At 41.2% G+C, this 144,179-nt stretch overlaps 3 protein-coding genes across 3 annotated transcripts; 2 read left to right on the top strand and 1 right to left on the bottom strand.

Annotated features, from left to right (window-relative positions):
* The first annotated feature begins 73,655 nt into the window (after nt 1–73,655).
* THAP1 (THAP domain containing 1) lies at nt 73,656–79,816 on the top strand. Its single transcript, XM_075264031.1, has 3 exons — nt 73,656–73,925; nt 77,539–77,734; nt 78,979–79,816. The coding sequence occupies exons 1-3, from the start codon at nt 73,855–73,857 to the stop codon at nt 79,357–79,359; spliced, it is 648 nt and encodes a 215-aa protein (XP_075120132.1). The 5' UTR covers nt 73,656–73,854; the 3' UTR covers nt 79,360–79,816.
* Nucleotides 79,817–89,180: 9,364 nt separating this feature from the next.
* On the top strand, nt 89,181–114,567 carry LOC142212216 (coiled-coil domain-containing protein 17-like). Its single transcript, XM_075280440.1, has 13 exons — nt 89,181–89,315; nt 91,418–91,537; nt 92,818–92,950; nt 96,443–96,596; nt 97,639–97,758; nt 100,116–100,255; nt 101,273–101,413; nt 107,564–107,739; nt 107,835–107,920; nt 109,251–109,460; nt 111,360–111,582; nt 111,806–111,916; nt 114,427–114,567. Exons 1-13 carry the CDS (start codon nt 89,181–89,183, stop codon nt 114,565–114,567), a joined length of 1,890 nt encoding a protein of 629 aa, XP_075136541.1.
* Nucleotides 114,568–116,528: 1,961 nt separating this feature from the next.
* LOC142194708 (ciliary microtubule inner protein 2B-like) lies at nt 116,529–138,474 on the bottom strand. Its single transcript, XM_075264019.1, has 5 exons — nt 138,407–138,474; nt 125,465–125,658; nt 122,130–122,347; nt 119,360–119,549; nt 116,529–116,626 (listed from the first exon to the last, which is right to left on the bottom strand). Exons 1-5 carry the CDS (start codon nt 138,472–138,474, stop codon nt 116,529–116,531), a joined length of 768 nt encoding a protein of 255 aa, XP_075120120.1.
* Nucleotides 138,475–144,179: the final 5,705 nt, after the last annotated feature.

Below are 144,179 nucleotides of genomic sequence, written 5' to 3'. Positions count from 1 at the left end.
TGCTCATTCTGACGCGTAAACACATGTCAGAGTGAGCGCTTCAAAACAGAATCCCATTGACTTGACTTCAATGAGTTCTGTCTTACGCACGCTACACATTGAAATCAATGGGAGGCTTTTTAACCCATTGATTTCAATGTCTTACGCGCGTTAAACGGAGCCCATTGAAGTCAATGGGACTCTGTTTTGAAGCGCTCACTCTGACACGTGTTTACGTGTCAGAATGAGCGCAGCGTTACTTAGTGGGAACGGGCCCTAATATAGTATTAGTCTGGAATGTATAGAGCCACCAAAATACCTCACCATTATCTAATTTAGACTAAGGCCCCACGTTGTGGAAATGCAGCTTTTTTTTGTTGCAGATTTTGTTGCGTTTTTTTTTACCCAAAGCCAAGAATGGCTACAAATGGAATTGGAATCTAGTGAATCCCATGCCCATTTTGCAGTAAAAATTGCGATGTGAACACGCCGTGATTTCCAAAACTGACACGGTTTTTTAAATCGTAGCATGTCAATTATATCTACAGAAACACTGGCTATTTCCCTATAGATATAATTGTAACAGAAAGTCCACGGAGGAAAACTCCACAAACTTTCTGTTTAAAGTGCTACGGGAAGAACTGCAGTGCTTTGCTGTCGCGGTTTTTCACGCAGTGCTTCATTGCTGGGGGTGGTCCCGTGGGGCCTTAGCCTTAAATTGATTTTTCAAACAATAGAGGTAAAGCACAGTGGTCTTATCACTGGATACCTGGTTCCCATTCCCAATAATAATATTGAGCACATTCAGTGATAGACATACGAATAAGCAAGTGAGATGTTTGTCATGAGTTCATAGTTAGAAAACTCATTTAGGCCGGGACCCCATGCAGTATAAATGCTGCGATTTGACTGCGGCATTTTACAGTACCTGCATAGTGGGTAGGTTTCTGGCTAATCCAATCCACACATTGCAGAAGAAAATCCACAGTGGAAATGCTGTAATTTTACAAACTATCTAGTTTTTTGTAAATCGCAGCATGTCATTTATACCTACGAAAACTGGCATTTTCCGTATAGGTGTAATGGAAGCAAAAAGCCCCCAGAGGAAAACTCTGCAGACTTTCTGTGAAAAGCGCTATGGGAAAAATTTAATAAGTTTCCGTTGCGGCTTTCCCCACATTGCTTTCTGGCTGTGGCTTGCTAGGTGGTTCTTTAGCCTCGGGCTGAGGCCCCTTGTTAGGGAAACGCAGTTTTTTTTTTGTTGCAGAATTGTTGTGGTTTTTTGAGCCAAAGCCAGGAATGGATGGAGCAGAAGTGAGAAGTAAAGGCTGCTCAGGAAATTGACTCAAATTCCTCTGCAGCAAAAAAAAAAAGTTTCCACAACATGGGGCCTAAGACTTAATCTGTGACCAGCAATTGGCGTTAGCCACAAAGATGTCCTCACTAGAGATGAGCGAACATGCTCGATCGAATACCTCGGCCGCATTGCTCCCGGCGTCAGGGAAACTTCCGGGGTATTGAATTTTTTTTTTGCCGCTGGGAGCAATGCGGCCGAGATATTCGATCGAGCATATTCGCTCATCTCTACTCCTCATCCATTATAGTTGCTACTGTTTTTTTTGTACATGACTATAGATCATATTGAAGAATCTGTATATTATAAATTTCCCAAGGCCTCCCTCTACCAGTAGATGATCAATAAATAATTTCCTTTAGGTATTTACTAAATCGAGACTCTTTATAAAAAAAACGTTTAGCTATTGATAGCTTAGCTAGAGTCTCTTTTATTTTATGACTTTTCTTGCACTTATTTATCTCATTCTTCAAAACGACGAAGATGAATGATGAAAACGTATTCTCTATTTATATGTCATTATCAAATATTTATAAGTAATACATTTTTTAAATAATTTGAAAAATTTGATTTGTTGACTGCCTAAACATTTTAAAAGTTTTTTCACTTCCAGATTTTTATTGTACCTTGGGGAACCATCATAAAAGCACACATATAAATTTATTATAGAAGTGGGATACCAAACAATACTTCAGAGAGCATGTAAGGGTTTTGAATGCGGACTAAAGCAAAAATGCACTGGCTTTCATGCAAAATATTCAGTACTGGTTGTGGCTCAGAAAGGGACATAAGTAACAGCACCAAACCTGCTCAGGGACGGCTTCCCAGTGGTCAGTTTAAAAACCCATGGATTTTTAAAGCAAATCGCCGGTGTCTGTATGCAGCCTCTCCGTGGGAAACCGTTTTTTTTTGCATGGACACAAAGTCCTGCATGTCCAACTTTGTGTCTGTTTCCAGGCGGAGAGGCTGCATACGGACGCCGACAGTTTGCTTTAAGGCCGTCCCCAAGCAGAAAAAAGGGGTTCTATAAGTACATGATTGGACAAATACCAGAAACTAATGTAGAAGGTGTTAGGGTAAGTTCACACAGAGTTTTTTTGTCAGGATGTTGAAGCCAAATTCGCCTCAAAATCCTGACCAAAAAGATGGCTCACATTGATTTCAATGGGTGCCGGTCGTTTCTTTTTTCCGGGAGCGGTCTGTTCTAGCTCCCGAAAAAAGAATGGACATGCTTATTCTTCAGGCGGATTGCGCCTCGTGAATCCACTCTCAACTAGTCCCATTCATTTGTGCTTAATGCGGATCGCAGTGCTGTGACTGGATGCCGGTCCACTGCATCGGCATCCAGTTGCGGTTACCCCATATTTTGGACCGGAACCTGAGGCGGCCTCCGTCAATACTCCATCTGAACTTAGCCTTAGTAAATTGCCTACACCCTTTTCTGATTTAAAAAGTCAAATTTTTGCTCAAGCATGTGTGTGGTGAAAAAGTTTTTTATGGCTTCATCCTCAACCCTCACTGCTTTTCTAAAACATATGTGAATTTAGCAGGAGGAGGTGTGTCAAATTCACCATAACCCAAGCCAGAAAGTGACGTAACTGTAGCTCAGATTTATGTCCCTACCCTGGGCCAGAGGTATGTCTAATTTATGAGGAGATTAAGACTGGCACATAGAAATACCAATCTTGATAAATCTCATCCACTTTGCCTAGAAGTTTGTTTTTGGGGTTGCTTTTTCACAGATGTCTATGGAAGTTCCCAGATTGGCTCTCAAAGACTTTTGAAGTCAAATCATAATTCTAGTAACTATAAAGGTTGAGATAAAAAAAAAAAATAATAATCTGTACCATGTATTTCCGTAGTTGTACAGTACATGTGCAGTAACTCCTAGATGTCCTATAGAACAGGGAGATGGCATGACAAATGTAGACAAATGATAGACAATGTTCTAACTGAGAATCTATTATTTTGTCATTTGACACTTGCAACATGCACTAGGTATACGTTTTTTCCCATTATTTTCAATGAACAGGAAATGACAAAATTGCACATAAAATCCACCAACAAATGAGGGAAAATCTGTGGTTTTCAGAAGGAAACAGATACAGAAATGAATAATAGAGTCGAATTTAATAAAACTGTAGTACAAATGGGTGTCAAACTTTTATTTTTTACTGCTGCAGTCCTGATTTGTTCCCACCCTGTATGAACTAAGCCTTGCATTGCAATGTTAAAATTTTATGTCACAAAGTTTTTATAATATCCCCATTGAAGTCACATTTTCAATTCTCAACTTCTATCATTCACATTTTCCACCTGGGCACTAAAGGAAAAACTTTTTAAGCTGAACTGGGTGGGGATACAGTGCCTGGAGATTTCTCTGTACAACACTGTAAAATTGTTTGCACTCTATTTGAAAGTCCCATTTGCTATTTTGATTAACAGTTTAGTTTTTGTCTTCAGGCTGTGAGATATGTATTTATTGCTGTTTGTGCTAAAGGAGAAAGACACACAGTACCACTTGTTTCCATGGTAAATTAAACATTTCCTTTTGACTTTTGCATATATGAATGTGTCACTTTTTTATTTTAATGTCTTTTCAGACTTCAGTATTCGATAAACACATTCTAAACCCTTGATGGTGTATACATTAAAATGTTGTAAAGCTGTAAATGCATTTGTGCTGTGTTTTGTTTTTTTTTTTTGTTTTTTTTGAGAACTACACTTAAAATGATGTTCAATATGATGTGAAGCTAAATATTTTAATTATCAGTTTAAGGCAATGGACACACTGCAGAATTTATGTAAGTTGCTGCAAAATCAGCAGCTTGATCTCTGGTAAATCACAGCGGTACAAGTCATACAAGATCAGATGGTTATATATGCAATTTTCCATCAGGTTTTCTTGCTAGACCCTTTCACCCCTTAGGCTCAGTTCACATGGGTTACTTTAGTCAGGATTTTGAAGCCATATCCACCGTATCCATTCCCAACTGGGCCCATTCATTTTGGCCTTATCTGGAGCGGACTACGTGACTGGATGCCGATTCACTGCACCAGCATCCAGTCCCGGCTACCCATATTTTGGACCAGAACCTGAGGCGGCCTCTGCCTCAGGTTCAAAATACCCTGTGTGAACCCAGCCTTAAGCTGAAGACCCACATTGTAAAACACAACGTTTTACAGTACCTGAAAACTGGATGGATCCTGGCTAATCTCATCCACACATTGCGCAAAAAAAGTGTACAATGGAAATGCAGGCGGTTTCCATATAGGTATAATAAGGATAGAAGGTCCACAGAGGAAAACTGCAAAATCACAATGAAAAGCACTGTGGGAAAAAAACAGGAATTCATTTGTTTGCTGTACTTTGCTATGTGGGGCCTTAGCCTTACATTGGAAAGGATTAAGGTGTGGGAGAAAGCCATAGCAAGACTAAACATGCTACGCAGGTTACTTTGTGCTACACATTTTAGTTACAAGTGGTGAGATTTGTTTATAGAGGAACTAGCTTTCATCATCACCAACAGCTCCAGTTATTTACATCCTTTAAAAGCTGCTGCTCCATCCATTCCGACAGAGTTGGTACTTTTTCTCTAGTCCCCTCCGTTCCGAAGCAATCAATGCTGTTCATTTCAGAACCTGGTATGTTAATTACTCTCTTTACTGACAGGTAGATGACCATGGGGAGGAGCAGAAAATGGACACTGATTAGTACAGAGTGCACTGTTCTCCTAATTCCATCCAGGAGAATAGATTTGCATATTTTTTACCCATAATCCCTAGCGGAGCAGGAATGACTTGTAAGTCTCCGTACTGCCTATGTAGGCACACACTCTCCCTGGTGTGGACGAGTGTCCCCAAACCCTGGTCTATAGTCTCTCACTCTGCCAATCAGTATCCCTACGCTATGCTGAGGATGGCCCAATAGGCCGAAACAGCGCTGTCCATAGCTGGCAATCTGTTCCTTTTGGGACAGAAATACTGATTTGGCAATTAAATCCACATCATGATTAAAAGACTTTATAACTGAGTCGTTCATGATGTTAAGGATGCTGCCCTCTATAGGGTGGTGTACAGAGTGCACTCTGTTCTCCTAATTCCATCCAGGAGAATAGATTTGCATATTTTTTACCCATAATCCGTAGCGGAGCAGGAATGACTTGTAAGTCTCTGTACTGCCTATGTAGGCACACACTCTCCCTGATGTGGACGAGTGTCCCCTGACCCTAGAAAGTGCTCAGGAACTGTGAATCACATCTCCTTTCCTGATCCTGCCTGAGACAGCAAAACTACCTGTACGGATTGCTTTGGTATGGTGTGTGGGGGAGGGGTGGAGAGGTTCTAGGAGAAAAACTCCCTACTGACTCGTAGAAGAGAACTGGAGTTGGAGGTGGTGAAAGGTCATCTTTAAGGGTCTATTCACACGGAGTAAAGTGGTGCTGATTCTGCCATGATAACTCGCGGCAGAATCTGCGCTGATAAAAAGATTCCTATTGAGTTCAATGGATTCTGTCTTCCACACGGAACCCATTGAACTAAATGGGAGTCTTTTTATTAGCGCTGATTCTGACGCGAGTTATTGTGCCAGAATCAGCGCCACTTTACTCCATGTGAATGGACCCTAATGCTTTCCAACAAGCATTGTAATATTATGGTGTGCATCTGGTTTTCAAATATGGCACTCACTCAAGAACAGAGAAGGTGCTACAGCTACCAGGTCTCTATTGTTTTACACAATGGAAACCCAGTGACAATACCTTTGGTTAGAGATCTCTCGGATTGTGGGCATTTAACCCTTCAGATGATGTGGTCAGATACAGTCCTATGAAAAAGTTTGGGCACCCCTATTAATCTTAATCATTTTTAGTTCTAAATATTTTGGTATTTGCAACAGCCATTTCAGTTTGATATATCTAATAACTGATGGACACAGTAATATTTCAGGATTGAAATGAGGTTTATTGTACTAACAGAAAATGTGCAATATGCATTAAACCAAAATTTGACCAGTGCAAAAGTATGGGCACCTCAACAGAAAAGTGACATTAATATTTAGTAGATCCTCCTTTTGCAAAGATAACAGCCTCTAGTCGCTTCCTGTAGCTTTTAATCAGTTCCTGGATCCTGGATAAAGGTATTTTGGACAAACAATTCAAGTTCAGTTAAGTTAGATGGTCGCCGAGCATGGACAGCCCGCTTCAAATCATCCCACAGATGTTCAATGATATTCAGGTCTGGGGACTGGGATGGCCATTCCAGAACATTGTAATTGTTCCTCTGCATGAATGCCTGAGGATTTGGAGCGGTGTTTTGGATCATTGTCTTGCTGAAATATCCATCCCCGGCGTAACTTCAACTTCGTCACTGATTCTTGAACATTATTCTCAAGAATCTGCTGATACTGAGTGGAATCCATGCGACCCTCAACTTTAACAAGATTCCCGATGCCGGCATTGGCCACACAGCCCCAAAGCATGATGGAACCTCCACCAAATTTTACAGTGGGTAGCATGTGTTTTTCTTGGAATGCTGTTTCTTTTTGGACGCCATGCATAACGCCTTTTTTTTATAACCAAACAACTCAATTTTTGTTTCCAAAATGAAGCTGCCTTGTCCAAATGTGCTTTTTCATACCTCAGGCAACTCTATTTGTGGCATACGTGCAGAAACGGCTTCTTTCTCATCACTCTCCCATACAGCTTCTATTTGTGCAAAGTGCGCTGTATAGTTGACCGATGCACAGTGACACCATCTGCAGCAAGATGATGCTGCAGCTCTTTGGAGGTGGTCTGTGGATTGTCCTTGACTGTTCTCACCATTCTTCTTCTCTGCCTTTCTGATATTTTTCTTGGCCTGCCACTTCTGGGCTTAACAAGAACTGTCCCTGTGGTCTTCCATCTCCTTACTATGTTCCTCACAGTGGAAACTGACAGCTTAAATCTCTGAGACAACGTTTTGTATCCTTCTCCTGAACAACTATGTTGAACAATCTTTGTTTTCAGATCATTTGAGAGCGGGCTGTCCATGTTCGGCGACCATCAAACTTAACTGAACTTGAATTGTTTTGTAGAAAGAAATGGTCCAAAATACCTTCATCCAGGATCCAGGAACTGATTAAAAGCTACAGGAAGCGACTAGAGGCTGTTATCTTTGCAAAAGGAGGATGTACTAAATATTAATGTCACTTTTCTGTTGAGGTGCCCATATTTTTGCACCGGTCAAATTTTGGTTTAATGCATATTGCGCATTTTCTGTTAGTACAATAAACCTCATTTCAATCCTGAAATATTACTGTGTCCATCAGTTATTAGATATATCAAACTGAAATGGCTGTTGCAAACACCAAAATATTTAGAACTAAAAATGATTAAGATTAATAGGGGTGCCCAAACTTTTTCATAGGACTGTACATGTGGTACCTGGAAGCTTAATTTCACATTTCTTCTACTGTCACTGCCGTGACATGATGCTAATGCACTGCATCGGCGGTCCATTGCAGCATTCCGCTCCTGATTAGGCCTGAATGAATGGGAGGAGGAGGAGGAGGGAGTCTCGAGCAGTGGACACGTCGGCTGACTGAGCTGTGGAATCCGCGTGAAGATAGGGCATGTCGCTTTTTTTTCTGGTAGCTGAAAAAAATCGCTAGCGAAAAAACTGAGTGACTCCCATTGAAATTAATGGGAGGCATTTTTTCAGGTGGATTCCACGTCAGCCTCTTTACTACAACTGGGATCCACCATCAGGGTCCCAGTCTCAACTGTGGTTTTTACCACATGCCATATCACTGGTATTGCAATAGGCTAGATGGCAGGCTATAGTTATTAGGGCAGCCTGCAAAAAATTTTAATCGTCTCCTGATGAGCTTGATGAAACGCGTAGAGACGCTATAATATAAGAGACGAACATATCTGATGTCCTATCAATCTGTTCTCACAGATACAGGCATAATAACTAGCAGGGTCCAGAGCTGCAGGTTCTCAGAAGTGTCCAGGCTCAGGCAGAGACTCCCAGCACAGTCAATTTGAAATCCAATTGTTTGAGGAGGGGAGAGGGAGCAGTCAGAACGAGCACCTGTCAGCTTAGGTGAGCTATAGAGAGTGGTGTGAACAAGTACCTAGATTCAGGGTGAACACGTGACATACGGATTAGGTATCACAGAACACACGCCTGCATAAAAAGATTTGCCACTCAGTGAGGAATAGTGATTTTATTGCACTAGGTGGTAGAAGGAGGTACACATGAACTTTATAGACTTATTATAAATTACTTTAATAAAAGTTAGGTTTTAATCTTGATTTTTGTTGCTGTGGGGATACCCCTTTCTGGTCTTGTATTAATCACTGGTAATCCCAGATCCTTGCATAGAAATGGATTCCACGTCAAAACCTGCCTGCAAAAAACTTTGTGTGAACTGACCCAAAAAGGAACACCTGCCCTTTCGGGAGACTTCTGGATGGTTCAAGGTATTAAACGTGTTCTTCAAGTATTCAGGTTAGGAAAGGTCATCAGTATCAGTATGACTACTGTTAGGGCCCCTTCACACGGCGTAAGCGCGCCACTAATTTAGACCCGTACACGCGAGTGCTTCGAAAACACATTCCATTCACTTCAATGGGAGCGCGCGTGAAGCCAGCAGCGGCAGGAGCGATGCTGATATTCCCGGCGGGGGGACGGAGGAGCGGAATAGCAGCATCGCTCCTCCCGCTGCTGGCTTCATGCAGGGCAGGGCAGCGATGTCTCAGGCCCCGGCACCTGTGCCGGCATCTATTCCTCGCCGGCATCCGCCTCTCTAGTACAGCGGATGCCGGGCGGCCACATTCGGACTATAAGACGCACCCTTCTTTTCCCCCAAAATTTTTGGGGAAAAAAGTGCGTCTTATAGTCCGAAAAATATGGTAAGTTTTGACAGCAAGCACCTGAATTTCCACAACCCTATTAAAATGAATGGGAAAGTTGCAGAAATTTCTACAACATATCTGCAGTGTCTATATAGAAGGGACGATTAGTGACATTGTGAACATACCTTTCTTGTGCAAGTTCAAGTACAGGTTTACTGTTAAAAAAAATCAACATGTAAATTCACATGCAAATGAGCTGATTGAATCATCCACGGCTTGACCGTATCTGCAAGAACACTGATTTTGCACTGAAAAATCAAGGTCCTTAACTCATAGCAGCTGGTGAGATACGGTAACAGCATTGCACTGTACTAGCTGTTCACAGAAGGTTATCAGCTATAAAATATTTGGGTAAGTACAGTATTTATTGCCTAACAGAATGACTTGCAGAAACATGAGGAGTCTCATCTATTGGATAACAAAGCACTATATAAAATTGTTACACTTCTAGACAATTATTTTATCATAGACACAGTTACAGTTGCATTCAGTGGTGTAACTAGGAATGGCGGGGCCCCGTGGCGAACTTTTGACATGGGGCTCCCCCTCGACCGACACCGAAGACCTCGACCGACCCCCTCCTACGCATTTCTGCGCGTTCTATTATGCCCCATAGTGGCCCCTTAACACAGTATTATCCCCATAGTGGCCCCTGCACACAGTATTATGTCCCTTAGTGGCCCCTGCACACAATATTATGCCCCATAGTGGCCCCTGCACACAGTATTATGTCCCTTAGTGGCCCCTGCACACAATATTATGCCCCATAGTGGCCCCTGCACACAGTATTATCCCGCATAGTGGCCCCTGCACACACTATTATGCCCCATAGTGGCCCCTATGCACAGTATTATGCCCCATAGTGGCCCCTTAACACAGTATTATCCCCCATAGTGGCCCCTGCACACAGTATTATGTCCCTTAGTGGCCCCTGCACACAATATTATGCCCCATAGTGGCCCCTGCACACAGTATTATCCTCCATAGTTGCCCCTGCACACAGTATTATGTCCCACTGTGGACACCCATAAACAATTATTATACTCTGGGGTCTTTTCAGACCCCGGAGTATAATAATCAGAGACCCAGGGGAATAAAAACATAAAAAACTACTGTTACTTACCTGTCCCCCGGCTCCTACGGGGTCTTCTCCGCTGCTGTCCATGTTCAATGATGTCGGACGTCACATGACCCAGGCCACAGGCCGGGTTCATGTGACGTCAGACGTCAGGAAGGAGGCCTGGCAGGATCGTGGAGAGGTAACATATTTTTTATGTTTCTTACCTCTCCCGGTCCGCCAATCATTATACTCAGGGGTCCGAAAAGACCCCCTGTGGTCTGGGAGGCTGTGGTGGCTGCTGCACGCAACGGAAACAGATCAAGCAACTGACAGAATCTATGGATGGAAGGCTTTTGAGTGTCATCGTAAAGAAAGGTGGCTATACTGGTCACTGATTTTTTTGTTTGTTTGTTTTTGAATGTCAGAAATGTTTATTTCTAAATTGTGTGTTATATTGGTTTACCTGGTGAAAATACTTGTTCTTTTGCAAACAAAAAGGCAAGACTACCACAATGAATATTAAAAATTAGAGATGAGCGAACAGTGTTCTATCGAACACATGTTCGATCGGATATCAGGCTGTTCGATGTGTTCGATTCGAATCGAACATCACGTGGCAAACTCCAAAAAAATTTGATTCCCCTCCCACCTTCCCTGGCGCTTTTTTTGCACCAATAACAGCGCAGGGGAGGTGGGACAGGAACTACGACACCGGAGGCATCGAAAAAAATCGGAAAAAGTCATTGGCTGCCGAAATCAGGTGACCTCCATTTTAGACGAATAGTGGATTTCAAATCCGGGTCATATGAGAATGTGCACACTCGGCTCTGCTATATCAGATGGGCTGACCGGCACACGGTGTAGTTGAGCAGAACTGGCTCAGCACTGCTAAGTCTCTGCATTCCCATAGGAATGCATTGGCCAGCCTTCGGCCAATCAGCGCTGGCTCTGACGGAGGAGGCGGAGTCTAAGGTCGGACCTGAATGGAGACTGGTGTGGAGCGATCTTAGACTCCGCCTCCTCCAGCAGAGCCAGCGCTGATTGGTCGAATTCCGTACTCTGGCCAATCAACGCTGGCCAATGCATTCCTATGGGGAAAAGTTAGCTTGCGAAAATCGCAAGCTGACAGGGATTTCCATGAAATAAAGTGACTTTTATGCCCCCAGACATGCTTCCCCTGCTGTCCCAGTGTCATTCCAGGGTGTTGGTATAATTTCCTGGGGTGTCATAGTGGACTTGGTGACCCTCCAGACACGGATTTGGGTTTCCCCCTTAACGAGTTTATGTTCCCCATAGACTATAATGGAGTTCGAAACCCGTTCGAACACTCGAACAGTGAGCGGCTGTTCGAATCGAATTTCGAACCTCGAACATTTTAGTGTTCGCTCATCTCTATTAAAAATCTGTCCAAACTTTATTAATAAAAATGTTAAAACACAAATATCCAATAGAAAAAAGAAAAGAAGGAAAAAAAACACATACAAATGGATCAGCATTCAGGTAAGTATGGTATACAGTATAATGACACAATTCACAGCAACATGGGGCAATATAAATGCAATGACTGGTATTTTAAATGTGGAAAGCCACTACCATAATGTTGCCATGAACATGGCTAAACCATAGTAATCTTGCAAGATAATGAAGATGCAAATTGACACCCTATAATGACACAATAACAAGAATTTGAAATGCTATAACTTTACCATGTAATGCATGGGAAGAGCCCCAACATAACCTAACCTAAACTGGCTTCTTCAGGGGTGGTGTGACTCAAAGTATACTGGTGGGTAGAGATGAGCGTTCCATCGAATTGATATTCGATCGAATATCAGGCTGCTCGAGATATTCGATTCCACGCGGCAAACGCACTAAAAATTCGTATCCCCTCCCACCTTCCCAGGCGTTTATTTTGCACCAATAACTGTGCAAGGGAGGTGGGACTGGAACTACGACAACGTAGGCATCGAAAAAAAAATCGGAAAAAGTAATTGGCTGGCTAAATCAGGTGACCTTCACTTTATACAAATAGTGGATTTCAGATTTGGTTCATATGAGACTGTGAACTATGTGACTGTGAGACAGGGATAGATGCACTGGGGTTAGCTAGGAATTAGCTTTATTTAGGTAGGAATTTTACTTAAACAGATCTTTGGGGCTCTATCTCGTGGCAGCCCATTATATGCTAGTTGGGATCCCTGTCAGCTTGTGTTATGCGGAAGCTGACTTTTTCTTATAGGAATGCACTGACCAGCGTTGATTGGCCGATCAGCCAATCAACGCTGGTTCTGCTGGAGAAAGCAGAGTCTAAGATCGGTCCACAGCAGTCTCCATGGTGGTCCGATCTCAGATGTAGCAGAGTTGACACAGCGCTGATACATCTCAGATGTAGCAGTGTTGAGCGAACAGCACTTCTACATCTCAGGTGTAGCAGAGTTCGGCGCACAGCCAGCTCTGCTGCATCTCAGGTGTAGCAGAGCTCAGCACATGGCCAGCAAGCAAGCTTGCGCCGAAACGTACGTCGGGTCTGTGGTCCTACTTACTGCCTCACCACCAGCTCTTAGCCACCTCCACACTATGGGTAAGGTTATTTATGTAACATTACTGGTTGGATATATGGACTAGCTAGGTCCTACACATGTATCTATTATCCCCATGCCATCTACAATGCTATACATAGACATATAGAGAGTCGCCTCTCCCTTGTTTGGTAGCCTCACCATAGTGTAGGCTTGCAATCTCATACTGCTATTTTTACTCTTCTGTTTTTGGATGTTATACTGCTACTGTTGGTTGCATGTATGGATGGCTTATGATGATATGTATATATGTATGAACTGTTTAAATTGTCATACTTGGTGGTGATTCAGTGCAGCGGCCATTTATTATAGGGCTGTTGTTCATTTTTGTACATTGTTCTTGGTGTTTTTAATGCTGAATAATAAACTTTTGTATTTTGGATATAAATAACTATCTTGCTAATTATTCAGTTGATCTTGGGTATATACTTACCTGACCCTCTGTGGGTCCAAGTTTTTCTATCCTCCAAATCTAAAAAAAAAACCAAAAAACAAAACACTCCAAGTTCCAAAAATATTAAGCTTTGATATTTATGAGTCTTTTGGGTTGATTGAGAACATAGTTGTTGAACAATAATAAAAATAATCCTCTCAAGTACAACTCGCCTGATAATTCTGCACACAGTGTAGAAAGGCAGTTTACATGCATTTAACAGATAAAATGTAACTTTTGCCAAGAAAAAAAGATTTTTCACCAACAGGACCGTGGACGGTCACAGATTAAACTTCTCTATTGCAAATCAGACAGACAAAATTTGTCTGTATTGTTACAGCAGTCTGGCTCGCAGCAAAAATATTCTCCTTCACCCTTATCTATGATTTCTATCACTATATGCCTGTAATTGATTGAATCTGGCTAAACTTTATTGTACTTCCCCTACTCCTTTGACTCTATAGCACTATTGCAAGTTTTGCTGCTGAGTATTGTAAAAGAAAATGGAATAATTGCTTTGGATCATGCAGTGATCAACACATCCATCCCCTAGTTTCACCATCAATGAAATGGGTCAACAAGGTTTCAGTGGGAGGCGGTTTATTTCAATAAAATATAACATATTTTCTGTGTGCGAGCTTTTTTCAGTGTATTACTCTTGCCTTAGTCATGGACATAGTCTGATTTACTGTATAATCGCTTATTATGGCAGGCTTTAGTGTTAGCCATTAAATAGGTTAACTTTATCTCCTCTTTTGAAACCGCATATTTATCATGGTTGCCAGGAAAAGCTGGGGTTCATGCAATATCTGACCATCTAATGATAGTCAAGAGTGCGGCACCTGTAGAATGATCTGTTATTAGGCTTGGAAAGCCCAAAAACCTTTCTCCCACCCAGGTCTTCCACGTTTGCTGCTAATGCTTTACTGGATCTGCTTGGTTATGAAAATGAGGGGGAAATCCTATGTCTTTTAAAAAATAAAATAAATATAGATTTTATGACATCTAACTGTAAATTTATAGGCATTAATATGGAGTTGCCCTTTGCCCCCACCCATGCAGCTAAAATAGCTTCCACTCTTCTGAGAGGACTATGTACAATCCCTTGGGGTGTTTCTGTAGAAAAATGTGTTAATCCATCCACAAACACATTTGCAATCTCTATTCTATTTCATCCCAAAGGTGTTCAGTAGGGTAGAGGTCAGGGCTCTGAGCAAGTGCCACACAAGGTCTTCAAAGCCAAACTCACCCAGCCCTGCCTTTATGGACCTTGCTTTGTGTATTGTGGCACAGTGATGCAGGAACACAAAAAGGCTTTACCCCAACTGTTCCCAAAATGTTGGAAGCATACAATTATCCAAAATGACAGTATACTGCAGCATTAAAATTTCCTTTCACTGTAACTAATGGACCCTGACCAACCTCTAAAACAGAACCCCAAAGCACTATCCCTCCTCCACCAAACTTTACAGTTTGCGCAGTACAGTAAGGCAGGTAACATTCTCCAGGCGTTTGCTGAACCCAGAATCGTCCATTAGATTGCCAGATAGAGAAGTGTGTTTTGTCACTCCAAAGAACACTTTTCCAAAAGCTCTAGAGTTCAGTGGTGGTATTACACTATATACAAAGCTTGGCATGGTGCTTGATGATACTTCCCCCTACCAGCTATGGCAATTGCTGCTATTGGACAATAAAATCTGATCAGCCAAAAGCAGGTTACCGGCATAGATCTGTGCCAGGAGGTTACTCAAAAATAAAGGATCAGGGGGGCGTATAGTGGGTGACCAAATGCAGCCAAGGTGGGCAGTTTAAAATAATGATCACTGCCAAGCTTGCGTTACTTCCTCTGGGTTAGTGAGCAGGCATTGCCCGTGCTGCCTCTGTGAGCTTTATTCTGTGTGATTCCTCTGTAGTTCCTCCTGGCAGATCAATTTGTGTCCCCAGGCACCTCCCTCCATCCCCTTTTCCACCTTCCCTAAACTCCTAATTTTATTTTTTTTTACTGTCCCCCAAAACAACCACTTCCCCTTTCCCCACCCCCCTTCCCGGACTGCTGATTAGGAGAAAAGGCTCCTAACCAGCAACAGCCCTTTTCCTGGGAGGTTTTTTTTTGCCCTTTATTACTTTTTGTGTTTTTTTCTTTTGCATCCTGCTTTTTTGTTACATCCCTGTGCAGCCATAGCGCTTCGTTCAGTGACAATTTTTTTGGCTGCAGGTTTTATTTTGTTTCCTAATAATTTAAATTTTAATTAGAATTGCTATAAAAATAGATAGAAGTCTCTCTATATCTATAGAAAAAAAAATAGATAATTTTTAGGACACGGCGCTGAGCGCTGGCCAGCAGTATCGCACTGAAGGACCTAGGACCCACCAGTGGACCTTGTTCTGGGGGCTAATCCAACAGCTTCCTGCCAATAGCCTAAACCACGGCTCCTTTACTTACATCTTACATATGTGCTGACTATCCAGGGTTCCAGAGTATGTTTCCAGTACCCAGTCATCCCCTATAGTACTGTGCAGGCCCCAATAGATATATGGCTGGTTTATGCACATTGCTATATGGGGAATAGCACAGCCATGGAGCTCTGCACTTATGTGCAAAATTATAGCAGAGATAGCACACAGGGCTGCCAGCAGTAACTTTGAGCCCCCCACAGTATATTGTTCCACATGCTATATAAAGCTCCACAGTAACCTACACATGGTATATAACACTCCATACAGTATAAAATGCTCCTCAGAGCCCCAAAACGTGGCGTATACGATCCAGGCTCCCATTGAAATCAATGGAAGCTTTTACGGAGCTCAAAGTCTCACACGCCGTATATGTGCCAGATTACCCGGCACGTTACTCCGTGTGAATGGACCCTAAAACCCTTTAGTGGCCACCTAGTATAAAACTCCACAGTCACCCAACACAATATAATATGGTATCCAGAGGCCACCCCAGTACTATATGCTCCCCACAGTGGCCCAACACAGTATAATATGCTACACAGAGGGCCCCTTAGTATAATGCTCCACAGTGGCACCACACAATTTAATATGATGTCCAGAGCCCACCCACCCCCCCCTTTCCCAATATAACAATCAGAAGCCCAGAGTAGGTGAGGGGAAATAACAGTTATACTCACCTTGCCTTAAAGGGGTTGTCCCATCACAAGGATCCTCTCTATACTGCTTGTTAATGTGGATGTAAGACTTTTCCTAAATACACTGCTTCAGCAAAACTGCTTTGTTTGTCCACTATCTTACTTTATTCAATTCATTGTTGACACAGCCCTTGACTTATCTGCTCAAAAGTCAAGTGATATAGCTGCCTGCTCTCAGGGGGGAGGAAGGAGGGGCTAAGTGCATGGGAGCGAGCCTGTGTATCTAGCTATTCCTGTGTCTGCACCATGTGACCTAGCTTCCTGCTCTCAGATAGGGGAGAGGAGCTGCTTTCATTTCTGAACTCGTCTTCTGTTGTCCCAGTTATCAGACTAGCTAATTCAAGTGTGTTCATTATGGCAGAGACAGGCACTCTCTGTATATAACACAGAATGGAATTGCTCCTGCCTGTACTTCATAGTCTAATATTGTGCATATAGTGTTGTTTGAGGACCTTTGATGACATCACAGGCCCTTCAAACGCCCCATAGGATCACGGAGCTACACGCTAATTTGGGGAGGAGCTAAATGGCAGGTTGCATATGAAACTCCGCCCACCAAATGACACAAGAAACCAGGAAGAAAGAAGATTTTACAGCAGTGAAGACTGGTGAGTATGCAACGTGGGAATACCCCTTTAACTCTCCTTTGCATGCTCGTGTTGCTCCATTTTCTCCACCAGCTTCTTTTTCAGGTCTGTGGCTGATGTCAAGCTTTCCAGAAGTCGCCTTGAGGCCTGTGATTCCTTTGAGGACTAAACAGGCACATGGGACATGCTGCTCAGGCTTTTTTTTTAGAAAGGGGCCCTGCGGCACATGACAGCAGTACCAGTCCTAAAGCCGTATAATGCCATGAGAAAAAAAAAAGTGTGGTACAAAATTGTACCGATGGCACTGTATACTGCTTATGTGCTATCAAGATCTAGTGCTAGGTCCTAGTACTTCTGGAACTGAAGATTTTCCCAGTAAAGTCCTACAAACTGCAAAGAATGGGAAGACCCAAAAAAGGTGCAGAGTCATGTTCGAAAAGAAGAATAAGGAAAGACACCATTTTTCACTGTGATACCTAGCCTGTGCAAGAAGAAGAACTTCAGACTGAACCATTCATCCATGTATTATTCATGTTTAATTTATTTTCCATGGTATATCACTTCCTTATACCGTGATGTATTCCACACAGATTTACCTTCCAACCAATGTTGTGCATCATTTTCTGGAAAATAAATTCCTGAGGAGTCCAAATGCTCTCTATACCCCTTGATAAATTTCTTGAGCGGTCTAAGTTTACAAAATTGGGTCATATGTTGGGAGTCTTCATTATTCTGACACTTGAGAACTTGAATTCAATGAACCTTTCAGATCAACCCATCTTGCACAAAAAAATGTCTGTAAGGGCAGACTGCATGGCTCTGTGCTGGATTTTATACATTCATGCTTATGGGACTGAAGGAAAGACCTGAATTCAAATTGTGTTTTATATAACATATCAATTATCAATGTAAAATATGAAAAAAATACTTTGAGCGAAACTATCAAAGGGTTAATAACATGCAAATAGTGTCAACCGATTAGATCTAGAAAGCATTTTAGTGTAATGACAGCTATTAAAATGCATGCGTAATTAGTATCCGTAACCAGTATCTTTATTAAATTGGTAAGCCGGAGTTATTCATGGCATTGTTGGAGCTGAGAGCCGAGCCAGACATTTTTGCAGTATACAGATGAAGAGGGAGTCTGTTTTTTACAAGTCACTTAGGTGTGGTCCTTTCCAAAAGTATGTGTTTGCTGACAATGTGTTCTGTTGCCAAGGGAGACAGCAAGCACATACTGGATCACAGGAAAGTTAAGCTGCTATGAGGTGTGGCTTGCAATGAGTTTGAGTTTCCAGCTAAATCCCTCTTGAGACTCTGCACTGTCAGTTTTCGCAAGTGTAAATTTCAAGCAAGAAATATATTTCTGGTAATTAGAAGTGAGGCATGTGGATTTATTCTTGACTAGTTCCACTAGAATATTAAACTTATCTTAGTACGCCATTTATTTCAACAAGTATTCAAGTGATTAGTCTTAAATACCTTCAAGGCCAGGGCACCACGTGGTAAAAACTGCAGCGTTTTAGGGTGCATTCACACTGAGTATACGCTGACTGATTCTGAACGTTAAAACACGTTCAGAATCAGCGCGTATAAAGCAGATCCCATTCATTTCAATGGGAGCCGGCATACGATTCCGAGCCGTACACGCGAGCGCTTCTAAACACTTCCCATTCACTTCAATGGGAGCACTCGTAGAGAAAAAAGCAGCCCATTCAGTTTCAATGGGGAGCGCTCATATGCCGGCTCCCATTGAAATGAATGGGATCTGCTTTATACGCACTGATTCTGACCGTGTTTTAACGTTCAGAATCAGTCAGCATATACTCAGTGTGAATGCACCCTTAGGGGGCATTCACACTACGTATGCTGAAGTTTATTCTGAACGTAAAACACATTCAGAATAAGCGGTGTATAAAGCAGATCCCATTCATTTCTATGGGAGCCGGCATACGAGCGCTCCCCATAGAAATGAATGGGCTGCTTCTTCCACTGCGAGCACTCCCATTGAAGTGAATGGGAAGTGCCTGCGTGTACGGCTCGGCATGAGCAGAGCTTGCCGTATACGCCGGCACTTCCCATTCACTTCAATGAGACTGCTCACAGTGAAAGAAGCAGCCCATTCATTTCTATGGGGAGCGCTCGCATGCCGGCTCCCATAGAAATGAATGGGAAGTGTTCGGCAGCCCTGCTGTAACACTGGCGTGTACGGCTGTGATACACGCTGGCGTTACGTAGTGTGAATGCACCCTTACAGTCTCTGCTAAATGGATGGGATTCTAGTGAATCCCATCCACACAAAAATATGTGTAGCGGATACGTTGTGATTTCCAAAAACGTTGTGGATTTATCAATCGCAGCATATCAATTATACCTACAGAAACGCTGGAGGTTTCCCTATAAATATAATGGAAGCAGAATGTCTTTGGGTCCATTCACACGGAGTAAACGCGCGCTCATTTTTTTGTTTATTTTTACATGTGTAAAGATAGGCAAAGCTTTTTTTGTGCGTTTTTTTGATGCTGAGTTTTTATTAACACGTTTTTTGTCGTGTTTTACGCTATTTTGCATGTGTAAAAAAAGCACCAGAAAACGCAACAAAAAAACGCATCAAAAAAACGCGTTGCGCCAAAAAAGTGTCACCTTTTTTTACAGGGACTATGGGAAGAATATGCAAATCTGTCTTCTATGATGTAATTAGGAAGTCAGCTGTTGCCTCAGTGTTGCAAACCAATAGAGGGCGCTCACTGGAATGTGCAAGCCTGTCTTCCCTGATGTAATTAGGAAGACAGAATTTCAATGAAATAACCCAATAAAGGTTTGCTCCCTTTAGCATCATGCTCAACCTTCCAAGAGGCCTTTGTTTTGCAATGACGCTGGGATTATTACCAGGTATAGTCTCTCAATTGAGGACAGCCGTTTCGATGTACTTGCATCTCGTCAGCTCGATGTAGAGAGGACTATAACCTGGTAGAGGTGAGAGGCTTAGACAGGGTTAAGGGGATATTGTCACTCCTTAGGAAGAGACCACCATATAGGTGTGTGGAGTGCTAAAGGCTTAATAAGTCTCCACACAGCTATATGGTGGTCTCTCCCCAAGGAGTGACAATATCCCCTTAACCCTTTTTTTACAGGTGGAACAATACACACCAAAATGAGCGCGCGTTTACTCCGTGTGAATGGACTCTTTCTGTGAAAAGTACTGTTGAAAAAAAACATGATGTGTTGCCGCCACAGTTTTTCCCAAAGCACTTTTTTGCTACGGCCTGCTACATGGGGCCTTAGTCTTAATCATAACAATAAAATAAAGAATGTGTAGGTTCTAGCTGTATATTGTACCAGAAATTATTTGGACTCACCTATTCACAGAAAACAAGGGGAAAATCAATTGAAAGCTAATGTTCCAATACCAATTTTGCCATTATCTAAACATTTGGTATAATTCAATTATGTCAAAATGTGAACTTTACACAAAAAGTTATATTCAAAAAATATATTAATAACAATTAGAGATGAGCGAATATACTCAATCAAATACCTCTGACACATAGCTCCCGGCGCCAGGAAAGGTGGGAGGGGCAGTAGAAATTTGATGCCTCGGAAGTGTTTATGCACCGGAAGCTATGCAGCGGAGGTATTCGAACGTATATTCGCTCATCTTTAATAACAATCCCTTGGGAATTCTATTCGACATTCCACAATCAGGACTTTTCTCTCAGCATTTTGTGGACAGAAACTTGGTGGACCTCATTATAGTCTATAGTTTCCACAGGTTTCCGCAGGTGACTGGTTTTGAAGCAGACTGGGTTTTAGTTTTGCGGGTCCCCAAGTAGAGCTGAAGCATGGAAACCTAAGCGCAAGATGTGAACCTTGCCTCAGTGCATTGTAACAGTATGACGCAGAGGTGGAAAAGGTTAAAAGAAGTCAACAGAAATAGCTGAAATACAGCACTCAACTATCTTTGGCAGTTCCCATCGAAAGGAATGAATCGGTGGCATTCATTTTTTACCTGTCACTCTATTGAAACTGGGGTGCAAAACATCTCACTTCTTCTGATTGGTGGGGCTTCCAGCAGTTGAATTCCCACTGATCAGCAAGTAGATACAGGTTAACTTTTTGAGACTGGAATACCCCTTTATGTTTTAGTACTCATTTGTATGCTACCACTTCATTCTTTGTACCCATTTGTACACTGCCCCCCTAATTTTTAGTACACATTTTTAAGGGATTAGCGGGTTTATGGAGAGAAGAAAAAAGTTTACCAGTGCATAACCTGCATTGGATAATCTTTCTGACTTTCACACGTCAGTGTTTGGTCAATGATTTTGTTCAGTGATTGTGAGCCAAAATTAGATGGGGAGAATACACAGAGACTAGGTATAATAGAAATATTTATACCTGTCCTGTATTTTTGACCCACTACTAGTCTTGGCAATCACACAATCACTGATGAAAATCACTGGCCGTGTGAAGGCAGCCTAACTTTTAGCACACACTAGTAAGCTACCACTAAATTTACATTCACTAAAATGCCATTTAAGTTTTAATATAACCTGCAGTTTTTTTTTTTCTGTTTAGGAGGCATATGTCACATTTGCTTCTGATACCTAGTCTGCTAGTAGAGAAGCAACTCATTTCTGTAAAAAAATAGGAAATTTGATGGAAATTTGGAAAAAATTGCAATTTTCAAAATGTGAAATTCTCTGCTTTTCAGGCAGATAGTCATACCACCCAAATACATGAATAAATATTATCTGCCATATCTCAGCTTTATATTGGCATCATCTTTTGATTGTCTTTTAATTTATTTTGGACGTTACAAGGCTTACAAGTGTAACAGTGATATTCCAGATTTACAATTAAATTCCCGAAACTAATTTTTTAGGGACGACTTCAGTTCTGAAGATGATTATAAAGGCCTATATATTAGAAACCCCCATAAATCACCCCATTTTCAAAACTGCACCACTCAAATAATTCAAAACAGCATTTGGGATGTTTTTTAACCCTTTAAGCATTTCATAAGAATAAAAATAATATGGAGGTGAAATTTAGACATTTAATTTTTTGTCACTAATGCATTCATTTAGACCTAAAATTAACACATTTACAAAGAGTTATAGTAGAAAATGCATCTGACAGTTTATAGTGCAATTTCTCCCGAGCTCAGAAATACCCCACATATGGGTGTAAACTGAATTTTGGGCAGACAGCAGCGCATGGAAGGGAAGGAGCGACACAGGGTGTTTGAAAAGCAGATTTTGCTAGAATAGTTTTAATGCGCCATATCTCATTTGCAGTGCCCTTAGAGTACCAAAATAATGGAAACCCCCCAAAAGTGACCCCATTTTAGAAACTACACCCCTCACAGAATTCATCAAGGGGTATAGTGAGCATTTTGACAGTGCACCTGTTTCACAGATTTTACTAACATTGGAATGTGTAAATGAAAAATGACTAAAATGTCACTTTATCCCAAAAGTTTTCATTTTCACAAGGGGTTAAAGGAGAAAAAGCCCCCCAAAGTTTGTTAAACAATTTCTCCTGAACATGGCAATACTCCATATGTGGTCATAATCTGTTGTATGGAAACATGGTGGGGCTCAGAATGGAAAGAGCGCTATTTGGCTTTTGAAGGGCAGATTTTGCTGGAATATTTTTCAAGTCCCATGTCTCATTTGCAGAGCCCCTAAAGTATCAATACAGTGGAAACCCCCTAAAAGCGACCCATTTTGGAAACTACACCCCTCATAGAATTTATCTAGGGGTAGAGTGAGCATTTTGGCCTCACAGCTGTTTCACAGATTTTATTAACATTGGGACGTAAAAAGTAAAATTACTTTTTTTTCCAATGAATCATTCATTTAGCGTCATATTTTTAATTTTGCAAGTACCGTGTTTCCCCGAAAATAGGAAGTACCCCGAAAGTAAGGCATGACAGACATTTTGCTGCCTTGCCTAATATAAGGCGCTCCCCCGAAAATAAGGCATAGTGAATAGAAATGAATGGAAGTAGCCGGCAAGCGGGGGGTTAATCGGCGTGCCGGGCGCTTCCATTCATTTCTATGGGAGCGTGTGTGGGCACCGACCGGAGGCATTAGCACTGGATGTCTGCTGACACCAGCAGACACCAGGCGGCTATGGCGGCCGCCCGACTCCCGGATGGCCGCCATAGTTAAACACCCGGCATCCGACCGTGGGCATTAACCCTTCTGGCGCCGGTGATCGCCGGCACCTGGAGCATGCTCCAGGGTCGACGTCACGTTGGCATGACAGCCGGGAGCCTTGTAAAGGCTCCCCGGCCTGTCTGCAGTGCTTTTCTTTTGCAGGCTGCTCTATGCAGCCTGCAAAAGAAATGACGATTTTTTTGCAATGCAATGCAATTGCAAAGGTCTGATCACTAATACATTGCATTGCATTAGTGATCAGACCTTTGCAATTGCATTGCAAAAAATCGTCATTTCTTTTGAAGGCAGGTTGCCTGTCTGTAATGTATTACAGGGGGTTAATAAATGCAAAAAAAGAAATATATATATGTATTAAAAATTCAAATCAACCCAATTCCCTAGAGAGTAAATACTGTGAAACACATACCGTACATGTTAGGTATCCCTGTGTCCAAAATCGCCTACTCTAAAAATCTATAAAAATATTTTTATACTGTACAGTATTTAATAAATGTTAATTTTTATATTTAGCAATATATGTGAATTCTTCTTTGAAAAAAATAAGACACCCCCTGAAAATAAGACATGGCGCATCTTTGGGAGCGAAAATTAATATAAGACACCGTCTTATTTTCGGGGAAACAGGGTAGTTAAAAAATTAAAAGCCCACCACAGTTTGTTACACAATTTCTCCTGAACAGGGCAATACCCCATATGTGGCCATAATCTGCTGTATGGGTACATGGTGGGGCTCAGAATGGAAAGAGCGCTATTTGGATTTTGGAGGGCAGATGTTGCTGGAATAGTTTTCAGGTGCCATGTCACATTTGCTGAGCCCCTAAAGTATCAATACATTGAAAACCCCTCAAAAGTGACCCCATTTTAGAAACTACACCCGTCAAGGAATGTATCAAGGGGTATTATGATTTTGAGACTAAAAATGCTTCCCAAAAATTGAAAATTGAAATTTTTTGACCATCAAACTTAACTGAACTTGAATTGTTTTGTAAAGAGGAATTGTCCAAAATACCTTCATCCAGGATCCAGGAACTGATTAAAAGCTACAGGAAGCGACTAGAGGCTGTTATCTTTGTAAAAGGAGAATCTACTAAATATTAATGTCACTTTTCTGTTGAGGTGCCCATACTTTTGCACCGGTCAAATTTTGGTTTAATGCATATTGCACATTTTCTGTTAGTACAATAAACCTCATTTCATTCCTGAAATATTACTGTGTCCATCAGTTATTAGATATATCAAACTGAAATGGCTGCTGCAAACACCAAAATATTTAGAACTAAAAATGATTAAAATTAATAGGGGTGTCCAAACTTTTTCATAGGACTGTATGTGGGTGTAAACTTCTCCTTGGGCACACAGCAGGGCTCAGAAGGGAAGGAGCACTGCGATTTTTAGCTTTTGAGGTACAGATGTAGAGGGACTTTCTGGGCACCATGTTGTTTTTGCAGAGCCCTGGAGGCTACAGTAAACTGGAATTCCCCAAGAAGTGACCCCTTTTTGAAATGGCAATTTTAGGGTCTCTGCAAAAGTGTCATGGCACCCAAAAACCAAACCATCTAAGTCTGTGCTCCAAAAACCAACTAACCCATCTTCCCCTGTGTACGGCTGTGCCCTAACATCAGTTTATACCACATATGACATTATGTTTACGTCCGTTATCCGGGGTACACCAGTGTCATACATGTGGCATAAACTGCAGTTTGGGCGCACAGCAGGGCGCAGAAGGGAAGGAGCGCTATGCGGCTTTTGGAGTACAGATTCAGATGTTTGGTATCTAGACGCCATGTCATGTTTGTAGAGCCTGTAAGGTACCAGAAAAGTGGATTCCCCAAAAGAGTAAACTAATTTTGAAAACTGCACCCCTCAAAGAATTTATCGGGGGGTGTGGTGAGTATTAGTATCCCAGACATGACTGCATAGCGGATGGCGAAGAGGGAATATATAAGCTGTGCGGACATTGCAAATACCTATTCCCTACTATGTCCCAGTAGCTCCTATGATTGGAGAAGTCACTCTGTGGGTCACTTCTGGTATATTTTCCCTCATAAGCTCTAAATCTGGGGTGTCCACTGATATACAATTACACAGCTTATATATTCCCTTCTTGATGCATCCAAATGTGTTCTAATGATTTGGCAATTTCGGGAGTTTTTTGTCTTCACATTGCTAGATGTCTTTATTTTTTTGTGACATGGCCATATAAGGGCTTGTTGTTTACAGGATGAGATGCATTTTGTAATGACAGCATTTTTGGGTGCCTACAACTTATTGAATACATTTTATTAACTCTTTTGTGCTGGATTTAAAAATAAATAAATCTATTTACCTTTAAAAATTTTCGCCATGCAGCGTACAGTATAAATAAATGTGACCTTTAGTCTGCGTGTCGGTTCGGTAACAGCGATACCTCATTTATAATATTTGTTTAGGCGATACTAATTCTGCAGAACAAAAATACATTTGTGGACATAAATCATTGTTTTTTGCATTGCCATCTTCTGAGAGGGGTAACATTTTAATTTTTCGGTTGATAGTGTTGGCTGGGGGCTTATTTTTTGCGGGGCAACTTATGCTTTTTATTGGTACTGTTTTGGGGTACATATGACTTTTTGATCACTTTTTATAGCACATTTTGTAAGGGGAGATGGCGAAAAATCACTACTTCTGGCGGGTTTTTTCCAGGGGGGTTTTCCGCCGTTCACCGTATACATTAAATATTGTTTCAGTTTTGTTGTACAGGTTGCTATGGACGCGACAATATCAAATATGCATTGTTTTTATGATTTTTTTTTATATATATAATTCATTTTATATATATAAAAAAAGGGAATTTTGGGGCTTTCTAACTTTATTAAATGTTTTAAAACACTATTTTTTTCCCACTTTTTTTTTTCTTTTTCACATGTCCCTATGGGAAACTTGGATCAGTGATGATTTCATCACTAATCCTGTATTATGCAATGTGAGACACAGCATGCACGTTTCTCACACTGCATAACAGGAAGGTCCTGGCAGGATCAACCAGGTAACGGGGGCTCAGGGCTGCCTGCGGTCACTAACCAGACCCCAGGTCTGGTACATAGTATCTAGGGAATCTCCAACGCAAAATACAGATGCGTTTAAAAGAAACCGCTTACGCGTTTCGGGGACATCGCTGCCCCTTAGTCATAGCCTAAGGGGCAGCGATGTCCCAGAAATGCGTAAGCGGTTTCTTTTAAACGCACCCCTCTTGTGTGTTTTTTGCACTTCCTTTTTTTTGTTATGTGTGTTTCTTTTTAATGGATTAAATAAAAGAAAAGTTTTTTACTGAAGGAGTGTCGCAAACCAACCTTTTCCTTTTCACACCATTGCTGGCTTGTCCTCTACTAGCCCAGAGGCTAGGTTTGGCACCTCCCGAAATTGTTTCTTCATATGCGGTAAGAAAACAGTCATCCATTCTTTTTTTGTATCGCAGCAAAATACAGATATAAAAGGCCACCAAATATTGGTATGGAACTTTCTCCAGACAACCTGGACTGTGCAAAAGGTTGCTTCAAGATATACCCTATGTCTATAAATTTTTATTATTTATTGTAAACTCTTTCTTTTATGACTGATCCTGATAAACTTTGCACATTTTATACACCTTACGTTTAGTTCCCTGCTAATGGCCAGTCAGCAGATAAGGCCCGGTTCACATCTGCGTTTGGGTCATTCTGTTTCTCTCTCCGCATGAAAAATGCGGAAAGAAAAGTCCTGCAAGCAGCACTTTTCTCTCCAAATTTTTCGTGCGGAAACCACACAGATCTCATAGTATATGGATTCCTCCAGTTTACTAAGTTAACCACTTTTATAATGTGAATTAGGTTTATGTTCGGGGGATCCCCAGGCAGACTTCCCGAACAGAAATCCATGCACAGATGTGAACCGGGCCTTACAGTCACATGAGGGGTACTTCCATACACATTAGTTTTTAGGGTGCAGGGTGTATTGAAAAAGCTATTTTTTGGAAATCAAAAAAGCTTGGGTGTGGAAAGCTTGGTGCCATTTTATTAAGTTTCATTGTTCTAGCTGAATATCTTGTGCCCTCATACTTACCCAAATTGTCCTAAACTTTTAAGTCAGGAAGGTAGTCCAGCAATGTACACTGTACATTTCCAAGGGTTGATGCTGAGCCATTAAACAAGTATATCATTATTTTCGCTAATACTGATCTAGAGCTCTTGATTCTCTTTTGAAGATAAATATTCAAGAACTATCCAGAATCTATTGTGAGGATATGGCTGCAGTTCAGGTCCTCCTACCTGTGCCCTACTTAAAGAGGCCTTTCACCTCCTGGGACACATGCGGTGTAATACACCGCGAGAAAGTCGACAGTGCGCTGAATTCAGCGCACTATCGACTTTCCCGTTCTGTGCCCTCAGTGAAGAGGTATCGAAGAGGGGGTGTTCCTCACCTCCCAGCAATGACAATAAGCGGTGAAGAATGCCCCCCAGTACTTGTCTATGGACGAGTACTATCAGGAGTAGGGGAGGCGTTCCTCACTGCTCAGCATCATCACTAGGCAGTAAGGAACGCCCCTTCTCACAGTAAAGCGCAATAGATGCTACTGTGTTATCATGTCATCTTTGTTAGTAAAGCCACAAACAGAAGAGCTGTGTTTTAAGGATGTAACCACAGGAGATGTGCTACCCAACAATGAAACCACTTGTAAGATTAGTCTCTGTGGTGGATCCTGATTAGACCCTCTTTTCAGGTTTTCAGGTTCCACTCGTGGTCTTTTTCCACAAATTGTGAGATATTACTGGTCTTTAAGACCTGGGTCACCAGTCCCTTGGTTTTACAATCGTCAGTGAGTTGTACAGAAGTTATGTAGAGGGATCACAGTGAAACCACTACACAGATACACCAGGGGACGCGTGCCTCAAAGCCACAAGTCCGATGATATGGTAAACCACAGTTGCTTTATTGATGTGTTTCGCACCCTGGGGCCATGGAGTAACGCAGAGCTGGCACGATAACTCGCGTAAGAATCATCGCTTGCAAAACAGAATCCCTTTGACTTCAATGGGTTCCATTTAACGCGCGTAAAACATTAAAATCAATGGGTTAAAAAGCCTTCCATTGATTTCAACGTGTTACGTGCGTTAAGCGGAACCCACTGAAGTCAATGAGATTTTTTTTTTGCAGCGCTGATTCTTACGCAAGTTATTGGGCCAGAATCAGTGCCATGTTACTCCATGTCATTGCCCCCTAAGGCCCCAAGGTACGGAAACGCAGCTTTTTTTTGTTGCAGATTTTGCTGCATTTTTTTGAGCCAAATTCAGGAGTGGATTGAGCAGAAGTGGGAAATATAAGAGCTGCCTATATATTTTTCATTATTTCTCATTCCTTTAGTAGCTATTCTTGGCTTTGGCTCAAAAAACCGCAACAAAATCTGCAACAAAAAAATCCACATTTCCTCAACTTGGGGCCTTAGCCTAAAAGTCTAATGGACCTTTACTCTGCCATCTCGCTATAATAATTTCAGTCTCAGGAGGTCTTCAACTGTTTCACACTAGGAATTTTATATCTCCTAACACCTTGACCAAGCCGTAAGGGCAACATTCTAGACAGTTTCCTCAAAATGGTGTTTAATGGGATAGGTAAGACCCACAACCTAAAACAATATTACTGCCTGTGTAGTCAGCTCATTCTTTTACCAAAGTATTTGTTATATTCTTCACCTTCAATTGTTATTAATCTCCGCACTCTTTTTCAGGATGGCTTTACAATGTTCTTGTTCTTATGTTCTTCCTTGTCTATGGCTGTATAAGTTTCAGGATACTTGATTTTGTTAACGTTAATAACATAACTTTGATTACAAAATCTTCAGTTTTAATCAAACTAGTTGTCACAAAAATTAATACACCCAACATCAAAAATTACTACATCTACTATTTAGTAGGACCTCCTTGATTTTACAGCACCACTTCTTCCAGGATTCTAATGAACAAGCTGGTGACATATTGCAACATCTATCTTTATTAGAGATGAGCGAACACTGTTCAGATCAGCCAATCCGAACAGCAGGCTCCCATAGAAATGAATGGAAGCACCTGGCACGTACGCTTTGCCGGCGGGCGGTCACTTAACCCCCCGCGTGCCGGCCGCTTCCATTCATTTCAGTGTTCGCTCATCTCTAATCTTTATCTATTCTTCAAGAATGACCACTTTTAGATCCTGGATGGAGAGCGAAGCTCAACTTGTCGCTCCAGAATACCCAATAAATGTTCGATTGGGTTCAGATCAGGAGACATAATTGTCCACTGAATGACTTTCACCATGTTTTTCAGGAATTAAACAGTGGCCTTTGATGTATGTTTTGGATTATGTTGTAAAAGTGCACGACAAGTGATGGAGGCATCTTCTCTTTCAATGTAGAGGAGTACATCTGTGAATTCATGATATCATCATTGAAACAAAGTTCCCCAACACTACTAGCATTCATGCAGTCCCAATAAGGACACTGCCACCACCATGTTTCACTGTAGGCACTGTGTATTTTTCTTTGTATTTCTCACCTTTGTAACATACTATTCCAAAAACATTTATCTTGGCCCAGGGATGATTCTGGGTTATATGCTACTAGAGATGAGCGAGTAGTATTCAATCGAGTAGGTATTTGATCGAATACTACGGTATTCGAAATATTCGTACTTGGTCAAATACCACGCGGTAAACGCAGTAAAAATTCGATTCCACTCCCACCTTCCCTGGTGCTTTTTTTACACCAATAACTATGCAGGGGAGATAGGACAGGAACTAGGACAACGTAGGCATTGCAAAAAAAAAACGTATACAGGCATTGGCTGGCTAAATCAGTAACAGCAGCAATAATAACAATATTGGGACTTGGGCATGTTAGATGCCCCCAGACATGCTTCCCCTGCTGTCCCAGTTGCATTCCAGAGGTGTTGGCATCATTTCCTCAGGTGTCTTTGTGGACTTGGTGACCCCAATTGGTCGAATTTTGGTTTCCCTGCAACGAGCATGTTTTTCCCATAGACTATAATGGGATTCGATATTCAAACGAATAGTCGAATACTGAGGTCTACTTGAATTGAATTTAGAATTTTCAAATATTTCACTACTCGCTCATCTCTATATGCTACTCCTTCCCCGTTAGAATGTTCCCTCCACTGAAAAAAAATAAGCATCCTACTGGATTTTCCTGCTGATTTTTTTCACCAATTAGATGCAGAATTTGCAGCACTACCCACTTCGCCGATTAGCCAATTCATCAACAAGTTAAAGGAGGCGAGGCAGGGCCAGAAAACAGAGAGGAAGGAGGAGAGGTGGAAGGTTACCTGTAATACTCTTCATATTCCCACATGTGAATGGGCTTTAATAGTTACCCCACAAGTAATAGGAGTACTATAATCTATGCAAGTAGACTATTACCTGTGATGGGCACTATTACTGTAACAGTGAATGCCCAATAGGTAATAGCTACTCCCACAGGTAGAAGACTCCCACACACACACATAAGTAATGAGATTAGCTGTGGGGGGCACTATTACTGTAATAGTACCCTAATAGTGCCCCATCCCCATAGGTACTAGTCTCCCTCCCACTATAAGCAATGTTATTAACTTTGGGGGCACTATTACAGCAATAGTGTTCTCCCACATAAGTAATACTATTACCTAGGAGCAATATTACGTAATAGTGCCTTAATAAGCCCCTCAAGTATTAGCATTACTTATATAGTGGCACTATTACTGTAATAGTGCCCTAATAGCAACCCCTCCCCCACAGGTAATAGTTTCATCGCCAACATAAGGAATGTTATTAACTGTGGGGAGTACAATTACAATAATAATGCTCCCCATATAAGTAATGCTATCCTAATTTTCTATGAATTTTACACAGCTAGTAATCCAAGTCTGTCCTCTATTCACAGTAACACTCAGTGAGAGCCAGGAACAACTGTCAATACAGAAGGGGAAAGATTAACAAGATGCAGTGTTTCACAGAAAGGAGACAAAGTTTGTTAATAAAGTATATTACAAAACGTATTAATGAGTTTATTAATGAATTACTAGCAAATGTGGACTTTCTGTAAAAAGTGCAGTGGGAAAAATTGCAATGTGTTGCCGCCACAGTTTTCCCTGCAGAAATTTTTCGCCTGCTATGTGGGGCCTTAGCCTGAGAATGGAATTCTACAATCTAAATGGGATATAGACTTAACAATTAACTAGGGAATTTCATTACTGAAATAATTTATGACAGGTTATTGTTCTCTGTCTACCATGTTGTACAGTTTTAAAATGTTAATACTATTTCAGAGAATAAATAAATGTGACTATTGACGCCATTGTAATGTTCTTTCTAATCTCTTGTTCTATTCTCATCCTCATTCTCAGTCTTACATGCAAGACTAACTTTTGGTTGTTTAAATCCGAATGAGTTCGCTATGTCACTAAATCGGTCTCCCGCAATACAGTCATGGTCAGGATTGCTGCGGCAGCTGGAGGCCTAACAATGGACTCTAGAGATGCCAAATACAGAAGCCTGTTAGGGTCTGTCAGAAGCAAGATCTACTAAGCTACCTGACACTATAACAGTGATAGGTAGACATGATACACTGTATATATACATATGACAATGCATTATATAAGTGATCAAAGCCCTACGGATAACTAAAAACAAAATAAATGCATACTTAACCACTTCAGTACCGGGCCAATTTGTGGTCCAGGACCAGACACATTTTCGGGGTTTTTTGTATGTGCGGTTTTGAGGGCTGTAACATTTTTCCCGTATGTCTCATTCAACTAATTTTTGCGTCTTTTTTCGGGGACACATAGGTCTTTTATTTTTATGTTGGTTTTATTTTCGAATGTGTTTTATTTATTTTTTTATATCCGGGAAAATATAAACATAATAGGAGGGAAATTGTATCTGGTTTTCACTTTATTATTTTTTTTATTTAATAACACAAAGTGCTACTGAAAAACTTTATAAAATAGTGTTTCCTCTCCGTTATGGTAATTTTTATTTTGTATGGTGTTGTCGGCGTTTTATTAGCGTGGTTTTTTTTTAATTATTTTATTTTCATTATTTAAAACTTTTTCATTATTTTATTTTATTTTAATTTATTTTATTTTAATTTATTTTTTAGATTGTGTCCCCATAAGGTCAAAAGAGATCTTTGGGGACATCTGATCACTTTTTTTTTTTTTGTTAGGGAGGCTGATTTCCCCTTTAACTGAGGCTGCTACATTTAGCCTCAGTTGCAGGAGGAATACAGCCTCCTGCACACTGTTCTTTACGCGTACAGAGCTGATCTGGGTCCTGTAGGACCCAGCAGCTCTTGTAAGACACTGAGCCCGGCGGATCACGTGACCGCTGAGTCAGAGGGCAGCCGCATCATGGCGGCACCCATAGCCATGTATACAGCACTCATTGAGCGCTGTATACACAGCGATCGAAAAGGCAGGGAAGGGAATAAATCTTCCCTGCCATCTCTCTGGGAGCTCCAGCTGAAGTTACAGCTGGCTCCCAGCTTCAGCAGCTGCACGATCTCTGTGCAGCTGCTGTGTTCTGACTGGACGTACCGATACGTCCTGTCAGAACTAGGCAACCACTATCCGGACGATTATGGGCGGTCCGGAAGATGTTAACATGTGAATAAAACCAATTAACCTCTTCCCGCTGATGGCATTTTTTGATTTTTGTTTTTGACTCCCCTCCTTCTAAACCCCATAACTTTTTTATTTCTCCGCTCCCAGAGCCATATGAGGTCTTAATTTTTGCGGAACAAATATTTCTTCATGATGCCACCATTAATTATTCTATAAAATGTACTGGGAAGCAGGAAAAAAATTCAGAATGGGGTGGATTTGAAGAAAAAATGCATTTATGCGACTTTCTTACGGGCTTTGGTTTTACGGCGTTCACTGTGCAGCCAAAATGACATGTCCCCTATATTCTGTGTTTCGGTACGGTTCCAGGGATACCAAATTTATATGGTTTTATTTACATTTTGACCCCTTAAAAAAAATCCAAAACTGTGTTAAAAAAAATTTTTTCTAAAAGTCGCCATATTCCGACGGCCGTAACTTTTTTATACGTAAGTGTACGGGGATGCATAGGGCGTCTTTTTTTGCGGGGCCGGGTGTACTTTTTAATTCTACCATTTTCGGGAAATGTTATTGCTTTGATCACTTTTTATTCAAATTTTTATCAGAATCAAAACAGTGAAAAAAACGGCGGTTTGGCACTTTTGACTATTTTTCCCGCTACGGCGTTTACCGAACAGGAAAAATATTTTTATAGATTTGTAGAGCGGGCGATTTCGGACGCGGGGATACCTAACATGTATATGTTTCACAGTTTTTAACTACTTTTATATGTGTTCTAGGGAAAGGGGGGTGATTTGAACTTTTAATACTTTTTATATTTTTTTTTTTTTTTTTTTTTTTCATTAGACCCCCTAGGGATCTTGAACCCCAGAGGGTCTGATCACTAATGCAATGCATTACAATGCTAATGCATTGCAATGCATTGCAAAAAATCATCCTCTCTTTTGCAGGCTGCATAGACCAGCCTGCAAAAGAGAGAATTTGCAGACAAGCCTGGGAGCCTTGTACAGGCTCCCGGCTGTCATGGCAACATGACGTCGGCCCTGGAGCATGCTCCAGAAGCCGGCGATCCCGGGCAAAATGGCGGCGCCCATGCGCCGCCGGGAAAATGGCGCCTTCAGGGACCGATCGGAGGCATTAGAGCTTTAAGCAGTAGACACCCGGCAGCTATGGCGGTCGCCATAGTTACAGACCCAACATGCGCCGTACTATTACGTCTCATGTCGGGAAGGGGTTAAACAACACTTTGAATACCATAAAAATAAATAATTATAGAAACTCTCCACCAAAAATACAGGTTAAAAAAAGTAATTAGACAATCATATGTACATTACTGAAATCCGGAACTTAAAGATTGAAATCCTCCAAGTTATCTACCTCCTCTAGATCAACTGCCCTTCCCCCGTTAGGACTGTGAAAGGGTTGTCCCCTTCTATCAGTCATGCCCTCCTTAATCCTGCAAAGTGCCTGATCAAAGAGTTTACCTGGTTCATAATGTATCCCACAAATGTTAAAAGCTGAAACGGCTGTTTCTCTAGGTGTGTCTATTCAGCCATTATTACCGACGCAGATGTGAACGAGGCCTTAGGCTAAAGCCCCACGTTGCAGAAACACAGCTTTTTTTGTTTTAGGTTTGTTGCGTTTTTTTGAGCCAAAGCCAGGAGTGGATTGAGCAGAAAGGAGAAGTGTAAGTACTTTACATATATTTCCCACTAGCAGTTACCCGCGACTTAGTCTACGGGTTGGCGGTGGCGCCGAACCGCTTTTATATTGTCCCCCTATCGGTGCCCCCAGAATCTTGTCCCCCCATCTCTGCCCCTAGCTTCATGCCCCCCTCCATCTCTGCTCCCAGTTTCTTCCCCCCCATCTATGCCCCCAGCTTCATGTCCCGCCTTCTCTGCCCCCAGTTTCTTGCCCCCCCATCTCTGGCCACAGTTTCTCTCCCCCCTATCTCTGCTCCCCAGTCTCATGTCCCCCCATCTCTACCCGCAGCTTCATGCCCCCCCATTTCTGCCCCCAGTTTCTTCCCCCCTATCTCTGCCCCCCAGTCTCATGTCCCCCATTTCTGCCCCCAGCTTCATGCGCCCCCCATCTCTGCCCCCAGTTTCTTCCCCCCATCTCTGCCCCCCAGTCTCATGCCCGCCCATCTCTGCCCCCAGCCTCATGCTCCCCCACCATCTTTGCCTCCAGTTTCCCCCCCATGTCTGCCCCCCAGTGTCATGTCCCCCCATCTCTGCCCCCAGCTTCATGCCCCCCCCATCTCTACCCCCAGTTTCTTCCCCCCCCATCTCTGCCCCCCAGTCTCATGTCCGCCCATCTCTGCCCCCAGCTTCATGCCCCCCCCCTACAGCGACCCCCGTGTAGTACCACTCACCTTTGTCTCTTTCCTGTGCTCCTGTGTGTGCTGGCTGCCTGCATAGACTTCTCGTGCTGTTGCCTGTATGTCGTTTATGTAACAGAGTGAACGCTGGCGTCATAGCAACCAGACGCCGGAGCTTGCTGTGCTTCATATAGGACACACAGGCAGCCGGCCGCGAAGTGTATGCAGTCAGCCAGCACACACAGGAGCGAAGGAGGCTAAGGTGAGTGTTACTGCACGGGGGGAACTGAAGCTGGGGACCTGGAGACACCCCCTACCCCCAGCCCCCCCCCACCCAGGACACCCTCTCCCCGCCGGACACCCCCCCTCCCCCGGGACAACCCCTCCCCCCGCTGCACTGACCTGTATGTGTAGTGTGGGGTGCAGCAGCCTCCTCAGCGATGTGTGTAGGCAGACTGGCATAGCTGCGGCTCCGGGTCCCTGTGGACGGCCGCCATGTTGTTCTCTGTGTCACTGCTGAATCGGCACGCCCACATTGAGGCCTCAACCTATGGTGTCGCAGCCCTGGCTCCATAGCCCACCCACAGCTGCCATGCACTAATAGGAGGAGCGTGGACAGAGCAGCGCTGGCAGAATGCCAGCTTCTATAGCCAAGCCCGGAGGGGTGTTTGGAAAATATGTGTGTGTGTGAAATTTCACCAAAATCCATTCAGCCGTTTGGCTGTGATTGAGGAACAAACATCCGAACATCCAAACACACAAACCCACAAACTCACAAACATTCACCTTTATAATATTAATAAGGTTTCTCTTGTAGAAATTCATGGATTTAGCAAAAAAAAAAAAAAAAACGCTACAAAATCTGCAACAAAAAAAAGCTACGTTTCTGCACGTGGATCGTGCAGTTCTCTACAACAAAATGGCGCTCAGGCATGGGCAGTACCGCTCAGAATGGAGCATTACTGCACATGCACGGGATTTCAACTGCCCGGAGTGAGACTACAGAAGCTATAGGTGGTACAGGATAGACAGGTGGAGGAGGTCATATGGAGTACAAGCAACAGAGGGGTGTTTCAGAGGTATGACGCGGGGGGTGCTCGCTGGCCCTGGAGAATCCCCAGGGTGCTCAGTGAGCCTCATTTGTATATACAGTCCTATGAAAAAGTTTGGGCACCCCTATTAATCTTAATCATTTTTAGTTCTAAATATTTTGGTGTTTGCAGCAGCCATTTCAGTTTGATATATCTAATAACTGATGGACACAGTAATATTTCAGGATTGAAATGAGGTTTATTGTACTAACAGAAAATGCGCAATATGCATTAAACCAAAATTTGACCGGTGCAAAAGTATGGGCACCTCAACAGAAAAGTGACATTAATATTTAGTAGATCCTCCTTTTGCAAAGATAACAGCCTCTAGTCGCTTCCTGTAGATTTTAATCAGTTCCTGGATCCTGGATAAAGGTATTTTGGACAAACAATTCAAGTTCAGTTAAGTTAGATGGTCGCCGAGCATGGACAGCCCGCTTCAAATCATCCCACAGATGTTCAATGATATTCAGGTCTGGGGACTGGGATGGCCATTCCAGAACATTGTAATTGTTCCTCTGCATGAATGCCTGAGGATTTGGAGCGGTGTTTTGGATCATTGTCTTGCTGAAATATCCATCCCCGGAGTAACTTCAACTTCGTCACTGATTCTTGAACATTATTCTCAAGAATCTGCTGATACTGAGTGGAATCCATGCGACCCTCAACTTTAACAAGATTCCCGATGCCGGCATTGGCCACACAGCCCCAAAGCATGATGGAACCTCCACCAAATTTTACAGTGGGTAGCAAGTGTTTTTCTTGGAATGCTGTTTCTTTTTGGACTCCATGCATAACGCCTTTTTTTACAACCAAACAACTCAATCTTTGTTTCCAAAATGAAGTTGGCTTCTTCAAATGTGCTTTTGCATACCTCAGGCAACTCTATTTGTGGCGTACGTGCAGAAACGGCTTCTTTCTCATCACTCTCCCTGACAGCTTCTCCTTGTGCAAAGTGCGCTGTATTGTTACCGATGCACAGTGACACCATCTGCAGCAAGATGATGCTGCAGCTCTTTGGAGGTGGTCTGTGGATTGTCCTTGACTGTTCTCACCATTCTTCTTCTCTGCCTTTATGATATTTTTCTTGGCCTGCCACTTCTGGGCTTAACAAGAACTGTCCCTGTGGTCTTCCATTTCCTTACTATGTTCCTCACAGTGGAAACTGACAGGTTAAATCTCTGAGACAACTTTTTGTATCCTTCCCCTGAACAACTATGTTGAACAATCTTTGTTTTCAGATCATTTGAGAGCGGGCTGTCCATGTTCGGCGACCATCAAACTTACCTGAACTTGAATTGTTTTGTAGAAAGAAATGGTCCAAAATACCTTCATCCAGGATCCAGGAACTGATTAAAAGCTACAGGAAGCGACTAGAGGCTGTTATCTTTGCAAAAGGAGGATCTACTAAATATTAATGTCACTTTTCTGTTGAGGTGCCCATACTTTTGCACCGGTCAAATTTTGGTTTAATGCATATTGCGCATTTTCTGTTAGTACAATAAACCTCATTTCAATCCTGAAATATTACTGTGTCCATCAGTTATTAGATATATCAAACTGAAATGGCTGCTGCAAACACCAAAATATTTAGAACTAAAAATGATTAAGATTAATAGGGGTGCCCAAACTTTTTCATAGGACTGTATTATTTATTCATTTTTACTAAAAACTAGGTCTTTGGCAGAACTGGAGGCAGCACCTGAATAGCCTTTTTAAAGGCTATTCAGGCATATGCTTACCTCAAAATGACTTTTCTAAATTATAGAATCCCTTTAAGCACTCTAGAGGTGGAGATTTCACCTGTATCAACATCCTGGTTGCCAGACTGGATGGATTTAAGTAGCTCCTGGATCTTATCAGATTGGAAATAAAATTTCCCTAGGATCTAGGATTCTGCAGATCTTGATCTACAGAGCAATTACTTAACGCTTTTATCTAAAGATCTAGTGTTCCTCATCAAAATCTACCATAGAACGAGCACTATTACCAGGTTTTGAATTTCTAGAAAGCTGCGCAATGGACGATTTCCTGCATGGATTCCTGAATGTAATCACATCTCAGATAAAGGGGCGAGTGATCTGTGCGAGCCAATAGTCCTCAAGGCAGAAGACAACGGCCGCCAGAGTAAGACAATGATGATATGGGGAGGATAAGTACAGATCCCTCCCAGAAGCAGGTAGACAAGTCACGTGTGTCATTGAGATGGTGGAAGTGATGATACTGCACTTCTGCAGTTTTAAACAAAGTGGGGAAAGAGAGGGAGATAACTCCTTCCTAGTCTGAGAAGATACAGCACGGCACATGCATTACTGAGAGACCTGCAGTTGGCCAGAAGGGGCTTAGACAAAATATCAGTATCGACTAGACAAAAAAAAAAAAAAAAAAAAAAAAAGAATAAATTAAATAACTAAATTTAAAAAAATAAATAATAGGCAAAAATAAGGAGAAACCACTTATGACTTATGTCATCGTGCCTGCATTGGGGCAGAGGTCACACTTTGCAGTGAGTGTAGGCCACAGTCACGCGGACCTGTGGCCTTCACTAACAGCTTCTGGTTGTATGTGCATTTGCACATACAGCTGAAGGCAGCGATCTTTCACTAACTGGGAATCCTGTACCGGATTCCCCATTAGTGAGCAATCTTGGCGATGGCATGCGTGCCAGCAGAGAGGGCCCTGTGTCCCCTCTTTGTCCATCACAGTCATATGTCTTAAAGCAGTTTTTCATACATAGACCAGGCTGTTTGGGACATATCTTGCATTGGTGTGTAGTTCTTTTGCGGATGCTCCTTCCGTGACTTACTAGACAGCACATCTGGAATATCCCCTTTTTTTCAGTTGATGGAAGTACACTTGGAAAGTGCTGCTCTAGTACAAAATGAGCGGTTGTTATGGTCAGCAGGGTTTATTAAAAAAAAACAACTAAACCCTGCGGAGCCCTCTGGGCTACTGACTGCTAAACAACCTGGTGTGAACACTGTCTAACAGTTACTGTCACTGCCAGCTAAATAAAAGGACCAGGTGTGCTCTGTTACCGTTCACAGAGTCCTGTGCAGTCAGAGCAGCTGCACAAATAAACTAACTAGCTAGCCAGCACTCCTGGACTAGCCAGAGACCAACAAACCCTGTGTGCTTCCAGCCACCCAACCGCCAATGCAGCTACAGCCTAACAACTGGTCAGTGTGAATACTGACTGACAACTCACACACACCAGGCAGCATGCTGCCCAACTACAAATGGCATTGCTGACTCAGGGGATTATTCTAACTAGGGCCACTAAGTGTTGACAGGCTGGAACCCATGCACCACACACACATCAATTCAGGTTAGGATATGAATTTGCATTTGATCTTAGAGCGCCGGGCGTCCAGACCAGCCCCCTTATATAGGCAAGGGGCGGTCACCAGCAAATAGCCCAGCTGCCCAATCCGAGCGTCCATTGGTCGACACACCAGTCCATCAATGAGTCGACCACGCCCGGCTGTTGCAAGGCAGGTTAACCCCTGCAACGCTGGATTGTGCAGAGGAACAGACGGCAACGCCAATATAATTGCCACAGTTACTGCACAATCCTAACAGCTGTCTCCCTTTCCAAAGTGCTGGGAAATTCTGCAGAGTTGAAAAATTAGGGCTGTAGTTTGAAATTCCATGAACCTTCCCCTTTGTTGGGCAATAATTCTGTGGAGCACTGGGACCAGTGGTGTCACACACATACCTTTTTGGTTTCTTACTAGTGAAGAAATTTACTCGTCTCAGTGGTTTTGTGAGGAGCAAAACTTACAGCATCCAGGCATTCCAGCACAAGACGTAATGGACATTGGTGGCAATTAGGGATGAGCGAATAGTATTCGTCGAATACCTCACTCCCATAGGAATGCGTGTAAGCGGCTGAACACCAAGGGGTTAAGCACAGTGAATATTTGATGCGCTTAACCCCTTGTTGTTCGGCCGCTTACACGCATTCCTATGGGAGCGAGGTATTCGACAAATAATATTCGTTCAACAATAGTGGCAATCAATGAAGTATCGGGGACAGGGGAATTTCCTTTTTTTATTTTATACCTTTGATTATTATTATTTTTCGTGTGAAATATTTTTAATGTGTTCATTTGAAAGTAAGCTCAGCCATGATGTAAATGTGTTAACTGTATTTTGAAAACGTATCAAATATAAATTTGTGTTTTAAAATGTTATCATACAATACAGTTTATTTAATACTTTAAGTATGAAACATGAGTCACTCAAAATTACATAAATCCACATATGACAATATAGTATTAAAGTTTTGTAAATTCACTAAATTACATGTAATTACATAGTTCTTTGCCATTCGGGTTTTGATGTTGTTTGCCCTAAGGCAGTATTACAGAAATGTGCAAACTATAAGTAACCTACATTTAAAGACTGAGCTATTTACAATTATTTGATCACTGAAGATGGGGGAATGTACATTTTTGTGTTATTGAGCAGCCGCCATAGTTGCCACAGCAAAGACCCGGTGCTAACGCCCACAATCAGTGTCCGTACTGATCATGAACATTAGGATTTCGGGGAAACATTAAAGTTATTCATTTTGGGGATGAACCAAGAGCCTATTGAAGGCTCCTGGGCTTGTCTGGCTAGGACTTATATGATAAGCTGCTTCATGTAGCCTTTCATGCAAATACCAGAAGCAGAGAGCAAAGGTAGACGGCACTGCCCACTCAAATAATATCGGCAAAAATGTTATGACACTGTTTTAAATAAGTCCTTATGGATCGGAAACAAAATCTGATGGATATTGGTGCTCACAACCCTTAAGAAAAAAGTAGCAATTTGTAGAAAATGAAGAAATGTGGGTGGGCACTCACCAATCAGTAGAAGGCATCTTTCTTCCTTTATGTAAAATAATACCTTTATTAGAGTACAATAAAATAAGTCCTCAGGGAGGGAGAGATGACATAAATGGCAGAAAAAACAGGCAACAGCCGTTTCGCGTTGTCAAACGCTTTTTCAAGCCTAATATGCAATACCATATGTTACACTCCATGCACCTTAAATACAACACTCAAAATGAATTCGATTGGAAAACCCATATGTCAGTCACCATAAGAGCCAATCATAAAGAAGAGTCCCAATACTTCAGGACGGACCTGAAGGAAGACTACAGTACAAAAAGAACGTGTCTAGGGAGAAAAGCCATAGCCAATCGGGAGCCAATGCTCAACAACTTACCCGGCCGAGGCTCAGAAAACCACCAATCACCATTCCGCCGACACGCATGCTTCCCCACCGCATTGCCCATAGAGATGTATTGAACGGACCATTTAGCCACACCTCCCTACAGGAAGAACGAGCGGGCAGCTCGCCCCGCCCCCTGAAGGAGACAGCCAACCAGCACCACGCCGATGCGCACACCCATTCAGCACGCCGCGCATGGAGCGTCCGGAACGGGCCGCCTGGCCACGCCCACCTCCATAGACATGCCCGGCACAAGCGTCCAATCGAACGGACGCCGACAAAGAATCATGACAACAGTCACCTCGCTTCTCAGCTGCGCAAAGGGGAGAAGCACAGATGGCACCAATGGATGAACCCATATGTATCTATTATACACAAATACTCAAATTCAGAAGACAAATCATTTCAGTGTGGGATACAAATCCGTCCCCTAAGAATAGAGCAAAGGGATCAATCACCAAGCATATATCGATAAGACAATGCCCCCAAAGGAAAAGGTGAGATAGAGTCACTCAAAGAACAGCCCGATATAGAGACAGACCAACCATAAAGGGAAACAAAAGCAATTCTAAGAATAATAAGAAACGCGACTCGCCGATTGGACGATGATAAATAGTCATAAGTATGGAGCAGGAAGCCAAAGACCGTTATATGGTAACTGACATAGAGAATACATAAAATAACAATTTACCTGTTCAGTATTCTAAATAAATAAACATATACAACAATGATGTAATCAGAGTCCCGATAATTTGATACATAGGGTAACATACTGGGAGGAAAGAGTTAGTAACAGAATTACAGAAACACATACATAGGGTAACATGCTGGGCGGAAAGAGTTAGCAACAAAATTACAGGAACACACTCATGTCTGTTTTGTCATTGAGACCCAAAGGTCCCATAGCGTCCGTCCTTAATATCCATTTAGCTTCCTGCTGGAGTAATAGTTTACCCCTATCGCCACCGCGCAAAGGTAGTCTAACATGCTCAATACCTGCAAAACGAAGGCAATCGGCATTACCGCCGTGTGCCTCATGTATATGTTCAATGAGGCGAGGTGAACCCTTCCTAGTTGTGATGGATTTATAGTGTTCACGAAAACGGACGTACAGGGGTCGTATTGTCTTTCCTATATAAAAATGTCCACATGGACAAAAAACCACATAGACCACAAACTGCGTCTTGCAATTCAGAAACTGCGTAACCCTATGTCTAATTTTACCCAATGTCAAAATGTTACTTCTTATGTTAAATCTGCAGAAGTTGCATCCTCCACAACAGAAATTACCCTTAGGGGAAGAAGAATCCAACCAGTTGCTGTTTCTCCCAGAAAATCTACTGGAAACCAGTGTGTCCTTTAAAGTACGACTTCGCCTAAAACTAACCAAAGGTTTATTCTTTGCTCTCAAAGAAAGTACTGGGTCCGACTCAATAATACCCCAGTTTTTAAAGATGGCCGTTTTGATTTGATTTGCCATTGGGCCATACTTAAAAGTGAAACTAAACCTTTCGTTATTAGTATCCTGTCTATCTCGTTTCTTACGACATCCTGATAGGAGTTCTGTTCTCTCTACCAATTTTGCCTTCTCATAAGCCTTATTGATATTACCAACAGGGTAGCCTCTCTGTATCAATCGCTGTCTTAACTGCTCCGCTTGTTCCTCAAATACAGTAGTCTCGCTGTTAATCCTCTTTAACCTAATAAATTGGCCATAAGGAATAGAGTCCTTCACCGTTTGTGGGTGAAAGCTGTCATAGTGCAAAAACGCATTGGTGGCAGTGGGTTTACGAAAAACCTCCGTGCTCAAGCCCCTTTCTTTCTTTTTTATTAAGACATCAAGAAACTCTAGGGATTTGTCACTAATTTTGGCCGTAAACTTCATATTGGAATCATTATGGTTCAGATATTCAATGAAACCGTAAAAATCCTCATCGGAACCCAACCACAGGATGAAAATGTCATCGACATAACGTAGATAGAGGGAGATATACCTGGAGAAGACATTGTTAACAGAGAAGACATGTTTATCTTCAAAGTCGGCAAGAAAGATGTTTGCGTAAGTACACGCCAAAGGCGTCCCCATCGCCGTTCCATCTACTTGATGGTACCAGCGGTCGTTAAATACAAAGGTGTTATTACCTAGAACCAACTCAACTCCTCTCGTAATAAAATTAATTAGACTTTCTTCTTTCCCAGCATGCCTTAATAAATTCTCTATTGCTCTGACCCCTTGTTTTTGTGGTATCCTTGTATACAAGCTTTCCACATCGACAGATGCCAACTTCATGTCCCTACAAAAGGGGGCGCTGTTAATTTGGTTAAGGAAGTCATTGGTGTCCTTTAAATATGCAGGGATCTTTGGGAGCAACGGTTGAAGTAACCAGTCTAGATACTGGGAAAGTGGCTCGGTAGCAGAGCCAATTCCCGACACAATCGGCCTACCGGGTGGGTTCGTCAGGCTTTTATGTACCTTGGGAAGGAAGTACCAACAAGGTTTCGTTGGTTCGCTCACAAAAAGCCTCTCTGCAGTTCTTCTAGATATTACATTATTCTCTACATTTTGCCTAAGGAAGCTTCTAACTTTGTTGTTAATAGATATAATAGGGTTCCTCTCTAACCTTTTATAAGTTTTCTGATCTGACAGCTGTCTTTCAGCTTCACTGACATAGTAAGTTTGACTCATGATAACGGCATTCCCGCCTTTATCGGCCTTCTTTATTACTAAATGCCGTTGTCTTTTCAACCAAGTCAGAGCATTCCTCTCTTTCAGTGTAAGGTTACTTTTCTCCTCCCTATACATCAAAGCCTTAACATCCTTTAGTACTTGGTGGTGAAAAAGATCTATCGCACCACCCGGTGATATGGGAGGGTTAAAAGTCGATTTAACGCCCCCCTTAAAAGCTTCATGAATTACATCACTAGGATCAAAATCCTCAAAGGACTCATCTAGAAGGTCCAAAAAGGCCCTCTTTTCTCGCTCATTAAGAGAATTATTGACGAAAAACCCAAAGGTCCTATGTCACAGGGTGTCTCACCTACTAACGGCATTTTATTAATCGCCTGCTGACTACTGAAGTGCTTAAAGAGATTAAGTTTTCTGACACCCTTGAAGAGGTCTATTTCAAAATCCACCTCATCAAAGGGATCAACCAAGCTAAAGCCCAAACCCCTAGACAGAAGAGATAAACAGGCATCGTCCAATGGTGTATCGGTAAGGTTAATAACCAATTGCTCCTTTTCCATATTCAGTTCCTCCATGAAACCTGCTTCCTCTTGGTTCCGATTCTTAACTCCTCTTTTTCTTCGTCCTCTTCGGACTTTCGGTCTCGATCTAAAGGGATTGATGGCTCCGAACGCTTTTTTGCTGGTGGATTTCCCCCATTATTAGAGTCCGACTGTTGATCATCAGACATATCCGTATCGGAAGTCCAATATTCCTTCACTTTCTGCCTTTTAAAATTTGAACCTTTCGTCTTGTAGTTTTTATGAGGGCCGCCATTCCTATTTCTTCTTTTACCTTGCTGTTGCTGTTTAATCCTTTCGTTCCAATCGAAGATCTTTCCTTGTTTCGAAATCATTTTTATCTCTGATGAATTTATTACGTTCTTTTATTTCAGCCTGAACGGTGAAGATCTTTTTTTCTAATCGCTTTGTGACTGACGTCAATTGTTCATCACTGAGTCTTGTCCTAAGCTCCGTCTTGGCTTTACATAACTCGGCAGTTATTGCCTCATATTCCTCCTCATTCCTTTTTAACACCAAGCGCAAGATTTTTTGTGAATGCTCTAGATGTAACTGCTTCCAATCATTCATGAATTTAGTATCGTTCTGAAAAATTGACGGTTCTTTATAAATCCTAAGTCCGCGTGGTACTCTTCCACTAGCATCATAGGACTTTAAGGAATTAATCGTCCAAAAGAGACGAGTTTCACGTTCCGCCAAACTCTGTATCTTCTGTTCGAGTGTTTTTATACTCAATACTTGGAGCTCATCTTTCTGGTTGCATAAGTTAAAAAATGCCAAAGCATCCTCCCTCCCATTTCGAATGACGGATTCGTCAAATGCCTCCATTCTTACGATAATTTCTTTCTTATAGAATGTAACCGATCCAATATGAAAACACAGTGGAAAAAAGGGGGAAATAGTTACGTATCAAGAGTCCTGAAACATCCCCTTTATAATGAAAAAAGGAAAAAACCTCCAAAAAAAATTGAATAAGAGCGTGCTCAGTCAAAGCAAACAGTTACAAAGACCAGAAGCAGAGAGCAAAGGTAGACGGCACTGCCCACTCAAATAATATCGGCAAAAATGTTATGACACTGTTTTAAATAAGTCCTTATGGATCGGAAACAAAATCTGATGGATATTGGTGCTCACAACCCTTAAGAAAAAAGTAGCAATTTGTAGAAAATGAAGAAATGTGGGTGGGCACTCACCAATCAGTAGAAGGCATCTTTCTTCCTTTATGTAAAATAATACCTTTATTAGAGTACAATAAAATAAGTCCTCATGGAGGGAGAGATGACATAAATGGCAGAAAAAACAGGCAACAGCCGTTTCGCGTTGTCAAACGCTTTTTCAAGCCTAATATGCAATACCATATGTTACACTCCATGCACCTTAAATACAACACTCAAAATGAATTCGATTGGAAAACCCATATGTCAGTCACCATAAGAGCCAATCATAAAGAAGAGTCCCAATACTTCAGGACGGACCTGAAGGAAGACTACAGTACAAAAAGAACGTGTCTAGGGGGAAAAGCCATAGCCAATCGGGAGCCAATGCTCAACAACTTACCCGGCCGAGGCTCAGAAAACCACCAATCACCATTTCGCCGACACGCATGCTTCCCCACCGCATTGCCCATAGAGATGTATTGAACGGACCATTTAGCCACACCTCCCTACAGGAAGAACGAGCGGGCAGCTCGCCCCGCCCCCTGAAGGAGACAGCCAACCAGCACCACGCCGATGCGCACACCCATTCAGCACGCCGCGCATGGAGCATCCGGAACGGGCCGCCTGGCCACGCCCACCTCCATAGACATGCCCGGCACAAGCGTCCAATCGAACGGACGCCGACAAAGAATCATGACAACAGTCACCTCACTTCTCAGCTGCGCAAAGGGGAGAAGCACATCATTGTTGTATATGTTTATTTATTTAGAATACTGAACATGTAAATTGTTATTTTATGTATTCTCTATGTCAGTTACCATATAACGGTCTTTGGCTTCCTGCTCCATACTTATGACTATTTATCATCGTCCAATCGGCGAGTCGCGTTTCTTATTATTCTTAGAATTGCTTTTGTTTCCCTTTATGGTTGGTCTGTCTCTATATCGGGCTGTTCTTTGAGTGACTGTATCTCACCTTTTCCTTTGGGGGCATTGTCTTATCGATATATGCTTGGTCATTGATCCCTTTGCTCTATTCTTAGGGGACGGATTTGTATCCCACACTGAAATGATTTGTCTTCTGAATTTGAGTATTTGTGTATAATAGATACATATGGGTTCATCCATTGGTGCCATCTGTGCTTCTCCCCTTTGCGCAGCTGAGAAGCGAGGTGACTGTTGTCATGATTCTTTGTCAGCGTCCGTTCGATTGGACGCTTGTGCCAGGCATGTCTATGGAGGTGGGCGTGGCCAGGCGGCCCGTTCCGGACGCTCCATGCGCGGCGTGCTGAATGGGTGTGCGCATCGGCGTGGTGCTGGTTGGCTGTCTCCTTCAGGGGGCGGGGCGAGCTGCCCGCTCGTTCTTCCTGTAGGGAGGTGTGGCTAAATGGTCCGTTCAATACATCTCTATGGGCAATGCGGTGGGGAAGCATGCGTGTCGGCGGAATGGTGATTGGTGGTTTTCTGAGCCTCGGCCGGGTAAGTTGTTGAGCATTGGCTCCCGATTGGCTATGGCTTTTCTCCCTAGACACGTTCTTTTTGTACTGTAGTCTTCCTTCAGGTCCGTCCTGAAGTATTGGGACTCTTCTTTATGATTGGCTCTTATGGTGACTGACATATGGGTTTTCCAATCGAATTCATTTTGAGTGTTGTATTTAAGGTGCATGGAGTGTAACATATGGTATTGCATATTAGGCTTGAAAAAGCGTTTGACAACGCGAAACGGCTGTTGCCTGTTTTTTCTGCCATTTATGTCATCTCTCCCTCCCTGAGGACTTATTTTATTGTACTCTAATAAAGGTATTATTTTACATAAAGGAAGAAAGATGCCTTCTACTGATTGGTGAGTGCCCACCCACATTTCTTCATTTTCTACCTTTCATGCAAATGCCGCTACACATGGCATCTCAAAAAAAAAAAAAAAAAAGGACATTATGCGTCCCCATATATGGAAATATAAAAAGATACAGGTGTCAGAATATGGCAGCTTTAAGAAACAACACTTTTTTTGCAACTTTTATATTCTTTCTAAGATGCTAAAATGTAAATAAAACTATATAAATTAAATATCCCCGTAATTGTATCAAAACATAACAGACAGTTGGCATTTTGGCTGCGCAGTGAACGTCATAAAAACAAAGCCAGTAAGAAAGTCGCACAAATGCACTCTTTCTCCAATTCCATCCCATTCTCATTTTTTTACAGCTTCCCAGTACATTGTACAGAATATTACATGATATATGGTATAGATTACCTTATCACTATTGCTGATTACTACACAACCCAAAAAACACTCCACTGCCAGACAGGCATTCATTTTAGTGGCTAATTTCACTGCATATTTTTATGGACATAAAGGCTAACTTTTAGGCATGCTTCTTTCCTTCAGTGATATTTAGTGTTTACTATAGTGTTGCATTGTCCCCTCACTGGGAGAAGGGTTTAGACTTCACTTGAATGAATGTGGAGCTGATAGCAAAAAAACTAAAACTGTTATTTTTCCACAGATATGCAATTTTAACAGCCAATATTTTACCCAGGACGCTGCAAAAAAGGTTATGACAGCCTCTCTCATAGGCAGGATCAACCAGGGACTTAAAGGGACTTCTGAGAAGAAAACATTCTTCCACCATACTATTTTACTATTATTCAGGAAACCCTTCACGACTGTACTGTATCATTACAGTGCATGTCAGGAAGGGGTTAAAGAAAAATGCTGAAAAAACGACAAGTTTGATTATGCTTGGTTCCTTCTTCTAGAGTTAACTTGGAGACTGAAATGTCCTCCATCTGTCTGTGGCCTCTGCATCACCTTTAACACAGCACTGAGGTTAAGTTCTCATCTATGTTGGACTCCACATAGAAGCTACAGAAAATCAGCAAAGAGAATAGTCCTGCACAGAAGACTTTTCTCTCCACCGATTTCAGTAAAAAATAAAAAAAAATGGCGGAAACCCAATGGACACCCAGTGGACCCCATTATAGTATATGGGCTCCAAGGGTAACCACTGTTTTAGTGGATGGACTTTAGTGGACCCAAGCTATGGAGAGCCCAGCGCAAATGTGAACTTAGCCTGACACTGTAGATTTAGAGTTTCACTGACATAAAAAAAAAAGAAAAAAGAAAAAAAGGATACTGATGGGGCTGGAAAAACATGGTGTTTTCTTGCTGGATCATCTCTGTCCACAGGTTATGTGTGTTATTGCAGGTCACCATTCATTTCAATGGTGATGAGCTGCAATACCTATGGCACTATTTGTACAAGAAAAGAAACAAAGTTTTCCATTTCATCCTCCATGACGGCTACACAATTAGGTTGACCTCTGACCCACTGTAGGGACAGGAACTGAGAGACTTGTTAAATACACCACTCCCACCACCATTCACCAGTGTTTCCTGTCCCTACACAGGGTCAGGATGAGAGGCTCTCCTCCATCTGGGGGACAGGTAAGTATTACCACCGTCCGGCCCTCGGTCGTAGTCAAAGGCGCCTGCCTCCCTGGGCCATTAAGGACACGGGGGTATCGCTCCGGCCTGCCCCCGGGTGGAAAACTACCCCCTTCCAGCGGTCCGTTAAGGCTAATGCAGGGGGTAGAGTGGATGCCCTGGCTGTTCCAGCTCCCTTGGTGTTGTGAGTACTTGGAACAGCTGCTCTGTACCTGAGAATTTTATTTATTTATTTTTTTCCCTTTCTCCTTTTAATGGGGCAGAGTGTAATTTGGGCTTCCAGTCTCCAATGGTAATAGGAGCAAGGGTGTATTAGAAACTCCCAGGGAATGACCACTTTGTGGGAAGGAGTTGGCATTCCTGTTCTAGAAGCCCTATGCTCAGGAAGTACGGCGAAGGCCCTTAAGGGGGTAAGCCGACTTGGGAGGACTTAGGCCTTTCAGTATTAAGAAGTCCAGTCCTCCAGTTCTAGCCTTGTGCCCTGTCTAGATGACAGAAGGAAAAGTAGGTATATTTCTCTTAAAGCCTTAGAATGGGTAGGACCTTGTGGCTTATAGGCTTTTCCTGAGCTAAAGACTAAGCTTAGCCAGGGAAAGCATAGAGGGTATATACGGATGAACTTATGAGGCTTACATAACTCCATTAGTGAATGGTATATAATAATATCTATCTATCTATCTATCTATCTATCTATCTATCTATCTATCTATATGTGTGCATGGCACATATGGAAAACATAACACCATTGTGGAATGGTATATAATGTTGGCTAGATAGGTGTGTATATATAGCATGCATGACACCATTGTTGAATGGTATATAACGAATGCAATACACCAGTATTGAATGCTATATATACGAAAAGATATAGCATGCTCAATACCATTTTTGAACGGTATATAATGATATAGCATGCATAACACCATTACTGAATGATATATAATGGTGTATGGGTATATAGCTTACATAACACCATTGTCGAATGGTATATAATGGATGCAATATGCCAGTATTGAATGATATATACGGAAAGTTATAGCATGCTCAATACCATCATTGAACGGTACATAATAATATGGCATGCATAACACCATTACTGAATGATATATAATTATGGGTATATATATATATATATATATATATATATATATATATATATATATATGTATATAGCTTGCATAACACCATTGTTGAATGGTATATAATGGTTGCATTACACCAGTATGGAATGGTATATATGCATAGAGGTATAACATGCTTAACACCACTGCGGAGTGGTATATAATGATATAGCATACATAATGCCATTATTGAAGGGTATATTATGTGGTATATAGATAGGTGTAGATAACATGCATAACACCATTGGCAAATGGTATAAGGGATACAGTACATCAGTACTGAACAATATATACAGATAGAGATATAGCATGCTTAACACCATCATTGAATAGTATATGGTATGGAGATATATGTGGTTATGTGTGTATATATATACTTATGTATATGGCACGCATAACGCCATTGTGGAATGGTACATATTGATCAGTGTGTGTGTGAATATGTATAATAGGTTTGACACCATTGTCGAATGGTATATGCCTATTGCGCAAGGACATAATATTCATTACAGGTTCCTGCTTACATCAGGTCAGATATCTAGTGATTGGAGAATAAAACCCCTTTCTGACAACAGTGCAAACGGCTACAGTCTTCTGCGGTTTACAATAGGTCCGTCTGTTCTGATAATAGTGTATGTTATTATACAGACGGCCTGTTCTGATAATGGTGTATGTAGGTTACACTTTATGCCTGTTCGGATAAAGGGGTATGTTCATAGATATTGGGCAGGCCCGGATAATGGCCTATATACATTCTGCCTGTTCTGCAGCGGGGTCAGTGTCCAGATCTTTTCTAGGGAGAGAAGGTTCTCATTCTATCCTTCCTGGATTCTGAGCAAAGGATTATATCTATTGATCCTTATCCTATCAGTTTCAAAGAGAAATTCCACTCCTGAGGACAGGGATATATTTATATAAAACTCAAAAAATATATATTTAGGAAAACTCATGAATTTACATGAGCTAGTAATATAAATAGGATCATTGAGATGGGACTATCCCTTTCCATAAACAAATACAGCCACTCCACCAGACACCATATAAAACAATTGCAAAAAGCAACAACGTTATCAGTAAGGGGTCTGTACACCACAATTAAATTATTTTAATCAACCTTCATAAAAATAGCACAGTGCTTATACAGTATAACAATACAAGTTATATTTAGTTAAACTTGATGCATGTAATACTTGGTCAAGGCAATGGTGGAGAAAAGAATTGTAAAGATTTTAATTTATGAGAAATTAAATTAAAAGTAAATTACAAAAAACATGATTAACCTAAAAATGTCAGTTCTCTGATAGACATTCTGTCTTCAATACTTCAGAACAGGTACAGGATTAATAGCTACAGTAGAGTTAAAAAACACAGCATTATAGACTTTTGCAAGGCAACAAAAATGGCAAAATTGTCAAATAAAAAAATGCTGCCTTGCTACTATGCCAAAAAATTTCCCTGATTAATTTTTTTAACTAATGGGAAATGTGTAGGAGAAAAACGGAGGACAATTTAGGGATTTGACAGAAGTTGAGGGTAGAATTTTAGTAGAATGATACTAGGGTTCTGAACATATACATTTATAGGATAAGATACCTAGGGACAGAGTTTTATCCCCATGTACAACTATACCATAATGCGCACCGCTGGTACAGGGGCATCCACCTTACATTCTCCAAGCACTAATATAGCAACATTGTCCATAATTTACTCTATCAACTATTGTATTTTTTTATAACAGTAATTTTTATTAAAGTTTTGTCAATAAAAAAAATAAATAAATAGCAGGAAAGCAAAAACAAAAGAAAGAAAATGAACTATTATAAACATACCATTAGATGGCAGGGAACAGTAACCAAAAAAAATGCAAGAAGAATGCAACAAATACACATGGAATACACAAAAAAAGAGAACCAGGGAGAAAACATATACGAAGGAAGAGAATATAGTTTATGGGGTCTGTGTGCTTTTACAGCACAGCGCTTGCAATAGCGTTCGTATTCCGTTCGGGGGGTCTCCATGTGGACTCTCCCCAGACGGAATACAAAAGCAGATGAGAACAGGGCATAATAAAATTAGAAGGAGAAAGATGCCCAGAGGCAGGAAATTTAGAAAGATTTTTCAGGCAAAAAAACTGCAACATTACATTTTGATTTAGAATCACATGCTTTATTACATGAGGCTAAATTGTCTTGAAATTTAGTGACTATTTAACTCTGTATTTACTAGCACATATCTGCAGAGTATTAGGGAGGGTTCACACGATGTCTTTTGGCTCGTAATCTGGCATGTCTACGCCACGGGAGCTTTTGCGGGCCGTTAACGCTCCCATTGATTTCAATGGGAGCCAGGATCGTATACGCGGCACTATTTTGCAGCCGTGATTTTGCGGCTGAAAAATCACGGCCGCAAAATAGCGCCGCGTATACGATCCACGCTCCCATTGAAATCAATGGGAGCGTATACGGCCCGCAAAAGCTCCCGCGGCATAGACGTGCCAGATTACGGGCCAAAAGACATCGTGTGAACCCTCCTTTAGGCTCCGTTCCCACAGAGTAACGCGCCGTGTTAAAAAGCCTCCTATTGATTTCAATGTGTAGTGCCCGTAAACCGGCACACATTGAAGTTAATGGGATCTGTTTTGAGTGCTCACACTCTGACACGTCTATATGTGTCTGAATGAGCGGCGCGTTACTCCATGGGAATGGAGCCTTAAGGTGCACAAAATCTTGCACCTACAGGAGTGAGGAGTTAGACTGTCCCTGATTTCTCTTTAGCAAATCTATTACTGCCCCTGTCTGAGCACAGTACTCAATGAAGCTGCCATGTTCATGAATACTCATTCTAATTGGAAACTGGTCTCGCCTACTTGTTATGTGTCCGGCCACAGGAGCACTGGATGAGTATAGAATTCCTCTACATGCTGATCAGTCAAATGGATTGTTGACCAAGGAACACAGGGAAGGGCCAGTTCCACCAGATAAAGACATGCTCTTTGTTGCTGGCTCTCCACTTTAACCCCTTGGTGTCGCAGCCAGTTTTAGACTTTATGACATAGCCCCATTTTTCAAATATGATATGTGCCACTTTTTGTTGTAATAGCTTTGGAACGCTTTCACTTTTCCAGTTGATTTTAAATATGTTTTTCATGACAAATTGTTTGTTGCAAATTTGGGTCAATATGTTTTATGTTTATTTATGAAAAAATAGGAAATTTGGTGAAAATTCAGAAAAATATGCAATTTTCAAAGTTTGAAACTGTCCTCTTTTCATAGAGAGTCATACCACTCAAATTAGTTAATTTTCACAATTTGCCATATCTCTGCTTTATGTTGACATCAAATTTTAATTTTATTCAGTTAAATTTTTTTTGGACATTATAAGGCTTACAGTGTAAGGAATTTTCAGGATAATTTACAAAACAAATTTTTTAAGGTACTATATCAATTCCAAAGGGGCTTTGAAAGGTCTTTGTATTAGAAACCCCCATAAATCACCCTGTTTTCAAGACTGCACCACCAAAACAATTCAAGACAGCATTTGAGACCTTTGTTAACCCTTCAAGCTCTGCACAGGAGTTAAAACAAGGCAAAGGTGAAAAGATATACATTTCAATTTATTTCAATACTATATTCATGTAACCCAAAAATTTGCACATTCACAAGGGGTTAAAGGAGAAAATGCATCCCATAGTTTGTTGTATCATTTCTCTCAATCACAAAAATACCAAATTTGTTGATGTAACCTGCTCTTTGGACACACACCATTATGCAAAAAGGAAAGGAGCAACATTGAGCTTTCAGAGGGCACATTTTTCTTGAATCGTTTTCTGGTGCCATGTGCATTTGCAGAGCAAATGAGGTGCCAGAACAATAAAACACCCATTAAATTATCTCATTTAAGAAAATACATCCCTCAAGGAATTTATCAAGGGGTATAATGAGCACTTTGACCCTACAGCTGTTTCACAGTATTTACTACCATTGGGACATGAAAAGGAAAAATTACTCTATTTTCATTAAAATGTCTCATTAGCTCCAAATTTCTAATTTTCACAAGGGGTTAAGAAAGAAAAGCACCAAAACAGTTTATTATACAATTTCTCCTGAACGTAGCAATACCCCATATCTGGCCGTAAACTGCTGTATGGGTACATGGCAGAGTTTGGAACAGAGAGAGCGCTATTTGACTGTTAGAGGGCTGATTTTGCTGTGATCAGATTTAGACACCATGTCACATGTGCAGAGCCCCTCAGATGCCAGAACAGTGGAAACCCCCGAACTGTGATCCCATTTTGGAAACTAGACCCCTCAAGAAATTTATCAAAGAGTATAGTGAGTATTTTGAGATGTTTCACAGAAAATAGAAGATTACATTTTTTGTGTTAAAATGTTTTAACCCTAAATTACTGGACGACCAGATATTTCTATTGTACTGTGGGTTCTTAAAAAAAAAAAAAAAAAGACAAAAAACATCCGCTATCTGAAAACAGGGATTTTATATTGTGACATTAAAGGGGTATTCCCACCTCACATACTCATTAGTCTTTACTGCTGTAAAATCTTCTTTCTTCCTGGTTTCTTGCATCATTTTGTGGGCGGGGTTTCACATGCAACCTGCCGTTTAGCTCTGCCCCAAATTCACGTGTAGCTCCGCCCACCCATATTGGACTATGAAGTACAGGCAGGAGCAACTCCATTCTGTGTTACATACAGAGACTGCCTGTCTCTGCCATAATGAACACAATTGAATTAGCTAGCCTGATAACTGGGAGAACAGAAGAAATGAAAGCAGCTCCTCTCCTCTATCTGCTAACAGGAAGCTAGGTCACATGTGGTGTAGACACAGGAATAGCTAGATACACAGGCTCGCTCCCTGCACTTAGCCCCTCCTCCCTCCCCCCTGAGAGCAGCAGATACATCACTTGACTCATGAGCAGCTAAGTCAGGGCTGTGGCCACAAAGAATTGAATAAAGTAAGATAGTGGACAAACAAAGCAGTTTTGCTGAAGCAGTGTATTTAGGAAAAGTCTTACATCCACATTAACAAGCAGTATAGATAGGATCCTTGTGATGGGACAACCTCTTTAAATGAAAATGTGTTATTTCACTTATGGAATGTAAAAATTGCATAGGTTCATCTCTAATGATAATTGTCATCGCTATTATTTGAGTGTGTAACAGATATTGTTAGAGAGGCTGTCGTGTATTTTACTCTATAAAGGTAAGGAATGGACAGGACAAGGCAGTGAAAAAATGTAAACTTTCTTGACTTTGAGAATGTCTTGTGTGTTTGGTGTACTTTTGGTGCTGCAACCTGGATGATGGTAAATGTCTGGGTCACAGCACCAAAAACTTCCTGGCTATGTTCAGAGGGGTATTAAATAAGAATACCCCTGTGATTAGGCTTATAGGGGTATTACATTATACCTCTACATGACAATCAGAGAGAAAAAGTATAGTATGATCTGTGATTGATAAGAGAGGGGATAACATGGACAGAAGTCCATGCTATCCTCCCTGTGGTCACATACAGTTTATGCACAGATGATAATGATGATTTATCATATCTGTGTAATCTATAGCTCCACTCCTCCCCCTCCTTCCTTACCTTTAAGGAGGGGGCTGGACACTTTAGAGCCCCATATATCAGGATGCTTTAGGGCTATTAAGATGGCCTTGGATTCTTTTTAAAGATGAGTCTCATCTTTAAAATGTTACCAAGATTATTATGATAACCCTTACAGATTCAGAGTGATTCGCTCTTAAAGGGGTTGTCCCACGTCGCATACTCACCAGTCTTCATTTCTTTGAAATCTTCTGTCTCCCGGCTTTGTTTCCTCATTGGTGGGCGGGGTCACATATGCAAAGCCAAGCGGCGAGATGCCGCCGGCCCTGCGTGCGCACTCATACACCAGTCTAGCCTTCACAATGCAAATACAGACCCGACAGGGTGCCGGTCTGTATTCGCATTGTGAAGGCTAGACTGGTGTATGAGCGTGCACGCAGGGCCGGCGGCATCTCGCCGCTTTGCTTTGCATATGTGACCCCGGAGTCACGATGCGGAATAACAGCATCGCTTCTGCCGCTGCTTGCTTCAGCAATGTTGCTGGCTTTACCTGTGCCGGCGTATAACTGTCCCCAGCATCTGCCTCTCTATTACAGCGGATGCCGGGGAGGGTTAGACGCCGGCACAGGTGAAGCCAGCAACATCGCTATGCTTCTGCCCTACATGAAGCCAGCAGTGGCAGAAGCAATGCTGTTATTCTGCTCCTCCGCCCCAAACCCCCCCCCCCACCGGAATAGCAGCATCGCTTCTGCCACTGCTGGCTTCATGCAGGGCAGAAGCATAGAGATGTTGCTGGCTTCACCTGTGCCGGCGTCTAACTACCGCCCCCCTCTAGGCTCGCTCCTGTGAACTTAGCCCCTCCTCCCTCCCCCTGAGAGCAGGCAGACACATCACTTGACTCAGGAGTAGCTAGGTCAGGGCTGTGGCCACAAAAAAATGAATAAAGTGATATAGTGGCAAACAAAGCAGTTTTGCTGAAGCATTGTATTTAGGAAAAGTCTTACATTCACATTAACAAGCATTATAGATAGGATCCTTGTGACGGGACAACTCCTTTAAAAATACTGTCGGGAATTGAGATCTGCATTAGAATCTGAATGACCAATAGCGTTTTCAACAGCGAATTGCTCCATATCTCTAAGAGTTATCATAATGATCTTGGTAGCATTTTAAAGATTAGATTTTAAAGAATCCAAAAGATTCTTAATAATGGATCTGCCTGTTGCGGGACACTGTCACTTGTGACAGTGCCCTGGGATCAGTGCTGTGAATAGCTGCACTGTGAATGGTGGATCTGTACAGATCCACCAATCACAGCGATCGCTGGAGAGGGGAGGCTTGTAGTGGTCCTTTGTGGGTCACATGAGAGTCTCAGCTGTTGGGAACAGCTGAGCTCCCGATCCCCAGACATACTTCCTGCTAGCAAGAAGCCCTAGGAGCTGGGACATGACTATAAGTCCTGATCTGCAAATGAAGCTCTCTACAGGACCTACAGTTACATCATGGTGCGCATAGGGCTTAACAGAGTGTGAGAAGAGGAGTCTTAAAGGATAATTTTCCCTTATGACATTCACAAGCCCTAACAGTAATATGGGAAGGAAAATATCCTAATGAGTCAACGAAGTCAGTATGCTATGAGAAGAGCAGCAAAATTCTAAGAAAATAACTACAATAACACAGCAAAACTTTTTAGATGTTTCATACATTGTCCTTATTTGAATATTGCCTGTAGTTTAAACACTCAGTCTTTCGCAGAAAAGTCTGGCATACAAAGCACATCTCATGTGAATAGTTCCTTTGTCTTTCAAAATACAATGAAATAAAATGACTATTTTCTCTGGAGAGAATATATTAAACCGACAACATCAAAGAGAAGACACTAATTTGTTGTTTATCTTGGAATAAGTATTAAAACATATGTTTGTTTAACCTCTTACAGACCAGGTTTATTTGGGGTTTGTTTTTGTTTTTTTGCTTTTTTTTAATCATTGCCATTCTAGTTCTGTAACTTGTTCAGTTGACTGAAGGCTTGTTTTTTTGCAGGATTAGTGACATTTTTTAGTGGCACAATTGTGGGGTACATAGAACTTTCAGGCTGAAAAGGCAGTGTTTGATGTTTTCGTAAATCGCAGCATGTCAATTATAGCTACGGGAACACTGGCATTTTACGTGTTGGTATAACAGACGCAGAAAGTCCGCAAAGGAAAACTCTGTGAAATTTTTTTTAAAAACGCTGCAGAAAAGTGCTGCGTTGATGGAATGGAATGAAAAAATGCTGCAAATCTGCCATTGTTTTTGTATTATAAATTTTGAACTATTGACTGTGAAGTCAACTTGATTCTGCCAGTGTCTAAGATTATGGCAATACCCAATATGAATAGTTTTTATATAGTTTTATTACATTTGCTCAAAATCCACCTTTTTAACCCCTTCCTGCTGGTGGCATTTTTCGATTTTTGATTTTGACTGCCTGGCTTGCAAACCCAATAAATTTTAAATTTTTCCGTTCAAAGAGCCATATGAGGGCTTAATGTTAGCGAGAGAAATTGTCCTTTATGGTGCTACCAATTATTATTATGTATGATGTACTGGGAAGCTGGAAAAAAATATGTGGTAGAATTGGAGAATAAGTACATTTGTGTGACTTTCATATTGGCTTTGTTTATCCGTTATTTGCTCTGCAGTCAAAATGGCATGTCACATGTATTCTATCTTTTGGTATGGTTCTGGGGATACCAAATTTATATAGTTTTATTTATTTTAAACGTAGAGAGATAGATTACTGACGATTCTATGCAACTAACTGCTGTATACAGTGTTGGCCAAAAGTATTGGCACCCCTGCAATTCTGTCAGATAATACTCATTTTCTTCCAGAAAATGATTGCAATCACAAATTCTTTGGTATTATTATCGTCATGTAATTTGTCTTCAATGGAAAACCACAAAAAGAATTGTCAAAAAGCCAAATTGGATATAATTCCACACCAAACATAAAAAAAGGGGGTGGACAAAAATATTAGCACTGTATGAAAAATCATGTGATGCTTCTCTAATTTGTGTAATTAACAGCACCTTTTACTTACCTGAGGCACCTAACAGGTGGTGGCTATAACTAAATCACACCTGCAGCCAGTTGAAATGGATTAAAGTTGACTCAACCTGTGTCCTCTGTCCTTGTGTGTACCACATTGAGCATGGAGAAAAGAAAGAAGACCAAAGAACTGTCTGAGGACTTGAGAGGCAAAATTGTGAGTAAGCATGAGCAATCTCAAGGCTACAAGTCCATCTCCAAAGACCTGAATGTTCCTGTGTCTACCGTGTGCAGTGTCATCAAGAAGTTTAAAGCCCATGGCACTGTGGCTAACCTCCCTAGATGTGGACGGATAAGAAAAATTGACGAGAGATTTCAACGCAAGATTGTGCAGATGGTGGATAAAGTACCTCGACTAACATCCAAACAAGTTCAAGCTGCCCTGCAATCCGAGGGTCCAACAGTGTCAACCCGTACTATCCGTCGGCATCTGAATGAAAAGGGACTGTATGGTAGGATAACCAGGAAGACCCCACTTCTTACCCAGAGACATAAAAAAGCCAGGCTGGAGTTTGCCAAAACTTACCTGAGAAAGCCAAAAACGTTTTGGAAGAATGTTCTCTGGTCAGATGAGACAAAAGTAAAGCTTTTTGAGAATAGGCATCAACATAGAGTTTACTGGAAAAAAAACAGGCCTTCAAAGAAAAGAACATGGTCCCTACAGTCAAACATGGCAGAGGTTCCCTGATGTTTTGGGGTTGCTCTGCTGCCTCTGGCACTGGACTGCTTGACCGTGTGCATGGCATTATGAAGTCTGAAGACTACCAACAAATTTTGCAGCATAATGTAGGGCCCAGTGTGAGAAAGCTGGGCCTCCCTCAGAGGTCATGGGTCTTCCAGCAGGACAATGACCCAAAACACACTTCAAAAAGCAATAGAAAATGGTTTGAGAGAAAGCACTGGAGACTTCTAAAGTGGCCAGCAATGAGTCCAGACCTGAATCCCATAGAACACCTGTGGAGAGATCTCAAAATGGCAGTTTGGAGAAGGCACCCTTCACATCTCAGGGACCTGGAGCAGTTTGCCAAAGAAGAATGGTCTAAAATTCCAGCAGAGCATTGTAAGAAACTCATTGATGGTTACCGGAAGCGGTTGTTCGCAGTTATTTTGTCTAAAGATTGTGCTACTAAGTATTAGGCTGAGGGTGCCAATACTTTTGTCCGGCCCATTTTTGGAGTTTTGTGTAAAATGATCAATTATTTGACTTTTTTCCCTTCTCTTTTCTGTTTTTTCATTGCAAGCAAAATAAATGAAGATATTAATACCAAAGTTGCTTGCAATCATTTTCTGTAAGAAAATGAGTATTATCTGACAGAATTGCAGGGGTGCCAATACTTTTGGCCAACACTGTATGACTTCACCTCCTCTCTGACAGGAAAAATAAAAAAAAGTTCAAATAGGTGTAGGCCTCCTCAGAAAAGACCTGCATAACCTGAGGGACAGAGAAAGAGGCTAAATTGCGGGTTTCACAGTTTTAGGACACAATCTCTCTAATGCCCACCCAGCAAACTTTACTAGAGAAATCTGCTTTGCTTCAGCTGCTGATCGGAAAAAAAAAAAAAAAAAAACAGGCTAAGAAGGAATAATATACAAACTAGCCTCTGCCTGCTACTTCGTCTGCGTGTTGTTGGCATTGATGATCCACCTATATTCACCAAATTGCTGCAGTTGATGATCCCCTGCTCCGATGTTTCGGCAGCTCTCAAGCTGTTCTACTGCTGAACTTGTTCCTCGTGCCATGCCTGTGATTGTTCCTGCATCTAAGCAGCTGGCTGGGATGCCATATAATGAGCGTGTTATTGGCGTCGATGATCCGCCTGCTTGGCAGCTGTCAAGCTGGTCTGCCGATGAACTCATTCCTTGTGCCGTGCCTGTGATTATTCCGGCATCTCAGCAACTTGCTGGATCCCTATATAATGAGTGTGTTGTTGGCGTTGATGATCCTCCTGCTCCAGCGTTTTGGCTGCTCTAAGAGCTGCTTGACATCTAGCTTGCTCAATCCTCCTCAGCTCCACTTGAGGAGAACTCTTGTGACTTCTAGCTACTAGAGATGAGCGAACACTAAAATATCCGAGCCGCACACTGTTCGACTGTTTGAACGGATTTCGAACCCCATTATAGTCTATGGGGGGAAATGCTCATTTCAGGGGTATGCAAAATTCGATAAAATTATACTTACCAAGTCCACGAGTGACGGTCGGGCTGGATTCTTCTTGAAGTCTTCTCCCGGCGCAACGCCCTCGCGGCGTCTTCCGGTTGGAATTCACTCTGCCTAGGCATCGGGGCCTACGCAGAGCCGACTGCGCATGCGTGGTCGGCTCTGCCTGGCCCGACGCCTGAGCACAGCCGACTGCGCATGCGAGAGCATGCCCGCGCAGTTGGCTCTGCCTAGGCAGCCGGAAGACGCCACAGGGACGCTGCACGGAGAAGACTTCTAAAGGTAAGAGAAGAACCAGCATTGATTGGCAGAATGTATAGCATTCTGCCAATCAACGCTGGTTCTGTATCGAACCTTAAACTTCGAACAGCTAGTAGTGTTCGATCGAGTACGAGTATTTCGAATACCGTAGTATTCGATCGAACACCTACTCGATCAAACACTACTCGCTCATCTCTACTAGCTACCTTCATAGCTCTCGTTGTTTTAGAATTTTGCAAAAAATTCAATTTTCTTTTTCCCTGTTTAAAATTGGCAAACTGCCAATTTGGATTAAAGGGACTGCCTGGACCAGATCAGATAATATGCAAATACTAGTTCACAATGAACTCAGGGTAATCTGTGTGTTTACATAGAGAGATAACAGACCAGGCTTTATCAGCAAACTCCAATTAGCTGATTCTCCTGCAGGAAAGAGCAGTTTAATATAGTATATGAACATAATTGATAAAAGTCATAAAGCCATGATAAAAGGTAGCCTATGTGTTAATTGAGGTTACAAATTATTTCTTGCGTGATTGAGTAGCAAACATCCAAACTCTCACATTTATAATATTAGTAGGATAGGATAGGATATAATAGGATAGGATAGGATACTGGGTATGCCTGAATGCACCGAAGGACAAGATTCTTGCATCTGGAACAAAGTGGCCAGGAGAGTGTAGGCAGAAACTCAATGTATGATTAGCTATATAGACCACCTGGCAGAGACTCCTTTTTGGCCAGTATTTTACAGATTCCTTTAACTTAGTCATGCGCTGTATTCCCAATTCCCTGCTCCACAACCCCCAATATCAACTCAACCTGTAATCAGAATATTCTATTCTCAAAGCCCTAGAGACATAATATTCTGTCTCTTCTAATAGCTTATCATAACTAAAACTGGAAATGGTTATGATATTCCCAGTGGGTTTTGGCTAGCATGGCTGCAGTCTGCATAGCATGAACTTTTTTTGCAGTTCATGTTTTGCTCTAGTATCTCCTTATTGTCCATGTAGAAAAAAGTCACACAACTTTGTTTTATAGAAGCTTGTATATGACAGTTATTTTGTGCATTCCGACAAATCTTCTGGCAGTAGTGCATGACACTTGGTCTACCGTACATCACTGTGGTTTTGTAGTAACACAATCCAAACAAAAACCCATAATTGAACTTCTTCATCAGGGGTTGAACACTATTTAAATGTGTTTCTAAATCTTGGGATCTCTTTTTATATGTTTTTTTTTTTTCTATGGTGTTGAATTACTTTTGCTCAGAAGTTGACTTTCTCAATGCATGAGTAATCAGAAATGCCAGTGCAGCATAGAACAAATACACAATGGTTTCTTAACAGCTCTTTTCACTGCCTTTACTCTGTATCTAAATACATGAAAGTCACCTTTTGGTACACCCCTCAGGGTACATACATCAGTGCTTTCAGGGATTAAAGTAAAATGCCTACCCATCTAAAATTAGATAAATAATCCTTTAATAGTCCCACCACAGGGAAATTCAGTGTGTTACAGCAGCATGGATAATACATTAATATAATTCAAGAAAGAACACATGCAAGCTCATAGCAGAAAATATAATAGGAGTCATAGCGCACTAGGAAGAAAAAAGAAAGACTCAGGATAATTTAGTTCTCTGTGCGGAGTGCTCTTCGCTTAGCCTGATATTGATTATACAGCCTGACCGCGGTTGGGAGGAAGGATCTCCGTTGGCGCTCCTTCTCACACTTGGGGTGAAGCAGTTGGTCACTAACAGTACTGCCAAGTGCTGTCACAGTCTCATACACGGGATGGGAGTTGTTTTCTAGCATGTAGCTCACCAAAGACAGTATCCTTCTGTCAATCACCACCTGTACTTGGTCTATATAAAACAGTAGACACCAGGCAGCTAAGGCAGCTGCCCGGCTCCCGGCCTTAGTTAAACACCTGGCATCTGCTGTACTAGTACGGCGGATGTCTGGAAGGGGTTAATTATATATATATTTTACTACTAACCATAAGAGTAAAATTTTACTTCATTTCACTTTATTTGACTGTTAGTTGGAGATGTTTATTCTCAGCAATTATACCTGCAGTTAATATTTGAGGAATCTAGAGAAATAAAGTACAATTGACCTTGTTGGTGCAAGCACAAAATTTGTGTGGAAAGGTGGAGGGGTTAGAAGTTTCTCAGCACTGAGCCACATGGAGAAAGACCTCCTTAGAAGATATTTTTTTCTTTAAATTTTTGTAATTAAATATAATTAAGAGGACCATGTTTTTCTTAAAGTTTGACAAACATTACACAAGGCAATGTACATGCCAAAGAACAACTCAAAGAGCAAAGCAGTAAACCTTTTTTGCTAGTTAGATGAAAATTGGTTATTCAAAAGTAATTGTCAGGTAGAATATGCTATACCGCACCAAGTACTGTAAATTAAAACAGTAAGAAAAACAAGAACTTGACCGCAATGGTCAAGTATAATTTTCAAATCATAACAATCTGGAAATTCTTTAAAAGTTTGTTCTGTGCTTCACATCAAGTAAAACAATATGGAGATGAAATTTAGACCTTTTATGTTTTTTTCAAAAATATGTTCATTTAGCTTTAACATTTACACATTCACAAGGGGTTAAGGAGAAAAGGTATCATTCAGTTTGTTCTGCAATTTCTCCACAGCACAGAAATACCCTACATGTAGCTCTAAACTGCTGTTTAGGCATATGGCATCGTGCCGAAGAGATGTGGTGCCATTAGGCGTTTGTGAACAGATTTTCCTGGAATACAGTGGTTTTCAGGTGCCATGTCATGGTGTGGTAGTGGAGTTTTTCTAGTCCATTTTAATCAATTATTTTAGACACATGGGGGGGCAATTTAACTTTCTTTTTTTTCTTTGTTGATTTCTCCTGGAATGAGCCCCAGTTACAGTAGAAATGCTGTGTCCTAGCTCTTACTACAGAGCTGATCTGGGTTGAGTGCTGTGTATACAGTGATCAGGAAGCCAGGGATGGCTGCAGTAACAGTATATGCTATTTCGGTCTTCAATATGTCATGTCAAACTTGTGGTACAGTGAAAAGTCAGCTTTCCAGTAATTATCCTCTGTTTCCTGGTTTTGGAAGCACTTTTGACTTAAAATACTACTGGGTTCAGAAGTGAAGACCACCTTTTACACTTGAGGCCTAATTTGGTAACACTACACAACAAAAAAAACTTTCCACGAATATCTTGGTAGACAATAATCAATCTTAGTCAATTTGAAGATGCTGATTTCGAATATGCAAACCGTTTTTCTCTATCACCCTCCATTTTTTAAATATCCACGATCTTAAATGTTATATTTTGATTAATTACCATATATACTCGAGTATATGCCGAATTTTTCAGCACAGTTTTTGTGCTGAAAAACCTCCCTCGACTTATACTCGAGTCAGCAAAAAAAAGAAAATTATTTATTTTTTTTTTAGGGGGGGAGGTCTATGACCAGCAGCAATATCAATGTATAGAATCTCCCATAAAATAGTGCGAAAAAAAGGAAACTTTAAAAAAAATAAAATTAAAAGTTCTAAATCACTTCTTTCCCTAGAATAGACACAAAAGTAGAAAATGACTGTGAAACACAAACACATTAGGTATCCCTGTGTCTGAAAGTGCCCAGTCTACTGAATATAGGGGATCTGCAGTGCTCCTGTTCTGTCGGGAAGGGGTTAATAGGAGCACCGCAGATCCCCTATATTCAGCCAGGCTGAATTCCAAGTGGGGGAAAAAAAACAGTAGTCCTCAAGCTCAGGGAATGGACAGACAGACAACCAAAATACCCCCTCCCCTTCCCCAGCATCTACTGCACCCAAAAACTCCGACCATTTTAATTTTTTGCATTTTCCAGTAGCTGCTGCATTCCCCCCCCCCCCCCCCCCCCCGGCTTATACTCGAGTCAATAAGTTTTCCCAGTTTTTTGTGGTAAAATTATAGGCCTCGGCTTATATTCGGGTCAGCTTATACTCGAGTATATACGGTACTTCAAAACATAAGAAATGTAAGTTTTGCACAAAAAACTTGTATTTTAAAAGTTATTGCTGCATTAACTTTAAACATAAAAATGAATGTGGCTATACCTAGTGAAATGATATATAACATAATTATATGATAAACAAACATTGAGTTTGAAGTCTAATATCTGTAAAATATGTGAAAAAATTTGTTAAATATGTTCATGGTTTAAATTTCTTGGCTGTGGACTTCCGCTTATACTGATGAGTTGACAGATCATGCTGAAGCATCTAACAGTAGTCTGCCAACATCACTGCACTCCACCGACCCTGATAGCGTGACTCCATCACCAAAATGTTTCGGTGGAAGCGCTCGCCATGTTCATCGCTGACTGAGCCGAGGTTTTCTGGGAAGCAGTCCAGATGTGAGTCGAGTAAATGAATTTTCAGAGACATATTGCAGCCAAGATGTTTGTATGCATTTTTGTACAACATTCAGGTAGTCATAACTTTTCTTATTGTCAAGGAAATTGATTACGACTGACTAGGAATGCCACCCACGCATCTATTTCAGCAGCACTTAGAATGTCTTGAAAGTGTTCATCAGCCATGATTTCTTTTATTTGTGGACCTATAAATACACCTTCTTTTACCTTTGCACAACTCAATCCTGGGAACTGGTTGCGCAGGTACCGAAATGCATCAGTGTCGCTGTCTAATTTCTTATATGAAGCGGTGGCATGAGAATCTTGTCACGATCAACCAACGGTGGATGAAGAACATTTTGATTAACTGGCTACATTCTGTCTCTGATTTGCCAATTCTTCTTGATGTAGTGTTGCTTCCTATCTCTGCTGTCCCATTTGCTATGCAAGGATGTGATTAGTTAACCACTTCCGGACTGCCCATAGACTATATACGTCCGGGAAGTGGTTGCCTAGTTCTGACAGGACGTACCTGTACGTCCAGTCAGAACACAGCAGCTGCACAGAGATCGTGCAGCTGCTTTCAATAGGAGCCGGCTGTAACTTCAGCTGGAGCTCCCAGAGAGAAGACAGGGCAGATGTATTACCTCCTCTGCTATCTCGATCGCTGTGTATACAGCGCTCAATAAGCACTGTATACACGGCTATAGGCGCCGCCATAATTCAGCTGCCCTCTGACCCGGCAGACACGTGATCCGCTGGGAGCAGTGTCCTGCCAGAGCTGCTGGGTCCTACAGGACCCCAGATCAGCTCTGTATACTGTGTATACAGTGTGCAGGAGGCTGGATTTCTCCTGCAACTGAGGTTATATGTACCAGCCCCAGTTATAGGAGAAATCAGCCTCAAGTACAAACAAAAAAAGTGATCAGATGTCCCCAAAGGTCTCTTATCACCTTATGGGGACACAATCTGGAAAAAAAATAAAATAAAAATATAATAAAAAAGTTAAAAAACATGTAAATAAAATAATAATTATAAAAAAAAATTAATATGCTAATAAAACGCCGTTATTAAAGGTTATAGCCCCACCCCCGACGACACCATACAAAATAAAAATTACCGTAACGGAGAGGAAAAACTATATTATAAAGTTTTTCAGTGACACTTTGTGTTATTAAATAAAAAAAAAATTATAAATTGAAAACCAGACACAATTTCCCTCCTATTTTGTTTATATTTTCCTGGATATAAAAAAAATTACTTTTGCCAATGATAGAGCCCCTTTAATAAATAATTATAATGCAATAATCTTAGATAGATAGACAGATAGATAGAACATATATATATATATATATATATATATATATATATATATTTATTTATTGAGAATATATATTATATAATTTTGTATACTGTCAGAAGCTTGTAGTCAATTTTAGAAAAATAAAAACAATTATTCGACCATATTTTAACAATTTGACCTGACAGAGCAAAACAGTTTTCAGATATGAAATCAGCATAAAAAAATGCTTAAGAAACACTTAATGACATTTAAGATATCCACAGCGTGTTTTCCAGTGTGATTTACTCCGCATTGCAGAGAAAGTGCACAGGCTCTGAGGTAAAATTAAAAAACTGCTTCCTAAAATATGAACGCATTTTAGAAACTACACCCCTCAAGGAATTTATCAAGGGGTATAGTGAACATTGCAGTCCGAGAATGCTGCCCAAAAATTAATGTGCAAAGTGAAAATTCAAATTTTACCTTCATTTTCTGCCACTGTATTCAGCCGCAGGATTGCGGTTTTCTTCTGTTAATTATGCCCGGAAATAGCCTAATCAGTAGGGACTCCTGAGCTGCAGAATCCACAGCTGAATCTATAACTGTTTGAGTTAGGGTCCATTCACAAGGAGGAAAATGGTGAGGAATATGGTGTGGAATTTCAGGCTGAAAAAAAAGCCTCCCATTGACTTCAATGAAATGACTTCAATTGAAGTCAATGGGAGGCTTTTTTTTAGCGTTGAAATTCCACACCAAATTCCTCACCACTTTCTTCCGTGTAAATGGAACCATAGAATCTATATCACTGATGTATCCCTGTTAGACTGCATGTGCCACTGTACAACCTTCTGCACTCAGATCTGATTTAAGCATGTGCACTGATACAGAGACATCTTATCATATTTGACCCATTGGAAATAGCTATGTATCAATACCTGAAGCATGTTCATGAAATAAACTTTTTCTATGAAGTCCTAATTCCACATTAAGAACTATCACACTTTAGAAAGGCAAATTATGAAAAACATGAGTACTTGGTATGGCTGATGTCATGATGGGAATATTTGGCAAGGTAACTCATTTCAATGCTTTTGCCTTAGCTTGTAATGGAATAATGTTAGTTATTTTGGCCCCAACCAAGGAAACACATATGAAAATCGTTATCAAATCTTATTACATCAGCTTTTTTGGCAGCAACAAGAATGACCTCATCAGATGTAATATTTGTGTGATACAAACCATGCACTATGTTGAAGGTCAACATATTTTTTCATATCAAAATTTTCAACATTTTACAATATAAAAACTTGTGCATCAGCAGTTTTCTTGACATGAAGTTGTCGCCAAAATAAATTAGAAAGACAAAGTTGACAACGTTTTACCACATAACATTATAAAGAATTGTTGTTTGATATACCGTATTTTTCGGACTATAAGACGCACTTATTTGGGGGGAAAATTTGGGGGGAAAAGAAGGGTGCGTCTTATAGGCCGAATGTGGCGCCTGGCATCCGCTGTAATAGAGAGGCGGAAGCCGGCAAGTGATAGACGACATTACAGGTGCCGGGGCCTGCGACATCGCTGCGCTCCTCTGCCCTGCATGAAGCCAGCAGCAGCTCCTCCGTCCCCCCGCCGCTGGCTTCATGCAGGGCAGGGCAGCGATGTCTCAGGCCCCGGCGTCTATCCCTCCCCGGCATCCGCCTCTCTAGTACAGCGGATGCCGGGTCTGCAGTCTGTATCAGCGGCCTCTTCTCCCCCGGGGCTGGTCCCCACCGGCCCCGTACCTGTAAAGTTGCAGGCCGGCTCCTGCGCGGCGATATCGCAGGAGCCGACCTGTTCGGGTGACAGCCGGGAGCCTAATGAGGCTCCCAGGCCTGTCACTGCTATATATTAGTATTGCGGCTGGGTCTATGACCAGCCGTAATACTAATACACAGAATGTCCCATAGACGGCAATACAGTTTAAAAAACAAAATAGTTTAAAAAAAAGCTTTAAAAATATATAATAAAAATATGAAATAAATAAAAGTTATAAATCACCTCCTGTCCCTAGAATATATATATAAAAGTAGAAAATCATATATAATAAACCACTGGGTTTTTTTTTCAATAAAAGGTGATCTAAGCAATAGATATTCCCCAAAATGGTATAACTAAAAAGTACTTCTGGACCCGCAAAAAAAAAACACTCTATGCATCCCCGTACAGCTGCAGGGTCACCTGTCAATGTGGCCTTGCAGCTGTTGCAAAACTACAACTCCCATATATTAAATATTTTACCAGTTTTTGCTTCAAAATTTTTTTTCCCTATTTTCCTCCTCTAAAACCTAGGTGCGTCTTATAGTCCGAAAAATACGGTATATGTGTATGTAAGTATAACACCGAAATAGTGTTCCAAAAACTGAAAGTGGTGCACATGATTTACAAATGTATGTACAATCCAAACGAGGTTTGCCTCACAACTTTGTTCTATGCAGGAATCAATTTGTTAGTTTACACCTTTATATATTTATTTAAAATCAGTGGCAGTATTATTTACTAAATGCCAATGGCACCATGCAAAATGCATATATTTAATAAAGAAGCTGGTATTGGCAGATCTCAGCCAGTTGGCATGGCCAAATGTAGGAATAGTGATGATGATTTCAAGTATTTTCCAAGCACGATTATTTTTTTGTAAATCAGACCAAGAATTGATGATAAACTATCAGTGAATTAGTAGAACTCCAACTAAGGATGGGGCCCCATGTGACGTAAACGCTGCAATTTGGCATAAATGCCACGGAAAAAGTCATAGCGTTTTACAGTGGAAGCAAAGTGGATAGGATTCTAGCGAATCCCATGCCCATTTTGTGGTTAAAACTGCGCTGCGGGCACACCACTATTTCCAAAACTGGAGCGGTTTGGGAAATTGCAGCATGTCAATTATACCAACTGAAATGCCGGTGGTTTCCCTACAGGTATAACTGAAACAGAAAGTCTGTAGAGGAAAGCTCTGCGAACTGTCTGTCTAGAGCACTGCGGGAAGAACTGCAATGCGATGCAGTTTTTCCTGCTATGCGTTTTTGCTGCAGGACGCCACATCTGGCAAGCATTTCCTTCTGGAAGCAGTCAGTTTTACATTAAAGATGAGACAATTTTTACGTTTCTTGCTATTGCCTTGTAGAAGCTATAGTTTTTTTCTTTTTTTTTTGGTGATGTAGACATAGGAGAGCTTGTTTTTTTGAAGGATGAGATATACCGTATTTTTCGGACTATAAGACGCACTTTTTTTCCCCCAAATTTGGGGGGAAAAGAAGGGTGCGTCTTATAGTCCGAATGTGGTGCCTGGCACCCGCCGTAATAGAGAGGCAGATGCGGGCGAGGGATAGACGCCGGGGCCTGAGACATTGCTGCGCTCCTCTGCCCTGCATGAAGCCAGCAGCGGGAGGAGTGATGCTATTCCGCTCCTCTGTCCCCCCGCCGCTGGCTTCATGCAGGGAAGAGGAGCGCAGCGATGTCTCAGGCCACGGCACATGTGCTGGCGTCTATCCCTTGCCGGCATCCGCCTCTCTAGTACAGCGGATGCCGGGTCAGTATCGGTGGCCCCTTCTCCCCCCGGGGCCGGTCCCCACCGGCCCCGTACCTGTGAAGTTGCAGGCCGGCTCCTGCGCGGCGATATCGCAAGAGCCGACCTGTTCGGGTGACAGCCGGGAGCCTAACTATAAAAGTAGAAAATCATATATCATAAGCCACCGGGTTTTTTTTCAATACAAGGTGATCTAAGCAATAGATAGTCCCCAAAATGGTATAACTAAAAAGTACTTCTGGCCCCGCAAGAAAAACCACTCTATGCGTCCCCGTACAGCTGCAGGGTCACCTGTCAATGTGGCCTTGCAGCTGTTGCAAAACTACAACTCCCATATATTAAATATTTTACCATTTTTTGCTTCCAAATTTTTTTCCCCTATTTTCCTCCTCTAAAACCTAGGTGGTCTTATAGTCCAGTGCGTCTTATAGTCCGAAAAATACGGTACATTTTAATTACACCATTTTGGGGTGCCTATAACTTATTCACTAAATGTTATTCATTTTTTCTGAGCAAATTGAAAAAACACCAATTCTGGCATTGCATTTTACATTTTTTTTTACATTCAGCATAGGTAATATATTACCTGTATTCTGTGGGTCAGGCACCCCTATAGCAATACCTCATTTATATTGTTTTTGCAGAATAAAAATCCATTACCTACTAAGCTAGTTGAAGGCTTATTTTTTGCAAATTTTACAGAATCAGCTGTGCTATTTATTGGTATTATTTTGGAATACATGTGACTTTCTGATCACTTTTTTCCCATATTTTGTGAGGCAAGATGCTGAAAAATCATTACTTCAGCCGTTTTTTTAACCCCTTCCCGCCGACACAATCTTTGATTTTCGCTTATCGTTTTTGACTCCCCCACCCCCTCCCTTCCAAGCCCCATATCTTTTTTATTGTTCCACTCTCAGATCCATATGAGGTCTTTTACGGGACAAATTGTTCTTCATGATGCCGCCATTAATTATTCTGTACAATCTACTGGGAAGCTGGAAAAAAATTCAGAATGGGGTGGATATTAAGAAAAAGTGCATTTGTGGGATATCTAACGGGATTCGTTTTTACAGAGTTTACTGTGCAGCCAAAATGACATGTCACCTATATTTTATGTTTCGGTATGAATCCAGGGATACCAAATTTATATGGTTTTATTTACATTTTAACTCCTTAATAAAAATCCAAAACTGTGCCAAGTATTTTTGTGGGGCCTGGTGTACTTTTTTGTTATACCATTTTGGGAAATTGCTCTTGCTTTAATCACTTTTTTATTCAAATTTTTATCAACGGTAAAACAATGAAAAGATAGCAGTTTGGCACTTTTTTTTCTGCTAAAGCATTTACCGTACGGGAAAAATATTTTTATAGATTTGTAGATCGAACGTTTTCGGACACAGCGATACCTAATGTGTATGTGTTTCACAGTATTTAAGTACTTTTAAATGTATTCTAGGGATAGGGGAGTGATTTGAATTTTTAATACATTTTGGTTTTTTTAATTTTTTTTTTGTTGCATTTATTAGACCCACCTAGGGGTCTTGAACCCCAGGGGGTCTGATCATTAATGTAATGCATTACAATACTAATTCATTGCAAAAAAAATCTTCATTTCTTTTGCAGGCTACATGTCGGGTTTTTCTGCCCGCTTGAAAAGTTGGAGATCTTTACATGCGGACAGTGAAGGACAGGCACGGAGTGCAAAAGAACGCACCCGATCGCCATTTAAATGAATGACAAGTGTCGCGGACACAGCTAGTGTCCGCTCCTAATGTCTGTGCGAGATTTTGAACGGACACTAGGAGCGGACACTACCTGTCGGAAACAGACGGTAGTGTGAACGCCCCCTACCTGTGAAAGTGTATGAACATACTTGGTAGGGCGTCAACAGTGGCAGGAATGGCGTTAGAGGCGCGGCTCAGCATTAAAAAAATTGACTTGATACAAAAATGGACAAACACGGTAGAACACTTAGTATATTATTTTAATGTATGAAACATTTATTTCATATAGTACACAAGTCGCAGATACAGAGCAAGCACCCATAAATGTGCTTATACGGCTGAGTTCACACGGGGATTTTTGGACCGGATTTTTTCGCAGTATCTGCCTCAGGATCCGGTCCAAAAAAACGCCTCCCATTGACTTCAATGGAAGCCATTCACTTCTTTTTTCCGCTAGCGGTTTTGTGGCGCTCGCAGAAAATAGAAGCGACCTGCCCTTACTTGCCACGGCGTAATCCTCCGCAGCGTCCACAGCACAACACCTCCCTCCCGACTAGGCCCATTCATTTGGGCCTAATCTGGAGCGGAGTCCTGCGACTGCACTTGCATCCAGTCACAGCTAGCCGTTTTTTGGACCGGATACTGAGGTGGCCTCCGCGTCAAAATCCAGTCCAAAATTCCCTGTGTGAAGCCAGCCTACAAGTGATACCTTGAGGATACTTTGTGTATGTACACCAGTCTTTCTACACTGCTAAAGGTTGTAACGTTTATTTTCCTATGAATATGATTCCTGAAGTAAAACAGAACTTCCCCTGTCATTTTAGCTTCTGTATTGGTTTTCTTAAACCTAAAACCTATCTAGTTTGTGTAGCACGAATACAATCCCCTCTGATACTGAAACAGTATTGGAAGCTAATAATATAGTATCGTACTATAGATAGTAATGTATTTATCATGTATGGATATGGATGGCGTCATGCTCGCCCCACATAACGACCCGACCGTGACGTATCCTCGTTGTGTAAAAAACAAACAAAAACGGAATACACGAGACCTGGGCGGGAACTATGCAAATATAGTCATGTGACTCAAGCTGACAAATGGTAGCGTACGCTGAGTTAGCAAACGTGACGACAGTTGAAGCGTTGTCAGCCATCTTGGAGCCGGGAGGAGCGCTACTCACTAATTTCTCTCCCTTTTAAAAAACGGTAATCTGCGGCGGGGCAGACATATTTATCCATTAAGCCGGTGAACTGGGGAAGCCTGACGATATTCGTCTGTATCTTTGTACGAGCAAAAGCCGGCCCAGGTCAGCATTGAAAACAAAGAGCCAGGCGGAGTAAAGCCGACACGATGGTACAGTCCTGTTCTGCTTACGGCTGCAAGAACCGATATGATAAAGATAAACCCATCTCGTTTCACAAGTAAGTAACGTACGGGAAGACGGAGTGCGGCCGATTGGTTTTCGCTCTGCTCGAAACCATTGCCGTGCGCGCGCCCTCTAAAGGACGATGTGCGCATGCGCTGTGGCCGAAGCGCGTAGTTGACTCCGGCGGTGTGTGGTGTGTGGTGCGCGTTCATGGTGTAGTCTCAGAGGCCAAGTTTATACGATTTGTATATTATTAGGTTTTACCATGATATGTCAGAAATGTTTCATTGCAGAAAGGGGGCGCTACTCTCCGCTAAACATTACTACTTCATGTAACTAGTATGGCACGATTATATACTTGAAGTAACCAGTTTCCTGAGCACATGGCCCCCTGTTTAGCGCTGGAGTCCTGGGGTTCAGGTGTGTAGGCACTAGGTATGCAAGAGAAATAAGTGGAAACAGTAAAATGTTCCACATCTATGTGATTCCTAAACCTGGGGCTACCCTCTGACTTTTGGGTGTGCCTCACAGGCCCATGGATTGCGGTATTGGCCTGCAACTTCTGAAGTAATGAACAACAAGGATTCCAGGTGTGAATTCAGCTTTATCCTAGATAGCGACAGTTAGTTAACCACTTCAGTACTGGGCCAATTCCTCTGGTTAAATACTAGGCACATTTTTATTCAACTAATGACCGACACGGATATGAAAAGCGCAGCATGTCAATTATTCCTACGGAAACACCGGCGGTTTCCCCATCGATATAATAGAAAAAAAATCTAGAGAGGAAACCTCTGCAAACTTTCTGCCTAAAGCACTGTGGGAAGAACTTCAATATGTTGTGCGCGTGATTTTCCCGCACTGCCTTTTTTTTTTTTTTTTTTTTTTTGCTGCAGGACGCATTGTGAGGCTTTAGGCTTAGTTCACACAGAGTTTTTTGGTCAGAGTTTGAGGCCGTAAATGCCTCAAAACCAAGATCAAAAAGACGGCTCCCATTGAAATCAATGGGAGCCGCTCAGTAGGCTTTTCTGGGAGCCGATTTTGCCGGTTCCCGGAAAAAAAGAACTGACGTGTCCGTTCTTCAGGCAGAGTCGCCTTGCGATTTGGCTTGAAGAAATCCCTCCTCCGGATTAGGCCCATTCATTGAGTCTGATCCGGAGGAGGGTGCGCAGCACCGGCTTTCAGTTCCGCAACACATTTTATGGATCAGAATCTGAGGCAGCCTCAGGTTCCGATCCAAAAAGCTCAGTGTGCACTTAGCCTAAAGTTGAGGCCATACACTACAGAAAAGCTACTTTTTTTGTTGCAGATGTTGTTTTTTTGAGCCACAACCAGGAGTGGATTGAGCAGAAGATAGAAGTATAAAAATTTCCTATATATCTTTTCCATTCCTTTTGTAGTCTTCAGTAGTTGATACCTTTTTAATGGCTAACTCATAATGATGACAGATTACGACGTTTCGGAACGTCTCGGGTCCGTTATCAAGTAAATTTAAAACATTTCTGAAGGATGCATATTTATATACAAAAAGGGCGCATAGGGTGTTAGAATTCTAGGAGGAAGGGGGGGGGGTTGTTAGTAATTGGTAGAGACAATTACTAACAAACCCCCCCCCCCCCCCCCCTCCTGGAATTCTAACACCCTATGTGCCCTTTTTTGTATATAAATATGCATCCTTCAGAAGTGTTTTAAATTTACTTGATACGACACGTCGTAATCTGTCATCATTATGAGTTAGCCATTAAAAAGGTATCAACTACTGAAGACGATCAAGTTTTTTTGGGGTTTTTTATATTTCTAACCCACTGGCTAACACGGTACAAGAACGAACATTTTCCTTATTCCTTTTGTAGACATTCTTGGCTTTGACTCAAAAAACTATTGTAAACCTGCAACACAAAAATAAGCTGCGTTTCCGCAACATGTTGCCTCAGCCTATATAGTTTTTCCTCTACATTACAATAATTTTTATTTTGTGTTGTTAGGGGTTGGTCTAGGGGCATGTTATTAGTGTACCTTTTATTTATTTCTTTTTGTATTTTTTTACATTGTGCCCCTATAAGGTCATAATAGACTTTTTGAGGCATCCTAACACTATTGTTTTTGTGGGGATGCTGATTTCCCTTGTAACTGGGGCTGATGCATATATTCTCAGTTACAGGAGGAATGCAGCCTTCTGCCCGTGACTGCAGAGCTGATCTGGGTCCTGTAACAGACTCTGATCTCTGTTGGGTCACATGACTTCTGGGTCAGAGGGGAGCCGCATCGTGGCGGCTCCCATAGCTGGGTACACAGCGCTCATTGAGTATTGTGTACACAGCGATTCAGAAGGCAGGAATGGTATTTAAGCATCCCTGCCTTCTCTAGGGGAGCTTTGGCTGTAGTAACAGCTGCATTCCCCCTTCTGCAGTCACACAATTTCATACAGCTGCTTAAAACTGCAATGACGTACCGGTACGTCCTTGCAGAACGAGACAACCACTATCATAAAAACCCAAGGAGTGGTACAGAAGTGGTAAAAAAAAAACAAAAAAAAACTCCCTACCCCTCTAATGCAAATCGTACTCACTGTGTGAGGAAAGCCCAGTCAAGCCCTTCCTTGAATCCATTTTGCTTTTGATGCCATCATTTACAGTCTTTATCTAGTAACAGAGTGAAGAGCAAATTGGTCACTGATAAATATGGAAATCTACTAAGATGTGCCACATCCTTTATTGTTCTAATTCTATACAAAACTGGTCATTCATGTGAAAGCAGCTTAAGGAGATTCTGCTGCCCATCAATTCAATTGGGCAAGGAGTTGTGGTTCTAAGGGTAAGTTTACACAGGGTTTTTTGACGCTGAATCCACCTCAGAATCCGGTTCCAAAAAACACCGACCATTGGCTTCAGTGGGAGCCTTTCACTTCTTTTTCCACAATCGGTTTTATGCTGCTTGCGGGGAAAAAAAAGTTAACTGCCCTTTTTTGCGGCGGAATCCGCTGCAGCTTCTCCTGCGCGACACTCCCTCCCGACTAGGCCTGTTCATTTTAGCCTAATCCGGAGTGGAATGCGCGACTGGATGCCGGTTCACTGCACCGGCATCTAGTCGCGGCTAGTCTTTTTTTGGACCGGATTCTGAGGCGGCCTCCATGTCAAAATCCGGTCCAAAATACCCCGTGTGAACTTACCCTAAGGATATGTTCACAAAGAGTTTTTTGCAGGTGGATTTTGTTGCAGAATCCGCCTCAAAATTTACCTGCAAAAACACCTCCCATTCATTTCAATGGGATTCACTCACCGTTTTCTTCTGCTAGAGATTTTTTTTTTTGCAGCTACCGGAAAAAAAAATGCGACATGCCCTATCTTCCGCGGCTGAGTCGGCCATGGCATCCGCTGCTCAAGAATGCCCCTGATTAGGCCTATTTATCCAGACCTAATCAGGAGCGGGATGCCTATGCAGTGCATCAGCATCTTGTTGCAGATAGCCACGTGAAAAGGTTGCCGCCGTGTGAACTGACCCTAAAAATGAATCTAAAATGCAGCTGCATTACGGCCATCTGAATTAGTGCATAAATGTACTCAAGGTAAATATTGGAAGCTTTTCTAATGTGTTTTCTTTGTCCAGGAGAATGTTTAACGTAATGTCTTTTCTGTTTTTTTTTTTTTTTGTTGTTTTACGTCCTGTAGGTTTCCATTAACAAGACCACTTCTTTGCAAGAAATGGGAGGCAGCAGTCAGAAGAGCCGACTTTAAACCGACCAAGTACAGTAGTATCTGCTCTGACCATTTTACACCTGACTGCTTTAAGAGAGCCTGTAACAATAAGCTACTCAAGGATAATGCTGTGCCAACTGTGTTCTCTTACACAGATAATAAGCCGATTGTAAGTTCAAATTCCTTTTTTGACTTTGAACAGGGGTATTTCCATCTGGGCATTTATGGCTATAGCCACATGATATGCCATAAGTGCCTAGTGGAATTGGGTCACACCTCTAGGACTTGAATCTAGCCAGAGATTAGGAGTACCCTGCATAGATCTACATGTATTGGTCTATCCATCAAAATTATCCAAGCAGGTGGCCTACATGGCTGTCAGGCAATTGTCAACATTGGTAAAATAACTTTTAAAGATGTATTCAACCGCTTCCCCGCTGCAGCCAATGTTTGTTTTTCTTCCCCCTGCCTTCTAAACTCCATAACTTTTTTTTTTTCTTTTCACAGAACTGTATGAGGGCTTATTTTTGTGACACAAATTGTGCTTCGTAGTGTTACTATTTAATATTTCATATGATGTGCTGGGGAAAAAAAATCAGAATGGGTTGAATTTATAAATAAAAAAAACAGCACTGGTATTGTGTGTGTCAGTATGATTACGGCAATACCAGACTTATATAGGTTAGTTGTTTTGGGGGGTTTTTACCCTTAAAATAAAACCAAAACTTTGGAGTTGCCGTATTTGTACATTTTATTTGTTAGTTTAGCATTTTTATTCTACATAATTTTTTTTATTTTTTCCAAGACTTGAACATCTGATCTCCTGGTCAAAAATGTAATGACTGCAAAATGTCTTATAGACTTTCACAGTATGTGGCAGACTTATAGGGCATTGTTGGCCCCTTGCTGTCATGGGAACCTAGGGTCCCATCCCTTTATCTAAGCACTTCAGTGCTGCTCTCAATGACTTGTTCAGTTTCTGCCATTAGAACAGGGGTGCCTTTTCCACTGTACAATAGTTCTCAGAACTGTATGCTTATCACCACATACTACAGCCAATGACAAAAGAAAAATAAGGCACCAAGTTGTTGTCGCTGGCGTCAAATGAAACTTAAGCGAATGAAATGATGATAAATTAAAGTTATACTTTTTATTGGGAAAAATGGTACAAGGAGGCTCTAGTATCCTGTTGGGCCACCTCTATTAACCCAAACTTCTGGAATTGGTTAAACTGCTGCAGCATGATATTGTAACAAAGATGACAAAAAAACTCAATGAGAAGTAAATTGGTAAACCATTTTTCTTCTGTGATAAAATACCACGTTGCAGAAGTTTGGATTGGCTCTGCTGTGTCTGTATATGCGTCTGTTTATGTACTTCTAATATTTTAACATTTCTGTCATTTTATTTTAGAGCACTAAGAATGTTAAACAGGAGGAACAAAACGTCACTCTTCCTGCTGTTCCAGAAATAGATCCTGCTATTGGTTTACTATTGCCTCCCCCTTATACTCCAAGTCACATAGCAGTGATATGTGACCACAATTATACAGTGGAAGATACAGTCCATCAAAGGAGGCGAATACAGCAGCTGGAAGAGCAGGTTGATAAACTGAGAAAAAAGCTTAGAATTGCAAACCAGAGATGCAGAAGGCAAGAGCGCAGCCTGGAAAAACTGGAAAAAGAGGTGTTAGATTATAAAAATGGCGCTGGCTTTGTGATTGTCCCAAGCAACTACTTTGAAGTGTACAATGAAGGTGAAAGAACTGAGACTCCTACAATTATAAATATCTAATCTTGGAAGTAGTTCAGTTTACCACTTTTAAGAGCAGATCCATTACACCATAACCATTGCTTAATATGAGTTCTTTGCTAAATTGTTCTATTCCATTTTGTTAGAGGGGCTTCTAAGATCTTTCATTTTGTGAACGTTACTATTCTATGACTGCTTTTGAAGATCTAAAGGGATCACATACAACCAATAGTAAAACCTGCTTATATACCTCACTAGCTAACTGTCAATTAAAACCTTTTGCTATTCTTTAAAATATTTCACATCAACAGGTTTCTAGATATTGGTAAATAGATTAAACATAGTAATCGTTTCATGGTTGCATAAAACTTACCCTGTACTCTGTCTATATCCACAACTTTAAATTGAAAATTGATTTTTGTTTTAACTTCATTATAAGCATCTTAATTGTTAAAATACTTGAGGTTTAAGGCTTGTCACAGTGCACCTAAATGTAATGTTTGGGGATAACCATTCAAATGCAATTTTACAATTGCATAATATATAGAAGGTGCATCACATAAGTTCCTTTTAATATAAATGTTATATGAAGAAAAAAAGAACAATATAAAAGTTGAGAGATAATCTACAGTGAAGCCTCACAACTGCACTGGAGTCTTCATTGATGATTTATTTTTTTTTTTCCATTTTTTTTATTTTTCTAAAGTTGCATTTCTGATATCTGTATCAAGAGTGAAGAAGTTAACTTTTTGATATAGGTGACTTAAAGATAGAATTGTTGTGTTTTTTTGTACAACTGACATTAAAAGGACAGAAGTAATTAAATGCAGACCATTGTTTTGTGTTTATTTAGGATACTGCTAAGTTTGTGTCTACAAAACATGGGTGGCTTGATTCGTTTCACATTTTCTTCTTGCTGCTGCTGATATATTTTATTAACTGTCCAATGTATTTCAATAAAAATATATTTAAATCTTAAGTTTAACTTGTGATGCATTTATCTTAAAGTGATATTGGAAAGGCCAAGGCCCCTTATGCTGTGATTGTATGCAAGTTTTATGGTGAGTTTAGGGTGAGAGTAGTAGGTTTGAGGGGAACTATTCTAACAAAACCTTAGGTTTTATATAGAAAATTGGAACCAGTCTACCATGTGTGTGGGTTTTTTTGTTTGTTTTTGTTTGTTTTTTGTCTGTTTGCATCCCTTGTGGAATCAGTTTTGTTTTTCCACTTCCCATGGACCCATTGTCTTCAATGGGTAATTTTGAGTTTGTGAAAATTTATCTAAGAGCCCATGATTCTATAGGTTGTATGTTTTTTGTTTTTTTTATTTTATTTTCTCTATATATTGGAAAATCAATGAAAAAAAAATGTTAAAAAGAAAATGGAACCAAAAGTCCTGTCAGTGAAACTGATGCTCTACTGATTCTGGTGTTCTGATTGGATTTTTTTTTTTTCTTTAGCTCCCAACATTAGTTTTGGTGAATAATATGTAACAAATCTCCCTGCTTGAATCTGAACATAGAGTCCTGAGACAGACAATCAGAGAACTGAACTCTGGCATATCAGGCAACAAAAAGTAACTGAAGGAATAGTGGTATAAGGAAAAAATTTGTTTTTGTACCGTGTTAGCCAGTGGGTATTAAATATTAAAAAAAACTTGGAAGTCTTCAGTAGACTAATAGTAACTAACAATGATGACAGATTACAAACTTTCGAATCTCTCGGCTTTTTCCTCAGGTATATTTAAAAACAGTTTCTGAAGAATGCATATTTATGTACAAAGGGGCACATAGGAATACAATGTTATTTGTACATACAAGTAAACAATTGTCACTTCCCAAGGTCTTTATCCACAGTTCAAAGAGTGGTCTTTTATGGCTGCTTTAGATCAGTGATTTCTGTATGGGGCCATAAACCCATGTGACAGATTCAACCCCTCCTGGAGTGTTGAAACAGTGTCATGATCTTGTACTCTAAATCCTCCTCTCTTTCTTAGATTTGAAATTTCCTCTGAGGAAATTAGCTGAGGATTGAATCATGCTAAGATTAAGAGATCTATAATCTCGAAACGCGTCAGTTGCGTCATTTTAACCTTGCTATTTTCACTTTTTTTGTATGTATTTTCTACCTTTTTTGCACATTATATTTTTAAAAAACTTCATGGATTAAAAGTTAAATTTTAAGAAGCTGGGCTGTGGAAAACGTACTTCTTTTTGTATTGATGTATATTACTAAGCTCGGCTGAGTCCCGGAGCACGGATTGCACACCCTGAAGACTTCTTGGTTTCATATGGTGAGTGACAACAAAATATTTTCTTTTTTTTTTTTTTTATATACATAATGTGTGCAGGAATGCGGTTTGCACATGGGGGGGGGGGGGAGTCGGTTGGTCAGGGTCTTCAGGAGGGGGGTCAGTTGAGGTGAGGGGGGCCCATGTAAAATGTTCGCCTTGGGTCCCCGACATTCCTAGTTACACCACTGCCCCCAGGTCATATGGGTGATAAAGAATGAAATCTGCTGGTGAATAGCCCAGTTTGTTACATAGGAAGACATGCTCCAGGCACACGACCGTTCTCACATGCCCAGACCACGCACCACAACTCTGGTGTTTGCAAAGCGCTATGGGAAAATTTATATGGTAAAAAAAAATCTCAGGCTGAAGCCCTACGCAGCGTTTATTATTGCAGATTTTGCAGCATTTTTGTTGAGTTACAGCCAGGAGTGGATTGAGCATAAGATAGAAGTATAGAAGCTTACTTTAGATTAAGGCCCCACATAATGAGCCGCAGCCAAAAAACGCTGTGAAAATGACCATGGCAGAAAAGCATTGCATTTTTTTTGCAGTGTTTTTTTTTTTTACACACAGAGTTTTCCTCTGCAGAATTACTGCCCTTATAGCTATACAGAAAATGCTAGCGCTTCTGTAGGTATAATGGACACTGCTTTTCCGCTCCAGATATTTTTCTACAATATGTGGATGGGATTAGCTAGAATCCCATCCACTTTGCAGCTAATGTAAAATGGAGTGTTTTTTTGTAACATGAACTAACAGAATGGTGCCTGAAATAAAGTATTTTTCACTGGGTCACTCAACAATGGGGGGTTTTGGAAGTGTGCATTTTTACAGATCATAAAACACTATATGTTGCTCTCTTCTTCTCCCTAACTCCAGATAGAAAAGTTTAGGAGTGGATATGCCTTCCCTCTCTACCCCTCCTGCCAAGAATCCTCCAGAAAGTCAAGACAGAGAGTGAAAGTAATTTTGATTTACCCATTCTGGCCAAAGAGGATTTGATAAGTGAGCTTAAAACTGACAATTATCAAGCAGAAACTCAGAATATCAACTTAGCTGTATGGCTTCTGAAACTGCCGTCCTAAGGTCTAGGGGTTTGCCTGAGTTGGTTATCCTTAAATTAGAAAAGAAGTAGGAAATATGTAACTAATACTATACATAACAAAGTCTGGAAAAAGTTCATTTCCTGGTGTAAGGATAAAAGACACAACCTTCGTCATCCTAACGGACTTCCTTGAAGCAGACTATGAAATAGGCTCAATCCTAGTACTTTAAAAACACAAATTTCAGCTCCAAGCTCTTATTTTGACGACTTTGTCAGTCAAAGGTGGCTAAAAAGATTATTTGTGGCAGCCTACAGATTATCTTTTAAAAAAAAAAAAAAAAGAGAATTCTACTTGGAACTTGGATGTGAGTTTAAAGGGACTAACCATGTGTCTATTGAAGCCGTTGGAAATGTTGATAACAGGAGACTCTCCTGGTAGACTACTCTTTTAGTAGCAGTAGGATAGAACACCAGTCTCTTTTCAGATGTAAACCTTACCTAAACATCATGGAAAACAGGGTTATGTATCCTGATCCTGGGTCATTCCATATCAAGTGATCCAAATAGGAATATTTTTTTACCTGACGTCTTTAGATTTTTTTTATTTTTTATGAAGTACAACTTAAGTTAATTACAAATAAAAAGTTTTGAATTTTTTTCTTCATCAGTTAATTTTTTATAGACTTCTAAAGTTTTGAAAGTGTGAATTTTGGCCTGGTATGGCTTTACATTTTTTAACATATCTTGGGCTAGAATTAAGATAAATAGGTGGTAGATGCATCATTTTTCTCAGAGCGGTACCGGCTTTCATTTGATATGTCACAAGACGATGTTTCTTTATATTTTGTTTTGGCGAAATCAAATTCAAAATTTTGATGCGCAATTGTGAAAAAAACGTATGTTCTAAAATAGTGAAAAAAATGCATTTGTGTTACTTGTGTTCTTGGTTATATTTGTACAGGTTTTCAACTTGGGACCAAATTGGGATCAATTTAAAAAAAAAAAAAAATTTAAGCCTTGAATCATCTGATTTTATGTTTGTGTGAGCTTCTTCCTTTTTTCTTTTCAAATTACAACTTGCTGAATTCAACACTTATATGCAACAATAAAGAGAAACAAAAAACAAATCCCATAAGTGCCAGAATAAATACATCTTATCATCAGAACACAACTTGTCCAGCATTTTCAACCTGAATGCATTGAACAAACCGAAAGAAAAGAGCTGCTCATATCCTCAAGTGCGATTTTCTAAATAGTCTCATCCTAATTATATGTTAACAAGAGTACAATAACCAATATTTATAACACCTATTTCTACATGTAACAATTGTTTTTTATTATATCACTAAACATGTAATTAATTAAGAAAAATAGTCCAGTAGATAAATCCTCATTCTATAAAATATGAACCAATCAAACAATTAATAGGACATTTTTAAACTACTGGCCTTTTATCATCAATTTGTCCTTTCTAGTGAGTGAAATGTAATCTTGTCCATAAGCGCTTACTAGCAATGGCCATTTCCTTTTGTGTCAAAGAGTATGTACGGCCTGTCATGGTGTTAGGCTCCACCTGAGTTAATATCTGATTTTTGTTGACTTGTAAAATGTCTGGTTTTCTTGGATACACAAAGGATGGTGCTGGACCAGAAGGATGCAAAAAAGTCAATTTTATTGTCTTCATTTTCACAATCTTTGGAGAGTACAGTAGCCAGCCACCAGCGCCGATCATATTCACAGGTCACATAACCAGTTATGTCATCCATTGCCAATCTTGTGCCGCCTTCTACCACTTCATGGACTTCACTGTCATTTTAGACCACAGACTGAACAGATCTGAATTCAAGATTTTCGGAATGACACTGTAATAGTCATATTTTAAAATATTATCCCATCGCGATCCCAACTTGAATTTTGGTACAGATGTGGCTAAGGGCATAGCAGGCCCATGTGCATTTTTTTGAAATTTTTAAATAAAACGTTTTTTTCGGAAATGCGTTTTAAAATTTTGCGTTTGCATTCACATGGGTAAAATATTAACAAAGATACTCTTGTGACATTTGGTGAAAGCCTGTATAGTTCTGAGTAGAATGGCGTTTATTTTGTTTCTCTATCTTTTTTCTAGCCTAAGTTATGAGGAGAAATGTAAAGGCAGGAAACACCGAAATTCGCACTTTTTCTGAACTTTGAAAATCAATTAAAAATCCAAAAAAATTTCTAGAATTTTTTTTTCTTCACATTTTGCATTCTCTGACACACTATTACCAAATGACAAAATCTCAAAAGAATTAAAAATATAGAGGGAAAAATCATTGGTTCACTTGACAGGGAATGACCCTCCAAGGTAGTAAACCAGCCAGTGACGTAACTAGGAATGGCGGGGCCCCGTGGCAAACTTTTGACATGGGCCCCCCCTGACGCTGAAGACCTCAACCAACTGACCCCTACTGCCGCCGCAGCCCCCCCGCGCACGTGCACTTCTGCGCACACTATAATACCCCATATTAGCCCCTGTACACAGTATTATGTCCCCATAGTGGCCACAGTATTGTGTCCCCATACTGGCCCCAGTACACAGTATTATGTCCCATTGTGGACACACATGAACAATTATTATACTCTGGGGACAGAGCAGTAATAACTCCAGAGAATAATAATCGGAGACCCAGAGGGATACAAACATAACAAACTACTGTTACTTACCTATCTCCCGACTCCCCTGCATTGTCTGTCGCTGTCGGCCATCTTCCGGGACATCATGTGACCGGGGACCTGCGTCAGGGGTCATATGACGTCACACAAGTAGGTCGAAGCCTGCCTGGAGAGGTAAATAACACAGTTTTTTATGTTATCTTACCTCTCCCGGGCCTCCGATCGTTATACTTGAGGGTCCAAAAAGACCCCCGAGTATAAATGTGCTTGTGGGGCCCGCGCCGTCACTTACCGATCCCGGCCCCTGCCGGGATTGGTAAGTATATATTGCCCTTCCCGGCTGTAGTAACTCCAGCCGGTAACGGACTATTAAAAAAAAACAAAAAAAACGCAGCGTTAGCGGCTGTCGCCGGGCCCCTAATGTCTCGGGCCCTGTGGCAGCTGCCTCCACTGCTTCCCCGGTAGTTACGCCCCTGTATCCAGCTATCACATATCCCAAGAAATAATACTCTATTCCCTAGATGTATACAGATTGCTATGATGATCCCTTAGTCTCAGAGATGAGTCAAAAAACATTTAATCCAATGATAATTTACGTTTTACAAGTGCCATATTATTTTATGCTTTTCTTTAGTTTAAAATAAACCACTTGAATTACAATTTATCACCACCACATTTGGCATCTAACCCCTTTAATTTTCCATAAGTGCTTTAATAAGTTTTACTATATTATTTAGACTATATTTTCATCTTCGTTGGGGACCCTACAACACTCACATCACTGCTTGCTATCATTCTTTGTTACAGTCACAGCACAGTAATCAGACATGTCTTGTAACAAGCTGTGGATCTGTGTCCATCACATGACCATGGACTGATCTCTATCTCCTGGATGTAAACAAAGAATGAAAGCAAGCAGAGATCTAGAAAACCTCGAGGAACTTGTACAAAAAGTACAGTCCTATGAAAAAGTTTGGGCACCCCTATTAAACTTAATTCTTTTTAGTTCTAAATATTTTGGTGTTTGCAACAGCCATTTCAGTTTGATATATCTAATAAATGATGGACACAGTAATATTTCAGGATTGAAATGCGGTTTATTGTACTAATAGAAAAACCAAAATTAAGTATGGGCACCTTAACAGAAAAGTGACATTAATATTTAGTAGATCCTCCTTTTGCAAAGATAACAGCCTCTAGTCGCTTCCTGTAGCTTTTAATTAGTTCCTGTATCCTGGATGAAGGTATTTTGGACCATTCCTCTTTACAAAACAATTCAAGTTCAGTTAAGTTTGATGGTCGCCGAGCATGGACAGCCCGCTCTCAAATGATCTGAAAACAAAGATTGTTCAACATAGTTGTTCAGGGGAAGGATACAAAAAGTTGTCTCAGAGATTTAACCTGTCAGTTTCCACTGTGAGGAACATAGTAAGGAAATGGAAGACCACAGGGACAGCTCTTGTTAAGCCCAGAAGTGGCAGGCCAAGAAAAATATCAGAAAGGCAGAGAAGAAGAATGGTGAGAACAGTCAAGGACAATCCACAGACCACCTCCAAAGAGCTGCAGCATCATCTTGCTGCAGATGATGTCACTGTGCATCGGTCAACAATACAGCGCACTTTGCACAAGGAAAAGCTATATGGGAGAGTGATGAGAAAGAAGCCGTTTCTGCAAGAACACCACAAAGTCGCCTGAGGTATGCAAAAGCACATTTGGACAAGCCAGCTTCATTTTGGAAGAAGGTCCTGTGGACTGATGAAACAAAGATTGAGTTGTTTGGTCATACAAAAAGGCGTTATGCATGGCGTCCAAATAAAACAGCATTCCAAGAAAAACACTTGCTATCGACTGTAAAATTTGGTGGAGGTTCCATCATGCTTTGGGGCTGTGTGGCCAATGCCGGCACCGGGAATCTTGTTAAAGATGAGGGTCGCATGAATTCCACTCAGTATCAGCAGATTTTTGAGAATAATGTTCAAGAATCAGTGACGAAGTTGAAGTTACGCCGGGGATGGACATTTCAGCAAGACAATGATCCCAAACACCGCTCCAAATCGACTCAGGGATTCATGCAGAGGAACAATTACAATGTTCTGGAACGGCCATCCCCGTCCCCAGACCTGAATATCATTGAACAATTGTGGGATGATTTGAAGCGGGCTGTCCATGCTCGGCGACCATCAAACTTATCTGAACTTGAATTGTTTTGTAAAGAGGAATGGTCCAAAATCCCTTCATCCAGGATCCAGGAACTGATTAAGAGCTACAGGAAGCGACTAGAGGCTGTTATCTTTGCAAAAGGAGGATGTACTAAATATTAATGTCACTTTTCTGTTGAGGTGCTCATACTTTTGCACCGGTCAAATTTTGGTTTAATGCATATTGCACATTTTCTGTTAGTACAATAAACTTCATTTCAATCCTGAAATATTACTGTGTCCATCAGTTATTAGATATATAAAACTGAAATGGTTGCTGTAAACACCAAAATATTTAGAATTAAAAATGATTAAGATTAATAGGGGTGCCCAAACTTTTTCATAGGACTGTACATTGGAAAACTGTACAACTTTTTATTATGCAAAGAATATCATTGCTGAAACTAGACAACCTGTTTAAAACCCACTCAGACAGCCGAGTTTGGTCCAAGAAACCATGTGGTAGGCACTTTTTTCTGACCAGCCGCAGCTCCTGTGAAGTGAATTAAACTGAACTACCGCAGGTTTACAGTTGTGTACTCAAATGATGATTTTAGCATTGTAAATCACTATGATGCAATGAGTTCAGCTCTGAAGAGCTCACTTAGTCTAGAAAATGTGTCCACCAACCATGAACGCAACCATCTGAATGAGTCCTCAAAGGGAACCCCTCACCAGGTATAGGGCTCCAAATCCAACAGTATGGGGTTTAATACCCCAAACTTTATATTCTCAATACTATCCATTCTCATTTGAGGAGTTTGATTAGTTTTAATCTTCCAAACTCATCTTGTCATTGAAGTAGAGGAGTATACCATGCCTCTTGAGTACAGGAAGGCCAGACCCACCAGAGGTAACTTTGGGCTCATCCCCAGCAGCATAAGGACATGTTAATGATTTAGGGGCCCGAAACATGGTATCAGGGTCCCTTGAAATGAATTTCTGGCAACATAAGCTAAAAAGCTTTTAATAAAGAAAATAAGACTGACATATGATAGGCAAATACACATGGGCAACTGTCTTTTCTTAAAAGGAGTTTCTAGGGCAAATTATTGATGTCTGCGGTGCGGACATGCCACGACTTCCAAAATCAGCATAGTTTTGGAAATCGCAGCATGTCAATTACACCTACAGAAATGCCGACAGTTTCCCCACAGGTGTAATTGAAAAAGAGAGTCCGCAGAGGAAACCTCTGCAAACTTTCTTTCTAAAGTGCTGCAGGAAGAACCGCGATTACGTCGCTACCGTGGGTTTTCCTGCAGCGCTTTTTTGCTTCAGGACATCCCGTGGGGCCTAAGCTTAAATATCTGCTCCTTCCAAGTTGTTACAGTGTGCAATTTGCAATCTTGCCTATAGATGCTGCTCTTCAGCCTTCCAAATCTGTAGCTGTGGTTTTGTGAGAAGTTATACACAAACACAGGTTGCCATCCAGCTATTGTTACAACAGTGGGGAGAGGTCAGCTAACCTCAGGAGCTGGAAACTACAGCAAGCAAAGGATATGATCTCATTGAGTACTTCAATTATTTTTCTGTAGGAATATGTTTCAAGTGAATTGCTATTATTATTTAATGGAAACAAGCAATGGTTCAATATCTGAGACCATAAAGAGAAAACAGACGAATGAAGTATTTATCTTTTAAAAGTTCAACAAAAATCGCCCACTGAGTTGCCAAGATGACAGACTTATTACGGTGTCCAAGTTGCAATATGACTTTCAAGTCTTCACTACTACTTCAAAAGCACAGAGAGAAGTTCTGTATTGGTGGAGACATTGGCAAGGTGAGAGAAACCCACACACCACAGGACATGGTAAGTTTTCATCCGGTAACAGTGTATGTTAGCGTTTTTAGGCTAAAGCTCCACATAGCAGGCTGCAACAAAAAAACGCTGCAGCAACACATCTCTGCTGCATATATTTTTTTACAAAGACTATAACGCGTCGTGTTTTTTTCTTGCAGCCAAACCGCAGCATTTACACCACATGGGCCCCCAGCCTTATTCTAATTATTAATATAAGTTTGTGTTTTCTACTATTCAGAATTGAAGTACATGATCACCAAAGAAATTGAGATGACAGCACGTTATACTTCTAAGTGATCTTTTTTATAAATCTGATGTCAGGGATCACAAAGTATCAGTAATAACTAAATAACCCCTAAAGCTAGTTTGTTTCCTAGGTCCAAATTTTGTTGGAGAGAATATCTTTGGCAAAGCATAAATACATCAATGATGTGAAAAAAAACGTATTAACTGCTTATTAGGAGTTATTCATATCTGTTTATTTGGTCTGCACATTCTGGAGTTATTTATGTATCCGTATTTCTGCACAAATTTTGTATTTTCTATGTGCAGCATGCTTTGACAGATACCATATAGAAGTCATTGTCACCCGTTTGATAGGTTTGGAATAAGGACCCTTATTGTACATCATAGTACCATAAACATATGTGAACAATTTTTGCAGTATCATTGTCCTGTCTAAGGCCTTTTAGGAAATCCCATCCACACATTGTAAAAAATATGCGCAGTTGCTGTTTTGGAAATCGCAGCATGTCATTTATACTTACAGTAATGCCATTGGTTTTCCTATAGGTATAATGGAAGCAGAAAGTCTGCAGAGACTTTCCCAGGCCTGTGATACCAGCACTGCCAGCTTTGTTCATCTATATGCAGGTCCCCCAACTTTTTGTGCAAGGTGACTGCTGCAATCACGGGCCTCAGCAGTTACCTCTTCACAAATGGCAAATCGCAGCAGTCACGTGCCGTTTGTGAAGAGGTCTTCATTGAGGCTTGTGTATGGCTGCAATGATTTTCTAGCACAAATGGGATGTCACTGGTAACTTCAGCCGGGGTAACTGTATACAGACGCACAGAACTGCTGCTGCTGAAAATCTTGCACTAAAGTGTAGTGAGTACTAGTATGGTATGCTTAAGGGGGCTCTATCAGCAGATTTATGGGTTATGAGCTAAATATATTCCTGAATAGCCTTTAAAAAGGCTATTCAGGTACCGCTATTAGTGCGTAAAAAGACCCCCCCCCCCATTTTTTTTAATTACCTTGGTAATCGATATGTAAATTAGCTGGATCGTGCACGTCCACCACTGCCTCCAAGCTCCCCCTCCTCCTGCTTATTCACATCGGTTTCTATTAAAAGCTATTGAAAGCACATGTGTGTACAGTAGCGCTCCCTCCGGCGTGCTACTGCGCATGTTCCAGCTCACAATGGTCTCTATGGGAAAATGGCACTGGAGCGTGCGCAGTAGCACGCCGGAGGGAGTGCTACTGCGCATGCGCGTGCTTTCAATAGCTTTTAATAGAAACCAACGTGAATAAGCAGGAGGAGGCCTTGGAGACAGCGGTGGGCGTGCAGAAGCTATGACACTAAGGGGTGCAAGACTCACCGTGCACAATCCAGCTGATTTACATCAGAGGATGTTGGATCACCTCTTTAAGGAAGCCACTGCCATTTGGGAATGTCTTAGTGGTGAGATGAGTAACTTCTCATATCTTCTATTGCTCCATGGTCCAGTTATGATGTTCATTTGAACTTTATAGGGTTTTTGTGCATTCGACAGAGGACTTTGGCTACATGACCCCATACACAGCAAGCTGTATTGCCTTGGTTGTTTTGGTATATCTTTAGTAGCCAGCATTAACGTTTTCATCAGTTTGTGCGATTGTACAGTAACTCATTTTTATGTCCAAGACTATGTCACCATTTGTTCCTGAAGCAATAAAATGAACCCTCATCAAGGAAAGCTTTGCTTGCACCATTAATCTTTACTTTGCTAATCTTTAAGTATTAACTGGAGAATGGATTTACATTGGAGTTCATCCATTGGTCATATTTGTATGAATCTTTAAAAATGTAAAGAATTTATATTTTCATGTCTATGTTTCTGTAAATTAGGTTACCAGGCTGAAAAACTACAGGCGAAATAAAGATGACCAGTTGCAGCATGATAAAGACAAGAAGCTAAATGATCATAATGCAATGCTGCACTCTAGTGAAGAGACTGACTTGCTAAAGGTAAGTACAGACTAGATCATTACGAAGTCCTAAAAGGTTCTAAAGAAGGTGTTTATTTAACACATTTTCACTGTCTTGTGTCATAAATAACAATGCAGAATCATCAAATGTTTCATATTGTTGTGTGGCTTTGACATTGAACGTTCTCACATATTAGCTAAAGTAATGCTATCATTTAGTTCAGTGCTTCTAAAAATGTGGGGCTTGCCTGGGTGAGGAAGAGGTCCCTGCCAGTGTTAGCTTTAGCACAAAGCAGGGGACTCTAAAGCAGAGACCACACTGATTGTGCAAGCCTTGCATTGTCAGTGCAGTCTCCATGGATAGAAAAGCTGAAGTAACTGTGATGACATAATCATCAAGAGTCCACAAGTCTTACACATGGAGAGTCTGCAGGCTAGGGCTCACATCTGCGCCAGAGACCGTAGGAGACTCTGCCACAGAAACCACAGAAAATCCATGCAAGACTTTTTTCTATGGTGGTTTCAGGGTTATCCTACTGTTTTAGCAGTCCAGATCTCCGTCAGTCAGATTCCTCAAATGACTGAGACCCGTGTGCAGATGTAAACCTATCCCCAATTCTGTAATCTGGAGGCAGTGGTCATAGATTGGTACCGGAGGTAGAAGGCTCTTCTCTTCTTTTTTTGACTCTCTCTATGATTTGTTGAAAGTGTGGAAGGTTTTATGTGAGGAGATTGCTGCAGCCAATGAGTTAATAGTAGAAAAATATTCTGTACCTGCCATTAGACAAGGGGTAGCATGGGGGTAACGCTGCTATCTGTGATGCTGTACTGTGGTGTTTAGCAGTGCTATGGTTAGATGTTTAGCTACATTTTGGTGTTTGGCAAGTTCAGAGAAATATTTTGTGTAGTATTGAGATGTTTGGCTCTTATGGGAGGCATTTTCTGCTGTATGCAGATATTTGGCATTGCTAGAGAGGAATTTTGTGCCGCTTTGTCGTATACGGTGTTGCTATGGGTATTATGTGTGCTGTACTGTGATATTTAGTTGCCACTAGTGATGGTATTATGTATACAGTACAGTCGCATTTGTTTGCTGGTGAGACCCCTGTGTTACAAACAAATTGACTAGTGAGACCCCAAGTCAAAAAAGATTGAGGAGCCCTGATTTATTCTGTAAGCCGAAAGTAGGTGAGAGCAGTATAAAGAACAATCCTGTGTTGACCTATAGAGTGCAATGGCACTGCAGAAATATACACAGAAAAAATGGGACTCATGTACCAAACTTATAAATAATGGCGTAAAAATTATTTCTATTTTTAGATGAATGGAATCGGTACACCAGAATCCAGGACAAAAGATAAAGATACACAACTACGCTATCTTGCTGAGGCCCACAGCAAACAAATCAGTGAAATTATGTCTCAGAATAGACTGTTGGAAAAACAGAGAGATGGTATGTCACACAATCAGGGGGTATACAAACTGTGGTATCTAGGGCCCACCAGTGGAATTGTTTCTAGGGGCCCACCATCAGGACCCTGCAGATCAGTGATACTGAGACACGGTGGCTAAAGGTAATAACATGTTGGGAGCCATGCTGCTCACCCGTTATACCATGTGCACCACTGCACTAACTAAACCCACTGCTACATCCTGGATGGCAAGTGAACAGCGCGACTCCTAGAAATGTTACCATTTCTTGTAGCCATGCTGTACTGGAAACTGATCTGCAGAGGTCCTGGCTGTTGTATCATTGCAGATGGAATATTGATGGTCTATGCTAAGGACAGACCATCAATATTAGAAAGATGGATAAATCCTTAAACATTTTGTCCATGAATTGGAGCAAACTATGTGCAGGGCGGGAGGTCTAAAATAAAAATAAATAAATAAAAAAGCATACTCACCTGTCCTCGTTGCTCCGTTGTCTGCCGCCATCAGTCTTGTGCCGGCGCCTTCTTGCTGGGAGTCCTGCACCTTATGTGACCGCAAAGACCAATTAGATACAGGATTTCCAGAAATGAGGCCGAGACCCCATTATAGTCTATGGGGTCCGTGTGCTTTCACTGCACACCGCTTGCCAATGCGTTTGGTATTCCATTTGGGGGGTCCCCAAATGGATTAGAAAACACAGATGTGAACGTGGGGTTACTGTGTCCTCTTTGGTAAAGCCTTTTGTTATAAGATATTGGTTAGGTGTGCTCGGATGTTCAGTGATCACCTGCAATGTGTGAATGAAACAGAACAAGATGCTTCCAGAGTAAGATACTGTTTGTAACTGATTTTGACTTGACAATCAAATGTATAAAATTAATTATATAATGTGAGCAATCATGAAGGGGGTTGTCCAGGAAAAAATGTTATAATAGGCCGGGGGAAAAAAAAACAATTATACTCACCTTTCCCTAGTGCCTCCCTGTGCTGTCTGCTCCTGTCAATCCATTGTTGTCTTCTGGAAGAAGTCCCCGCCACCACTGTGATGTACCGGGGTCTTTTCCTGAGGCTGCTGAGGCTAATTAGCGGCTTAAGTGGAAGGGGTCTGGGACATCACAACCAGCGAGTAGTTTCACTTTTAGAAGACAGCCCAGCAGAAGGACTGGACTGGGCTGAGAGGACACCGGAGCATTGGGACAGGTAAGTTTGATTTTTTTTTTTTTTCCACCTTTCCGGCTTATTTTAAAAATAGGTTTTTTGCCTGGACAACCTCTTTAAGGTAATATATCAATAATATATATTTATGGATTGTAACTACAATATTGGTAGAAAGACCAAGTCAAATATACAAAGAGGCACATATGTAAAAAAAATAATGAGTAGGATACATAAAAATTCTATACTCGATAATTATAGAGCACATGCATTTTATGCTATTTTAAATGTGCTCCGAAATACTTAGTTAAAACAGAAATGGAAAAAATACCAAGAAACATCATTTAGAAAGGAGTATTTTTTAAAATTTAAAGAGGTTGTCTAGGCAACTTCAGTGTTCACGTGTTAGTGACATCTCATGCCCTTCACTGAGGCCAATCAAGTGTGACTGGGACTTCCGCCACAATTCAACACTGGACCAAGAGGACCGGACCGCGCTTGGACTCTCAGGAGCATCAGGGAAAGAGGAGTATTCTTTTTTTTTTTGTCACCTCCCCTAGCCTATTTAAAAGATAAATTTATTGTCCATTTTTGCATAGACAACCCCTTTAATATTTTTAAAAAATTATAATTTTTGGCTGCTTTGCCAATTTATATATGTACTTTCAGCAGACAGAAAGTCAGTCTCACTAGGTAAATCTATGAGACTCACAACAAGGCTCTCAGACTTGCATAGAGAGATTGACTTCTGATGGCTCAAAAAGTAACTTGGGTAAACAAATTAAGAGTAGTACAGTTTACAAGATGCCCATTATTATCTCACAGAAAATAAAAGGTGTGAGTGCTTCTTTAAATATTGGTAGTGCTAAACCATTAAAAATTAGCTGCAAAATATCTTATCACAAGGAGACATGTCGGCAGACATATCTCATTTAACATCATTGCTGCAAGTAAGAAATCTCATTATAATACTAGGTGGAAGAAGGGAATGACTGACAGAATAACTGCTCCATTATTATCCTGATAAACCTCGATTGCCTAGAAACATGGGCATATAACAGCTTGAAAATTGGAAAAATGAAGGAGAAAAATTATAGGGAGTCCAGGCTTGCATGTCTTTAGCTATACATGTGGACAACATTGTTGGTACCCCTCGTTTAATGAAAGAAAAACCAACAATGGTCACAGAAATAACATGAATCTGACAAAAGTAATAATAACCAAACTACATGTTGACAAGCCACAAAGCCTCTGGGAGAATGTCCTATGGACAGATGAGACAAAAATCGACCTGATGTGCCTTTCCAAAAAGTTAGATTTTTGTCTCATCTGTCCATAGAACATACTCCCAGAAACATGTAGCTTGGTTATTATTAATTTTGTCAGTGTTATTTCTGTGACCATTGAGGGTTTTTCTTTCATTAAATGAGGGGTATCAACAATTTTGTCTATGTGTGTAGGTACCAGTGGCGTAACTACCGGGGTAGCAGGGGTAGCGGCTGCCACAGGGCCTGGGACATTAGGGGTCTGGCGACAACCGGTACCGCTGCGTTTTTTTTTTCTCCTTTACCGCTAGAGTTACTCCAGCCGGTAACGGACCCTATTTATTTACCGATCCTGACAGTGGCCGGGATCGGTAAGTGACAACGCGGGCCCCGCAGACATCATTATTATACTCAGGGGTATTTTCGGACCCCCGAGTATAATGATTGAAGGTCCAGGAAAGGTTTGCAGATATGTGAACAAGGTCGGACTGGCCTACCGGAGTATCCCCAGGAGGGCCACGAGCCTAGACTATTAGTCCTCATTTTCCCAGATGCATTGGTCAGGAGCCCGATCGGGATGGTCAGGGGCCCGCATGAATCATGCGGACATGAAAGTAGATCACAAAGTACTTTTATGTCCGCATGGAACATGGAAATTATAGTCTATGGGGTCCATGTGCTTTCACTCCACATACCGCTTGCCAATGCATTTGGTATTCTGTTTGGGACAGGGGGGTGCCCATGCATATTCTCCTAATGGATTACCAAACGCAGATGTGAACGAGGGGTAAGGGATGGAGCTGCAGAAGGTCCATGGTACCATATTAAAGGGTCCCACATATATGCCGATAAATATTTGAGGGTACTTAGTAGGTGCAATGTGTTTACTGTCACTAAATGATTTTACTTCAAACCTGCTGGTAACAGATTTCCTTGTATCTGCAACTTGTGTTTCTAAATATAATTTTTTCCTCTGATTTAAACTTTTAAGGGAACCATTTTTGTGTGTTCACTTTCTAATTTTCAAATGCTAGAATGTAGCATCATATTTTGCTGAATCATGCATGTAATATCATCTAACACAAATACAGATATCGTGCAAAGACTGAATGAAATAACAGCTCGCAGCAAGAATACAAGCTACTTAGAAAAAATGATAAGGCATTTGAGTGCTCAAGAGCAAAAGAATGAGCAGCTATTAACTACGATGAAGCAACAAATCGACCTTCTGCAGACTGAAGCTATGTAAGAATAATGTGTTTTTAGTACTGCTTATGTCTTATGTTAATTGTATTTCTCAAAGGTTACTCAAACCAAAGTACATTACACTATCATGTTATTAGTTTACCATTGATGTTTAGTTATTTTAATTAGCTATTCATGTACTGATTACATTAAAGGGATTTTGCCACAAATATGATTTTTTTTCTCTTGCCGATTGGTGAGGGCGCAAATGCCAAGACCATCATTGATTCTGAAAATTAAGTTTGCGTTACTCCCATTGAGAATTTAGCAGCAGTGCACACAGACACGATCCTGCTCCATTCATTTCAATGGGAACGCCAGAGATAGTGGAGTGCTGTACTTTGGCAACTAACGGAAACTACACCCCTCATTGAATTCATCTACAGATGTAGTGAGCATTTTCTTTCAATAATTATCCAATAGAATTTCTTAGAATTGGGCCATAAAAATGAATTACTTTAAAAAATAATAATTTATATGCTTTCCTAGTCAAAGTCAACATTTTCAGCTTAAACTACATAAAACACAATGTGTGGTTGTTTCTGCTGGGCTGTTTTCTCAAAGTGAAACTGCTTTCCGACTGTGGCGTCCCGGATCCCCTCTGCTGAAGCTGCTAATTGGCCTGTGTGGTCAGATGACTACTGAGGCCAATCAGGTAGTGACATCTCATGCCTTTCCCTGAGGCCAAGTAAGTGTTGCTGGGACTTCCGCCACAAGTCAATACTGGACCGAGAGTACCAGACTGCGCTGGGATGCTCTGGAGCTCCGGGGAAAAGGGAATATGATCTTTTTTTCACCTCCTCAAGCCTATTTAAAATATAAGATTTTTGCCTGGACAACCCCTTTAATGCTCTATAGATGAGGCATTAAAATGATCTATAATTATGCCATTTCCTATATGTTCTTCCCAGCTTGTAACACTAGAGGTGAACAATCCATATACTGCTATTTGAGTTCTTCCAGATGCACAACCCACTCCTTGCTTTTAAACAACAGGGAACTCATATCTAAACAGAGATTTTATTTGGGCTTTATATTCTAGAAAAAGAGGCATTTCAAGGATGCATAGTGAACCCCCAGTCTCCAGAAAAGTAGAAAGGGCAGCTCTTCATCAGCCATTTGTTCCCATTTATGGTGGGGGAAGCTTGACCTCTGAAATCAGGTAAAAACATCTAGTCTTGAACCTATGCTAAGTTCGGAATTATATGTATGACTTGTTGGTGCACTAACGTTTATACTAAAAGTGTCATGTAACTGATGGTTGAGACAATTGACTGAATATTCTTGCAAAGATGTTGATTGATCACTGGAATTTATAAACAAGGTAGCTTTGCAGAATCCAGTCCAGAGAATAAAATAAGTAAAGCTAGGTTCACATTTGTGCTTTGCTCTCCGTTATTTGGATCCACAGCAGGACCCGAAACAATGGAGAGCCCTTCTGCTAAGACAAAGGATTGTTTATACTGAAACTGGCAGAGAGAAGTCCTCCATGCATGACTTTTTTCTCCAGCAATTTTGGAGGATTCTACAATGGAGTCTCCTACTGAGACTCTGACGCAGTTATTAGCCTAGCCTAAACTGCGGTCCTAGCTCTGACCTCATTGATATTAGTCTGTCAGCAGGAAAAACTGTATTAAGTTAATCACAGTAACTTGTAGGGCATCTTACACTTTTTTCAAATGTTACTGTGTTATTGTGACCGCTGCTTAGTTGCTGAGAATTTCTGTGTTTTATAATTAGGCAAATTAAATAAAAACAGATCAGTGGTCCACAACAACCAAGGCCTATTTGGAAAGGCTATACATTCACATCTGCGTTGGAGCCTTGTAGTATGCATCTAAAAAAAAGTCCTGCAAGTCCAATTGTAGTTAATGGCATCTGTTGGACTCAGTATGTGGCCACTGTTGTAGGGGTCTGCTTACTCAGTGGTGTAACTAGGAATGGCAGTGCCCAAAGCCAAACATTTGACATGGGGTCCCCTTGCCCCCCCTTCCTGCAAAAACTGCATTTTTCATACACTATTGTCCCCCATAGTAGCCCCTACACACACTGTTATGCGCAATAGTGGCCGCTGCACACACTACTATGCCCCATAGTGACCCTTGCACACAGTATTATGCCCCATAGTAGCCCCTGCACAAAGTCTTATGCCTCTTTGTTGACCATCCATGAACAATTATTATAATATGGGGTCTTTTCAGCCCCCAGAGTATAACGATCAGAGAACTGTGGGAGGATACAAATATAAAAAACAATATTACTTACCTCTCCCTGGCTCTGGCACAATCCCCACAGAGCTCTTCAATGTTGGAGCAGACGTCACCTGACCCAGGACAACACATAATGACGCTGGCCTGGACCTCGTGACATCTGTGACGTCAACAAATAGGCCCAAAGCCTCCCAGAGCACAGGAGCGGTAAGTAACAGTGTTTTTTATGTTCCCTCACCACCCAGTGAACATTATATTCCGGGGGTCTGAAAAGACCCTGGAGTATAATGATAGCAGTGTTTGTGGGGTTTGTGGGTCCACGGCCTCACTTACCAATCCCCTCTCCTGCTTACAGCCAGATTCCACAGAAGGGGAAGCACACGCGGCTATGAGCAGGAGCGAGGATCGGTAAGTAAATAGGCCCCGTTACCTGCTGGGGTTACTCCAGCAGGTAACGGGGCCTATTAAAAACACAAAAAACATATCAGGGGCCCTCCAGGCCCCCTAATGTCCCAGGCCCTGTGGCAGTGGCTACCGTTGCTAACCTGGTAGTTACGCTCCTTCTCCTACTGATCAGAACAACAGATACACCGACATTAGTGTGACTCTAGTGTAAGAATCCCTACAAGGTGCTGTGATTAGATTATTGTTAACCCCTTTTCTCAAAATCATGTTTATTTACGCAATTAGGTTTGAAGGGCTGTATGGGGAAGGCTGAGCTCATGCCAGCTATACAATACAGGCAGCACCCACTGCTATCAGGCGAGATCAGTGCTGGCAACGTCACCGGCGGGTGATGATTTGTTGCCTGTTGAAGACTCCCAGGCTTGTCATTACTAAGTCATTGAATTTTACTATACATTGCAATACATTAGTATTGCAGTGCATTGTATGATTGATCTGAACCTCTAGGATTCAAGGTCCCTAGGGGGTCTGAAAATAAAAGTAAAATGAAAGTAAAAAATAGACATTTTTAAAAGTATATATTATAAAAAAAAAAATTATGGCTCTTGGAATTAACAAAAACTAAAATTGGCTTGGTCCTGAAATGACAATTATATGATTTGATTGTATAGGGTTTGATTGTAAAACTTATCCATTGTAGTTTTGCTTGGTTAATACTGTCCCACTCCATAAATCTGAATGGGAGATTTGGAAGCAACCAATCTGTTTCGGTATTTCTCCTTTCTCTCTCTACTCACTGTGCACATGCCGGTAGGGCCCTTATGTTTATTGCAACTTTATTCAATTTTTATTTTTTTTAACAAATATTGATTGTCTTTGATCGCTTGTTTTCTCTTTTACACAGCATGTTACGCATGACTTATCTGAGGAATGGTGGAAATGATCAAGTGATCTTGGCTAATTTACAAGATCTTCTTACTGAGGCTCAACTCATTGAACAAAGAGAGAAACGTGCACACTTAATTCGGAAGAAGAAAAACAAAAGTAGGTTATACACTTAATCTTTTATTCATGACAGCTTTTACAATAACTTTGGAAATAAGGTATTATGTATGAACTGTGGGTAATAAGCTCCTGGCCATTAACTATTCATGTCTTCAGTCAGGTCAGTACCCATTATTGTACTTTTCATAACCTGCCAGACAGCTTTGTTGGTAAACCTTACTTATCTAATGTACAATTCAAACACTAGCCAGTTTATAGACATGTGATAGTACTTATTTTGTGTATTGCATGCTTCATTGCTCTGCCGCAGGGAAGTAATCATTTATATTTTTAAAATGTTTACATTCTCCTTTTCTTTCTTTTGTGCCTCTGGCAGACTAGTAGATTGTTGTAATCCAATACAAATGGGTGTCAATATTTTTATAAATACCTCACATTTTGTGTGTTTTAGTAATTAAACAAGTTTTCCAGTCCTAGACTGGTATGGCATGTTGAGGGTGGTCAGCAGGGGCTCCTGTAACATTCAAAATAAAGAGAAATGCCTGCTCAATGTGCCTTTATTATGTGATTGGAGATGCAGAAAAGGGGCTCCTGGGGCTCTATGGACATTTTGTCATTCTGATTGGAACCTTGATGTTAGGCCTCTTCACATCACACAAATGGCCTATACCTAGCGTAGCTCATCAATGTTGCTTCCCTGAAAGCAAATGAATGCAATTCCTGTTTATATGCATTATAAGAACATATAGACCTCAAAGGTAGATCTCTGCTTAGGACCTCTTTTTAAGAGCCAAAGCGGACAGCTGTACCTAGACAGCAGTTCTGACTTAGACATGACCTATTGCCAAGTATGCTGTACATCATTTAGTTCTCACTGAGCCCCTCATCACTTTGGTGTTTAATTCTAAAATCTGTCCACTGCTCAAAAGATATGGACCCTGGAACATTATATGTAAATGAGCTCTTATTCACCAATTGGGTGGAAATCCTTTTGTTTTTCTCATAGAAGATGTGAGATTTGTCATTGCATTTTATATTGAATTCTTCCATACTTAGAAGGACACACAAACACAAAATGGGACTTGAATGAAAAATTAGTTACTCTTGAAATTGAAAATCAGCAACTAGAAGATGAACTCTTCAAACTTCAGCTTCAAAGGCAAAGAAAGACCAGGATTCCCAGAACAACAAATGGAGGTATGGTGTGGCTTCTCTCCATAGTCATAGGGAGGCAGAATCCTAAATGTGAAATTCTATCATTTATAATTCCCAGTTATTCTAAGCAGTACATTAGGAAATACAGAAGTATTAACAACATTTTGAAGGGTATTCTCATCTGAGAGATTTATGGCATTACCACAGACATCTGGAGAATGGGGGACCCTAACCCCTGTCGCATGGTTGCACACACACACACACCTCTCTCCATCTTTATGGGACTTTTGCCACACGTATTGAGATTCATGTAGTCTTGGCAGTCCTGTAAAAGTAAGCATGCACAGTGTACACTCTACTTGTTCCCATCATGAGACAGGTGTCTGGGACTGCATTTCTCAGAGAGATACAGGTCCGACCTCAGGTACCCACCTCTATCTGACATTTATGACATATGCTTTTCAGTTTTCCCCTGAAAATACTTACGAATGAAATCCCTAAGAGCATGCCTCATAAACTGCAACTGAGGTTGTGTCTGTTTGAATAGTTAGAAAGAGCTGTATACTGTGCATACAGATCAATGAAATCTTCAAAACAGCTCAATATATGTAAAGTTCTGTCAACTTTCCTTTCTACCTAGGGGCCACACGGCTCAATGGTTAGCACTGCAGCCTTGCAGCGCTGGAGTCTTGGTGTTCAAATCCCGCCAAGGGCAAAAAACCATCTGCAAGGAGTTTGTGTGTTCTTCCTGTGTTTGCATGGATTTCCATCCCATATTCCAAAGACATACTGATAGGAAAAAATGTACATTGTGAGCTCTATGTGGACTCACAATCTGCATAAAAAAAATAAAAATAAAAAAAACCTTTCCTTTCTACCTTACAATTCAAAGAAGGGGATACCTGATACTTGTTTCAATTTCTAGAAAGTATTAAGAAATTCTTGTCTTATTTTTAAAATCCACAATGATAAATATAATACCATGTATAATACCATTTATTCCGATACTCAGCATACACTTTTTATAGTGCAATAATTGTGATAGCAATCGCCATGTAAGATTTTGCCTGTCACTTGACAAATATATAAATAACAAGAACTGGGTTTTCTTGATCATAGGAACCAATCAGAGCTATTTTACAATCCTTAAAAAGCTTGTGAAAAATGACAACCAAGAGATTTTTCTTATTTAGAAGTGGAGCAAATAATCTTTAACATGTTTCTAGACTCAACAGAGTTATGTTACAAAGGGACTTAAAGCCTGTTGTCGAAGTGTAATAATAACATCATATTCATTCGTAGCAAGAGATATTTTAGTTACCTTGCTTGGTGCCCTATCCTAATACTTCAATTATAATACTTTGTTTGATTTTTTTCCTCTTTCCCAACACAAATTTTGTTCCCCTAACATGAACTGCAGAGCTTATCTTGGTCTTATACAACTCTGCAACTCATATGTTTCACAGCCACCAGAGGATCACATGACCAATAGGCCAGCGGGAAAGCTGCAACATAGTGTCTCCTATAGCTGTATATACAGCGATTGCAAAAGCAGGAACAGTAATAAATTGTCCTTGCCTTCTGTCTGGGATGTGTGGCTGTTGTAACAGCTGCCTCCCAGTTCCTGCAGCTGCAATGTCTTGTGTAGGAGCTTAAAGAGTACCTTTCATGTCCTCATTTATATGCGGTTTCATATACCACTAGAAAGCTGACAGTGCGCTGAATTCAGTCAGCTTTCCATTATGTGCCCCGGAGCTGGAGATATCAATGTCGTTAATTTCGGCACAGATCACTCCTCACTGTCAGTCTGGCTGTGAGGAATGCCACCCCTTCCCTTTAAAAGTACTCTAACATAGCCTTGTACTGTCAGAGGGGGCATTCCTCACAGCCCAGTGATGACACTAGACTGTCAGGAGCGCCCTTCTGACAGTGGGGAGAGATCGGTGCTGAAACTAATGGCACTGATATCTCCACCACGGGGGTATATAAAACCACATATGCATGAGAAGGGTCCTCTAACTCTAAGAGGAGCTGGAATAAATAAATTTTAGAGTGCTGTTCGTTTGTTGTATTATATCCTTGCAGAGTTATGGTAGATGCCGACCGTCTGGATGTATATGATCTTCATTCCTGGGAACACTGCTCTTGTTGCTCAAGTAGGATAGGGGATATCTATTATGAGCTATATTACTAGCTATATTATACGTTAGTGTCTCCTGAGAATCCTAATCCAGCCATTCACATCAATTATTGTGATATTTGTAGACAGGATAAATTATTAGTAGGGCTGTGTCTGCACAAGTCACAGACCACCTCCATCTAATTTATATTCTCACTGATAAGGTTTAATAGATAGATATAAAACTAGTATGTTAGCATAATTTAGCATATATTTTGTGTATACCATTAAACCACCCACCTAATATTGAGTAGCTCAGCCTCATATTTACAAAGCAACTATAACATCCCTAGACCTCTCAAGTAGTCTAGTGGAATCTTGATCCAAGACGTTAGCAGCGAATATTTTAAATCCTATGAGTTCTGAGGTTGGCTTCTGTGGCTCACATCCCACAGATGCTTAAACATTTTAATATCTGGGGAATTTCGACCCTCCCTCCCCAAGTCAATACCTTAAACTCTTTGTAACATTGTTTAACCATTTAGGATCAAATTTTGCTGCAGTGTGGCAGTGCTGATTATCCAGCCAAAAGAAGCCACTGCCATATCGGCACACCATTTTAAAGGAGTATGCTTGGTCTCCTTCACTGTTTAGCTGATACTTATCACTTGTCACATAAAAGTGAATGACAGAACAAAAAGTTTCCCAACAGAACACAGCCCAAAGCACTGCCTTACCCAGCTTACCTTCTTCCCACAGTGTATCAAGGTGTGATCTCATTCCCCGATAACTAATGCACACATATAATACTTGTCTGTCCACATTATGTAGTATAAAATGTGATTATTTAGACCACCTTTTTCCATTTTTACATAGTCCAGAGTGATGCTTGCATGTCACTTCAGGCAGTTTTGGCAGGGAACAAGTGTTAGCATGGGCACTCTAACTGGTCGTGGCTATGCATCCCTATGTACGGACACCTATCTATCATAGCCAGCACTAAGTTTTCAGTAATCTCTACTAAAGATGCTATTATATGAGATCAGTCCCCGCTTGCATCGCTGAACCTTGGGACCAATGACCATGCCACTAATTCACCAGTTCTACTTAATTTGACCACTTTTGGCAGATACTAGCCACTACATACTGAACATGCATCAAGACCTGTCATTTTGGGGATGCTATAGCTCAATTGTCTAGCACTCACAGCCCTTTTCACAGTTGGAACCTTAAATACTTCCTGATTTGAACACACACAATTCAAGTCCATTTCTCAGTATTAAAGGCATAATTCTTTAATTTACATGCAGAAGAGTTTTGATATATAAATGTTTTCCTTGGAGCTGTCTATTGGCTGTTGACCAATATATTTGTAGTGTGAATGAAAAAGAGATTCTGAAAAAGTATTAGTGTTTCTGCCACAGTATATTTGCACACAGTGACTAATGCAGGCTAATGCACTTTAATGTTTTAAGTAAGAGTGGTGTAATAAGTGAAACGGTTGTTATAGTATATATAAACATGGGCAAGGCATCTCCTAGTTACAGTAGATAATAAACTGCATGTTTAACCCAGGATTTAAGCTGTCCTAAACCAGCAGTGCAACAGATCCAGCTATAAATAAAATGAATCATATAACTTACAAAGATAAACTAACCTTATATTTAAAAAAATAAATAAATAAAAATATGTTACAATCCTCAATATTTGAAATTGAAACACCAAGCAGGACAAGCTGAAAAGTTTTGCAAATCAAGGAGGTGGCAAGAATTGCTAAAATCTGCAGATGATCACATTTTCAAGCACCTCAATCCAATCTATGAGTTGTGGCAGGGATTAAGAGTCAGATTGAAAGCAAAGTTGTTGTTTTATTTGTTTGTTTTTTTATCTGCATAAAACCTCAAAAATCAGACCAAGACAAGTGGGATGATCGTGAGATGCCTGCATTCGTCAGTGTGCCATTTATTGCCATTTGTTGCAAACTGAAAGGTTCAGAATCCTTGAGACTGGTATATTATTTCAGCAGATCACTACATACCTAGGCCAAGATGTCAGCACTGTTCAACACTGTGTGTCCTGGTAGTTGGGTGAACAATGAGGAACTGGAATGACAGCAAGAAGTGCATAGAGGCAAACCACTACGCAGATTGCCTGATTAAAACATAGATAAGATAATCTTCTAATAGTCCCACCATGGGGAAATTCAGTGTGTTACAGCAGCATAGATAGACCCTGAATCCATTCTGGACAGCAAGTCACATCTTAAGACTAGGGTGGCAAACAGTGTCAACACAAACCATCAGAAGGTGTTTGCATGAATTGGCCTATGAAACAGACATCCAGATACAGGTGTTCCATTGACCTCGTGCCACCACTCTCAAAGGCTATCATAGTTAACAGCAGGACGACCATAGAGTCTGGAATGGAGATCTATCCTCTACAGTGATGAGTCCCTCTTTTGTCCCGGACGTAACAATAGATGGAGATTGATCTTGAAAGCATGTTAGTAATACATGAGGAGTGTGGCATAACATTCCCGAGACAACAATTAATACCTTCATTGATAGAACGCCAAGGCATATAAACGTGTATTTCTGCATATGGCACTCATACAAATTACTGAATAAATCAATGTATTTCAATTTGTTATCATCTGCATATTATTAACATGTCTATTGGTTCTGTGAGTTCTAAAATCTCAAGACTTTATCTTCTTGGTGTTACAATTTATGAAGAGTTTATATTGAATTTGTAAATTTCATGTAATTCAATAACTTGCATTTAAGTTTTACATATAATGCACAAACAAATCTTTATTTTCCACACTTTTCCTATTACTTAGAGATTAAATACAGTTCTTTTTATGGCCGAGGCCCCATGTGATGTAAACGTTAGCGAATCCCATCCACACGTGGCAGGAAAATACATGTGGTTGCAGTTTTGGAAATCCTGAAAAACTTCTAGCAAGTACCTTCTAAGGTGTAAATGACAATGCAATAAAGATCCCAGTACCGTATATACTCAAGTATAAGCCGAATTTTTCAGCACAGTTTTTGTGCTGAAAAAGCCCCCCTCGGCTTATACTCGAGTCAAGCAAAAAAAAAAAAAAATTTTTTTTTTTTTTTTTTTTTTTTTTTTGGGGGGGGGGGGGGTCTATAACCAGCTGCAATAGTAATGTATAGAATCTCCCATAAAATAGTGGAAAAAAAGAAGCTTTAAAAAAAATATAATAAAAAATAAAGTAAATATAAGTTCTAAGTTACGCCTTTCCCTAGAATACATATAAAAGAAGAAAATGACTGTGAAACACATACACATTAGGTATCCCTGAGTCTGAAAGTGCCCAGTCTACTGAATATAGGGGATTTGCAGTGCTCCTGTTCCGTCGGGAAGGGGTTAATAGGAGCACTGCAGATACCCTATATTCAGCCAGACTGAATTCCAAGTGGGGGGGAAAAAACTCAGTCCTCAAGCTCAGGGAAGGGGCAGACAGACAACCAAAACATCCCCTCCCCTTCCCCAGCACCCAGCAACTACTGCACCCAAAAACTCCGACCATTTTTCAGTAGCTGCTGCATTTCCCCCTTAGGGTGCATTCACACTGAGTAAACGCTAGCTTATTTTGTAGAGTAAAATTACACTTGTAAATTTTGCTATCCCATTGACTTCAATGATATTTTTTTACAAGTGTAAAAATACGCCTGTAAAAAATACGCCTGTAAAAAATACGCCTGTAAAAATACGCCTGTAAAATGTCATTGAAGTCAATGGGATAGCAAAATTTACAAGTGTAATTTTACTCTACAAAATAAGCTAGCGTTTACTCAGTGTGAATGCACCCTTAGGCTTATACTCGAGTCAATAAGTTTTCCCAGTTTTTGGTGGTAAAATTAGGGGCCTCGACTTATATTCGGGTTCGCTTATACTCGAGTATATAAGGTATATTACATTAGTTGGAGTTCATCTGTTTGAAATATTTTAGTTTTTTTTTTATCTCTATATGTGTATGAGAAACTTATTGTGATGTTACTGATTTTACTTTGATCATTTACATTTTGATATACCATATGCAGAAGTGGAGAGGACCGTTCAATTCCCCAGGTTTGTGAAGGAACAAACCCAACAAAATATAAAGACTCTTAATGCAGAGCTGGAAATGATAAAGCAAGAACTGGAAATACAGAAGTTAAAAGCTCGCACTAAAACATCTCAGCGAGTCAAACCCCAGCTGGATATACTTCATCCAATGGTATCTTTCAGTGCTTTGTGTTAATGCAGTTATTGAATTAGGAACCTGTAAGTAAACCCAAGATAATAATCAATGATTTATTATAACTGCTACAGGAAATGAACAAACTCGACACTCCAAATCTTGGCAGACATTTTTCAAATCTCAGTCATGGACTAGAACCTGCTCCATATGATCCAATGTAAGTATTCCAGGTAATTTCCATCACCATTGACCAGAAGGTAGAAGTATAAGAGCTTCCTACATATGTTCCATTCCTTTTGTAGCCATTCTTGGCTTCTGCTGCAAAAAAAAAACCCACTTCAAAATCTGCAACATAAAAAGCTGTGTTTCCGCAATGTTTAGTCTTTCTGTGTTTAGACCTACTTTAGCAATCTCTGCCAAATTTGGGAAGTGCCTTTTAACAAAACAGAACATATAGTACTACTAGTATACTGTACACCGAATGCAGCATTTCATGTTCCTCAACACAGTACACTATGGGACAGAATTACTTATTTTGGATATGAATAGACTTGGGTGTAACTTTAATGCTTCTTGGTGAATCAGAGGATTTAGTTTAGCTAAAATTTTTCTAACTTGTGTAAGGTTTTTTAAAGAGCACTGGTCAGTAAAAAGTGTGCTGATCATTACTCATTCTCTACCATCTATTAACACAGGCCAGTGCAGAGCCCATATTGCACAGGACAATGCGCTGCCTGTGAAAATTAATTGTAAATGTGCAAATAATCATTTATTATTAATAATAATAACAATAATACATTTTATTTATATAGCGCCAACATATTCCGCAGCGCTGTACAATTTGTAGGGTTCAAATACAGACAGATACATTACAAAGAAAATCATTTCACACAATGGGACTGAGGGCCCTGCTCGCAAGAGCTTACAATCTATAAGGTAGAGGGGGTGACACAAGAGGTAGCAAGGGCGGTATTGCTTATGCAGAGGTCAGACACTTTTGTAATAGAGGTGACTGTCATTACACAAACATAAGACTTTATGAGCCGTCACCAGTCGTGTCCTGTAACATGTGGATGGAGCTTGGACCTATAAAGTTATCCTGAGATGACATCATATCATGTGGGGTAATGTAGGAGCGGGGACAGAGGAGGGTTAAGGGTTTACGTTAGACATTGTGATAGGCTTGTCTGAAAAGATGCGTCTTTAGTTTGCATTTGAAACTGTAGAAATTGGGAGTTAATCTGATTGTCCGGGGTAGAGCATTTCAGAGAAGTGGTGCAGCTCGGGAGAAGTCTTGTATACGAGCGTGGGAGGTTCTGATAATACAGGATGTAAGTGTTAGGTCATTGAGTGAGCGGAGAGCACGGGTTGGGCGGTAGACAGAGATGAGGGAGGAAATGTATGGGGGTGCGGCATTATGGAGAGCCTTGTGGATGAGAGTGATAACTTTATATTTTATTATTATTAATGTAGCTCAAGAATTTTTGTGCTTTTGACTGTTTAGCTGCCTTGATTTCTTTGCTGATCATTTTGTTCTTGATTTACAGCTCTGGTTTTGTAGTATTTTATGACTATCTTCTTGGACTTGATCCATCTTACCGAGTATGCAGACTAATGATCAGTCTGTGCAGCGGAGGCCAAGAGCTGGGAAATCCTTCTACCCTTCCACCAGTGTATTGTGATGCTTCTTTATCCAAGTTTTACCACGGCAAAAGACAAAATATAGCAATTCTGTCTACAAAGCAAGCTGTTCCCAGGTAGGTATTGTTCATCAGTTGCCATAATTACATTTTATTCTGCAATATGTAATTGTATATTACAGTGTTGGCCAAACGTATTAGCACCCCTGCAATTCTGTCAGATAATACTCATTTTCTTCCAGAAAATGATTGCAATCACAAATTCTTTGCTATTATTATCTTCATTTAATTTGTCTTCAATGGAAAACCACAAAAAGAATTGTCAAAAAGCCAAATTGGATATAATTCCACACCAAACATAAAAAAGGGGGTGGACAAAAGTATTGGCACTGTTTGAAAAATCATGTGATGCTTCTCTAATTTGTGTAATTAACAGCACCTGTTACTTACCTGAGGCACCTAACAGGTGGTGGCAATAACTAAATCACACCTGCAGCCAGTTGAAATGGATTAAAGTTGACTCAACCTCTGTCCTGTGTCTTTGTGTGTACCACATTGAGCATGGAGAAAAGAAAGAAGACCAAAGAACTGTCTGAGGACTTGAGAGGCAAAATTGTGAGGAAGCATGAGCAATCTCAAGGCTACAAGTCCATCTCCAAAGACCTGAATGATCATGTGTCTACCGTGCACAGTGTCATCAAGAAGTTTAAAGCCTATGACACTGTGGCTAACCTCCCTAGATGTGGATGGAAAAGAAAAATTGACGAGAGATTTCAACACAAGATTGTGCGGATGGTGGATAAAAAACCTCGACTAACATCCAAACAAGTTCAAGCTTCCCTGCAGTCCGAGGGTACAACAGTGTCAACCCGTACTATCGGTCGGTGTCTGAATGAAAAGGGACTGTATGATAAGATACCCAAGAAGACCCCACTTCTTACCCAGAGACATAAAAAAGCCAGGCTGGAGTTTGCCAAAACTTACCTGAGAAAGCCAAAAACGTTTTGGAAGAATGTTCTCTGGTCAGATGAGACAAAAGTAGAGCTTTTTGGGAAAAGGCATCAACATAGAGTTTACAGGGAAAAAAAAGAGGCCTTCAAAGAAAAGAACACGGTCCCTACAGTCAAACATGGTGGAGGTTCCCTGATGTTTTGGGGTTGCTTTGCTGCCTCTGGCACTGGACTGCTTGACCATGTGCATGGCATTATGAAGTCTGAAGACTACCAACAAATTTTGCAGCATAATGTTGGGCCCAGTGTGAGAAAGCTGGGTCTCCCTCAGAGGTCATGGGTCTTCCAGCAGGACAATGACCCAAAACACACTTCAAAAAGCACTAGAAAATGGTTTGAGAGAAAGCACTGGAGACTTCTAAAGTGGCCAGCAATGAGCCCAGACCTGAATCCCATAGAACACCTGTGGAGAGATCTCAAAATGGCAGTTTGGAGAAGGCACCCTTCACATCTCAGGGACCTGGAGCAGTTTGCCAAAGAAGAATGGTCTAAAATTCCAGCAGAGCATTGTAAGAAACTCATTGATGGTTACCGGAAGCGGTTGTTCGCAGCTATTTTGCCTAAAGGTTGTGTTACCAAGTATTAGGCTGAGGGTGCCTATACTTTTGTCCGGCCCATTTTTGGAGTTTTGTGTAAAATGATCAATGATTTGACTTTTTTTTTTTCATTCTCTTTAGTTTTTTTTCATTGCAAGCAAAATAAATGCTTGCAATCATTTTCTGGAAGAAAATGAGAATTATCTGACAGAATTGCAGGGGCGCCAATACTTTTGGCCAACACTGTATATCCTTATTTATATAATGCTATGTGAACATAAATAAGTAAATGAGGAATTTTTAGCCTTAACTATTTTTATTTGCATGGAAAAAACCCTTTTATTGCCAGAACAAATGACTTTTTTAAAGGTCTATGATATAATATAATTGTATTTAAAACTTGTATTACATAAGGCCAGAATAAGTAGTAAGATGAGTGAGTTACATATAATTTTTTACTTTCATTTAAGGGTACGGCCTTCTCCAAATATATCGCTGATAATCGAATTGCAGGCATCTGGTGGATATGATCCATATGGGCAAGAAGTTAGTCGCTTAGTTCCACGAGGATGGGTGAAGGTGGACATATTTGACTATCAGAATCGAGTCATAAGTGGACATTGGAAAGTTCCAATTCGGATCCTTCCTGTTAAGCCATCCCTGACAACAGGATCCTTAAATGGAGTCCCTCAGGTGCAAACATGAGTCTAACATTTCATAAAACTATCATATATTTACTGTGTCTAACCATAATTTAACATATAGTAATAATTCAGGTCCTATATCTATAATATATGTTATCTAGAAATGAAATTAATCAACAATAAGACAACAATAACAAGATCTGCCATCTGTTTGCTACTTACATGCAGTACCTGATGTTTGCTATTATTATACTTTTATTTTCTCTTTTTAGTTAGAAAATACAGAACTGTTCATTCGGCTTGTAAATGCAAGGGATGGAGATGAACAAAGCACTTACCCTATTGATATCAGTAACGCAACACAGTATAAATATCCTCCACTGGTAGGTCCTATGGTTTTTAGATTTTAGACATTTTTCTCAACTGAGACCATTTTACATTAATATACAGGTGATGTACAGCATTTAAAAAACAAAATAGCAACTGTATAACTAAGGGTAGGTTCACACCAGCACCCAGTCTCCACTTTAGGTAATCCTGCTGGTTTCCGTCTACTACCCCAAGAAACTGGACAGGAGATGGAAAACCGGCAGTCAGTTTTTAAACCCATTCACTTGAACGGGTTTGCAAAGTGTCCGCCCGCGTGTGTCTTCTGCCTCTCCGCAGCTAAACAGTTTTTTTTTTAACCAGACATAAAGTCCTGGATGTCCGACTTTGTGTCCGGTTGAAAAAACGGAAGGAAAATTGCCAAAGGAAAAGGGTAAAGAGATGAAAAGTAGGTATGAGGGATATATTGTAAAACTTAAAGGGGTATTCCCACGTCGCATACTCACCAGTCTTCGTTGCTGTAAATTCTTCTTTCTTCCGGCATTGTTGCGTCATTGGTGGGCGGGGTTACATATGCAAAGCCAGCAGCGAGATGCCGCTGGCCCTGCGTGCACGCTCATAGACCAGTCTAGCCTTCACAATGCGAATACAGACCCGACATCCGCCTCTCTCTTACAGCGAATGCCGGGTCTGTATTCGCATTGTGAAGGCTAGACTGGTCTATGAGCGCGCACGCAGGGCCAGCGGCATCTCGCCGCTTGGCTTTGCATATGTGAATACAAACCCGGCATCCGCTGTAATAGAGAGGCGGATACCGGGGAGTGTAAACGCCGGCACAGATGCCTGCAACATCGCGATGCTCCTGCCCTGCATGGAGCCAACAGCTGCAGGAGCGATGCTGTTATTCCGCTCCTCCCCCCCCCCCCCCCCCCCGGAATAGCAGCATCGCTCTTGCAGCTGCTGGCTTCATGCAGGGCAGGAGCATCGCAATGTTGCAGGCATCTGTGCTGACGTCTAACCGTCCCCGGCATCCGCCTCTCTATTACAGCGGATGCCGGGTCTGTATTGGCGGCCCCTTCCCCCAAAGTGTAAACTACCCCCCCCCCCCTCCAGGCTCGCTCCCGTGCACTTAGCCCCTCCTCCCTCCCCCCTCAGTGCAGCAGATACATCACTTGACTTATGACCAGATAAGTCAAGGGATGTGTAAAAAAAAAATGAATAAAGTGATACAGTGGACAAACAAAGCAGTTTTGCTAAAGCAATGTATTTAGGAAAAGTCTTACATTCACATTAACAAGCAGTATAGATAGGATCCTTGTGATGGGACAACCCCTTTAACTGTTAGGGTAAGTTCTCACAGGGTTTTTTGGTCCAAAAAACCCTGTGTGAACTTACCCTTATTTGGTTATTCAATAAATATGTAATTCCAAGTAAAAACAATTTAAACATCAGACAGAAACAGCTGTATGCTATCTGTTGGAGGGTGGAGTATCAGCATGGTCTGCTTCGACATATTTGGCATTCATATTGACACAGCAGCAAATATGCTCACTCCTAGTGGCCAACTGTCATATACGTTGGCCGCCTCCCAAATCATCACAGTAAGGGCAGTTTGTCACTCCATAGCAAAAGCAGGATAGAAGGCCTCACCACAAGACCTCCATACTTGAACCTGGTGTTACGTCCACACCTGTTCTAACTTCTGCACCTTCTGCTTGCACGCTGTGGTGCAGGAGGCGTGTTCAGTTTTGATGCCTTGCTTTTAGGATTTTTGTTGCTCTGCCTGAACACTGTCCTATTCCCTCACCTCTGTAATTGATTTTTCAACACACCATCTCCTTTACCTTGGTTTCCCTCTGTCCCTCTAATAGTTAATTTTAGCACTAAACAGTATCTCACCAAGATGTACACCACCCAAAAGTAACCTCTAAGAACTTTTTTAAAGGTCAACAGGGGAAGCACTTTAAGGCTTGTAATGCCACGATTTACCCGCAGCAGAAACGCCCCCGGGAAAATTCACGGTGTTTTACAGTGTCTGCAAAGTGGATAGGATTCATGCGTATCCCATGCCCACTTTGCATTTAAAACCGCAGCGCGGATACGCTGCGATTTTCAAAACTGCCACGGTTTTGGAAATTGCAGCATGTCAATTATATCTACAGAGATGGCAGAGGCTTTCCCGTAGATATAATGGTAACAAAAATACCAGAGGAAAACTTCATGAGTTTTCTGGTCAAGCTGTTCAAAGCGCTGAATTGAAATGCGCGACCGTAGTTCTAAGGGGAACTGAGCATACTAAGTAGACACCAGAGAAGACACCAGAGGACGGCGTGAGCGAAGGATGACGTGAAGCAGTGCACAAACCGCCCACTGTGCACGGTAAGTATGATTTGCATATTCGTTTTTAGGGTCTTGCAGACACAAATACTGCCAGAAAATCAAAAGATGCAGGAATGTTAACTTACACTTTAAAGTGATAAAATAAAGTGAATGTAACCAATATAAACCATATTTATGTATTTATAATTTGTAATGTTGAATTCATTATTTTTATTTTGCTCCACAGACAGCAGCATATTTTCATCCAGAGGAGCTTACGCTTCCATCTCCCTACTATGCATCCCCATACATTTTCTCCAATGTACAGCCTATATATGGAGATAATGTGGATTCTCCCCCTTCACGAGATACTATATTGACACAGTGAACGTAAATTCGGAATTTTGTTATAATTACTGACTGAGAATTCTGAGAATGATTTAATTTACAATAAAAAAAAATTTTTCATTTTGTGTAATGGGTTGTATCATTTAAGCAGAAATGTATTGTCTCTAATGCACTAATATAGCAGACAACATTGGCCTGTTATAAGCCATGACATTGTATCTAATATATTTAAAGATGCAGATATGTAAACATAATACATAAAATACAAATACAGGGAGCTTGTTAATGTGGAAATATTGAGTCACAGTCAACAATGGAAAGAGACATAGATGCTCATGATAAGAACATAATTCTTACATATGACTCTATACAAATAACTGGTACGGCCACACATAGACCGTGTGAAGTTTTGGACTCCAGTGTTCAAGAAGGACATAACTGAACTAGAGAGAGTGCAGAGAAGAGTGACCAAGACAATTTGGTGAATGGGTGGATTAGAGTACAAAGAAAGATTAACAAATTTCGGGTTATTCAGTTTGGAAAAACAACAGGGAGATCTAAAAACAATGTAAAAATGTAAGGTAATTGCTAAAGGAACAATTTCTAAGTAGCGCTGCTGGTGAACCCTGTGAGGCATGGCATGACAAGACAGTGAGCCCCAAGCTGAATCTCCTATCCCCATCCCTGCCTACTTGCCTGAACTATCCTAAGTGACAGGTTACAACTGGTCGACAAGTTCTTCCTAGATATAAGTGATGACACAGAACGCAGACAAGACAATAACAAAGGGAGGTCAGCTAGCCAAGAAATTGGCAACAGTATAATGCAGTATCAAATCAGAATCCAAGAGAATAGTCAAAGCCAGAGGTCAGGAATAAGAATACAGGTAACAAAATAGCAAGAAATCTATAGATAGAATCTATATAGCATTGCGAGTTTTCGAGACTACTAAATAGGTCCCTTCATCAGGCTGGTATAACATAATATCTGAAGGCAAACACATTTATACAGGAATAGAGTGTTAGATGCACGATCAATTGTTATACTAGCCCGATGAAGGGACCTTTTTAGTAGCCCCGAAAGCTCACAATATGTCATCATTTTTAGTTAGCCATTAAAAAAGGTATCAACCACTGAAGACTCCTCAAAAAAAAATTATATTTCATATCCACTGGCTAACACGGTACAAAGATATTTTTCCTTATACATACAGGATGTTGTGATGGTAGATTTGTTGTGCACGTTCAAAAAGGGTTTGGATGCCTTTCTTGGAGAAAAAAAAATATTACAGGTTACAGGTTTTACATTTTTTGTTTGAAGATAAATTGATCCATCCAGGATTTTATACTGATTTCTGGATTTGGAATAGGGAAGATTTTTTTCCCCTGACATGGGGCAATTGGCATCAGCCTGATGGGGTATATTGTTTTTATTTATTTTTTTCATCCTCTGCATCAACACTATAAGATTATATGTATAAGTTGGACCAGTGTCTTTATCCAACTTCATCTACTATGTAACCTACTGAAACAAACATTTCAGCCTTCCTTTACTTAAAATGTATAACCCTAGATCCCTAGTATATAAAAAAAAATGATGGACCACTACAATATTGATGATCCACTAGTGTTGTGATATTTGTGACTATTGTTGTTTTCCTTTACTTAAACCAATAAAAACACTAGAAAAAAAATATGAAATTAAAATATCAACAATGAGATCCAGCAAAATCCTGTTACCATATACAGTAGTATACAATATGATTGTGTAAGGATAATGTAGAACCTAATACATTGTGCTGGACTATAGTATATATCAATTTCCCTTTGAAGAGATCATGCAGTACAGTTATTTGCTGGCACATACAACATATGGAATTTCATTGCATATATTTATGAAATCATAAATAAAAACAGTACTTGTACGTAATATGTTTTATCTGATTTATTTAGCAACTCTTTTAAGACAGGTGTATATGTTGTAGAATCAAATGTAGTAACTTCAGAAGAGAGACGTCCATTGGAATGTTTGCTCATGCAGCTTTCCTATGGCATTTTCGCTGCTCTTTCCCCATGTGGACCCTATAGAAAACATTTGCCCTATAACATTAAAAAGATAAGTGTTACTAATATTATACAAAATTACATTTTTAGCAACGTTTACATAGAGACTGCAAGACGCAATCAACTCATTTTAGGTAGATTTACCAATTTAGATTGAGGCCCCACATTGCGAAAAAGCACCTTTTTTTCTGATGCAGATTTTGCTGTGGTTTTTTGAGCCAAAGCCAAGAGTGGCTACAAATGGAATGGAAAATATATAGGAAATCCTTATACTACTACCTTCTGCTCAAACCACTGGATTTGGCTCAAAAAAGCAGCAAAATCTGCAACAAGCCTAAGGCTAAGGTCCAACGTTACAGAACGCAGCTAAAAATAATTTTTCTGCAGCATTTTTATTTGCGTTTTCACTGCCGTTTTTCTCGTTTTTAAGAATGCAGCCTTTCCACAGCGTTTTTTTTTCTGTTATTTGTGAATAGTCAAAAACTCATTCACTTTGTAGGTACTGTAAAAACAAAAACTTGAGAGTCTTCAGTAGATGATACCTTTTTTAATGGCTAACTAATAATGATGACAGATTACAACGTTTCGAAGCTCTCGGCTTCTTCTTCAGGTATATCTAAAAACAATTTCTGAAGGCTGCATATTTATGTACAGAGGGACTCATAGGAATAGAATTCTAGGAGGGAGGGTGAAAGAAGGTTATTGGTTATTGTTACATACAAATAAACAATTCATCAGTTTGCAATGTTCTTATCAGTTCACAGAGTGTCTTTATGGCTGGCTGTCTCAGTTCAGTGATTTCTGTAGGATGCCATGAACCCATGTGACAGATTCATCTCTTTCTGCAATGTTTGAAGCAGGGTCAAAAACTTGTACTCATAAATCCGTCTCTCTTTCTTGGATTTAAAATTCCCTCTTAAAACCAAAATTTTCATATCATTGTTGATATTATGATCTTCATTGCTGAAATGTTTTGACATGGGAAGGTCCATTCTTTGTTCTCTTGACTGCCCTCCCTACCCAAGATGGGATAGCGTTCATCCAAAACACATAAAGAACTCCATTGTCTACAGCCAGGATATCAGATACCATCGCATATGTTTAGACTCTGCAGATGGAGACAAACACTTTGGGGGCCTCAAAAACACATTCTTGAGCCAGGGTTACCATCCAAGAACAATTGAAAACTAAATCACCAGGGCCACGAGAATACCAAGATCAGAGTTATTAAAATACAATACCAAACATGAAAACAATTGGGTGCCCCTGGTTGTCACATATAACCCACACCTGGAGACATTGAGAGGAATCACACGCAAATTACATCCACTACTCCAAAAAGACCACCGTCTAAAATCCATATTTCCAGACCTCCCTCTCCTGTGCTATAGACAGCCACCAAACCTCAGGAATATGGTTACTAGGAACTCACTGTCACCTCCAACTAACACAGGAACATTTCCATGCAGACAGAAAAGGTGCAAAACCTGCCCTCACATACTGACCACCAACAAGATAAAAATACCAAATTCTAACAGGGAATATAAAATCTTGGGCCGGTTTCAGATTAGCATAGCATGGCCGATTTATTGTGCACATATTATGGATGCAGCCTCTGCGAAGTTTCTGCGGTTCATTATTACTGGTGTTAGAGAGTCATAATTATAGATCTGATGATGCAACAAACCGCCCGCTATCATATCCATTTGAAAGCTGCCAAAAACTGGCATTTTATATGATGACATTTAGGTTGAGGGCCCACGTTGTGAAAATGCAGCTTTTTTTGCTGCAGATTTTGTTGCCGTTTTTTGAGCCAAAGCCAGGAGTGGATTGAGGAGAAGAAGATAGAAGTATAAGAAGCTTCCTATATATTTCCCATTCCTTTTGTAGCCATTCTTGACTTTGACTAAAAAAAAACCAGCAGAAAATATGCAACAAAAAAAACTGCGTTTCCGCAATCTGGGGCCTCAGCGTTGATGGGTGAAAATGTGTGGAACTTTTCCACCTGACAGAAATGTGTTGTACATTCATCTTTAGTAATAATCATTATTGCTATTATTTTAGCATATAACGGATATCACTAAAGGGGCAGTTGGAGTATCTATAAAGATCAGGCATGTACAGGACAGGGATTGTATGAAATGTAAACTTTATTGATGAGTTTGTGTATGTATTGTGTAAGTGTTTGGTGCAACTTCTTAGGTGCTGCCACCTTGACACTAAAAAACGTCAATCACAGCGTCAATAAACTTTCTGGTTATGTTCAGAGGGATATTATATAAGAATTCCTGACTAGGCTCAGAGGGGTATTACATTATCCCTCTATGTGACAAACTAGTATGTTCTCTGATAGGAGAGGGGATAACATGGACAGAAGTCCCCCTACCCCGTCTTGACCTTTGTATTAATTTTAAAGATGAGAATCATAATGATAGCCCATACATATTCTGAGCGATTTGTTGTTAAAAACACTGTTGGGAATTGAGATCTGCATTGCTAGGGATCTGTAAGAGCAATCATGATGATCTTGGTAGGATTTTAAATTGCAGCATGTCAATTATACCTATGAAAACGCAGATGGTTTCCCTCTAGGTACAGTGGAAGCAAAAAGTCTGCAGAGGTTTCTTGTGGAGGTCCCCTTTCTGTGAAAAGTGATGCAAAAGTGGCAACACATTGTGCTTTTTCTTGCATCGCTTTTTTACTGCAACCCGCTACATGGGGCTTAGATAATCCTGCACTCATTATACTCTAGTAGAAAAACTACTTTACCAGGTGTATATCCTGAATAGTTAGGGAGGAGGCCATTGTTGGTTCTGTATATTAATTTTCCTTGTCTTCTTTGCAGATACTCATTTGTTTGAGATAACTTTGTAGAAGGAATGTTTTCTGTAATATTTTCTTTGAAGATTTTTTTTATCTTTTCATTTCTGTAGGAAGGAAGTCCTGACATTTCACCTGTCTTTACACAGAAAAACATATGATTTATGACTGACACAGAACAACACTTTAGTTTCAGAGATTTTGCTTCCCAAAAAGCAGTTAGTAATAGTAGTTTTGCTTTTTCTTGCAATACCATATAATAAAATTCAAGGTGCTACTTCATTCTATTCTACCAGTATTTGCTATTCAAAAATTAATTTAAGAAGCCCAATGTTGTAATGGCTGATTTAGAATCAGTAAATGTGCTGTCCATTTTATGACATATAGCAGGTTACTGATATAATTACACAAAAGAATAAATGATTGGGTACTGTTAAAGACACCAGAAAATGACCTATTTTTAACACCAAGTTTTTATACTAAAAATATTTTTGTTTAGGATTTTTGATTACTTTTTTTTCTTAAATTTTCAATGATACTGTCTATATTAAAAAAAAAAAAAAAAAAAGTACTAAATCCTGCAATTTTCACTATGGCCACTAAGTCTAATAGTAAATTCACACTTGCCTCAATGAATTAATGCAGCATAACACCTCTAAAGTCATCACTCCTCACTGAATCCTCCACTGACATCAGATGATGTCATGTATTTCTCCTCTTTCAACAGAGCATATCTTTCCCACAGACCTTAAAGGGATTCTATCATTAGATACCTTTAAAACAGCTATTCTTCTCCTATCTTTCTTTTTCTGATCTGCGCACTCCATTCCTGAGAAATTTCTTTTTTATTCCTTATGCAAATAAGTCTTCAGAAAGCGCAGGGGGCATGTGCTCACTAAAGACTCTCCAACGATGCCTCTGACTTCTTCTGCCGACGTCTCTTCGTCGCACCATCAGCCGGCGTATCTGCATTTGGGATCCAGATTCTGCGCATGCTCAGTTAGCTCTGTCATGGTGCCTTGGGCAGAGCCAACTGTGCATGTCCGTTTGACCATTTTCTTGTGGCCTATTACATGAGCCTCCGTTTGGTCACAGGAAAATGGCTGAATGGACATGTGCAGTCGGCTCTGATAATGCGACATGGTAGAGCCGACTGAACATGCACAAATAAAAAAGAAATTTTTAGGAACGGTGGCACAGATCAGAAAAAGAAAAGTAGGGTATACCCTTCTAAAAGCTATTCTGATGTGGTGTTTGTAGAAAAAGGGATTACTATTGCTGCCTATAGCTATGAGACTGCTGTAACGCATATCACTAACTGCTGTCAACTGAATAAAGATGATGCTCATGCAAGATGGCAGCTTCCGATAAGAAAATATAAACAGATTAGAAAAAAAAGTGCTGACTTTTAGGCTGAGGTCCCACGTTGTAGAAAGGCAGCTTTTTTTGTTGCAGAATTTATTGTGTTTTTTCGAGCCAAAATCAGGAGTGGATTGAGCAGAAGGGAGAAGTATAAGAACTTCCTATATATTTCCCATTTCTTTTTGTAGCCATTCTTGGCTTTGGCTCCAAACTGCAGCAAAATGTGCAACAAAAAAAGCTGCGCTTCTGCAACATGGGGCTTCACCCTTAGGCTCCATTCACACGGAGGAAAATGGCGCTTTATTTGGCACTGAATTTTCCACGCTGAAAAAAAGCCTCCCATTGAGTTCAATGGGTTCCTCTAGCTTTTTTTCCACTAGCAGAATTTTTCACTAGCGTGGAAAATTCAGTGCAAAATAAAGCACCATTTTCCTCCATGTGAATGGACCCTTAGCATGTAAAAAAGAGAAAAGGAAGAAAACGGGGGGCACTCAACAAGAAAAGGTATCTTCTTTAAAAATGTAGTCCTTTATTAAAGTACATCATTAAAACAATGCGGGAGGGAGTGTTAACATATGCGGCAGAGGCAACAGCCGTTTTGCGCCTACGGGTGCTTTCTCAAGCCAGATATGTGTCAACCCTTAGCATACTGGACCTTTATTCTGCAGAAGCATGGCCACTAATTTCTAACTTTTGCAAATGCAGCTGAGAAAGCTCTGCTATTGCTAAAGTGACAGCGGTAAGTACAGATGTAACAGAGTAAACCCCAACTTCTGGTTATATTGCTGCAGTGTGATATCTTTTTACATTTCTCAATGACTTTCGTTGGTTTTTGTTATGTTCTGTGATAAGATATCACGCTGCAACAGTTTAACCAATGGAAGAAGTTTGGGTTAACTAAGTTACATCTCAATATAGCTGCTGGTAAATTATATAGGGGTAAGAAGGTTTTTTTTAGCTAGCACTCAATGTAATAATCAATATCCTTTTATTAATGGCTTGGTAAAGTTAGATCCACTTTTTACTACCCTTTTGCTCGATAATATACTTACAAAGTTAAATCCAAAGGCATCCCCCCTTTCTTCTATTCAAAATAAGGACAGTAAGAACAAACGAAAAGAAACAATAATAACAACAAAATAACAAAATAAGGATAGGTATGATAACTTTGGAAAGCTTGTCTGAATTTACCTGTGTATGAGTATCATTGAGAAATGAGGAAAAATATTCTGCTTTATGTCCAATGCACACGACTATATCTATCCACAATTGCGGATCTCATATAGTTGCAACATAAACAAGTACACCTCTCTGTACACAACTAAAAACTATTCTGTAGAATAATGGAAGAACAAACCTGCTGAGTTTGTCGATCACATTTTGGCTTCTCCCTTTGGGTAATGTCTCTCAGAGAAGTCCATCTGTCCATTTCAGATGAAGTACATTTTGCAGGTGTGTTCAGCTCACGCTTTATTTCCTCTATTGCTTTTATTGCATAAGATGTTTGAGGATGTCCGTTATAAGTGTGCTTTGTTTGAGTATAAAAATACTTTTCACTTGATGGATCAAAATGTCCTTGAATTGAAAGAGGGAAATAGCAAGCTATACTATTTTTGATTAACAGTGTCTGTGAGTTTGCTGTTGTGTTCATGATATACTGCACACAAAAGCACAATCCCGCATTCTATGTAATGTTAAAAAAAGACAGACATATTATCGGATATATATAGCAAGTACCATAGAGAGCAGATGTGAGCTATGACATACAGCTGACACCTGCTTGTAACACCCATAGTCAGAGTTAAGTTCCAATCAAAGAGTACCTTTCATGTCCTTGGCCACAGGCAGTTCTATATACTGCTAGAAAGCCAACAGTGCTCTGAATTCAGCGCACTGTGGGCTTTCCCATTAAGTGCCCTGGGGGAAGATCTATGATGCTGAGCGGTGAGGCACCCCCCCTCCTGACAGTACTCATCCATATAGAACTGGGGGGGCATTCCTCACCGCTAAGCGTAATCATTGGGTGGTAAGGAACACCCACTCTGACAGTACAGCGCTGTGGACACTACTGTCAGGAGGGGTGTTCGTCACAGACTGTCAGAAATGCCCTTCTGACAGTAAAAAGCTATCGGTATCTGCACCGATAGCTCTTCCCCAGGGCACATAACGGGAATTCCAAAAGTGTGCTAAATTCAGTGCACTGTTGACTTTCTAGTGATATTTAAAACCGCATGTGCCTGAGGACGTGAAGGGTGCCCTCCACACGGTATAATGTCTCACAGTGACCCCTCCAAACAGTATAATGTCCAATAGTGATCTCCATATAGCATTTTGGGCCTCTTCAATGACGTCACAGATCGCTGAGGCCTCTAATTGCTGCAAAATGACAGCGGCCTGACCCACATGACCACTGAGACCCAATTACAGTCTGTGAAGTTATTGAAGAGGTCTTAAGACCCATGATGGAGCCTAGGAGATGTGGGTGCCACTGGTTTTTATGTTTGATAACCTTCTGTGAGCTTCCAATCAATATACTATGCGGTCTGAAGAAGAATAATAATAGCATTTTAGTTTTAAATGTGTCCTACAAATACTCCAAGTGCTATAGTCTTACTTACTGATCCCTGCTCATGCCCACGGCCACTTCCACTTCCCTTTCAGCATTCAGGACCATGCATCAAGCTGAATAGCGTCAGAGATGTCCTAGCGCTGCTCAGTGATGCGATTTTTGGATGCAGGACCCCCTAGAGGGATGGAATGGAATGGGGAATGGATGGATGGAAGGGGGTTGGAGCCAGCCATGGGCAGGAGCGGGGAATGGTAATAATAGGGGCCATAATCTGCTGATGTAATCCTGCAAGTAACGGCTTATTTAAAAAAAAAGCAGCAGGGGCACCTAAGGCCTGTGGCCTTGTAGTAGCTGCTACAGCTGACATGGTGGTAGTTCCACCACTGCACACAAGGAAAAGAGTATTATTTGGGTTTTGGAGCAAAATTTAGATGTTTTAGGCATACCAATTTTGCAGAGCCTCTGAAATGCCAGAAAAGTGGAATTCTAACATATGATCCCATTCTGGAAAATGCACCCTTCATGGAATTTAGCAGGGTTGTAGTGACCATTTTTCAATGTGCAACACATTGCATTCATTTATTTTCCCTAAATGAATGTGCACCAAATGGTGAAAAGTTAAAATAGAATTTTTTCCAGCAATACGTGATTTCAATGTGCAATATGTTGTTCCTAGCTTATGTCACTGATGAATACTCCCAAAGTTGTTGTACCTTCCTCTTAAGAGTTTTTGGAGTGTGCGTCTCTGCCAACACAATATGGGCAAAACATATTGAGCATTAAAATTACATATTTCTGGAGAAATTACTATTTTCACTTTTCACCAAAAGGTGCACATTAATTTCTGAAAAATAAATTAATGCAACAATCAAGCATTAATATACTCACTATGTCCCTTGATGAATTCCTTGATGGTGTACTTTACAAAATGGAGTCACGCCTTGAAAAATTCCACTATACTGGCACATCTGGGGCTCTCCAAAAGTGAAATAGCATCCAAAAGCAGTGCCTCTAATTAACACTCCAAAAGCCAAAAAGTACAGCACTCCTTTCCTTCTGAGTCTTACTATGTATCCAAACAGCAGTTTGCACCCACCTACAGTATACACCTTTTTTTTTGCCCGGCATAACCAGCTTAAAGTTTTAGGAGTGTGTGTCTCTGTTAACACAAAGTGGGCACAGCATATTAGGCTCTGAAATGACTCTGAAATTTCAAAAAAAAAATATATAAAAATTTGCACATTAATTTTTGAATGTATTCTTGAGATTAAATTTTGAGGGTTAAATTTTTTATTTTTCCTTGGAGCCTCTGCAACTGTCCGCCAATGAAATGTAAATATCCTAATTAGGCCACAAACACACATGATGCTCTATAACTTCTGAGTTCTTTTGTATTGTTGTATGGCATGTTTTCTTCTTTAACCCTTTGTGAAAATTAAAAATTTGGGGAAATTTGCGAAAAATTATAATACGGTAGGCCAGTTGCAACACGGTCGTCTGAAACTGACCTTAAACAGTATAATAATATTATAGGGCAGATTGTAAAGGTTATGGTGATACTAATCAGTGTACACAATTTTGATAAGTTTTACATGTTTCTTAAACATTAAATTGCTTCTACGTCTTTTCAAGCTCCCCGCTAAGGCACTTCAGGGCACTAGGGGATTAAATATACAGATATGTATCAGGCACTCTATTCAGACAGGCCCCTGACAGCAGCCACCTAGACCATTGTTAGACCTGTAGTTGCCATGGTGTTTCATGAGCATTGACAATCTCATTGTGGGGGACAATGGAGCTGTCCGTTTGACCTCTTTGGGTTAAACAGCCGGGACTGGAGTCATTGTCCTGACTGTTGCAGCAAGAGCCTGGCTGTCAGTTAAAGCTGAGCTCCTACAGTGATCACGCGGGCTCTACTTCTGAGTCCATTGTCACATATATATTCACATAATCTTATTAACAACATTCCCTGACATACATGTACATATCAATGCAAGAAGGGGTTGATAAGGCTGCCCAAAACCTGCCATGTTCTAATATGGTTATGTCATAATAGTGATTATCTTTATTGCTATTTTAGAACATACTGAATATATAATGATACAGTATAGTTAAGTACATACCAAGCTTATTGTTCCAGTTTTCAGCATCTCTTCTTGAATAATTAGAAACTTTTCCATCAAACTCCATATAATAGGAAGGAATGTGATTGCATCCATATCTCTGGAGGCCAGGTTCATAGTTCGCTGATCTAAGAGTAGCATTGCCATATATTTTACCTTGTTCACTGTGGAGTTTTGGAGTGTAGCCTGTGTAGCTAAAGAAAACATTAAAGTAAGATTACATATAAAAGGAAGAATGGAAGCAGTTTACTGTATATTTCCCATCAATTCCAAACTGTCAACTAGAGCAGACTTTTTTACAACAATCTTATGGCCCAGATTTATTATTGTGGATGTGACTAGACACTAGCATAAACGCAGCACATCTTTGGTGCAGTGTGGCGTATCTTGGTGCATTCATTTTGGCTAATATTTTTTCAGCTTGTTAGACATGTGGGTGTGGATTCTCAGAAAAATAAGATAAGACTTAAATGTGCCACGATATACCAAAACTGCACCACAATTGTGTCAAATTCGAATTCTGTGTAAATTTTAATTCCAAGTCAAAGGTGGTATAAATATAGACTACTTATCACCTACATCCGGTGACATTACAAACTTCAGCTACTGTGTAAACACAGACTGAAAATACACCATATTGACGATGCTGAGTCATTTTCCTTTCAAATAAAGTTTAATGTCCCCCAATAGCAGCCCCACAAAGTTTAACTCTATAGTGACCAGCCTGTGTTAGGCCTTGACAGCGCCAGTCCTCTAATGAGGCGAGGTGAGGCGACGGCCTCAGGCGGCGCTCTCGATGGGGCTCCTGACCATCCCAAATGAGCCCTTGTAGCACTGATTGGGAGTGAATGACATTATTAGCAGGTGCAGGGTCTTCTGATCCCTGCTTGCATACATTGCCGGCAGGAGCCTGAGCTGCCCCTCCTCCTCCTTTATTGCTATCTTCTGATAAGTATTTGTAAATATGAAAACTGTTGCTTTTCTCAATTCAGGTTCCAGCTGCCATTGTTAAGTTGATGACTCCCATTAGTCTTAGGCCGGAGGCCGCCTCAGTTTCTGGTCCAAAAAACGGGTAGCCACGACTGGATGCCGGTGCAGCGCATCGGCATCCATTCACGGCACTCAGATCTGGAATAAGCCCAAATGAATGGGCCTAGTCGGGAGGGAAGTGAGAATGAGCATGTTGCTTCTTTTTTCCGGGAGCCGGAACAAACCACTTCCGGAAAAAAAAACTGACCATCTCCCATTGATTTCAATGGGACCCGTTTTTCTGGTCAGGATTTTGAGGCAGATTCCACCTCAAAATCCTGACCAAAATACCCCGTGTGAACCTAGTCAATGTTCGTCATTTACCTACAGCAGAACTGGTATGAAAAATTGTATGCACATCTGTCTGAAACATGAAGGGCTAGAGGGTAATTCATTAGTGTATTTTTTAAAGTCTTTGTGTCGGTTAAAAGGTACAATCCATGTTTTTTCACCCATGACTCATCTTTATATGGCCTTTAAATGTAGTTTGTCCGTGATGACTCATAATTCATTTAACAGCAGGAGGATAAACAACATTAAAACCTTGACCATGATAGAAACTACACATATTATGCAGGTTTATAAGGCCATGAAATAGAGTAAGTTATCATCATGTGCTATTTCTACAATGTTGGCCATAATGAAGTATATAGAAAAAACAAAAATAGAAAATAAATAGACAAACAGAAATAGAATATAAAACCTGAAAATACTTTGCCACGAAACTTAGTACCTAGTTTCTTTAAGGGATTGGACAGGATTGGAAACAGTTCCACATATGTCCATGGTTTGTATATGGTATAGCAATTCATCTTATTTAAAAGAAACACGTCACCAGGAAAATGCAGTTGGCAAGCAGCGTGCTAAAGAGCAAAATAAACTGATCACATTCATATAAAGACTTGTATGAAAAAATTCAGTAATCTTTCTCTCCTCTGCAGTAACTATAACTTTCAATGGAGGACCACCTCCGATACCTGGGAATTACACCCTGTTATAACGCCCTCTATTCTACAAATTATTTCCGGCTTTTTTTTTTTATAACGTGTAGATGTACTAGTGTAAAAACAATTTCCCATATTTTCAAGAAAATTTCCAAACCAAATTTTTTTGAGAATCAACTAATTTCTGGTGGAGCTTCTAAAAGTCTATATACAGGACCCCTCCCATAAATCATCCCATTTTCAAAACTGCACTTCTTAAAACTTTCACTTGAGCATTTAACATTTGCTAACCCAGTAATTTCATAGGAAATAAAGAAAAACGGAGGCAAAATGTAACGTTTCAAATTCTTTTAATAATACATTAAATTAGCCCCAAAATTTACTCATTAACAAGGGGTAAATAGAAAAAAATACCTCTCAAAATTTGTTGAAATATCTCACATGTTGCTGTAAATTGCTGTTTGAGTACACGTCAAGGCGCTGAAGGAAAGGAGCGCCATTAGGCTTTTGGAGACAAGAGGATTTGCTGCAATATATTTTGGATGTCATGTTTCATTTGCAGAGTCCCTGAGTTACCAGAACAGTGGAAAACCCCCAAAAGTAACAACATTTTGTATGCTACAGTGCTTAAGCAATTTATCAAGGTTATAGTGAGCATTTTGACTTTACAGTTGTTTCATACAATTTATTATCATAAAAATATTTTTTCCAATAATTTAAAGTTTTCATTTTTCAACCCTATTTTTTTTTCAATTTAGAAATGAAAGATGAAAACTACCACTTGGGCACTGGCATCACGCAGAAGGTGAGGAGGGCCATTAGGCTTTGCAGAAGAAATTTTGCTGGAATTAGTTTCAAATGCCAAGACATATTTTCATAATCCTAAAAGGTGCCAGTGTAATGGAAAGCCCCAAGACATGATCCCATTTTGTAAACTACACCCCTCAAGAAATGTATCATGGGGTAAATGAGTGCACAGCAGGTGTAAATGAAAACTCTATTTTTTCCAGATACAATATTTTTTGGACTATAAGACGCACTGGACTATAAGACACACCTAGGTTTTAGAGGAGGAAAATTTTGAAGCAAAAAATGGTAAAATATTTAATATGTGGGAGTTGTAGTTTTGCAACAGCTGTAAGGTCACATTGACAGTTGCCCCTCCAGCTGTACGGAGATCCATAGAGCGTTTTTTTTTTGCGGGGCCAGATGTACTTTTTAGTTATAACAATTTGGGAAAAGTCTATTGCTTAGATCACCTTTTATTTAAATCAGAGGCAACACAGTGAAAAAAAAACCGGCGGTCGACTCCTGCAACCATGCATTAGCTCCGGCATCTCCGCTGTAAGGGCTAGTTCACACGGGGGCAAGAAGGTGTTTTTTGACAGCGGATTTCGCCTCAAAATCCGCCTCCATACAATGGTGATCTATGGAGATCACTAGCGTTCTTTTTTCTATTAGCGGCATGTTGTCGCTAGCGGAAAAAAGAAGCGAGCTGCCCTTTCTTCAGGCGGATTCAGCGGCTCGCTGAGCAACCTCCGGAGTCGGCCCATTCATTTGAGCTGACTCCGGAGGGGGAAGCCGCAACCGCGACGGTCGTGGCAGGCGGGTTGCCAAAATCCGCCCCACTGCTCCCCGTATGAATGAGCCCTAAGAGTTACAGCTATTTACTCACCGATCACCACTCCTGTCCATGGCCGCATATTACATTGCTGACATTGAACAGTGTGAGAACGTCAAAGACCGCTGAGGCCTGTAATTGGGCTTTAGCAGTTACGTAGGTCGTGCGAGCTTCAAGGTGCATAATGACTCGAGCGTGACCTAGTGGTCACATACGTCACACCATTGTCATTAAGCTGCAATTACATGCCTCAGCTGTCTATGACATCAGAGCCCAAGAGAGGTGAGTAAGACAGTTAGTTATGTCTTAATCACTTCCTCTGGTCCTCCAATCATTCTACTCTACAGTGTAAAGAGACTCTAGAGCAGGGGTGCTCACAGTTTTTGAGCATGTAAGCTACTTTAGAAACTGACCAAGGGATAAGATCTACTACCCAGTTCTTGTGGGCGGGGGTGGGGCGGGGCCTGGGTGGGGTGGGGCAGGCCAGGGCAGGGCCTTGGGCAGGGCGGGGCGGAGCGTGAGAGCAGGAGACAGCTCTCCGGTGTCTGCTTGTTCACAAAGCAGGCTGAGAATCATCTCCGGAAACTGACAGGCGAGGCCGCTGCAGCCCTGACTGCGAATGAGTGCAAGGCCCTGGCCTGCCAGTGTCCGGAGAGGATTCTCAGCCTGCGCTGTCAACAAACAGACACTGATCCCGAGATCGACCCATACGTCCTTCGCGATCGACCAGTAGATCGCGATCGACGTATTGGGCACCCCTGCTCTAGCGTATATTAATAACTTGTGGGTTGTGACCCCAAAAAAGTTCAGGTTCTAGTAAAACCAAAATTTTTGCAATATTTGCAACAAACACCATAGGCACTACTATTGGACATTATACTGTGCAGAGGCCACTATGGGAAATTACTATATGAAGGCCATGATGGGACATTATACAGTACTGTGTGGATGGGTCACTATTAGAAAGGACTGAGTACTAGCACGCTCCCATAAGAATGAATGGGTGCGGCCGGCGCGCAGGGGGTAAATCGGCAGGACGCCGGCCCCGGCTGCGTGCTGGCTGCGTCCATTCATTCCTATGGGAGCGTGCTATTCGAAACTACCGTTTCGAATAGTACTCGCTCATCTCTAGTCACTATAGGCCTTTATACTGTGCGAAGGGGCCACTATGGCACATTATGTTGTATGGGGGGGCCACTGTGGCATATTATACTTAGGGGAGGGGCCACTGTGGGACATTATGTTGCATGGATGCCAATATGGGACATTATACTAAGTGAAAGGGCTACTATGGGAGTGAAGTGATGTGAATCCTGGGAGCTCTACAGCTGTATCAATGTGCTGTGCTGTGCTGTGAACGCAGGGAACTGGAAAGTCCCTGCTATGCCATAGAAGACAGGCAGTAACTCATAGGACATTGAGGCACATGTGGCATGATGATGTCACTGCAACCGCCTGTACAGTTCTACAGGGAAAGACTTCGGCTGCCCCAATCATCGTGGGAGAGTGGTGAGGTGAGTAAAAGATTTATTGTTTTCTGGAAAGGGATTACCTGATAAGAGGGCAAGCTATTATTTGTAGAGGGGCTAATATTTATAGTGGGGGAACTATTAAATATAAGGGACTACTGTATGGTGAGCTATTATTTATAAGGTGAAACTGTTATACATAATTTATAAAGGAGGTTATTATAAAAGATGAACTATAATATGTAAGGGGGGGGGCTGTTGTATATAATTGTTCCCCCTTATGTTAGTCCCCCTATATATTATCATTCCTCCCTAATAAATAAAAGTTCTAAGGGGGAGGCATATATAAGGGGGATTTTATAATATAGGAACTATTTTATACAAGGGGCGCTATCATAAGAGAGGAATTATATTATATAATAGGGTGCTGTTATATAAGGGGGAGACTGTTATATATAAGGGGGCTATAATGGGAGAGGAACAATTATATGTAAGGGCGGCTATTATAAGAAAGGAACTATTATATATAAGGTGGGCTGTTATAAGGGGGAGCCTGTTACATACACTGCTCAAAAAAATAAAGGGAAAACTCAAATAACACATCCTAGATCTGAATGAATGAAATATTCTCATTGAATACTTTGTTCTGTCCAAAGTTGAATGTGATGACAACAAAATGACACAAACATCATCAATGGAAATCAAATTTATTAACCAATGGAGGCCTGGATTTGACCAGGCTGAGGTGTGAAGCCCTGCAGAAACTAGAATGTGATTTTCATAAACTACGCCAAGAAAACGCTGAATTGTGGAGAGTGATAGCAGACATGAAATCTCAGATACAACACCTCACCCAAGAGAGAGGGTCAGAAAATGAGGGGGGGGGGGGGGGTGAGAAACAAAGGACAGATAACAGACAGGACCCCAACAAAGCAGAAGGAAAAACAACACAGGAGAGACCAGAGCTGCCGCCCACCCAAAGAACAGAACCAGAGCTACCCCCCCAACCCAAGATCAGAACCAGAGCTGCCCCTCACCCAAAGAACAGAACCAGAGCTACCCCCAACCCAAGATCAGAACCAGAGCTGCCCTCCATCCCAAGATCAGAACCAGAACAAACCCCAACAACCCAGCCGAACAGCAGACAAGTCTTGACGAGGAGATCACCGGGTCCAGATATTGTCCTGATCACAGACTCCAATGGCAAATACCTGGACACAAATAGACTGTTCCCAGTGAAAAGAGTCACCAAAATCCACTGTTTAACAATCGAAAAAGCAAACGCTGTCATCAACGACCCTTATTTCACCAAACCCAACCACGTCATCATACACACAGGGACAAAAAACCTTGAGGCCCAGGACCAGCACCAACAGATAGCGGGACAGCTGACCCAGCTAGCAGAGAAAGCGCAACAACAGTTCCCGGACTCTAGTATCATCCTGTCATCTCTGCTCCCACGAAAAGACATCTCTGAACACATGATCAGAGATATCAATTCAGAGCTGGCATCCAAAATCCGATCAACATCAGGTATCACCCTGGCACAACACCCCTCCATAGACAAACGTCACCTATATGATGACAAACACCTCAACAAACAGGGAGTCAGCCTCCTGGCCAAAGAACTTAAAGACATAGTGCTCAACAGAGACCCCTGGCCCATACACCATACAAGACAAAAACATGTGGAGAAGTTACCTGTGGAGAGGTCACCTTCCAGGAGACACACCCAAACACCATACCCCCCTCAACATACAAGACAAAGACCCATGGGGAGGTTGCCTGGCTGGAAAATATCTCAAACACAACGTCTCCCCAAAAAACTGGAAATGGGGACTACTATAAGCCAGGGCGGAAGCCACCTGTGCCATACAGAACAAGGCAGAGCACAGATATGGAGGAGATAAGAACCATGTTCAGCACCCTGTGCAACACACTGCTCCAGACTGGGATCCACAACATAACCACCAATCAGGAACCCAGCCCGTCCTCTGCAGGACAGCTCATTACAAGGTATACCCACCAAAGATGACACCACTGACTATCAGTAGCTGGAATATCCAAGGGCTGAACACCTCAGCCTTTGGATCCAAACCAAACGATCCAGACTTTATAGACAGACTAAAAAACATAGACATCCAAATCCTCCTAGAGACATGGACCTGGGCAGAAGATGAATCCCTAACACCCATGGGCTACAAGGAATTCTCTGTCGCTGCCCGGAAAAGCAAGACTACCAAACTAGGCCGCCACTCAGGAGGCATACTAATATGGTTCAAGGAGGAACTTAAAGAACATGTGAAAGCCATCAAGCGCGGTGACAACCACATGTGGATAAAAATAAGCAACTCCATCCTCAACGGCCAACACGACATCTATCTCTGTGCAGTATACATCCCCCCATCAGAGTCCCCCTACCACAACCCAGACATCTATGAGGTCCTACAAAGGGAATCTGCCCAGTTCCAGTCCCAAGGCAGAGTGCTGATCTGCGGCGACCTAAACGCCAGGACTGGCACAGAGAAAGACTTCCTGTGCTCTGATGGAAACCTGCACATCCCGGTAGGTGAGGTCCACCACCTGCAGTCTGCACAGAGAAGAAGAAATAGCTATGACATAGCCGTCAACAAGAGCGGGAGACAGCTGCTGAACCTGTGCCGGAGTCTGGGACTGTACATAATGAACGGGCGTACCAGAGGGGACTCTCAGGGACGCTTCACACTAAACTCTCACGTGGGCAACAGCGTGGTGGACTATGTCATCACAGACGCAGACCCAGCAGACATAGATGCTCTCATAGTCACCCCTGAGACACACCTGTCAGACCAGGACCAGATCCTGCTGTACATGAGATCCACTGACAAGCCACTCACAAAGCAGCCCCACCAGATTGGTCTCTACAACCTACCACCATCCTTTAAATGGGCCAGTCACCGGGCCACCGAATACACCAATGCGGCTAACCGACCCGAAATCAAGGAACTGCTCACAAACTTCTATATGAGTTCCTACCAGCCAGACCAACAAGGGGTCACCCGAGCAGTGAAGGACTTCAGTAACATCCTGTACACCACAGCAGAACTAGCAGGCCTGAAACAGACAAAGCCCAAGAGACCGACTAACAAACAGTCTCACAAATGGTTTGACAGCGACTGCAAGGCTCTACGCCGTTCTCTAAGGGCAGTCTCCAACCAGAAACACAGAGACCCCAACAACAGAGAGACGAGGGAAGCCTACAACAATCTATGCAAGCAATACAAAGGCATCCTCAGAGAGAAGAAACAGAGGTGCCTCTCCCACAAAATAGAGCAACTAGAGGACTCCCTCCAGGACAGCTCATTCTGGGAGACCTGGCACCACATGGGCACAAAGCCCAAGAAAAACTCTCTCCACATCCAAAATGGCAATATCTGGCTCAACTACTTCAGAGGTCTCTACAAAAACATCCCAGAAGAAGAACTAATCCCAGAACAGCAACAGATAATCACCAAACTGAGGGACATGGAGAAAGTCATCAAAGACTTCCAGAACCCTCTGAACTCACCAATCACCATAAAAGATATACAGGAAAGAATTGTCCTGCTGAAAGGCAAAAAGGCCAGTGGCCCTGACGGCATCCTACCAGAGATGATCAAATACAGCCCTCCAGCAATACACGCGGCACTGGCAAAGCTATTCACCCTCGTGCTCAATGCTGGACACTTCCCTGAAGACTGGAACAAAGGCCTCATAACCCCCATCTACAAGAATGGAGACCAATATGACCCCAACAACTACAGAGGGATCTGTGTCAGCAGCACGCTGGGGAAACTGTTCAACAGCATCATCAATAACAGAATCCTCACCTTCCTCACACAACACGGGGTCCTCAGCAAGAGCCAAGCAGGGTTCATGCCAAACCACCGCACCACAGACCATATCTACACCCTGCACAGCCTCATCAAGACGCACGTCCACAACACCAGAAGAGGCAAGATATTTGCCTGCTTCGTAGACTTTAAGAAGGCGTTCGACTCAGTATGGCACCCAGGCCTACTCCTAAAACTCCTAGAGAGTGGAATAGGAGGAAGAACGTACGACGTCATCAAGAGCTCCTACACCGGAAACCAGTGCAGTGTGAAGGTGAATGGGAAAAGGACAGCATACTTCCAACAGGCCCGAGGGGTCAGACAAGGCTGTAGCCTGAGCCCAACGCTCTTCAACATCTATATCAATGAACTGGCTACAGCCCTGGAGGCCTCACCAACCCCAGGCCTCACCCTGAACGACTGGGAGGTGAAGTTCCTGCTATACGCCAACGACCTCCTACTCCTGGCCCCTACCGAGAAAGACCTCCAAGAAAGCCTGTCACATGGGCCCTACCCATCAACCAGAAGAAGACCAAAGTCATGGTATTTCAGAAGAAGGGCCACAATAAAGCCTCCACCCCACAATTCACAATGAACGGCTCCACACTGGAGAAAACCAACAGCTACACCTACCTGGGGCTGGAGCTCAGCCAATCAGGAAGCTTCAAAGCAGCAATAGAAACCCTGAAAGCAAAAGCCTGCAGAACCTTCTACGCCATCAGAAGACAACTGTACCACCTCAAACCACCGGTGAGGGTCTGGCTGAAGATATTTGATGCAGTCATCTCCCCGATCCTTCTCTATGGCAGCGAGGTTTGGGGCCCAGCCACCTACCCAGACCAGTCAAAGTGGGATTCCAGCCCAACAGAGAACTTCCACCTGGAGTTCTGCAAATACCTGCTCCGTGTCCATCGCAACACCTCCAACATGGCCTGCAGGGCAGAGCTAGGCAGACTCCCCCTATGGCTCACCATACAGAAGAGGGCGCTAGCTTTCCAGGCAGACATCCAGGGGAGCAAGCCTGACTCCTACCACCACAAAGCATGGCTAAGCCACCTGAGCAAACCAGACACTCACCAAACAAACAACAGCCAACCACCAAACCAAAAACACCAACAGATGATAACCAAGGCCGAAATAAAGGCGACCACAGAGGCAAACAGAGAGCGGTACATTGAAGAATGGAGAAACGAAATAAATAACTCCAAGAAACTCACCGTGTACCAATCCCTACAAAGGGACTACACCATGGCCACCTACCTGCAGAGAATACGCTACCCCAAACACAGACAGACCCTGAGCCGGTACAGACTGAGCGCCCACAACCTAGAGATAGAGACGGGGCGATACAGGCAGACGTACAAGCCACGGGAGAACAGACTGTGCCGGCACTGTGACCAGGGGGCCCTAGAAGACGAGACCCAGTTCCTGCTACACTGCACCAAATACTCAGCTGTGAGGGCCGTCTACTACCAAAGACTCTCTGCCCACATCCCAGACTTCATATCTGCAGACGAGAAGGGGAAACTCTACATCCTACTGGGAGAAGAAGAGGCCACTGTGGAGATCACTGCCCAATACGTGTCCAGCTGTCACCAAACAAGAGGAAGATGAGACTCCACAGACTGTTATATTTATCCCAATACACCCACCCCACCCCACCCCCACCTCCCCATATAGTGGTCACCAACGAAGAGGAAGATGAGACTACACGGACTCCTATACCCCAAACCAACCGCCCCACCCCACCTCCCCATATAGCGGTCACCAACTAAGAGGAAGATGAGACTCCATGGACTGTTATAACCCAAACAACCCACCCCCCCATACCCACCACTCACCCAACTGAATCCAATCCCCCACACACACACACACTTTACTAGCTTTGGCAATGCTAAATATCTATTCGGACGTGCCAATAAAGCTTTTTTGATTTGATTTGATTTGAGTCACCCCCAACATTAAAGTGGAAAAACATACTACAGGCTAATCCAATTTTGATGTAATGTCCTGAAAACATGTCAAGATAAGGCTCAGTAGTGTGTGTGGCCTCCACGTGCCTATATGACCTCTCTACAATGCCTGGGCATGCTCCTGATGAGGTTGCGGATGGTCTCCTGAAGGATCTCCTCCCAGACCTGGACTAAATCATCTGCCAACTGCTGGACAGTCTGTGGTGCAACATGACGTTGGTGGATGGAGGGAGACATGATGTCCCAGATGTGCTCAATCGGATTCAGGTTTGGGGAACGGGTGGGCCAGTCCATAGCTTCAATGCCTTCATCTTGCAGGAACTGCTGACACATTCCAGCCACATGAGGTCTGGCATTGTAGGAGGAACCCAGGGCCAACCGCACCAGCATAAGGTCTCACATGGGGTCTGAGGATCTCATCTTGGTATGTAATGGCAGTCATCCTACCTCTGGCGAGCACATGGAGGGCTGTGTGGCACTCCAAAGAAATGCCACCCCACACCATTACTGACCAACTGCCAAGCTGGTCATGCTGAAAGATGTTGCGGGCAGCAGATCGCTCTCCACGGTGTCTCCAGACTCTGTCATGTCTGTCACATGTGCTCAGTGTAAACTTGCTTTCGTCTGTGAAGAGCACAGGGCGCCAGTAGCGAAGTTGGCATTCCTGGTGTTCTGTGGCAAATGCCAAGCGTCCTGCATGGTGTTGGGCTGTGAGCACAACCCCCATCTGTGGACGTTAGGCCCTCATACCATCCTCATGGAGTCGGTTTCTAACCGTTTGTGCAGACACATGCACATTTGTGGCCTGCTGGAGATCATTTTGCAGGGCTCTGGCAGTGCTCCTCCTGTTCCTCCTTGCACAAAGGCGGAGGTAGTGGTCCTGCTGCTGGGTTGTTGCCTTCCTACGGCCCCCTACACGTCTTCTGGTGGACAGACACAGCAAACCTTCTTGCCACAGCTCGCATTGATGTGCCATCCTGGATGAGCTGCACTACCTGAGCCACTTGTGTGGGTTGTAGAGTCCGTCTCATGCTACCACGAGTGTGAAAGCACAAACAACACTCAAAAAAGATTAAAACATCAGCCAGAAAGCATTGGTACTGAGATGTGGTCTGTGGTCCCCACCTGCAGTATCACTCCTTTATTGAGTGCGTCTTGATAATTACCAATAATTTCCATCTGTTGTCTATTCCATTTGCACAACAGCAGGTGAAATTGATTGTCAATCAGTGTTGCTTAGAGTTACATTGTGTTGCTTAAGTGTTCCTTTATTTTTTGAGCAGTGCATAAGAGGCTATTACGTATAAAGGAGGAACTATTGTATATAAGGGTGAATTTGTTATATACAAACAAGTAACTACTACTGGTACAAGCCTTGTTGCTGTATCAGCATTTAGGACCCGACTTTCCATGATTGATTATGATGTTTTATCCTCAGTCCACTTAACTAAAGCCAGTGAAGACTTTTTGAGGTATATACTGATTATTCAGTGTTATTTACTAGAGATGAGCGAGAACTATTTGAAATGGCCATTTCGAATAGCACGCATCCATAGGAATGGATGGAAGCGGCCGGCACGCCGACTTTGCCGGCGGTCAGCCGCTTAACCCCCTTGCTGCCGGCTGTGTCCATTCATTCCTAGGGGTCCGTGCTTTTCGAAATGGCCATTTCAAATAGTACTCGCTCATCTCTATTATTTACATGATGGAGAAAATGCTAAATTATATTGCAACAAATATTTCAAATTTTATTTTTACTTTTTTGTTTCAGTTATAGAAATAGCACATTTGTGTACATATTACTAGTTATGTGGGTATTTTTTTTAACCTTTTTTTATAACATTTGATGAGATCTAAACTATGATATTTTAGTCTACAGACAGACTGTATACTTCTGTTTTATGATCCTGAGCTATATATGCATACATTTAGATGGGTATAACAGACAGTCCACTAGTAATCTGATTTTTCCATGTATTGGCAACACTTTACACTATTGCAGTGTCACATATTAAAAAACTGAGAAATACAAATGTAACAATTGTTTTCACTTACCCTGGTACATATGTTGGGTCATAGCTGGAAAACAGAGACTTGGGTATCTGTGGTAAAACAATAGGCATTTTTGCAGACAGTGTTGGTGAAGCAGAAAACTATCAGTACAGATTATGGCGGATCAGCTGGAGCTTGCCTGGTAACAGTAACTGGAGACACCGAGGAATTGTTATCACAACCAGAAACTCTATGGAGCTGTTTGTCCACACAACCTGTCCAGCAAAAATATTTCTGTATCAATGTATAGGAAAAATTAGTTGTCTATTAACTATTATTGGCAGGTTGATATTTATTATGCCTACTTAATAAAAGGAAATGTTTGTATATTAACCCAGCATTTGCTGCTTTGTGGTTGGTTGCTATAGTAACGGTATAACAGTATAGATAAGTACAGCAGTACTGCCACCTAGTGTCCTCTGAACTAAGCGCTTACACTCACCGGCCACTTTATTAGGTACACCATGCTAGTAACGGGTTGGACCCCCTTTTGCCTTCAGAACTGCCTCAATTCTTCGTGGCATAGATTCAACAAGGTGCTGGAAGCATTCCTCAGAGATTTTGGTCCATATTGACATGATGGCATCACACAGTTGCCGCAGATTTGTTGGCTGCACATCCATGATGTGAATCTCCCGTTCCACCACATCCCAAAGATGCTCTATTGGATTGAGATCTGGTGACTGTGGAGGCCATTGGAGTACAGTGAACTCATTGTCATGTTCAAGAAACCAGTCTGAGATGATTCCAGCTTTATGACATGGCGCATTATCCTGCTGAAAGTAGCCATCAGATGTTGGGTACATTGTGGTCATAAAGGGATGGACATGGTCAGCAACAATACTCAGGTAGGCTTTGGCGTTGCAACGATGCTCAATTGGTACCAAGGGGCCCAAAGAGTGCCAAGAAAATATTCCCCACACCATGACACCACCACCACCAGCCTGAACCGTTGATACAAGGCAGGATGGATCCATGCTTTCATGTTGTTGATGCCAAATTCTGACCTTACCATCCGAATGTCGCAGCAGAAATCGAGACTCATCAGACCAGGCAACGTTTTTCCAATCTTCAATTGTCCAATTTCGATGAGCTTGTGCAAATTGTAGCCTCAGTTTCCTGTTCTTAGCTGAAAGGAGTGGCACCCGGTGTGGTCTTCTGCTGCTGTAGCCCATCTGCCTCAAAGTTCGACGTACTGTGCGTTCAGAGATGCTCTTCTGGCTACCTTGGTTGTAACGGGTGGCTATTTGAGTCACTGTTGCCTTTCTATCAGCTCGAACCAGTCTGGCCATTCTCCTCTGACCTCTGGCATCAACAACGCATTTCCGCCCACAGAACTGCCGCTCACTGGATGTTTTTTCTTTTTCGGACCATTCTCTGTAAACCCTAGAGATGGTTGTGCGTGAAAATCCCAGTAGATCAGCAGTTTCTGAAATACTCAGACCAGCCCTTCTGGCACCAACAACCATGCCACGTTCAAAGGCACTCAAATCACCTTTCTTCCCCATACTGATGCTCGGTTTGAACTGCAGGAGATTGTCTTGACCATGTCTACATGCCTAAATGCACTGAGTGCCGCCATGTGATTGGCTGATTAGAAATTAAGTGTTAACGAGCAGTTGGACAGGTGTACCTAATAAAGTGTCCGGTGAGTGTATATCTACCACTAAATTTCTTCTATCACCTCAAAGCTATCGCTCACAAACAAACAAGTGTGCCTCATTTACCCATTCACAGTTATTTATTTGGGGGCAAATCAGTTATTACCCCCAACAGTGATTTTTCGATTTTGTGTTTTTATTTTTTACCCCCCTGCCTTCTAAAAGTCTTATTTTGTATTTTTCTGCTCACACAGCTGTATGAGGGTTTGTTTTTTGCAATCCAAATTGTACGTTCTAATAACATAATTTAATAATATTCCATATTATGGACTGGGAAGCTGGGAAAAGAAAAATCAAAATGGCATGCTACTATGCAGTTTATTATTCTTTATGCCATTCTCTTAAGGGTTTTGTTTTCACAGTGTCCCCTGTGTGATAAAACTGACAGGTTACATTTATTCTGTGGGTCAGTATGATCATGGAGATGCCAAATCTATATGGTGTATAACATTGTCAGAGCTCCTAGGAAACTAGGTATTCAATTTCTAGCTCTCTAAGGCCTCGTTCACATCTGCGTTGGTATTCCGTCCAGGTGAGTCCGCATGAGGACCCCCTCGAATGGAATACCGAATGCAACTGCAAGCGGAGTGCCAGTGAAAGCACACAGAACCCCATAGACTATAATTGGGCCCGTGTGCTTGCCGCCAGATCTCCGCAGTGATCATGCAGACAGGAAAGTACTTCACAATCTACTTTCCTGTCCACATGATTCATTATAGTCTATGGGGTCCGTGTGCTTTCACTGCACAGCATTTCCAGTTGTGTTTGGTATTCCGTTTGGCGGTCCCCTGTCCGGTCTCTGTTCTGAGACCTGAGAAACCTGTCAAACCGTGTCTGGCCGTGAGCGCCTGTGAGCATTTTGAATGGGTTTGAAAAATGCCTGCAGGCAGTGGTATAACTAACGCCGTAGCAGCAGAGGCAGCTGCCACAGGGCCCGGGACATTAGGGGCCCAGTGACAGCCGCTACCGCAGCTATCATTATACTCGGGGGGGGGGGGGGGGGTTCAGACCCCCGAGTATAATGATCGGCGGCCCGGGAGAGGTAAGAAACATAAAAAACCTAGTCGTCTGACGTCCCATGACTCCGGCCTGCGTCCCGGGTCATGTGACATCTGACGTAATTGAGGATGGATTACTTCGGAGACCGACAGCGTAGGAGCCGGGAGATAGGTGAGTAACAGATTTTTTTTTATTGTTTTCTCCCCCTTGGTCTCTGATTATCATACTCTGGGGTCTGAAAAGACCCCAGAGTATAATAATTGTTTATGGTTATCCACAGTGGGACATAATACTGTGTGCAGGGGCCACTATGGGGTACAATACTGTGTGCAGGGGCCACTATGGGGGATAATACTGTGTGCAGGGGCCACTATGGGACATAATACTGTGTGTAGGGGCCACTATGGGGCATAATACTGTGTGCAGGGGCCACTATGGGACATAATACTGTGTGTAGGGGCCACTATGGGACATAATACTGTGTGTAGGGGCCACTATGGGGCATAATAGAGCGTGCAGGAATGCGTAGGAGGGGGTCGGTCAAGGTCTTCGGAGTTGGTGTCAGTCGGGGGGGGGGGGGAGGGGGGCATGTCAAAAGTTCTCCACGGGGCCCCGCCATTCCTAGTTATGCCACTGCCTGCAGGTTTCTGTCTCCTGCCCAGTTTCGGGCAGGAAACAGAAACCTGAAAGTGGAGACCCCGGGCACAGATGTGAACGAGCCCTTAACAGTGTTTACTTGAAGTACCGAGGCGCTACATACATCATGTACAGATAAACATGGAGGAGCTGTATAACAAAAAAAATGGAAGGACCCTAAATCAGAGCAAAAAATACATTACTGTTTATCAACCAGTACGAGACCAGTGCTATCTGCTGTCAGCTCAGTAAAACTCCTCCAGCACATAATAAGTCTGGCACTTATGCCATGTACAGACCTGGCCTTAAATAGTTTTGTACAGAAAAAAAAAAAAAATAGAGCAAAAGGAAAATAATGCAAAAATATAAATTTATTGATAATACATATACATCAAATAATTAAATATAGCGAAAAAATACAGTACAACACTGAAAACAGCAGACCAGGGGTCCTCAAACTTTTTAAACAGTGGGCCAGTTCACTGTCCCTTGGACCATTGGAGGGCTGAAATATAGTTTAAGGGGATTCTACCATTAAAATCACATTTTTTCTCAATAACACGTAGGAATAGCCTTAAGAAAGACTATTCTTCTCCTACCTTTAGATGTCTTTCTTAAGGCTATTCCTATATGTTATTGAGAAAAATAACATATAGGAATAGGGGGGACACTCAATTTTTAATCTCAGGGGGCGTTCACATTTGTGCTCGGTGTCTCGGTGTGCATCTTCAGTCCCAGCGAAACTGGACAGGGGACGGAAACCCGGCAGTCACCTTTAAAACCCATTCAATTGAATGGGTTTGTAAAGGTGACCACCAGTGACCGCCTGTGGCCTGTCCGCGGGGAGACCGTTTTTTTTTTTAGCCGGACACAAAGTCCGGCTTAAAAAAAAAAAACGGTTTCCCCGCAGACAGGACACAGGCGGACACTCCCTGTAGTGCTTCTTTCCATTTGTCCTCCATCATTACATTTATCATATGTAAGCCCTTTTGCGCCAGGAATATTATATTATCAAATTTGTCTAGTGTTCTGCTTAGCCTTTTGGGTAAAAAACTTGTTTGTACAGCATGCATATACACTTTGTATGGGGTTTATAATAGCATGTATACACATTCTGTGTGATAGACTCTATCACTTCAGTTATGCAGGAACCTAGGCACACCATTGTTTTTTAATGCTATTGTGTGCAGACTTTGTATGATAGACATTACTATTGTTTGTTCAACATATATACTGTATATACTTGAGTAAAAGCCGAATTTTTCAGCCCAGTTTTTGTGCTGAAAAAGCCCCCCTCGGCTTATATTAGAGTCAGCAAAAAAAAAAAAAAATTTTTAGGAGGGGGTGTCTATGACCAGCCAAAATATTAATGTATAGAATCTCCCATAAAATAGTGCAAAAAAAAAAAATAAAAAATAAATAAATAAAAGTTCTAAATCACTCCTTTTCCTAGAATACATATAAAAGTAGAAAATTACTGTGAAACGAAACACACACATTAGGTATCCCTGTGTCTGAAGGTGCCTGGTCTACTGAATATAGGGTATCTGCAGTGCTTCTATTCCGTCGGGAAGGGGTTAATAGGAGCACTGCAGATACCCTATATTCAGCTGGACTGAATTCCAAGTGGGGGAAGCAAAAACAGTCCTGAAGCTCAGGGAAGGGGCAGACAGACAACCAAAACACCCCTCCCCTTTCCCAGCACCCAGCAACTACTACACCCAAAAACTCCGACCATTTTCATTTTTGAAATTTTCCAGTAGCTGCTGCATTTGCCCCCTCGGCTTATACTCGAGTCAATAAGTTTCCCCAGTTTTTTGTGGTAAAATTAGAGGCCTCGGCTTATATTCGGGTCGGCTTATACTCGAGTATATACGGTACCTAGATATAGCATTGGTCACAGTATTTTTGTATCTATTCATGGTGCTTTACATATATTGCTATAATTGCATTTAGGACTATAGGACTATTTGTTATTTACTCTATGTATGTTTGTATTTACAAAACGTAACACAGCATTACTTGGGGGTTACCATACTCTTTTTTTGTACTGTGTCATTCGCATTGTAATTTTTGTAGTATTTTAATATATTAATAAAATTATATGGTTCATTAAATATTAGTTTTGGTTCCCTTGACAAAAAATTTTTGAGTGTCATTATACCTATTTTTTGGTTTCTCTATTGTCTTATTTGGTATAGACACGCTATTGAATTGAGGACCTACTATTTGGGATCACACAATGTGTATGAAATTTGTATTTTTCTTCTCCCATCTACTGTATGTGCTATGTTTTTTGTATTTCTTTTCCTATGATAGAGCAGAAGAAAGTAAATGAAATGTAGACGTGAACAGAACCATATACAAAATAATGAGACCTGTTGCCATATTGTTGTCAGATTTTTAACCACATGCCTTTCAGCTTTTTAAAAACGTAACTGTATTCCCTTGCAGTGTCAAACAGCTGCATAAGATTGTGT

The sequence above is a fragment of the Leptodactylus fuscus genome, chromosome 1 (genome assembly GCF_031893055.1).
Source record: "Leptodactylus fuscus isolate aLepFus1 chromosome 1, aLepFus1.hap2, whole genome shotgun sequence".
Lineage (NCBI taxonomy): Eukaryota > Metazoa > Chordata > Amphibia > Anura > Leptodactylidae > Leptodactylus > Leptodactylus fuscus.
The sequence above is the reverse complement of the archived record's forward strand: the minus strand, read 5'-3'. Positions and strand labels throughout refer to the sequence as shown.

Excerpts from the sequence above, each read along its gene's own strand:
- THAP1 (XM_075264031.1), top strand. The coding sequence starts at position 73,855 with ATGGTACAGTCCTGTTCTGCTTACGGCTGCAAGAACCGATATGATAAA. Across the intron at positions 73,926-77,538 it reads AAACCCATCTCGTTTCACAA|GTTTCCATTAACAAGACCAC; the intron begins GTAAGTAACGTA and ends TACGTCCTGTAG. Across the intron at positions 77,735-78,978 it reads ACACAGATAATAAGCCGATT|AGCACTAAGAATGTTAAACA; the intron begins GTAAGTTCAAAT and ends ATTTTATTTTAG.
- LOC142212216 (XM_075280440.1), top strand. The coding sequence starts at position 89,181 with ATGACAGACTTATTACGGTGTCCAAGTTGCAATATGACTTTCAAGTCT. Across the intron at positions 101,414-107,563 it reads TCCCAGAACAACAAATGGAG|AAGTGGAGAGGACCGTTCAA; the intron begins GTATGGTGTGGC and ends TACCATATGCAG. Across the intron at positions 109,461-111,359 it reads ACAAAGCAAGCTGTTCCCAG|GGTACGGCCTTCTCCAAATA; the intron begins GTAGGTATTGTT and ends CTTTCATTTAAG.
- LOC142194708 (XM_075264019.1), bottom strand. The coding sequence starts at position 138,474 with ATGCCTATTGTTTTACCACAGATACCCAAGTCTCTGTTTTCCAGCTAT. Across the intron at positions 125,659-138,406 it reads GACCCAACATATGTACCAGG|CTACACAGGCTACACTCCAA; the intron begins GTAAGTGAAAAC and ends TGTTTTCTTTAG. Across the intron at positions 116,627-119,359 it reads CTATTCAGGATATACACCTG|GGCAAATGTTTTCTATAGGG; the intron begins GTAAAGTAGTTT and ends TTAATGTTATAG.